The sequence below is a fragment of the Hypanus sabinus genome, chromosome 4, assembly GCF_030144855.1.
Source record: "Hypanus sabinus isolate sHypSab1 chromosome 4, sHypSab1.hap1, whole genome shotgun sequence".
Taxonomy (NCBI): Eukaryota; Metazoa; Chordata; class Chondrichthyes; order Myliobatiformes; family Dasyatidae; genus Hypanus; species Hypanus sabinus.
Genome location: NC_082709.1, coordinates 45,567,339 through 45,684,033, shown reverse-complemented (window position 1 = coordinate 45,684,033; position 116,695 = coordinate 45,567,339). Strand labels below are relative to the sequence as shown.

Genomic DNA, 116,695 nt, shown 5'->3' with positions numbered 1-116,695 from the left:
AAAAGCCGATATCTCGCCTTACGTCTCAGAGTGAGTTATTGATGGTGGATCAGCATCATGACACTTGCAGGCTGTGCCCTGCACATCCTCGGACTGCACTGATTGGTGACACAAGTGATGCATTTCACTGCATGTTTCAAACTACATATGACATATAAAGCTAAACTTTATTTTCCGGTACAGTCATCCATCACCTTGTGGTTACAAAGGAAAGACCTAAATCAGAGACCTAAATACACTCTACAGCTAATGGAATTCAAAGTTATTATCAAAGTGTCATCTTACACTACCTTAAGGTTAATTTTCTTGCAGGTGTTCACACCAGAATAAAGGAACTGCATACAAAGATTAACCCTGTGCAGAAACAGAAAAATAAATAAATAAATAAATAACGCTGAGGACATGAGTTGCCGAGTACTTGAAGATGAGTCCACAGGTTGTGCAATCAGTTCAGAGTTGAGGCTATTCACTCTGGTTCAGGAGCCTGCTGGTCGATGAGTAACAACTGTTCCCGACTCTAGGCTCATGTACCTCCTACCTCATGTTAGTAGTGAGAAGAGAGCATGACCTGGATGGTGGGGGTTGTTGATGATGTAAAATGCTTTGTTGTAGCAACTATGATTGTAGATTACTCGGTGGTAGGGAGTATTTGCCTGTGATGGACTGGGCTGCATCCACCTCACAGTTTTGCATGGATGATGCTTTTGTCCTACTAAACAAAGCTACGTATGTGTAGCTTTTACTTAGTAAAATATAGTGAGATGGACTGAACTATGGTTTAACCTCATGAACAACAGCAAGCACAGTCTGCTGTCCGACTTACATAGCAATTTATAAACCCAATAGAAACAGAAATGAAGGAAGAACACAGCAAGCTGAGCATCCTCAGTGGTAAGAGAAACCAGTTGATACTTCAGGTCAAAGACTATTCATTGGAACTGAGAAAAGAATTCAAGGCTAGGTCACAGTAAAAGTTAGGGGAGGCAAAAGGTGGATCAAAAGAAATCTCTGTAGTAGGCTGAACAGATAGACAGCCAAAGAATGGGCAGTTAGGCTCTTCTGACTGTGCTTCTGTAATAGTTTAAATTCCCTGTCTGACTATTTCCCTTGAGCAATCTTCCAAAGAGCTTCCCCAGTGGTTTTCCCTTCACTGTTGGTGTGGCCACCATACTCCCCGTATTGTGGTCATTTTCCTGATGTATATTTCTGAAGGAATCCCCTCCAACAAAAACAATCCAAGTCCTCCCGACTCTCAAATACATTGTAACTATTAACTACCCAGCCCCAGGTCTCTCAGCAACATGGTATGACTCCTGTCTCCTGCTGACTCAATGAAAAGATTGTGCTGAAAGGGACGCCAATTCTGTTACAAGTAATAATGACCACACAGAGAATCTGTACTCATTGACAAGTACCTCTGTTGGCTCAGCTCACAAGCACATGAACTTACGCAACTGAATACTTGTGTTCAAGGTTCCCTGACCCTCCACAAAGCAGAAAAAAATTAATACCCAGCAAAAAGCACTTACCCTGGTCAGGCATTCCTTGTGGTCCTCATCTAATCTCCACATGTCCGTCGTGGGGTCCTCCATATTTGCAATGGTTTGTCTCTGGAGAGCTGTTGCTGCCTCAACTCCCTAGATCCTCTATTTTTATACTTTTCTCATCAGTTCACTCTATGACATTTCAATTTCTTTGGCTCAAGGTCACCTGAAAGACCTGTGTCAGATTCCCATTGGACATAGCCTGCGACGACAAGCAGCATTGCATTATGGCCGTCATCTTCAACTTTGTGCCTCAGGCGACTTCTTTGGTTATATTCACCCCTAAACCTGTCAAACTGGGTCACCCAGGTACTTTTGTTCCACTTCTGCAAAACTGATATTTTACATAATAAACAGCTTCTTATCTGAAAATGGTCTCAGGTTTAGAAAATCAAGAGCAGAAGCCCCCTGTGTCCATGTTCAATTACTCTGATTAAGTTATCTCAGACCAAGAATTAGTTCATCAAACAGTTCACAAAATGGCAGCAGCAAAGACAATCTCACAAAATGGCCACCTCCATTCCAGTACACTGATTGTAGTTTTTTTACTGGCCAACAATACAAATGAAAAACAATTGAAGGGAGGGGGTTGTGGAGAGGAATGAAAAGCACAAGTGGCCAGTCCTGATACACAAACTGAAAGAAAGAGTAAGGCGCCAGAGTTTGGAGAATTCAATATTGAGTTCTGCAGGCTGCAACATGCCCCAACAAAACCATAACATGTTACCCCTCAAATTTACATGCAATATTGCAGGAGGCCAGGGCCAGATAGGTCAGAGTGTGAATGGAATGTACAATTAAAATGGCAAGCAACTGAAAGCAAAGCTCCGCCCTGCAGACTGAGTGCAGGATATCCTTAACACCAACGCCCATTCTGTGTATGGTCTCTTCAATGCGGAAGAGGTCACATTATGAATGCCACACAAAACAGACAAGACTGGAAAAAAGGGCAAATGAATCATTACTTCACCTGCGATGATCTGTCAGAAATCACAATGGGTAATAAATTGAATGTGAAGACTGGTGGTGTGGAAGGTGAGAATCCATGTACAAAACCAGGCCTTTAAAGCAAATTCTTGCTGCAACAGGTAAGATACTAAGCAAATTCAATTTTTTTAATGCAATTCACTTCATTCATTTACTGGAGGAGTATTTTACTTCAAGAGCAACACCTGTTGCCCCTTCTCATTTGAGTTTGGGAATGGGTTTGAGCCACTTCATTGAACTGCAGTCACCTTTGTGGTAAACGTGCTCTACATTGCTGTGAAACAGGGAGTTCAAGAATTTAGAATCAGATATTAAAAAGTAGCAAAGCGTGTAATTTGGAGCGAAACTTATAGATGGTGGTATTCCCATAGCTTGCAGCCTTGGCACTGAAGAATGTAATTCTGTCAGTAATGTAATCATTTCAAGCAGTATTAAACATGGTAACAGTGAGATTTCATTTATATTGAATGCATCCCCTAACAGACTAGGGAACCGAAGCACAAAAATATCTAAGTTTTCAAACTCCCTTCGTTACCCCATAACAAATAGTTGCATATTCATGCTAAATATAAACAAAACTAGACTTGACATTAGTCACAGAAAACTGCAACACAAAAACAGGATCTTTGGTCTATCTAGCCCATGCCAAACCATATAATTGCCCAGTACCATTGAACTAACCCCAGGCCTTAGCCCTCCAAACCCTTCCTATCTATGTACCTATCAAAACCTCTCTTAAATGTTGAAATTGAAATTGCATGCACCAGTTGCGCAGGCAGCTCATTTCACACTCTCACCACTCTCTGAGTGAAGAAGTTTCCCCTTATGTCCCCCTTACACCCTTAACATATGACTTCTAGCCTCACCCAAACTCAGTGGAAATAGCCTGCATGAATTTACCCTATCTATGTCCTTCATAATTCTGCATACCTCTATCAAATCACCCCTCAATCTATTCTAGAGAATAAAGTTCTAACCTATTCCATCTTTCCTTATAACTCAGGCCCTCCGGTCCTGGCGACATCCTTGTAAATTTTCTCTATAGTCTTTCAATCTTTATTTACATCTTTCCTGTAGGTTGGTGACCAAAACCATACACAATAGTGCAAATTAAGCCTTACCACATCTCACACAACTTCATCATAACATCCCAACTCCTGCATTCTATACTTTGATCTCTGAAGGCCAGTGTGCTAAAAGAATTCTTTACAATTCTATCTACTAGTGATGCAACTTTCAATAAATTATGGACTAGGCTTGCCAGATTCCCTTGTTCTACCACACTCCTCAGTGCCCTACCACTCACTGTGCAAGTCCTACCCTGGTCAGTCTTGCCAAAGTGGAACACCACTCACTTGTCTGCATTAAATTCCATCTGCCATTTTTCAGCTCATTTTTCCAGCTGGTCCAGATCCTTTGATAGTTTTCCTCACTGTCCACTACACTCCCAATCTTGGTGTCATCCTCAAATTTGCTTATCCAGTTTACCACGTCATCATCCAGATCATTGACATAGATTACAAACAACAACAGATCCAACGACGACCCCTGCAGAACTCCACTTGTCACAGGCCTCCAGTCAGAGAGGCAACCATCTACAACTCTACCTTCTTCTGCAAAGCCAATGTCTAATCCAGTTTACTATCTCATCTTGAATGCCAAGCAACTAAACCTTCTTGACCAACCTCCCATGCAAGACCTTGACAAAAGTCCATGTTGACAACATCCATTGCCTTGCCTTCATCCTTTCATGGTAACATCCTCGAAAAACTCTAAGATTGGTGATACCTACCAAGCACAAAGCAATGCTGATTATCCAAATACTTATATATCCAATATCGTAGAATAGCTTCCAATAACTTTCCCACTACTGATGTCAAGTTTACCAGACTCTTATATCCTTTTCAGGCCTTACCTATTTTTATTCCTAAGATGTACTTTGATTCTTTAGATTCAATTTTAACCTCTTATATTTGGAATAATAAACAAGCTCGTTTAAGTAAAGTTTACTTACAAAGAAATAAAGAGATGGGTGGACTAGCCTACCCAGTTTTAGGTTTTACTATTGGGCTGCCAATATAAGGAATATTACTTTCTGGTCCTATTATATTTATCGTAAAGATTGCCCATCATGGGTCTCCTTAGAAGTTAATTCTGTAAAAAATTCCTCTATTGTCTCTCTTCTTGGATCATACTCTTCTTTTTCAGTAAATAAAACAGATAACATAATTGTTAAGCAAACTTTAAGGATCTGGTCTCAATTTAGAAAATTTTTTGGTTTAGCGAATTTCTCATTATCATCTCCCATTCTCCTTAATTAGTTTTTTTATCCCTTCCATGACTGACAAAGTCTTTAAAGATTGGGATGAACTAGGTAGTAAGTGTTTTTGGGACCTGTTTATCTCAGGATCTCTTGCTTCATTTGACCAATTGTCAAATAAATTTGCACTCCCAAAAACACATTTTTACAGTTACCTTCAAATTAGAGATTTTCTACGTTTCCAATTAGCTACTTTTCCTATAGGTCCTGATAAAAATTTACTGGACGATCTTTTAAATTTAAAACCTTTTGTTAATGGTTCTATTACCGGTATCTATAACTTGTTGATTGATTCTAGACAAGATTTTTTAGATAAAATAAAAAAATGCTTGGGAGGATGACCTAAATTGTCAGATTTCTGATGATAGATGGAATAAAATTCTTAAACGGGTTAATAAATCATCTTTCTGTGCTCATCATTCTCTTCTACAATATAAAGTGGTTCATAGAGCTTACATTTCCAAACAGAAGCTGTCCAGTTTTTATCCGAATGTTTCTCCACTTTGTAATAAATGCAACTCTGCTGATGCCTCTTTAATTCATGTTTTGGTTTTGCCCTACAATTGAAAAGTTTTGGCAGTAAGTATTTCATACCTTCTCTCAACTTTTTAGGGTCCAATTTGACCCAAATCCCCTTACTGCCTTGTTTGGTATTATTGCAAATGAAGATATAACTTTAAATACTCCTAACCTGCAGGTTTTAGTTTTTACCTCTCTTTTAGCAAGAAGAGCAATCTTGCTTAAATGGAAGGAGTCTACCCCTCCTACACATCTTCAATGGCTACGTGATATTATGTCTTATTTAAATTTAGAAAAGATCCGCTGCTCAGTCTTAAATTTGAAACAATCTTTTTATGATATTTGGAGACCTTTCCTAAATTACTTTTCCAATTTATAAAGTTTAACAGTGCACAGACTTTTATGTATATTTTTATCTTCTCTTCTTAAGTGAATATGGTTTTTTTTCTAATTATCCATTGTCAGCCATCAGCTTTTTCCTTTGGTAGTTGGTAGGGGGTTGACCTTTTTTTATATAAAAAGTTTCTTTTATGATGTATGACTTATCTTTAATTTTTTGATTACAGAGTGGTATACCTTTATGTGTTATGCTATAACATTTTGATCAATTTTATTACAATATATGAATGTACACAAGTTATGTTAAGATGAATCTATGTGTTACACTCTGTAAATCTTTTTTTTCTGAATAAAATTATTGTAAAAAGAAAGAAAGTTTACCAGACTCTAATTTCCTGGCTTATTCTTAGAACCTTTCTTAAACAGAAGAACATCATCATCCTCCTCCGGTACCTTACCTGTTGCTAAGGATGATTTAAATACATCTGCTAGGGCCCCTGTAATTTCTGCACACCTACCACAGGGTCTGAAGGAACACCTTGTGGGGCCCCAAGGGATTTGTCCACCTTGATTTGCCTCAAACCAGCAAACACCTCCTCTGTAATCTGTATAGGATCCATGACCTCACTGCTGCTTTGCCTCACATCTATAGACTCTGTCTCCATCTCCTGAATAAATGTATTACAATCCATTCAAATTCACTTCCAACCCTTTTGGCTCCATGCATAGACTACCGTCCTGATCTTCTAGAGGACTGAGCTTGCCCCCTTGTAATCACTTTGCTCCTAATATATCTGTAGAAGTCCTTGGGATTCTTCGTCATCCTGTCTGCTAGGGAAATCACTTGCCTTCTTTTAGCCCTCCTGATTCCTTTCTTGTTCTCTTGCATTTCTTATATTCCTCAAGTACCCTCTTTGTTCCTACCTGCCTACACTTGCTATGCACCTGCTTTTTTTTTCTTAGCCAGGGCCCCAATATCTCTCGCAAACCAAGGTTCTCTGAATCTGTTATTTTGCCTTTTATTCTGACAGACACATACAGGCATTGTGCTCTCAAAATTTCATTTTTGAAGGCCTCCCACTTATCAAAATCACCTTTGCCGGAAAACACCCTGTCCCAATCCACACTTGCCAGATCTTTTCTAACTCAAGGACCAGACCCATCCTATTCCATAATTACCTTGAAACTAATGCATTATGGTCACCAAATGTAAAGTGTTCCCGACACAATCTTCTGTCACCTTTCCCTGATAGGAGATCAAGTATTGCACACTCTCTTATTAGGACTTCTATGTACTGATTTAGGACATTTTCCTGAACACATTTTACAAACTCTATCCAATTATAGTCTTTTCACAGTATGTGGGTCCCAGTTAATAAATGGAAAGTTAAAATCACCTGCTATCACAACCTTATGTTCCTTGCAACAGTCTGCGATCTCTTTACAAATTTGTTCCTCTAAATCCCATGGACTGTCGGATGGTCTATAATACCATTCTTATTGTTCATTTCCACCCATAAAGCCTCACTAGACAAGGTCGCCATTCTGTCCTGATGGAACACTGCATGATATTTTCCCAGACTAGTTGTCGGCTTGATATTCGTCAGCTTTGTAGTTACTGTTCACTCGAATTAATTTGCAGTAATCAGTTTATCTTCAGTCAAAATCAGCACATATGACCTTTGCATAATTTCAACCTCAGAAAAACCTTCCATATATGGTTACCTGATAGGGTACCTTATGTTTTAGGTTTATATTTATTTTACTATTTTGCTATGTCTAAGGTTAAATAATTTACATCCTAATGTGTCCTTCACTGAAAAGGGCAGGACTAGCTGAGTAACAACCAGCTCCAGGGCTGCTGTCAATGCTGGTGTTTTGCCTGAAAGGGTAGAGTGGTCCAAATGATTTTCCAGGAAAGGACAGTGACCCTGCACAGTGTGAGATTCCAGCCTCCAGTTGCCTCGTCACTTTGCAGCTGCACACACCAAACCTCTCCCTGCATCTGAATCCTACAACCATTATAAATATTAGCAAACTAGTACTCCTAATCTTTCTTTTTTTATATATAGAGTGCAGTTGACAACTGATAAATTGACAGGGATTTGGCAAGATGGTGCCAGCAAACATTATCTCACACAACCTCTTTCAGATGATCTACAAACTGTTTCTTTCACCTCATCTACGTCTTCTTTTCTTTTACCTCATCTATGTCTTCTTTATTTTAAATGTGTTTCTAGCACTGTTGGAGCCTGTGATCTGCAGTCTAAAGGCATGTTTCAGGCCAACTGGGCATGCTTGTGCTTTCTGTTTCCAAGAAGATTCCCCCACAAGGCCTGGAAGCTGAGAGACAAGACACGAGCTCATGATCAACTCTATTTTTCACCAAAGTGTGGAAGGTGAGTGTTCAGTGCCATCTACCAACCTCTTGTTCACTGCTGCCGGAGGAAGGTAAATGCGTGTGACGGTCTCTCGGTCGCTGTTCCTGGGGGATTGCGCCTGCGTCTGGGTAGTCTCTCTTCCCTTTGCTGTTGTTGGAGGCTGTTACCAAGGTTCGAGGTCTGTGGTTTATCGATTGGACTGTGGCTCTTTCGGACTCTTTCAGTTCTGAGTTTTATATTCTATGTTTTTCCTGTTCTTTCTTGTTGCTGTTTGTGCAATTGGTTTGTTTTTTTTTGTGCCGGGACTTTTGGGGTTTGATATTCTTGTTACCATTTTGCACATGGGGAGGTTGAAGTTCTTATTGCCATTTGCACAATTTGTTTTTGCACATGGGGAGGTTGAAGTTCTTATTGCCATTTGCACAATTTGTTTTTGCACATGGGGAGGTTGAAGTTCTTATTGCCATTTGCACAATTTGTTTTTGCACATGGGGAGGTTGAAGTTCTTATTGCCATTTGCACAATTTGTTTTTGCACATGGGGAGGTTGAAGTTCTTATTGCCATTTGCACGATTTGTTTTTGCACATGGGGAGGTTGAAGTTCTTATTGCCATTTGCACGATTTGTCTTTGCACATGGGGAGGTTGAAGTTCTTATTGCCATTTGCATGATTTGTTTTTTTTTGCATGTGGGCAGTGGTTGGTGTTTATCTTTGAACGGCTCCATGTTTTTCTTTGTTTTGTGGCTGTCTGGAGAAGACGAATCTCAGAAGTGTAGAACCATATAACCACATACCAATCACAGCACGGAAACAGGCCATCTTGGCCCTCCTAGTCCGTGCCGAACCCTTAATCTCACCTAGTCCCACCTACCCGCACTCAGCCCATAACCCTCCACTCCTTTCCTGTCCATATACCTATCCAATTTTACCTTAAATGACACAACTGAACTGGCCTCTACTACTTCTACAGGAAGCTCATTCCACACAGCTATCACTCTTTGAGTAAAGAAATACCCCCTCGTGTTTCCCTTAAACTTCTGCCCCCTAACTCTCAAATCATGTCCTCTAGTTCGAATCTCCCCTACTCTCAATGGAAACAGCCTGTTCACATCAACTCTATCTATCCCTCTCAAAATTTTAAATACCTCGATCAAATCCCCTCTCAACCTTCTACGCTCCAATGAATAGAGACCTAACTTGTTCAACCTTTCTCTGTAACTTAATTGCTGAAACCCAAGTAACATCCTAGTAAATTGTCTCTGCACTATCATTTTATTGATATCTTTCCTATAATTCGGTGACCAGAACTGCACACAATATTCCAAATTTGGCCTTACCAATGCCTTGTACAACTTTAGCATTACATTCCAACTTCTGTACTCAATGCTTTGATTTATAAAGGCCAGCGTTCCAAAAGCCCTCTTCACCACCCTATCTACATGAGACTCCACTTTCAGGGAACTATGCACAGTTATTCCTAGATCTCTCTGTTCCTCTGCATTCCTCAATGCCCTACCATTTACTCTGTATGTTCTATTTGGATTATTCCTGCCAAAATGTAGAACCTCACACTTCTCAGCATTAAACTCCATCTGCCAACGTTCAGCCCATTCTTCTAACCGGCATAAATCTCCCTGCAAGCTTTGAAAATCCACCTCATTATCCACAACACCTCCTACCTTAGTATCATCGGCATACTTACTAATCCAATTTACCACCCCATCATCCAGCTCATTTATGTATATTACAAACAACATTGGGCCCAAAACAGATCCCTGAGGCACCCCGCTAGTCACCGGCCTCCATCCCGATAAACAATTATCCACCACTACTCTCTGGCATCTCCCATCTAGCCACTGTTGAATCCAGAAATAGAAACATACTTCGATAATAAATATACCTTGAACATATCATTACACAGAAATGATGATCAACTTCTTGCTGATTTCTTACAGAAAATCTAAATTTTGTACAGGCTCTAATCAGCACACGTAAAGACAATTGCCTTGACTGATGCTTCACACTTAAAAGTTAATTATTAGCCCCTTATGCCCAACATAGACATTAAAAGATGTTTATCAGATTGTGACATTGAAATTAAGTTCAAAGTGAAATTTATTATCAGAGTACATACATGTCACCACATACAATGCTGAGATTCTTTTCCATATGGATATACTTAGTAAATCTATAGAACAGTAACCGTATACAGGATCAATGAACAAAAAACTGCAAATGCAAATAGCAATAAATAATCAGAGCATGAAATAACAAGATAAAGTGAGACCATTTGTTGTGGGAACACCAGACTGAGTGTAGTTATCCCCATTTATTCATGATCCTGATGGTTGAGGGGTAGTAACTGTTCTCGAACCTGGTGGTGGTGAGTCCTGAGGAACTTGTAACTTCAACTTGATTGCAGCAGTGAGAAAAGAGCATGGCCTGGGTGGTGAGGATCCTTGATGATGAAATTAAACTACTGATGCAGACTAAACTTCATCCCTTATCTTGACATGCCTGAAGTAAGAATCTTACTCAGAACTTACTTTTATACTGATCAATTTAGCTAAGGTTACATTAAGATTGCACCTGAATCCCCACTTTGGTATTAGGGAATTATTTTCAAATTATATTCAAACACTTTCTCCTATAAAACAATGTCCTATATGGAGGAAGAAACATAAGAATTTTTGAAAGTGCTCATGCTAAGCAAAATTTCCTTCATTTTCATATATCACCCCTAAAACTAAATGCAAGATTAATAAATACTGGGAACACACATACCCCATTATACTTCCAGTCAAACAGTTTGCTGCTAGAAGTCATAAACGTTGAGTTGTCAGATTTCTTGGAGTAGTTCCCAATTTACTGTTAAGTCATATGGTAAAGCACCAACACACACAAAATGCTGGTGGAACACAGCAGGCCAGGAAGCATCTATAGGGTAAAGCACCATATTAGTTAATCAATAGCCTGTTATGTGCATAGATCTCTGATGTAGCATAGCTTGCTTCTTTTGTGACTGACATTTCATTACCAGCCTGAAGGGTCAATGTTTTGTCAAAAGGTTGTTAATCCAAGGCACCATTTCATCTGTACACTCAGGTGGAGACCAAAACATCACCTTGTCTGAAGAGAAAGCAGTTTGACTAATAATTCCTTGACATTGTTGAAACATTTCAATTGGTCATTTTTTTAATATGACCACAGTGGCATCATTTCAATGGTAATTCCTACACTGCAAAAAGCACAGAGTATAACATATATAATTTTTTAAACATTTTTATTTAAAATGTTTAAAAATATTTCCAATTTGTCTCTTTTTTTTCATTTTGTCTACCTCACTTCTGCAATGATGTCAACTCACCAAACAATAACTAGCCTTTGTCATGCAACAGCCTATCTAGAAAACCAGGAACAATGCAAGATCAGGTTCAACCATGTTGCCTTTACATTCAAACAGCTCTCTGGATTCAGTGCTTAGTCCAGATGAAGTTGGAAATCTTCAATAAAATGCAAGAGACGTGTTCAGGAGAGGTGTGGATGAGGGTACGGAGAGGCCTTGGAGGGGAGAAGGGTGAGAGAACTGCAAACTTCAGTTTCTCTATAAAAGAGCTCAACAATTCTGGCAATTTACAAAAACTCACAAGCATCTGCAATGCCAATGTGAATTTTTCCAACTATTCAAATTGCAAGTATCCGTCTGAAACTTCACAACAGCAAGAAAGAAAAAGAATGTTCAACATGACTTTGATTAAAATTAGGGCCTGAGAACTTACTAATTTAAGCTCAATGTCTCTTCCTAAAACGAGTTACGAAATACACTGTAACAGAAAATATACCTACATCATTTGAACTTATAGAGCAATAATACAAAGCAAAGTGCTGCTGGAAATCCTTAATGAAGAGTGAAACTGTTGCAAATACTCAGCAGCTTGGACAGCACTTAGAAAAAGAGGAAGCAGAATTAATATTTCAGGTTAATGGCCTTAAATCATAACCAATTAGTATATCTACCTCCATAATTAAAAAGTGCTTCTGAAGGGCAAGATAATTGTTCTGTTGATCTCTACTGGTATGGATACTGCTTCATTGATTCAATCTGCTAATGATTTGCCCGACCTCCCCACTCCAGTATGAAATATAGCTATCAATAATCTTATCAACATTGCGATTAACACACATATCCTATTTAACACCTTGGTGTTACATTTCTATATGGCTACAATTGCACCTGGTCTCAAAATGATTGTTCTGATGCATCTAGCGTGGTAGTGTAGTGGGTATTGCTTGTCATTCTCACTTTCAGCTTCCATCGCTGGCTAGCAGCCTTGAGAAAAGAAGAACTGAATGTGTAAGTCTGTCCCTGCCAGTACATAGCATCTCCAAGCAAGCCTCATGTAGTGCCTCCTCATATGGAGACTGAACTCCATTCAGACTCAGGCTGAACTAGCGAGGATGGGGAGAAGGTCTGGCCCTTGCACTTGTAGAACACAGGCTCACTGGCACATGGACATGCCCTGGTGCTCGGGAACCAGATCCCCAGCTAGGGATAAATAGCCCTACTGCCTTGTGGGCAGCTTCGGAAGAGACAAAGGCTACAGGTGTAAACCTAGACAACAAATCCATGTTGGAGCCCCTAAGGTGGCTGCACATCATTGAACACCCTTCCAGCAGCTCCTACAGCCAAGCTGGTGTCAAGCTTTCCTTGGACTACACTGGTGAGGCCGAGAGGGGGATCTTGATTGGGCATCTCAGGATCAACGTACCTTCTGCCCAGGCTTGTGATGGTGATAACAGTCCTTCAAGACAGACAGATGCCAACCACTCTACATTGGCACCACACATTGATTAAATTGGTTTAGTCAATTGGTTGACTAAACATATTTCTTTACAAATATGTTTTGTAATGAACATATTTGAACTCCAAGTGATAAATATAAAAATTTGAAACCCGGAAAGCAAAAGTAAACAACCAATGAAGAATTAGAATGTAGACATGGAAGCCAAAAGAAGCCACTTGCAAAAACAAATGAAGACGAATGAATCAAACTAGAATCGGAGATTCAAAACATTATTAAATCTAGGACACAGATGGAGGGCAGTCATAGAGTTCCCATGTGTGCAATTACTGAGAAACATTTTCTCAGTAAAATCTATTGCTTTTCCCCATTTGGGCCTCCTAGAATGGCCACATCTATTCCTTTGGCTGCCTTAATTGTTGTCTTAATGCATCCCTGGTGACAGCTTTCCCTGCTGTCATAACTATAGGAGCATTTACTTCCCATTTGCCTACAGCAACTGTTCCAATAACATTCCTCGTTACAGAACTCCTTCCACCATGCACAGTCGCAGAACCCAATACCATTATTAACCAGGTCCCACTCTGTACCTTCTACCAGGTTACCACCTGGCTTCTCTACAGTCTGTATTCAAATGCTCCCTGATGCCAAGAGATTCTACAATACAGCCAAGTTATGTCTGATCCATATTACCAACAGTATCACAGCAGTCATACAGAGATTCTATGGCTAAGCTTGCATGCCTTAAGCCTCAGATATAAAAACAAACTAATTTCCCAGAGTTTCTAATTCTGCTAGGAAGTGCAGGATAATAATGCCAAAAAGGCAAAATGCTTCCTGCTGATAACTCTAATGGAAGTAATTGATCAGAACAGAGTTCAAAACTGTTTTGCTTTCATTACCTTGGAGAAACCTCCATCTCTAGAGCCAACACAACTTCCACCAAAGCATCCAAATTAAGCATTTCCGAAGTCCAAATGCAAACATCTGTGTTCTCCTCCCATAATGTGAATCATTTCCTGTTCACCACAAATTCAAGCAATGCTTTATCCTTTCCACTGCCTGCAACTATTCAAACTTACTAGAGCCATGAACGTGAGATCTATCACTGACGTTTAAGCTGCACGTTCAACAATCTTTTACTCCATTTCACCAGTCACAGAAAACTAGTGATTGAGATTTGAAAAAAAAACAGGTGCAGCTAATGCTTGACTAAGTGCTAGATTTTATCAGTTAACCAGTTGAAAAGACAATTAATGAATGGATGAAAGAAGTCTTTCTTTACTCTCAGGATTAATGCGGTCGAGATACTTCATGCATATACTCCCATCATGATTCATCAAAAGCTAAGATCCGTCTAATGAAAATTATCTTATTTAGATTTTGGATCTGCAGGTGAAACTAGCCATTACAATGTATAGGCAGGATCATCTCGAGAACTTCTTCTACTTAGAGCATGAGAACATCACTGGAAATATTCCACTTCACAAAACACACCTTTGTAACCTTTCGATTTATCATTATTCATTTACCATTAGTAGGTAAAGATATTCAAACTCAACACGTACAGCAACGTGAAAGTTTCTTCACCACACAGAGGTTCCAAGGAAAGAGTTAGATGAGCCACATCCCATGTACATGTAAAAGATAATATCGTAGCTCACAACATAGCTTAATCGTGGCTAAATGTGGGTGCCTTGTTTCAGTCACAGACGCCCTCTTGTGGCAATATGTTGCCAAGAGCTCATCAAGTTAGAGTTGGACAAGACCAGCAATCATCAATAAATACAAACATTTCTTGATGGAAAGTTTAGATTACGAATTTCCATCCACAATGCAAGTAACTGTTGAAATTGTTTATCGTGAATATCACGAGAAGTTCTAGGAGTTTTAATCAATTTCTTCACACTTAAAATTCCAATGTCTTGAGATTAGGGAACAATTGTGACAGCCTCATGTTAGTTGTAACTGGCTCACTTGGAGTAGAATCCACAACTTCAGGGGAAGTTTAGGAATGGCAAAATGTTGCAGGTGCTGACTCTTTTAGCCCCAGCAATCTGGGTTCAGTTCTGACTTTTCATGTTGTGTAGAGTTTCTTTGTCCTTCAGTTTTCTCAAGGACATGCAGCTTGCTAAGTTAAATGGCCAATGTGAATTACCCCCACTGTTTAGGTGAGAGGTAAAATCTGGAGAGGGAATTAAAGCAAAAATGAGGAGAATAGAAATGTGAGCAGAACTAATAGGTGCTTAATAGTAGGTGTGGGCTCGCTGACCAAAAGGCCATTTCCACGCCTATCTCTATGAAACTATGAATTTCCAAGTAAATATTTTTAGAAATGTAATTAAGTGGTAAGATATTCTAAAAATATCAAAGATGCAGTTTTCTCTGAACAGGCAAGGGTTTTGTGAAGAGGAGTGAAGTGCACAATAAATGAAGTTCTATCCATGTGTTTATCTTTTTATATTGAGTGAGAATGACTAGCAGTAAAACATGAATTGAGTTCAGGAGGAAAATAAAACTGCAGAGGTTACATGTTGGACACAAGTTCAGAGAACCAGTGTGACATAACAACAATCCACGCCTAGGTCTAGGACTGTTTTTTTTTTAAGAGATTGTTTTTATTTCCTTTCATTTTATGTGGATTGGTGGGCATGGACTGTTGTTACACTGACTCTCTGAACTTGTGTCCAACATGTAACCCCTGCAGAGTTTTATTTCCTTCCTGAATTTATGTTTTATTGCTGGTCATTCTCGTTCCTTAACCATAGAGCTGGAGGCCTGGAAATAGTTTCATCCAATAAACAATCCTGGGCAAAATGGTTAACAGTTTTCATGCAACTAAGCTGGAAGTGATAGCTGATTGAATGGAATTTGATATTAGTTATTTATTTAAAATATGAATCTTTGTCTTTCCATAGTCTCAAAGGAGACCTGGGATTTCTTTTTTGGATAAACTGGTTGGAATACCAAATGCATTTGCCATTTCATGGGTGCTGTTCTAACACATCAGCTTTAAGACAAGATACAGCCATTTAAGAGATATTAGAATAAATTTGTGACATGCCCACCTGTGCAAAAAGCGGAGTGATCAATGTTGTTGCTGAAGGAGAAGATAGCTTCATAAGAACATAAGAAATGGAAATGACCATACAGCTTTCAAGCTTGCTCTGTCATTCATTATTCATGATTAATCCTACGCCTCAACCACTTTCCCACCTATTCACTTAGTATTGACAAATCTCTTGATCTCAGCCTTGAATATACTCAATGCTGCACTGTCTTTGGACACAGCTGATCTCAGGGATTCATAACTCTGCACAAAATTTTTAATCTAATCTCAATTCAAAAAGTCAGATTTCTTATCCTGAGAGTATGCTCCTAATTCATGACTCTCCAGCTAAAAGAAACAGCCTTTCAGCATCTACCCTCAAGTTCAAGTTCAGTTTATTGTCATTCAACTGTACACATGTATATCACCAAACGGAACAGCATTCCTCCAGACCAAGGTGCTCAACACAGTACATATAGCTCACACACACAACACAAAGTAATATTACCACAAATAAATTAACAGATAATAAAGTGCATTTATGACACAAGTTAAAAAGTAAACAGTATAATACCACTGGCACCTCAAGCATGATGAGACCTGAATGGTAGTCTTACAACCTGGGAGAATAAGCTGTTTCCTATCTTAACAGCTCCTGTCTTTATGCTGTGGTACCTCCTGCCTGACAGTATAAGGTCAGAGATATTGTTGGACGGATGGGAGGCAACATGGACAATGCTAAGGGTCCTATGTATGCAGCATTCCCGATAAATATCCTTAATGGGTGGAAGAGAGACTCCTTGCAGCAGTCCTTGCAATCCTTCTTAGGGTCTTGCAGCCAGATGCCTTGCAATTCCTGTATCAGATGGTGATGCAACAGATCAGGACACTCTCGGTGGTGCTCCTGTAAAAAAAATCACTCAACTCAATCTCCACAGGAAGTGGAGATGCTGCTGCGCTTTGTTGACCAACAAGGTGGCGTTGTGGGACCAGGGAAGATTGTCCATTCTGTGCACGGACAGAAATAATACCCCGAAAATTCTTCATAAGAATTTTCTGTTGCTACATCAGGTCCCTCCTATTCTTTTAAACTCCCATTTTACTCAACCTTTCCTGCAAACATCACTCCCTCATCCCAGTATGAACATGCAGATCATTCACCAGAAGAGACCAAAACTGCACAAAATACTAAATGTGATTTCATCAAAGCTCTCTGTAATCTCTGCAAGAACTGCTTAATTTATACCCCAGTTCCCTTACAATAAAAGTCAACATATTATTTATCTTTCTAATTCTTTGCTATATTTCATTTGTGGTGTATGAACTAGCATTCCAAGTCCTGTGCACCAACGTTTACTAGTTTCTCATTATTCATCTATATTGTTGGAGGCATATGAACTCTGAGTTTTCATCTGCCACCTTCTTTCCCATTTGCATTAACTGTCTCTCCCAACTCAGCTTTCTTTGCAGCTTTGTACAATCAGCAAATTTAAGATGTAACTGTCTTTTTCTGTTGATACAAGTTGACTGATCATTGATCTCTGTGTCATATCACTATTAACAAGCTGCCAATATGTAATGATTCTTATTCCTTTTGCATCTTCTGTCCTTTTACCAATCCCTTATCTATGCTAATATTGCTTCTAATTCCATCAGCCTTGTGAAGTCATTTTGTGGTACTGTATCAATGACTTGGAAAATTTGTATCCATGTATTCTGTCTTCTCCACCCTGTTTGCTGCACCTGAAATGTGTTAGACAAATTCTGACCAACAAGACTTCCCTAAATAAAACATATACTATGTATAATCACATTATAATTTTCCAAGGGCCCAAGGACCACAACTTACAAGCATTTTGCAACAGCCTAACTCATCCTTTGCTCACTTTCCCTTCTTCATTAAATCCCAATAAGCTATTTGCTATAAACCTAACTGAAGGGAATCCTGCAATGTCTGGCATCTCAAATTCCAAGCTTTTGGGTCAAAAGGATTGAACTTCTCTGTTATTCTTAAAGGCAAAGATTTCTCAATAGACTTTTACTTCTTAATTTCCGCTACAATCACTGCTGTAAAGACAGAAGCAAATATTTAATGTGACATCCATTAATTCCCATTTTATTTATTTCTATCAGTGTCAATAGAACCCATGTTTATTTTCCCTATATTCCTACTTTTCTTTGCATAAACCTAGAATTTGCTTCAATATTTGTTTTATACTCGAATAATTTATTCCCTCTCCCATTTGTTTTTACTTGTGTTATCTTTCATATACCTCTCTTCCTGACAATTTTATTTTCTCCTTACCTTCCTTTCGCTATGTTTGATTGACTGGTGCTCTACTTCCCCACCTCCTTTGATAGACAGTACATATTGAGAATTTTGATATTTTTGCAGCAAAACTCAAATTTCCCAATCTATCTTGGTTAATGTATCTGCTATATCAACATAATTTGTGTTAAGTTCAAGGCTCCCATTTTGTGAGCCGGTTCGAATGCGCTGGAAAGTGGGTCACCACAATACATCTATTTTGAACTGCATACAAACATTATTTTATGATCACTTTTCTCCAAGAAAATCTTTATTGTAAGTTTATGAATTAACCTAATCTCATTGAACAAGATGCTCCTGAGTTAATTCCATGAGGTAGCTGTGGTGAACTACATATACCTGTCTGGACACGTCCTCTGCTGATTGCTCCTGTGGCTCCTCCCACAGACCCCTGTATAAAGGCGATTGAGGCCTGAGCCCGGCCTCCCAGTCTCCAGGATGTAGTATGGTGGTCAACCACTGCTTGTTCCTTCTTCCAGTCAATAAAAGCCGATATTTCGCCTTTATGTCTCCGAGAGAGTTATTGATGGTGCATCAGTAGCATTCTTCAAAACGAAGCCAGTTCCTGTGTTTGCCAATTTAATTCACCCAGTCGAGTGGAATACTAAAATAGAAACAGAAAATGCTGTATATACTGAGTAGGCCAGGCCTCATCTGTGGGAAAGGAAACATTTCAGGTTGAAGACCCTTCATCAGAAATGAGAAGAAAAACATTTTTTTTTTTTTTAAAAAGGCTTGTTAAGCTGCAGAGAGGGTGGGATGTTTCTGGAAGAGTAAAACCAGGGTGACAATGGGGTATCTGGTCAGGGAGCAGTCAGAGTAAGAGACATACACAAGATTATGGAAGTTGCAAGATGCAGCGCAGAAACACAAGCCCAGTTCATCAGCCTGGGCATGTCCTCTACTTCCAGAGGGCGAAAAGATATGACAAACAGGCTGATCTAATATCACAGATGGATAACTCATATCAGCAGAACTCAATAAGTCCAGAAGGCAGCAATGTGCCAGACAGAAGGTGCTGTTCCTCAAATTGGAATTGGGCCTCACTGTGGCAATATAGTAGACCGCAGACCAGTAGGTCAGAGTGGGACTGGGATGGAAGATTAAAGTGACAGGCAACAGGTAGCTCAGGTTCACCCATTGTGCAGGTGATCTGCAAAGCCATCACCAAATTCGTTTGGTTTCTCCTGCTGGGTAATTCCTATACAATTTGGTTGATTTTTTTTTCTTAATGTTTTTAGTCTCCAACTGCTCTTACTCATTGACCAGATAGCCATGTTTAGGTATTCCTTGGTCACCCCAGGTTTAGCCCAAAGACATACCCCTTTCCCTCCCTCCTGCACTCAAGTGAGCTTCTGTCTCCTTCAGAGTACTGATGAAAGGAAATGTGACCTCTTTTTTTTCTTCTCACAGATGCAGCCTAACCTGCTCTTTCAACATTTTCTATTTTAATTTTCAATTTCAAGTATCTGCAGTCTTTTTCACTATCTGAATACAAAGATCTTTACATGAAAGTTGTTCATTACTTTATTCCCCATCCCTATAAATATACCGTAATCACTCCAGCCCTTCTTTTTTGTCCTAATTATCTTCAACATGCTGATTTACTTTGTATTCTTTTAGGCCAGGATATTTATTATTACTGCATTCCTGTCTTTATCATCCAGACTAACCACCCAGTAAACCTTCTTACTACACCTGAAACCCCTAACCCCCCCCCCAATAACTTTCCCTTTCTGTGTTCCTTCTTTTTTTGTGATTCTTAACTTTTGTCTTCTCCACAATTGCTGTCAGGTTAAATCCATTGATCTCTATTGAAGCCATCAATTTGTTTATAGGACAAAGTAATGCAATGCATGGGCTTCACCTTTGAGCATATGGACCAAACAGTGGCATCAAATAAAAGGCAGAAGCAGCAGTGTTTGCTTGATGATTAACTTATCTGGGTGCACAGATGTGGTGGTTCCGAGTTCTCTTTCTCTGACCTGGAACATCCGCTCTATCTGCCAAGGGAGTTTTCTGCTGTCAGCCTGCTGGAGGTGTACATTCCCCTCCTGGCAAACGTCAGTCTGGCACTGGAGCAGCAGAACAGCTTCAGAAGCAGTCTCAAAACAGTGCACTCTGATGCCTCCTGATCATTGTGAGGACTTCAACCAGACCAGCTTGAAGTCTCGAACCAACCATCACCAACATGTCATCTGCGGAACCAGAGGGGCCAGCACACTCGATCACTGTTACACTACCGTCAAGAACACTGACCGTGCCATGTCACACCCGTACATCGGCTGTAGCTTTACTTCCAGTGCGTAGATAGAGACTGAAGATCACAGGACCAGTGGTGAAGATGGTATGGTCAAGGGAGGCAGAGGAGTGTTTATAGGACTGCTTTGAGACAGTGGACCGGACAGCATTCAGGGTGCATCTTTGAATATAATTGAATACACCATGGCTCTCACCAACTTCATCAAAACCTACACAGATAAGTGCACCTTTAAGAACATATTGAGTTTTCCCAAACCAGAAGTCATGGATGAAACTGTGCTGACCAACTGGCTGGAGTGTTCAATGATGTCTCTCACTTCCTACTGTTCCAGTAGAAGGTTCTCACCTGCTTCAAATGGACAACAATTATACTGGTGCCCAAAAAACCAGGAGCTGTATCAACAAATATAAACAATAGCATTCACATCTACCCTTATGAAGCGATTCGAGAGGTTGGCTATGGCTTGAATTAACTCCTAGCCAAGCAAGAACCTGTACCCAGCACAATTTGTCTACCACCGCAATGGGTCTACAGCAGATACAATCTAACTCGCTCCCTCCTTGGGACCTCCAGACAATAGCAATCCATGTGCTATGCTGCTGATTATGAATTACAACTCAGTGCTAAACACCATCTTGCCCTCAGTAATTATCACCAAAACTCTAATCCTAGGACTCTATAACTGGATCCTCAAGATCATCAGATCAGTTAGATGAATAGGCGCTAACATCTCTTCCTCACTGTGAATCAACACAACGGCACTTCTAAGATAAGAGCTTCGCCAACTGCTCTGCACTCATCACTGTGCGGCTAGGCACACCTCAAACGCAGACAGATAGCGTCACGGTTGTTGACTGAATCTCAAATGGCGATGAGGAAGTTCACAGGAGTGAGGTAGTTCAGCACATTACCTGGTATCGCAACAGCATTGCACTCAGCGTTGGCAAGAAAATGATTGTGGACTTCAGAAAAGGGAGGTCAGGAGAATACACCTGTCCTCATTGAGGGGTCAGTGGTGGAAAGGGTCCCTGCGTGCCAACATTTTGGAGAATCCATCCTTGGGCCAAACGTGCTGATGCAATCATGAAGATGGCACTGCAGCAGCTCTGCTTCATCACGAGGTGAGGAAAATTGGCATGTCGCCAGTGACTCTTGCAATTTTCCGTAGCTGTTTGGTGGAGAGCATTCTGACAGGCTGCATCACAGTCTAGTATAGAAGCGCCGATGCACAGGATCACAAGCTGTGGGGGGGGTGTAGACTCGGCCGCCTTCATCGTGGGCACAACCCTGCGCACTGTTGAGGACATCTTTGAGAGACGGTGCATCAGGAAGGCAGCATTCATCATTCAAAACTGAGACATGCTCTCGTCACTTTACTACCGCTGAGAAGCTGTCCATAAGTCATTCAGTGTGGTCTTCGGGCTGAGGAACCTGCAGAGCCACACTGAATGATTTAGGAATAGCTTCTTACCTCCACGATCAGATTTCTGAATGGTTTAGGAATATTGCCTTGTAATTCTTTTGGTTTGCACTATTCCGTTTTCTTCGGTAGTAATTGTATGACTTTGCACTGAACAAGACATTTTACACCATATAAGGCAGTGAAAATAAACCTAATTTTTGTAGGATTAAAAAAAGGCAATGTGGTCTGCTTAAACCGGTGTAACGCCCTGGTTTATATCTTTACTCTTATGCTGGAAGTGTTCTATTCAGCAGTTCTGTAAGAGCAGTCTGTTCTGCTTTCAGCCAGTTTGGGTTACTGTTGAAGGGATGATGTGGAATGTGTGCCATCCAATTAGTGGGAGGTTTTCTTGGTGAGAGACAATAAGTTGGTCTTGGGGTTTTTGTTCAAGAGATGAAGAGAGAGGATGCTGTGGAGAACTGGTCACAGCATACAATCCTTTGGGAGACCCGTGTGCTCGAGATGGATTACGAGCCACGTTTGGAAGGTGGCATGTGATTTCACATTGGCTGAGGACCCAGTGCGTGAGTGACAGAGAAATTCAAGATGTACTCCAACTTGCGCAGATTTGACAGTTTAATTAGAATGGGCCCCTTTCTTTTGTTATTCTTTACTAACTCTTTAGTTAAGATTCATAAATATAGTTCCTTTAATCATATGCAGTGTACTGTCTATTATTTTGTGGCATTAGTTTATAACAGGGTAGCAAAGGACACAGCATCCACACAAACCGGGGTTTGGGGTGGAATTGTGCGCGCCTCAATCTCACAGGTTTGGTGGGGCTGGAGGTTGCCTTCCTAGACTTACGCAGCCAAGGAAACCAGGATGTCTCGCTAGTTTTGCAACAGCAGGGCATGCAGGTTAGAAACAGTAGTCTTTTAAAGACCTTTAAAATCAACAAACAAGCTTCAGCATCATTTACAAATTCAAAAGCCATATCACTTTCAATTGACAAAGTTGCACAGATCATGCAGGCTTTATTATCACTTTCTAATCTGGTGTCATTCCACAGCAAATACTCAGAAAAAACAGCTTTTTTATTCATTAAAAACATTTTCATCATTAATGATAATTTTGAACAAAAATTTAACTTTCACCTTTTCAAAATCCTAGAAAACACTGCCAAAGTTACAGAAAAAAACCATGTATTAATGAGATTTGCATTCTGCTTTTTCAGTACATATAAAATGGAGTCCTTCCACGCCCTTGTGACGCCTTCTTGTGATCTTACCATGTCCTGTAATTGTAATACAATTACAGTGAAGCTAGTACCAGAAAAATATCAGAATTCAATGCTATAAAAATTCCAGGAAAATGTTTCATTTCCTAAAATCAACTCACTTCAGCTGTTATACTAAGTTCACCTCTTGCCAAACCGCAAGGTATGGGCAGTTCAGTTCTAACCATCTTCTTTTGAACAGGGTTCCTTCAATTCCATAATCTTCTCTGAGAGCGCAGCTTAATCTTTTCCCTCCCATGTGACATTTTTTCCACCCACCAGAAGACAGTGAGTCACAACCTTTTTTTAATGCCATTAACCAAGGGAGGGGGTGGTGTAAACCCCAGGATGGGAAACCCTGCTCTAAAAACAGCTTTATTAAAAAAGCACATCATTTAATCCAACACAGAAATTTGCCAATTGTGAAATCAGGGGTGGGGGGAGTGTTACTGAAGGCAACACATCCTTGGTTCCAACAGGAGATACACTGAGAGTTGAAAGATAACAAATTATCTCATTCAAACAATCTTTTAAAATTTTAAATCACATTTTCCCTATTTTTTTTGCAAATGATGTGTTATCTTTAACTGTGTACAAAAATAAACCCCGGTATTCAAACTACAAAGTTTACTAGTCGTACTGCACTGCAAGCAATGAGGTTAGAGTTTCATGGGATCTCTGCAAATGAGTTGCTGCACTATAAGTATAGTCATCCCTCACTATAATCCTTACATTACAAGAAACAAGAGTTAACAGAAGGGAATCAAATTGCATCAGCAACTAATAGTAAACATAAAATGGGTGTGCTATGTGTATAATTCTTAAGGCAAAATTATTTCAAATAATTTTAAAGTGCAAGTGTATTATTCCTGTTCAGTCAGCAAAATAAATTATCTCTATATTTTGGAGTACCCAGCATGGCACACTTTTAATTCTAATTGTCATTAAGGGAACAGAGCAGTGCACAGTACCACTATTCACTTTTAGCTTCCTTAAAAGGGTGCAGTAGATTGTGAATCGGAAATTTATTCTTCCAAATTTTTCTCCATTTCTTGTAGAAAAATTACTCAGTTTCTGCTCACATATGCAACAAGAACTAAATAATTAGGCTAGCAAACATAAACTGTAAATAGCTCTAACATAGTCAGTGACATTGTGATTAACAGCAAATGGTTTTGTACCAGTAAACAGGAATTGGTAAACACCTCTAACATAGTGACATAGTGAATAACAGCAAATGATTCTGTACCAGTTTTGTGGAGAATGTTCAACACCTCGAGTGAATTGCCAAGATCATGATTCTAAACTTATTTAAGAATCAATTAAGTGATTCTTGAAGTAAAGGATTAGAACTTAGTCATGTGACCTAGTTTATTACAATATCAATGCAAAAAGCAATACTAATTCAAAATGTTACAGAACGTTTATGATGAGCACACTGTGTACCAAAATTTATCAGATTGTATTTCAATAAAATTACGTCCCTTTGAAGATTAATACTGCATATTATAGACATGTCCTTGAGTTATATTTAAACTAGAATCAATAGACAGTCTGGCACTACTGAGATTGGCAGAACATCTGATATCAATTAAAAGTACCAGGAAAACAAGTTCTCCAATTATTCAGCTGGTAGTGCACAGACTACAGTGAAAACAGCACTGCAATCCAGCAGACTCCAGACTGTGAAGGCTGCAATTTAGCTGCATGACACTTGGATGCATTGACCGACTTTCCATTTGCTGGAAAGGAAAGGCATGTGGCTCCTATCGGATTACCACCAAGTGGTCTCTGTTGAAAGACTGCATTGGTGGAAACAAAAATCAAACATCTTAACATATTAAACCTGTTTGAGGTCAGTTATTGCCAATACATGCAGAAATTAAACCTTCGAAACAAGCAATATTGAGAATATTTGTTCACAATTCCTGAATTACACTGTTAATCCAATTTTGTGGGAAAATGGCTGTGTCAGACAGAAAAGAATGTACACAAAATACTGAGTTGAAATGAGGAGACAGAATTTAGCATAGACAGATGGAAGTTACTGCACATAAGAAAAATAAATGTACTCCCCAGAAATTATTGAAATGTTTATGGATATATTTGAAAGGAACCGGAATTGAACAGATCCAAAACTAAATATAAGCAATTAATTTAGAACAACAGTTAAATGACAATAAGATTTTGAATTGGAAAGACAAAGTAATAGAATAAAAGCCAGAGAAAGCTATTGTTCAGATTGCTCAGCATTCTGTTCACATCACATCTTAAGACTGCTCTGTCCAGTTCTGGTAAACAAGATAAGGGAGTTGTTCAAAAAACTAGAAATTCAGGAAAGAACCTCACGACTGAGTTTTCTTATCAAAATTATAAAAAAAGCAAGCTTATCAGACTTGATTTTAGATCTCCGAGAAATGACATATAGAACAAAGGAAGATTGATTGTGATTCACTGGTAAGTTCAGAATCATTATCAGAAAGCTGTTCTTTTTCACATGCAAAGCACAATGGAGACTGGCAATGCTTGAAAAAGGTACTGGAATAAACCATAGCAACAATCAAGAAGTTGGTACCTACAGCAAAATCATGTGCTGACAGAGGCAATGCACAGACATTGCACAGTCACCTAGCTAAATCTGACCGTAGTTTTATTGGATATTAACACCTGAAATGTGTATTACAACTGGTACTTAAATATGGAAATTATAGGATTCAGAAGTGCACAAATTTTCTATTGGATCCATATCTGTGTAAAAGTTGGCAATTCTGAGTTGTAACTTCGGAGCAGCTCAGTGATAGGAGCTGAACTGTTCCTCTTGTGCACAAGTAAATAATGTGTGATTGACAGATGAGCAAGGGTTGTCAGAGTCTACAAAATTGGAGATGACCAGGCAAATACCAGACATCATGTGAGAATGAACTCAGATAGACTGAATCTATACAACTCTCTCGTAATCTCATACTACTACTATTGTTAAGTTAATGGAACATAATTTAAAGATTTTACTCACAATTCTGAAGATTTTATATGAATTCTATATGTTCTTCCCCCGCCATGTTTTCTGGTTCTCCCCACACCTACACTCATCCCATTTTGCTGTATCTATCTAATGAAAACCTGTAGCAGCTTCCTCTAAGCTGCTGCATGTAATAAACATTAAAACTGTCTGCTGAGAACACTGACTCAAAATAATTTTTTAAAAGATCACAGCTGTCTTTCAAATGGTGGGAGTCATGAATGTTCTCCATGTTGTCTCAAACATTCACCAACTTGGCCAAGGAGTTGCCATTAACTTGAGATGAAAAACAATATGCTTTAATTTTACATTTAAATACAACCTCTATTCAAAAGGAACTCAATCAAATAAATCTGTATTATTGTTTGTGAAGAACATAGTGACATCCTTACAGTAATATTTCAGCAGGATTACTCCAACAGTTTAAAATGCTGTATCCTTGTAATGGTCCAGTCAGGTTCTACACCTAGCGTAAATTCTCGACGAAATCTAGAGTTTAGAGAAGAATGAAATGTTGGTTAGATTCAAATGATATCACAAGAATATACACTCATTCCTACCATTAATATAAGCTGAAAAACACTAAATTCACAATGGAGTAGGAAATAGTCAATACATGTTCAATTGCATTTAGAAGAATGACCAGCTGATGTTCTTCCAGTTATCATCACAGAGAAAGGTCCTTTGGCCCACCATAAACATGCTGACCTTTTTGCCCATCTACACTAATCCCACTTCCCCATCTTTGAACATAGTAACTCATTTGTGGGAACATATGCTCCATCGTACAGTATTCATTGGCTAAGGCAGACACAAAATACAACATTCTGGCAGCATATGATGATGTATTTCAAGGTGGGAAACATCAGGAAAAGCACCATATAACTACACAACCTATAACCTACCTACCTAAATTTATTTTTCAAAAAAAAGAGTCACTAATAATATACATTGTGCAGCTCTATTACACATTACCAAATGTTATTTAGAGAAGGTTAGGATTTTGAACTGACAGATTGTGTGGGAAATGGCAAAAATAACATGGATGTGCAGACTGACTTTTAGATGTATTTAAATGTGTCCCAAGTCAAACAATTCTGGGTCCAACTGCTTTGCTTTTTTAAGTGCAATTCAACAGCATTTCTAACTTTAGTTCTTTGGCAGTGCCTCAGGATTGATGATGACCTGTTTCCACACTGTTTGAGGCAAACTCTTCCACGTATTGGGCAGGGGTGGGCAGGAGGGCGGGAAATTTAAGAGGTGCTACATACCACTCAATATTTATTCAGGGCCTTTTAAAGCTTATGCTGAAAATTTCCCTAATTTGGAAAATTACTCAAGAGTTCTTTAAACTCAAGGAATCATTATGCCAAAATGCTTATCTGTGAGCCTAACACTACTTTTCTCAAACAGTAAACATTTACTAGAATAAAAAGTAAACATTTCTAATTTAAGCAATTATTATAATACTAACTGATATAAGTATTTTTCTAATGAACCCCAACAAGGTGCCAAGATTTACTGATGCTAGAAATCATGGGAAGATTTACAGTGTGGACCCAGACAAATGGGGAACAAGATTTACATTCTAATCCAATAACATTGTGAGAATCATCAGATAAAATGCAGCACAGGAGGAGAATATTTAACCTTGCTTGCCTTGCCCAGGCAGTTAAACACATGCTCTAGATCAGGGACTCCCAACCTTGGGTCCACAAACCCCTTGCTTAATGCTATAGGTCCATGGCAGAAAAAAAGGGTCAGGAACCCCTGCCCCAGATTATATGCAATTAAGGTCATTTGTGTAATATGAAATACTGCAAGTACAGAATCTGCATATTCCATTAGAATAAAAGGCAAAGATAACAACTTTTAGAAACCTTGGGAGTTCATGAATAGTAAGATCCTGGTAAAGTGAAAGGAGGAGGTGTATATCAGACAGTCAGCATCAAACAAGACGATGAGGAGTATAAAAAAAACTAAAAGAATACTTGAGTAAAATCGGGCAGGCTAAAAGAAGGCATGAAGTTGTTCTGGCAGACAAGGTAAAAGAGATTCCCACGGGTTTCAATAGCTATATTAAGAACAAAAGGATAGCAAGGGACAAAATTGGTTCTTTTGAAGAGTAGTGTGGTCATCTATGCATGGAGCCGAAAAAGATAGGGGAGATCGTAAATGGATTTTTTGCATCTGTCCTTACTTGGGAGACAAACACAGAGTTAATAGAACTGAGGCAAAACAGTAGTGAGGTCATGGACCATATCCAGATTACAGAAGAGGAGATGTTTGCTGTCTTGAGGCAAATTAGAGTAGATGAATATTCCAAGTCCGGATGAGGTGTCCCCGTGAACCTTTAGGGAGGCTAGTTCAGAAACTGCACTGGCCTTGGCAGGTTGCCGTAGGACCACAGGATAGTAAATGTTGTTCCATTGGTTATGTAAGGCTCTAAGAATAAGCCAGAAAATTACAGGCTGATGAGCCTGATATCAGTCATGGGTAAAATTTGGAAGGTATTTATAAGTGACAGGACATAAGTATTTGGATAGACAGGGCCTCATTAGGAACAGTCAACACGGCCTTGTGTGTGGAAGGTCACAGCTATCCATTCTTAATAGTTCTATGAGAAGATTACCAAGAAGGTTGATAAAGAAAAGGTGATGGATGTCCTTTACATGGACTTTAGTAAGGCTTTTAACAAACTCCCACACGGGAGACTGGCCCAGAAGGTTAATTCACTTGGCATTCAAAGTGAAGGAGTCAACAGGATTCGATATTGGCTTAGCAAGAGAAGTCAGAAAGTGATAGTGGAAAGTGATTGGAGGCCTGTGACGAGTGGTGTACCACTGGGATTGGTGCAGGGTTACTTATTATCTATATTAATCATTTAAATGATAAAGTGGTTAACTAATAACAAATCTGCAGATAACACCAAGTCTTGGGGCATAGTGAACAGCAAGGAAAGGTATTAAAGCTTACACAGAGTGATCTGACCGTTTGAAAAACGGCAGATGCAAGTTAATGCAGACAAGTGCAACATATTGCCAGGGTAAGACTTACACAGTGAATGATAGGAGACCGAGGTGTGTGTTGTAGAACAAACGGACCTCGGAATACAGATCCATAATTCCTTTAAAGTGGCATCACAGGTAGATAGCGTCATAAAGAGAGCTTCTGGCATAATGGCCTTCATAAATCAAAGTACTGAGTATAGGAGTTAGGATGTTATGTACAAGTTGCACAAAACATTGGTGAGACCTAGTTTGGAGTATTGTGTGCCGTTTTGGTTACCTACCTACAAGAAAGATGTCAATTTGATTGGAAGAGTGCACAGAAAATGTACAAGGATGTTGCCAGGACTTGAGGACCTGAGTTATAGTGCAAGGCTGAATAGGTTAGGAATGGAGTGCTTACAGAGGAATACAAATTATGATGGGTATAATAGGATAAATACATGCAGGCTTTCCCTCCTCTGGTTGGATGAGAATAGGTTCAGGGTGAATGGTAAAATATATAAGTGGAACCTGAGGGGGAATCTAAGGTGGTGCAAGTGTGGAACGAGCTGCCAGTAGAAGTAGTAGATACAGGTTCAGTTATGAAGCCTGGATAGGTACGTGGATGAGAGAAGCACAGTGGGCTACAGTCCAGGTGCAGGCAGATGGGACTAGGCAGAAGACCAGACAGGCACAGACTAAATGGGCTGTGGGTCTGAATGCTGCAGTGCTTTTTGACTCAAAAAGCTATTAATAAAAAGTTTAACTTTTATAAAACTAACTTCAGTGGTAAATCCTCCAAATCAAATGGGACCCAGTCTGGTATATTATGAAACTATAATATTCTACAATAAGATTTGCAATGGAATCACTCCATTAATTAACATAACTATGGAGTTTCATAAGTTACACAAATTGTTTAAAAATATTTCATGTACATTTAATCCCAAGTAAGTAACATTCTGCCTTCTTGATTTTGACTTGGATTTTCTGAGCTATGATCTTCCTCTACATACAACTGAACTACATAATCACTACGGCTCAAGACCAAAGCAAACTTATTTAGATCAGAAGTGAGTGAAGGGAGGCTAACAACACATTCAACTGAGAGTTTACTGCCCGAACATTAGTTTTCATGAGCATTAGCCTTCAGCATTTCAAACTCCAATATTATTTCAGAAAATTCAGTAATCTCATACAATTGTTGCTCAAGACAAATTAGATAGCTAAAATTGTACCTGAAGCACTGTTTAGACTTTTCACTTGTAATGCTCCCTTTATAAGTAGTAGTTGAGTAGTTTCATTCAAAAATTCTATTGGATGAAGATCCTTCGGTCTATTACATCTATAGTGACTCACCCAATCCCATTTCCTCACCCCCAAAATCATCCCCATCAGCATTATCCCTTGTCCACTCTCTTTACACTGTTGTACTATTAGCTTGCATTTTTTCTGCTCGCTCTTCCTGACAAAACGCTTCAGTTCAAATATACCCTTATGAATTCTATCTGCTACTTGTCCACCAACCCACTCAACTGTTACAAACTTGTTTGGTATTTACTACATTATGAGGTACTGTACAAATTCTAATTTGCTTCAAATGCAGAAAATGACATGTGCTATCCTGTAATACATTACTGCTTCTTCCACCCTATCTTGGATAACCATCAATCAGTGCAACTAAAAAGTTATCACAAATTTTTTGCCAAGGCAATTATGCTGAGCTGATACTTGCTTCAAAACACTGCAACTCTGTGATTGAAAGCTTCCAAGTTAATTAAAGGTGAAACTGAAATACCATATTAAAAAGTAGAATATCAATTCAACCTATTTATAAAGTCTCGATAACAGTAAAGTGGCACAGCCCTTAAATTGTGACCAACAACCAGCTTGCCCTTACAGTTGAATGGAGGTATTGTGAATGGTTAATTTCAGAATTTTAGTACACATGCACTTAATACACTGAGCATAAAACACAATAGACAATAAGCAAAAGGACATTACAAACAGAAAGGAATCTTACTCATAATTTGCTGTGAGAAGGCGTTTGCTGTCTTTGCTACTTTCATCACCAAATACGACTTGAAACACTTTAGTTCCCTCGGGTGTCTCATCAGGAAGGTCAACATTGGTCAGGTACCAGTAACGCATTATGATACTGACAAATTTTCTACCTATTAAAATGAAAAAAATCAATAGCACATTATACCATCAATAATAAAGCCTATAGCAAGCAGAAGAAAATTGGAGCAAAACCGTGAATAAACCCACTTCCAACATCTCATATCTCATCTGAAGCTGGAACTTCCTCTTGACTTTTAATTTTTCTTCTCACACTGATGCTACAGTAACCAAGCACTGTCCTCCTTTAGTATTTAGCCAGATGATTTTTCCCATTACACTACTGCGTTAGTATAATGAATCAATAAGCAGGTTTGATCTATGCTATAATTGTTCAAAGGAGTCTTTTCAACTTTCTGAAGCTTTGAGACAACCTTCAAGGGATTAATTTGAAATTGTTCTCCTATATTGATTCTTTTGATTACTTTTAATTAAAGGAACAGATATCATGGCATTCCTAATTGCATGTGCTCCTACTGTTCAGGACAACCTAACTTGTCTGCAATTCTGGAATATGTTCTGGGCACGATGAAAAAATCAGTGTCAGCTTGGCATCCTGATGTTGTGAAGATTTTAAAATTAAAAACTTCAACCCAAGTTAAAAGATTCCCCCACCCCGCCCTGGCAGTTTATCTGACCAACTATTCTAATTAACCAGCTCTTCACCCCCCTGTCTATTACCCCCATTACTGCAATAATTTTAAGCTACTTTTTATAACACTGTTTGTATTGCAGATACGTGCTAGTAAGTATATATTTATGCACTTTTGATTTCATATCCATATAATTTAACCTCTAACTTTGTTATATAATTCTTCATGATTGTTGAATGCTTTTTGTTTAATGTTGCGTGTTGCACCCTGACCAACACACGGCAGCAAATTCCAAATACATGTAAATGTATATGGCGAATAAAGTTGATTCTTGAAACTTGATCTTTGATACTACATTTTTCTGAGTCGGGTCATGGATGCAATGAAGAAATGTAATGCCAAATTAATAAAGTGATAAGCTCTTTGCGGTGGTTAGGAAGTGGTTCACGAAAAAAGGCAGCTTTGGTTATGACTCTGGCTAACTGAGGCAAATGTGGTAAGGAACAAAGACAACTGCAGTATTCCAGTTTAAGGACTCAGGATGTTCAGGGAGAAGCCTAGTAAAGGGAAGTTGGAAGAGTGAACAGAGAAAAAGGCAGATCAAAAAGTAGTCTTTCAAAAAATCTCATGCAGCAACTAAATCAACACAGGTAGCCAGCGAGAAAAAAGGACAGGACATTGAAATGGTGTGCCCAAGGTTACTCTGGAATGAGGGGAGTTGCCTCTAGAATTTATGTATTATGAAGAAGTTGGGTTAATAAATGCTAGCCAAGGCTGCATTTATTAAAAATGCACATAGATGGTAAAATAATCATCACATGTGGCTTTATAAACAGAGAAAACCTCAGTTTAAATGGTTTTGTAAAGCGAAGGTCAGGAAAGAATTACTAGTTATGTGGCTGAGAACATGAGGGGTGTTCAACAAGGAGATTGAGGCTCTCTGAGGGCAGAAATGCAAAGAAAGCAAGCACAACAAAATTATGCCAAAGGAAATCATGAGATTTGTAGTTCAAGTCAAATAAGAAAAAAGTAGCCAACAGATTACATAGTACATTGGGAGACGAAAATTTTGAAAAAAGAAATGAGCAGTAAAAGGTGAGATGCCCCAAGGAGCAAAGGTGCCAAGTGAATAATGAGAAACAAAAAAAGGAATAAACTAGGATAGATAATGCAAATATAAGCAAAGTAAGGAATTTACCAAATACTGTACCCAGGTTACCTCAAGCCAATAGAAAATGAGAATGAAATTTTATTAAGGATCACAATACCAAACGATATTAAGATATAACCATAACCTTATAACAATTACAGCACGGAAACAGGCCATCTCGGCCCTTCTAGTCCATGCCGAACTCTCACCTAGTCCCACTGACCTGCACTCAGCCCATAACCCTCCATTCCTTTCCTGTCCATATACCTATCCAATTTTACTTTAAATTACAATATCGAACCTGCCTCTACCACTTCTACTAGCTCATTCCACACAGCTACCACTCTCTGAGTAAAGAAATTCCCCCTTGTTTTACCCCTAAATTTTTGCCCAGTTCTCAACTCATGTCCTCGTTTGAATCGCCCCTACTCTCGATGAAAAACGCCTATCAACGTCAACTCTATCTATCCCCCTCGTAATTTTAAATACCTCTATCAAGTCCCCCCTCAATTTCCTACGCTCCAAAGAATAAAGACCTAACTTGTTCAACCTTTCTCTGTAGCTTAGATGCTGAAACCCAGGCAACATTCTAGTAAATCTTCTCTGTACTCTCTCTATTTTGTTGATGTCTTTCCTATAATTTGGTGATCAGAACTGTACACAATACTCCAAATTTGGCCTTACCAATGCCTTGTACAATTTTAACATTACATCCCAACTCCTATACTCAATGCTCTGATTTATAAAGGCTAACATACCAAAAGCTTTCTTCACCACCCTATCCACATGAGATTCCACCTTCAGGGAACTATGCACCATTATTCCTAGATCACTCTGTTCTACTGCATTCCTCAATGCCCTACCATTTACCATGCATGTCCTATTTTGATTATTCCTACCAAAATGTAGCACCTCACTTATCAGCATTAAACTCCATCTGCCATCTTTCAGCCCAGTCTTCTAACTGGTCTAAATCTCTATGCAAGCTTTGAAAACCTACTTCATTATCCACAACGCCACGTATCTTCATATCATCTGCATACTTACTAATCCAATTTACCACCTCATCATCCAGATCATTAATGTATATGACAAACAACATTGGACCCAGTACGGATCCCTGAGGCACACCACTAGTCACCGGCCTCCAATCTGACAGTTATCCACCACTACTCTCTGGCAACTCCTATCCAGCCACTGTTGAATCCATTTTACTACTTCAATATTTTTTTTTGAAAACTTTTTTTATTGCATTTTTAAATAGTTACAAAGTAAAGTATGGAAAAAAAATGTATATAACCCTTACCCCCTCCACTTAACCCCTCCCCCCTAACTGCCCTATAGAAAAAAAAAGAGAAAGAAAGAAAAAGAAAGAAAGAATGCCTGGTTGTTGGAAGATCTCCACATGCTCCATGGAATTCGTAATAACTTTAATATGTATATTTATTTCTTTCCCCTAATAACCAATTGTTTCATCTTCAGAGCATCTATATATTTAATCCTGTCTTTTGTAAATAAGGGCTCCAAATTTTCAGAAATGTTTCATATTTATCTCTTAAATTATAAGTAATTTTTTCTAATGGAATACAGCCATAGATTTCTTTCTTCCAAGAGTCTATACTTAAATATGTATCCCATTTCCAAGTAACTGCAATAGCTTTTTTGGCTACTGCCAGTGCAATTTTTATAAATTCTTTCTGATATTTATTTAGTTTGAGTTTTGGTTTTATCCCTTCAATATCACCTAGTAAAAGTAATATTGGATTATGAGGAAATTGTGTTCCTGTAATTTGTTCCAGTAAAAGTCTTAAATTTGTCCAAAAAGGTTGAATTTTAGAGCAAGACCATGTCGAATGTAAAAAAGTACCAGTTTCCTGGTTACATCGGAAACACTGATCCGATAAATTTGGATTTAATTTTTTTATTTATTGCATCTTTTTTCGAGAAAGATAAACGGCATGGATTAGAATAGAATTAGATAAAATAGGAGAAAACGTACCAGAAGATTTTATATACAAATGGGAATCTAAATGGATACGGGAAAAGAAAGAATCTCCTATATTAAAACATTTGATTGACTTATGGAATAAGATAAATGTTGATGATGAGACAAAAAAATCTTTATTAGCAAAGAGATCTTTAATTCAAAATAGACTTATTCCTTTCCCAATGGACAATCAACTTTTATATAATTGGATTCAAAAAGGGATTAGATATATAGGGATTTGTTTTGAAGGAGGTATATTAATGTCATTTGATCAATTAAAGAATAAATATAAAATATCAAATAACACTTTATTTTGTTACTTTCAATTAAGGGCTTATTTAAGAGAAAAATTAGGTCAAACAATGTTATTGCCGAAATCTAATGAAATAGAAATTTTAATTCAAAAAGGAAATATTAAAAAAATTATATCTTGTATGTATAATTTGATTCAAAGACAGGCAATTAAACAAGGAGTCCATAAGTCAAGACAAAAATGGGAAAGTGATTTGAATATTAAAATTGAAGAAACAAATTGGTCAAGACTGTGTCTTGATAGTACGACAAATACAATAAATGTTCGGTTAAGATTAGTGCAGTATAATTTTCTACATCAATTATATATTACACTACTTCAATATTAATACCTAACGACTGAACCTTCCTAACTAACCTTCCATGTGGAACCTTGTCAAAGATGTAAAGATCTCCCTCTCACTTTCTATGCATGTCTTCTGCTATTAGACATTTCTACTCTAGGACTCTATCCACTCTGTCTATGCCTCTCATTATCTTGTAAAGATATAAAGATGTCATATTTATATGGTAGCAGTTAGTTTATAACAAAACAAAGAGGACAATGTGGTTAAAAAAATGTTGCATTAGAGCTAATCTGAAGGAGCTTTAATTATAGCCTTTCAGGAAATACACCTTGCAAATATTGCATCACATTATAATAAGCCAGTACATATTATAGAAATCTGTTCAAAACCAACAATAGTTTCAGCTGTTTGGTTTAATAAATGAAACAAACCTTGGTTATCATAATAAATTCCAACATCGCCTGGTGTGCTATACATAATTTCTTCCAGATCAGCAGCTAAGGCCTGCCTGCGATTAATTGGCAATGCTAAGCATTTTTCTTCCAGCTCTTCCAGTGCCTGTACAGAAAACACTTACATTTGGATAACAAAAGAAAACATACTTACTAACAGAAATAGATCACCTGCTTAAGACAGGCTAGTTTCTCCGTGAATTGAACAAAAAGTAAAGTTAGATTTCATCCATGAGATTTATATAATGACAATGATTTTTTTTTTTGATTTAGAAAAATACTGTGTTTAAGAAAATAGCTATTGAACTATTTTGTTACAACAATTAGGAACTGTTTCCTTCCTCTGATAATTTACAACTGAGTAAGTTTGAAAAACTAATTTCCAGAAACTAAAGAGAATACAAAGATTCTAATAACTGGAAGCAACACACAATTTCTTAGCCAGTATCACTGTAATTATTTTTCCGCTGGAATGCTAAACTTCTGGGCTTATTTCGAGCTTTTGCGGGCACAGTACAGCACAGGAACAGGCCATTCAGCCCACAATGTTATGCTGAACCAGCTAAAAAGAAAATCAGAAACACCCAAACACTAAACCGACACCTTGTCCATATCCCTCTAAGTTCCTTACATCCATGTGTCTGTTAAACGCTTTCAATACCAGACAGTGCATTCCAGGCACCCACAACTCTGAGGAAAAAACTTTACTGCACATCCTCTTTTGAACCTACCCCCTCTCACTTTCTATGCATGTCTTCTGCTATTAGACATTTCTACTCTAGGACCTAGACAGATACTCTATCCACACCGTCCATGCCTCTCATAATCTTGTAAACCTATCTCAACTCTCAACCTCCGGCACTCCAGAGAAAACAACCCCAAGTTTATCCAGCCTCTTGTGATAGCACATGCCCTCTGAAGCAGGCAGCATCCTGGTGAACCTCTTCTGCTCTCTCTCTGAAGCCTCAACATCCTTCCTATCACGGGGCGACCAGAACTGTGTGCACTATTCCAGATGTGGCCTAACCAGAGATTTACAAAATTACAAAAAGCCTCTTGAATTTTGAACTGAATGCCGATTAACAGAAGTAATCCATAAGCCTTCTTAACCACCTTATTGACCTGTGCAGCAACTTTTAAGGAGCTATGAACTTGGATCCCAAGATCTCTCTGCTCAGCAACATTGTTAAGGAACTTGTCCAACCTTGCATTTGCCCAACCAAGATGCAAGGCCTCACATTTATCTGGCTTAAACTCCATCTGCCATTTCTCTGCCCTCATCTGCAAATGATAAACACCTTGCTGTACTCTTTGGCAGTCTTCTACACTATCCATAATTCTACCAATCTTGGTATCATCTGCAAGCTTACTAACCCACCCATCTACACTTTCATCCATTTGTATACATCGCAATCAGCACAGGTCCCAGCACAGATCCTTGTGGAATACCACTAATCAGACCCCCAGTTCGGATAAGTTCCTTCAACCGCTACCCTGTCTTCTATGCGCAAGCCAGCTCTGAATCCAAACAGCCAATTTGCTGCAGATCCCAAACATCTTAATCTTCTGGGATTAGCCTCCCATGAGGATACCTTACTAAAATCCATGTAGACAACACCCACTGCATTACCCGCATCAATATCTCTCATAACCTTGTCAAAAAAACTTAATTAAGTCGGCAAGGCAACCTTGGTAAGGTTTTCAAATGCTCGTATATCCTATCTCTAAGAATTTTCCCCAGCAATTAATCTGGGTTTACATATTAATTATCACATGGATTTCTTCAAGGAGAAGTTGTCAGTATTATTATTCCCAAAATAAAAACGTCTAAAAATCAAATAAAAACAAAATGTATGTTACCTCTTTGGATACAAGATCCTTCAATTCAATGAAGTTACACTGTGATAGCATCTTTGACACATGTACAAAAGCCTATGGAAGAAGTTAATAGGAAATGTGAGGTTTTATTTTGGAGTCAGAGTCACAGAGCATTACAGCACAGAAACAGAGCCTTCGCATCACCTGGTCCACAATAAACTGTTATTTTGCCTCGTCTCATTGACATGTACCTGGACCACAGCCCTTGATACCCCTCCCATCCAAACTGCCATTAAATGTTGCAATCAAACCCGCCTCTACAATGTCCGCTGGCAGCTCATTCCAATCTCACACAACCGTCTGAGTGAAGAAGTTCCCCCGCAGGTTCCCCTTTCACCCTGAGCCTCTGATCTCTAGTTCTAGTCTCATCCAACCTCTGTGGAAAAAGCTGGCATTTATCCTATCTATACCCTTCATAATTTTACAACCTCTACCAAATCACCCCTCATTCTCATACGCTGCAGGGAATAAAGTCCCAAACCATTCAACCTTCCCCTATAACTCAGATCAGCAAGTCTTGGCAACAATCGCTAACATGTGAACCTATTAAAGCTCAGGACGTTCTGGCCCTTGAGTTTAATTCTGGTGCCACCTATAAGGAGTTTGTACGTTTTCCTGTGAACGGTGTGCGGTTCCTCCAGGTGTACCAGTTAAGTGATCATTGCAAACTGTCCTGTGATTAGGCTAGAGTTAAATAGATGGGTCGCTGGACAGTGCAGTTCGATGTGTCAGAAGGGCCTTTCCCAGATGGACAGATAGATGGCCTTGTAAACTCTGTATTCTTTCAGTCTTCTTTATATATCTTTCCTGTAGGGTGGTGACTAGAAGTACACACAATACTTCAAACTTGACCTCATTAATCTCTTAACAGAGGCATATCTAATGTGCAAGTCACATTATATTTCGTACAGCTGGCAAAAAAATTGAAGTATTTCATGCTGCAACACATTGTAAGCAATATTACTGTGAGCTTTCAATCAACTAAAAATAATTGCAAAGGATGTTGTTCTATTAGTAAGATATTACAAGTATAGTATTATATAAACCTTGGTTCATAATTCTCTTCTGAAAGCCAGAGATAGAGGTTACTGTTTCCAGTAGTCACTGCAAAGAGATGGGTACAGACTCCTGCAACTTTGCTCTCTGGACCCACATTTCACATGTATATTGAGTTCAAATTAAATGCATTAGTCTACAACTGGAAGGATTTGTTCCTCAGTTTTCAGGTGTGTTTTAGACTTTATCATTAAATAATTGATACAAAGGGAAGATGACAAGTCAGAGGCCTTAAGTTTGCTTTTAAGTCTGCATAAGGAAGATACTGCCACACCTGATTGTCTGATTATCTGCCTATCATCTGCAGCCATGTTCATGTATGAATTCAATGCAGACTGTTGTTTGTGCTGTAGTTTAGTTAGTGTGTTTTTTTTAGAGATTGCTCTCCATCCGAGTTTTTTAAATCATAGTCTCAACCACACAAATTAGTTCTTACTGATGCCCATTTATTGGGAGATATGGAATAATTCTGAGCATCAGTAGGTATGGGACAAGCAAATTTAAGATGGACTTTTAAGTGCACTTTGCTATTATGGTGGTTTTCAGAGTGTGTTGAATTAGTGTCTAAAATGTCACTTTACTTGTAGTTTATATAATCATGTGTTTGTAAATGTGCAGTGGGTTTTCAATCACTTGTAGTACAGCGGGTTCTTTTTTATGGTTTTGTTGTTTGCAAGCTTGAGGCTTATGGCAGCGTAAATCAAAACTGTCTTGTTTAATAGGCTGCTATCAAAAGAATTCCCTTATCTGTCCAATTTAAAGTAATTTTCAGCATAAAGATCAAGCAAGGGGCAAGGCTCTCTTTTCTTTCATCTGTTCTACCTTTCCCTCTTACTTACAGCAAGTGAGTTGGTTAGTTAAGAGTCAGTCTCCTGCTGCTGTTATTGCTTTGTGATCAACATGTAATAAACCGACCGAAACATAAGACTTGTGCCACGTCCATGACTTCTGGAAAACCTTCTGGACAACATTTGCTTTTGGAAACACACAGCTTAATTAGAGACAGCCAGCCTGGCTTTGTACTGGGCAGGTCGCGAGGGAGACTGATGAGGGTAGGGCACTGGTTGTTGTCTAAAAGTCCCTCACTCACGGGAGGCTAATCCAGAAGATTAAGATTTCTGGGGTCCATGGCAAATTGGCTGAATGGATTCAGAGCTGCCTTTTTCGTAGGTAATGGTTGAAGAAGGGACTCAGTCGAGCTGTAGATCTGAAATTAGTGGTGTTCCACAGGGATGTTCTGGGACCTCCACTGTTTGTGATGTATAAAAATGATCTGGATGAGAATGTAGATGGGTAGATTAGTAAGTATGTGGACGATACCCAGATTGGTGAAGTTGTGGATAGTGTAGAAGATTGGCAAAGAATACATCGCAATATAGACCAGTTGCAGATATGGGCAGAGAAATGGCAGATGGAGTTTAAACCAGATAAATGTGAGGTGTTGCAAGACGTGCAAATACAAGGAGACACTACAATGTTAAGGGCAAGATCCTTAACAGTGTTGCTGAGCAGAAAGATCTTCGGATCCAAGTTCACAGTTCCTTGACAGTGGCTACACAGGTTGATAAGGTGGTTAAGGCAGCTTATGGAATGCTTGCATTCATTAGTCATGGCATTGAGTTCAAAAGTCAAGATGTTTTGTTGCAACTTTATAAAACTCTGGTTAGGCCACATCTGTAGTATACAGTTCTGGTCACCCCACTATAGGAAAGATGTTGAGGCATTGGAGAGGGTGCAGAAGAGATTTACCAGTATGTTACTTGGTTTAGAGGGCATGTGCTAGCATGAGAGACAGGATAAAATTGAGTTGTTTTCTCTGGAGCAATGGAGGCTGAGAGATGATCTGATAGAGGTTTATAAGATTATGAAAGGCATAGAGCAGACAGTGAGTATCTGTTTCTCAGGGATGAAATGTCTAATACCAGAGGACATGCATAAAAGGTAAGAGGGAGTAGATTCAATGGGGATATTTTTTGCTAGAGGGTGGTAGATGCCTGCAATGTTCTGCCTAATATGGTGGTGGTTGCAAAATACATTAAGAGATGCTTAGATAGGCACATGGATGTGAAGAATGGAGGGTTAGTTTGGATATTCTTGATTTGCTTTTTAGCTGGTCTGGCATGACACTGTGGGCTGAAGGGCCAGTTTCTGTGCTGTACTGTCCTGTGTTCTAGCATCATCTCTGGATCCAACAAAGGTTTTGGAAAAATCCTTTACTGAAAGGAAAATTATTTGGTGTCTCTGTACATTCATCTCTGCTACCATAATAAATTATTACTTAATCTTCAATGCCTTACTAACTTCCAATACACCCGAATGAATGAATATATTAGTGCGATGTCATGGCATTACATCATCTCATACTCAAATTCTTATTGGATGAGCTTATATTTATCTTCCAATTCCATACTCCCAGTATACTCCTCTCCCAAAATCAGGTAACTTGTACATCATCTTAAACTCTACAGCTAAGGTGTTTTTGAAACCTAATCACCATCATGACTCAGGAAGTGTGGCAGGTAATTTGTACAGACCAATCTTCCTTTCTGCCAAACTTTCAAGATATTCTTCTACTTCTCCATAACTATTGGAACTACCATGATAAAGTACTTCTTTTAATACTTTTTTTTGGTGAAGGCAGCCAATATTACAAATTTTGCTGTATTAATAAAATCAACAAATCCAAAATATTTCTTAAATGTATTAATAAAGTTAAGTCAGATACATTTTAAATGCAGATCTTATTAAACATGACTAATGCATGAAAGTCAAGACATCAAATGAGTTAAAGCTAAAGCTCTCTGGGCAGTACCCTCAACTGAGGCAGACATTTCTGGGTTCAAGCCCCACTCAAACACAGGGTGGACTTGAAGAGGAACACTTTACTGTACTCCTTGGTTTAGTTTTCACATAATTAGTTGTGGAATCTTGTTCTGCATAAATAAACTAACCCATTTCCTGCATTGGGAAAGTGATCACACTTCAAAAGCAAGTCACTGCCAGTAAATCACCTTGGGATATCAGTACAGGTATGACATATGACAGGTATCATTGCAGAAGCAAGACACCTTCAATGTGAGGAACTATCTCAGAGAATGAGATAAACAGAAAAACTAATCAAAATAACCAATCTCTTATTTTCAAAATTGTCATGTAGTAATTCAGAATAAGAATCAGAATCAAGTTTAATATTACTGGTATTTGTCATGAAATGTGTTGTTTTGTGACAGCAGTACATTGCGATAAATAATACTAACTATAAATTACAATAAGTGTACACAAAAAAATAAAATTAAATTAGTGCAAAAAGAGGGAAAGTAAAATACTGAGGTAACACACACAAAATGCTGGAGGAGCTCAGCAAGTCAGGCAGCATTCATAGCATGAAAACTCAGACGATGTTTCAGTTCAAAGCCCTTCTTCAGGACTGGAGAGGAAGGGGGAAAGATGGCAGAATAAAAAGGTGGGAGGAGGGAAAGAAAGTTAGCTGGAAGGTGTTTGGTGAAGCCAGGTGGGTAGGAAAGGAGGCCGGAAATGAAGGAATCTGATAAGAGAGGAGAGTGGACCATATGAGAAAGGGAAGCAGTAGGGCACACTAGGGGAGGTGATAAGCAGCTGAGAAGAGGTAAGAAACCAGAGTAGGGAATAGAAAAGGAGGAAAGGGCAAGGGAAAATGCCTTTTACCAGAAGAAGAAATCAATATTCATGCCATCAGGTAACAGGCTACCCAAATGGAATATAAAGTGTTGTTCCTGCTCTCGGAGGGTGGCCCCATCATGGCGCAAGAAGAGGCCAGAGACCAACCTGTCTGAACGGGAATGGAAATTAAGATGTTGGACAACGGGGATATAACGGGGATCTTTTGGCAGATATTGTTGAGGTGCTCGACGAAGCAGTCCCCCAATTTATGATGGGTCTCATCAATGTAGAGAAGGCCACATGAGGAGCACCAGATACAACCCTAGCAGATTCGTAGGTGAAGCGTTGCCTCACCTGGAAAGACTATTCTGGGCCCTGAATGGAGGCGAGGGAGAACAATGGACAGGAGTAGCATTTTGGCCACTTGCAGGGATAAGTATTGGGGGTGAAATGAATGGATAAGGGCATCAGAGAGAGAGTGATCCCTGCAGAATGGGTAGGTAAAGGTGTTTAGTGGTAGGACCCTTTTGGAGATGATGGAAGTTGCAAATAATGATGTGTTGGATGCACAGTCTCATCGAGTGTTGGGTAAGGCCAACAGGAACTCTGTCACTTTTAAGGTGGTGAGAAGATGGGGTAAGAGTGGATGTCCGGGAAATGGAGGAGATGCGGGTGAGGCTAACATCAACGGTGGAAAATACTCAGGTGGTGTTCATGGGGTCATTGTCTATTCAGAAAACTAATGGAGATGACAAAGAAGCTGTTTCTGTAACATTGAGTGTGTGTCATCAGGCTCCTATACCAAATCTTAACGACTAAGAGCGAATTAAAAAGAAAATCAAGAATAATCTAAATTTGGCCAAGGGCTGGACATTGATAGTAAAGAGCTCAGTGAGCTTTCAAATCAACAAAGATTAGTAACCACCAACCAAAGGTAATATGTTGTCATGTCACCCTCCATACACTTAACTACACAGGCAGCTTTACTGAACTCTTGCAATCAATGAACTTGGGGTTTGGAGAAACAGAAAAGTAGTGACTTTATCATCCAAGTTGCTCCTTTGCAATTTGGCATCAATCAGCTAAAATACATTCTAAGTACGAGTTGAAGATGTTTTCCCACTCAAAATGGGGTGGGTCAAAAATGCACTGTCTTATTGGAGAGAGAAATCCCGATCACATCGTGCTCTTCAAGAAGTGTAACCCTCAAAACTGTAAACACAAGAGTTGTGAAACGGAATAGCCAATGCTTTTATGCTGCTGTCTTTTCTCCTACGTCCCGGCCCCGCCCCCAACACAACAAAAAGATCACTTCTCCAACTGCTGAAATGCAGATTTCTTAAGTGAAGTTGGCACTAATCACGTCCTAGACTCACTTGTTTAGCACCAGTAGCAAACTCATCGAAGGTGAAGTCCTGGTCGAAATAAGCTCTGATCAAGAAGAAATACATCTTGGTGCGGGCCCAGGTGAAGGGATTGGGAATACCGACCACCACCACCTTCTTGCCGGATTCCCGGGGGTCACGCTCAGAACTATAGCACCTAGCACAGGGAAGCGGCATAGAAGCAGACAGGTAAGGCAAAAATCTGGAGCTGCGCTGTGCCCTCCGAGCCAAAGGCAAAGCGCTGAGGGACAGCCGTACCAGGCTCCAGGGCTTAGTGGACAGCGCCATCTTACCCTTCCCTTGGTCACATGGACCAAGTACGTCATTTCTACGTTCGTGACGTTTCTCTGCTCTTTCATTGGCCGCCGTGGGTCCGTCTTACAATAGCTCCGGGCACAGTACGCTCTCACAGCCAGGACGGTTAGATCTTAATGTTATATTATATAAAACATTATGTTTTGCCTTTGCTTCTACATATATTGATGGACCGCTTGAGTGTTTCCATTTTTTAAATCTTCGATCAGGGATGAGCATCACTTTCTCTGCCGGCAGATCTGGCTGTTTGGTAGTCCGGTGGGTAATAAGTTTGGGGCGGACAGGAGGTGGTCACCATGGAAACCCTTACCCAACATGGAGGGTTGCGGGAAGGCCCCGGTAGCTGTGCATAACCATGTGGATAAGGATAAGTTTTTACACGAGGTTTACCCGCTGGTAAGTCTGGCTCGCCGGGCTTTTCCTTCAGCTGATGCAAAAGCTTCATTGGATCGGTGTGACGATGCAGACTAGATGGGTCGAATGTCATAATTTTGCTTCTACACTTTCTGGTCTAAATTCTAATAGATCCCATACACGAACAAAAACGCTTAAATAATAACTTTAATTGGAAATAACAGCACTCCATTGGGTGGTGATTTAATTTCCTAGAAATTGAGAATACATTTGTTGCAATTTATATTTGTTACTTTTTAACTGTCGCTTTGAAAGCTGGCAGACGTAGCGGAAGTGATAAAGATCTACTTGCCACTCTCCTTCGAGTTCGCTTTCTTGAATGCAGGAGGTGCAACATTTGCCTCCTCTTTCCAGCATCCAGGAATCGGAATAATTCTCCTAGTGGAGCAGTATTCATTTGCGCTCATGTCAATTTAACGTATTACAATCATTGATGATCGGAGTTCGGTTGCATCAGATACACCGAATGCAGATTGGGTGACCGCTTTGCAAAACATTGCCGTCAATCCCGAAGGGCGAACCCGAGTCACCTGTAAATGTAATCCTTCATTCCACTCTGATCTCTTATAGTCTGGTCATCTGTCTTAGGGAATAATGTTTGAAAAATGTAGATAAACTCAGTGCTCAAGGCTTTGTGAGGGGCACGAGTCAAGCTGAGTGTTTCAAGATGACAAAACATATTAACAAAGGTGACAAAGGTAACAAAACCTGTGGTTTATATGACAATGTGTTTGACGGGGCTGCTCGTGGTAGGCTAACTCAGAAGGTACTCGGGCATGGGATCCATAGAAACTTAGCTGTGTGAATTCAAGATTGGCTGAACCACAGGAATCTGTTCTGAGACCCCTCCTTTTTGTGATACTTACAGATGACTTGAATGAGGACATGGAGGGGTGGGTTAGTATGTTTGCAGGTGACTCAAAGATTGGAAGTGTTGTGGATAGTGTAGAAGGGCTGTCATAGGTTATATGGTGTTGACTGGTGGCGCAGTGACATCAGCGCCAGACTCCGGAACAGAGGTTCCCAGTTTCGAATCCAGTTGGGCCATTCCCGAGTATGCTTTCCATCTGTGCCAGGTTGAGTGTTGAGCTCACAACTCGACTGTAAAATAAAGAAAATACTGCAAAATGTCTGTGTGAGGAGTGGTGCGCCTACAGTCTTTCATTCCGCATCTTGTAAGGCATGAGAATGCCTGACTCTGGCCTCTCAGTCCTGAATTGACGTCATCATTATCATAGGTTATAATGGGATATAGACAGGATGCAAAGTTAAGTGAGGAAGTTCAATCCAGATATGCATGAAATGATACACTTTAGAAGATTGAACTTGAAGGCAGAGTACAAGTTTTCTTAGCAGTGTGGAGGAACAGAGGAATCTTAGGTTCAAGTCTATAGATCCTTCAAAGTTGCCGTGCAGATTGTTAGGGTGGATAAGAAGGCATATGGTGTGTTGGCCTTTATTAGTTAGGGGATTGGGTTCAAGAGCTGAGGGGTAATGTTCCAACTCTGTAAAACTGGTTAGACTATATAGTACTTCAAGAAGTCTAATCAGTGCTGGTCTCCTCATTATAGGAAGAATGTGAAAGCTTCAGAGAGGATGCAGAGGTTATTTACCAGGATACTGCCCAGATTGGAGAACATTTATTAGGAGGGAAGATTGAGCAAGTTAGGACTTTTCTCTTTAAATTGACAGAATCAGAATTGGTTTAGTATCGCAAGCATACATTGTGAAAGTTGTTTTGCTGCAGCAAATGTAAAAATATATAAATTACAATGTGTATGCATGTGTGTGTGTGTGTGTGTATATATATATATACACACACACAAAATAATTCAGATTCAAGTTCAATTTATTGTCATTTAGAAACCACAAATGCAATGCAGTTAGAAAATGAGACAATGTTCCTCCACAATGATATGACAAAAGCACATGACGATACAGACTACACCAGAAAATCTACGTAACGTTTGGCAATCCCAGTCCAGAGTCTGGAGAGGCTGCTGCGTATTAATATCGCGCTACCATCTTAGCGTGTTTCCCGGAAAGGAACGCCAATCGCACCAGACAAAACAAGACCAAAAACTAAAGCTACAAGACCTGCACAAAACAACATAGTTACAACAGTGCAAACAATAGCATAATTGATAAAAAAAAAACAGACCATGGGCACAGTAAAAATAGTTCAAAGATGTTAAAAGACTATAAGTTCAAAAGAAACCACCACACAGTTTGCACAAGTCCTCAGGGTCCCGATAGACTCGTCATCCCACACAGGCAGCAGAAGGGAATACCCCCACTATGGAATTCCACGGCGCCGCCCGACTCAGCCTCACAGACGCAGCACACAATGAAAGCTCCGTCGAGCCCAGCCTCGCAGACACAGCACACAGTGAAAGCGCTCCAAGCGCAGCGGACTCCAAGTCCGTCGAACCTCCGAGCCTCCGACAATCTCCTCCGGCACAGCTTCTCCGAGCACCATCCTCTGTCGAGAGTATTAAGACGCACCCGCCAATGGCCATTGGCAATGCGACCCCGAGGACTGGGGGCTTGTTCTTCCCAACAGAGACCCGGACCTCACAGCAGCAGCAGCAATGAACAAGGTCTTCCTGGAGATCTCCAGATGTTCCTCCGTGCTCCCACGTCCGTTTTTCATCCGATTATGATTGCGCATGGCACCTGCTTCACAAATAACAGATAATCAGCTCTGGAGTGGCTGCTGCAAGCTGTGTCGCGCCGCCATCTGGGATTGGATATTAAATTTAAAAAGTAATGCAAAAAGAGAAGGGAAAAAATAGTGATATATGTTTCTGGATTCGCTACCCATTCAGAAATCTGATGGCAGAGTGAAAGAAGCCGTCCTTGAAATGTGGAATGCACGTCTTTGAACTCCTGTACCTCCTCCTTGATTGTAGCAATGAGGAGAAGGTATGGCCTGGGTGAGGGTATGGGGGTTCTTAATAATGGATGGCACCTTTTTAGAAACATAGAAACATAGAAAATAGGTGCAGGAGTAGGCCATTCAGCCCTTCGAGCCTGCACCGCCATTCAGTATGATTATGGCTGATCATCCAACTCAGAACCCTGTACCTGCTTTCTCTCCATACCCCCGATCCCTTTAGCCACAAGGGCCATATCTAACTTCCTTTTAAATATAGCCAATGAACCGACCTCAACTGTTTCCTGTGGCAGAGAATTCCACAGATTCACCACTCTCTCTGTGTGAAGAAGTTTTTCCTCATCTCAGTCCTAAAAGGCTTCCCCTTTATCCTTAAACTGTGACCCCTCGTTCTGGACTTACCCAACATTTCTCTCCTCATGCTGAAGTAATTAACCCCAGTAGACACACGTTGCGTGTTAATAGCAATTGCTTATGTCAAAAAGAAATACAGAAATGATTGATTACCAGTTTAAATAAAAAAAACATAGTGCTGGAAATAGACAATGTATGTGTCAGCGTCTGTAAAGTAACAAAATAAGTTAATGTTTCAGACATAGACCATTCATCAGAGCTGATTGAATGGTCTACACCTGGCATATTAAATTGCCTCTTTACAGATTTTAAAAATCTGCTACTTAGTTCTAGATTTTCCTATTTTTGTTGGGAGACTTATTTTCTTTCTTCTATTGATCCTTTATGTGTGTTTATTTAGTTTTCTAAACTAAAATATAATTTATATCTGTAACTGGATTTTTTGAGAATTGGCTTTCACTTTTACACAAGATAGTTTTGCAAGTATATGGGGAAAAAAGTGAAACATCCAGGTATTTACTGGAGATTAAAATATTGAAGCAAGAAAACTCATTATACTAACTTTGAAGAGGGTGGACTTCAGGCTGTAATGATCCTATTGAAATAAATTGACAGACATGTTTTATTTCTGATTTCAAGGATGAGCAGGACAGAAGGACAAATAAAATCAATTTGTCTGATAAGAGGTTTTATCACAATATTATCAATGCATGCATGAAATATAACACTTAAAAGATTTTTTACATAATGCTGTATATCATAAAGCAGCATAAGAAATCATCTTGCAAAATCTAAATTGTCTAGAGCTATTTCCTACTGTCACTGACCCACTGCCAACTCCACAGGATTGCTGTAACCAGAAATAAGTATTTCAGAAAAATATCTGTAAGAATTCTTTTTCACTGTTTTCCAAAGGATTTGAATGTTCTGATAAAATCAGAGAATATTGATTCTGTAGGATTTCAAAGGATTCAAAGATTCAAGATAGATTTATTATGAAAGAATGTATAAAGCATACAACTTTAAGATTTGTTGGCTTGCAGACAACCATAAGGCTTGCATGGGATTGAGTTTAAGAGCCGTGAGGTAAGGTTACAGCTATATAGGACCCACTTGGAGTACTGTGCTCAGTTCTGGTCACCTCACTACAGGAAGGATGAGGAAACTATATAAAGGGTGCAGAGAAAATTTACAAGGATGTTGCCTGGATTGGGGAGCATGCCTTATGAGAATAGGTTGAGTGAACTTGGCCTTTTCTCCTTGGAGTGGCGGAGAATGAGAATGACCAAATAGAGGTGTATAAGATGATGAGAGGCATTGATTGTGTGGATAGTCAGAGGCTTTCTCCTCAGGCTGAAATGGCTAGCATGAGAGGGCACAGTTTTAAGGTGCTTGAAAGTAGGTACAGGGGAGATGTCAGGGGTAAGTTTTCTATGCAGAGTGGTGAGTGCGTGGAATGAGCTGCCGGTGACAGTGGTGGAGGCAGATAAAATAGGGTCTTTTAAGAGACTCCTGGATAGGTACATGGAGCTTAGAAAAATAGAGGGCTATGGGTAATTAGGTAACTTAAGTAAGTACATGTTCGGCACAGCTTTGTGGGCCGAAGGGCCTATATTGTGCTGTAGTTTTTCTATGTTTCTATGTTATAAAGCAATTTCAATGAAAGACAAACTTATCTGAGCATTGGTATTGTTTTCTGGGTGAATGAGATGGCTCCGAATCACGAGGGAAGTTGTTCCACCTAGTCCATTAAAACAATCCAGAGGAGAAGAACAAATGCAGTGTGAAGCAATCACTTGTCAGCAGTGCTGATTAATGTCAACGGAAAATAGACCAATTTTCATTCATTATATTTAATTGGAAGATATTTAAATACATATAAATTATCTCTCTAATCCAAACAAAAGTAAATTGAAAGGAAGGTAGGGTGAAGGAACTGTGGTTGACAAGAGTACTTCTGGTCAAGATGGCACTGAACTGTGATGTCTGTCGTTGTCATCGCTCAGGCCGAGTTGTTTATTAGGATGTAGGGATGGTTTTTGTGGTCAGTGCTGGGAATTAGGAGTCAGGCTAGGGTTTAGAAACAGGGATGAGAGAGTTAGATTTCAGGGGCAAGAGCTGGTGTTCAGAGTCCTGTCAGAATGCTCCGCGCTCGGAGGTCAGGTCTGTAGGTGCTGCTGAGGAGACAAGCAGTCCAGTTGGCAAGTTCCCTGTAGGCAGAAGCCACGAGCCAGGTAGCACCCCTCCCCACACTCCCCCAGGTTACCAGGGTCGGAGGTCCATGCGATCTGCATCCAGCCCTTGAAGGCCAAATGTCAAAACCATGATCGAGTGTCCTGGGTTGATACTCAGAGGTCAGCGAAGTCTGGAGGCCAAAGCTGAAGGTCAGTCCAGAGCTCAGTGAGTCTGGAGGTAGAACCACAAAGGTCAAAGACCAAAGTCAGGACATAGGGGCCCAAAGGTTGAAGATCCTGATTGGCTTGTCTGAAGTCTGTGACTCTGTGACTCCAGGCTAGGGACTAGAAGTTGAAAGTGAAATGTGGGTGGTATCATGGATAGTGTAGAAGGTTGTTGGAGTTTACAGTGGGATATAGACAGAGTGCAGAGTTTGCTGAAGAAGTGGCAGATTAGTTCAATTCAGAGAAGTGTGAGGTGATGAACTTTTGAGGGATGAACATGAAGCAGAGCACCAGGTTAATGTCAGTATTTTTAGCAGTGTGGAGGAACAGAGGGATCTTGAGGTTGAAATACAAGATCCTTCAGTCGCCATGGAAGTTGAGAGGGTGGTTTAGAAGCTGCACGGTGTGTTGTCCTTCATTAGTCGAGATACTGAGTTCAAGAGCCACAGGTTATATTGCAACTCTACAAAATTTTGTTTAAACCACACTTAGCATACTAAATTCAGTCCTGTTTGCCACAATGTAGGAAGGATATGAAAGCTTTAGAGAGGGGCAGAGGAGATTTACCAAGATGTTCCATGATTAGAGAGCATGTCCTACAAGAAGAGGTTGAGTGAGCAGGGGATTTTATCTTTGGAGTGACAGAGGGAGAGAGGTAAATTGATAGAGGTGTATGAACCCATGAGGGTAGACAGCCCACACCTTCTCCCAGGGTAGCAATGGCCACTGCCAGAGCATATCCATCTAAGTGAGTGGAGGGAAGTTTTAGGGAGATGTCAGAGATAGATTTTTTACACAGAGATTGGTAAGTGACTGATACTTCCAGCAGTTGGTTATAGAGGCTGATACAATGGAAATATTTAAAAGATTCTTAAATGCACACATGAATGTAAGAACAATGGACAGTTATGGGCTATGTAGGAGAGAAAGGTTAGACTGATCGTGGAGTATGTTTATATATGACGTACAACATCCTGAGGTGAAGGGCTCGGACTCTGCTATGTGTTCTATGTTCTGTGTTTTAAATGTAAATCTAAATAGCTGAGTGAGGTATCTGTGCATTGACTGGAAATTGGAGAAAACCTTACATATTCATTATAAGTGCAAATACACACGCACACACACACACCTTACACACACACACACACACACACACACACACACACACACACACACACACACACACACACACACTCACACACTATGTATGTTATCTCAATTGTGCAACTATGAAGTAGAAATCAAAAGATTTTGGATGATATGCCCAATTACTTTATTGGTCAAGTTTATGAGTAAATGCAGGTTACAGGGTGCTGGCTATTGCTTTTTGTTCATTTGCTGGTCCAAATGTGCTTCAGGTAGAAAGAAGGAAAATAGAACTCAGAATCTCTCAGCGGAAAGGAAAACATGGTCTGACTCTCACCGTCTGTTATATTTCCTCTCCAGATTGAGAATTTCTCCATGTGCAAAAATTGAATCAAAGGAATGTCTTCACACACAACCATGTAACACCTAAGGGCCTAAAATGAATTTGAGTATGCTGATTCTATACTGGTATGCTGTGTCCAGCTGAGCAAAGCAGATGTTATTTGACACTCCTGGCCTTTTGACGTTTTTTTTCTAGAGACATGCTCGAAACCAGTGAACACCACACTCAGCTGTTTTCCTAGAAACATAGAAAGTATGTGCAGGAGTAGGCCATTCGGCCCTTCAAGCCTGCACCGCCATTCAGTATGATCATGGCTGATCATCCAACTCAGAACCCTGTACCTGCCTTCTCTCCATACCCCCTGATCCCTTTAGCTACAAGGGCCATATCTAACTTCCTCTTAAATATAGCCAGTGAACCGGCCTCAACTGTTTCCTGTGCCAGAGAATTCCACAGATTCACCACTCTCTGGGTGATGAAGTTTTTCCTCATCTCGGTCCTAAAAGGCTTCCCCTTTATCCTTAAATTGTGACCCCTTGTTCTGGACTTCCCCAACATTGGAAACAATCTTCCTGCATCTAGCCTGTCCAATCCCTTTAGAATTTTATACATGTCAATAAGATCCCCCCCTCAATCTTCTAAATTCCAGTGAGTATAAGCCTAGTCAATCCAGTCTTTCTTCAAATGAAAGTCCTGCCATCCCAGGAATCAATCTGGTGAACCTTCTTTGTACTCCCTCTATGGCAAGAATGTCTTTCCTCAGATTAGGGGACCAAAACTGCACACAATACTCTAGGTGCGGTCTCACCAAGGCCTTATACAACTGCAGTAGAACCTCCCTACACCTGTACTCAAATCCTTTTGCTATGAATGCCAACATACCATTTGCCTTTTTCACTGCCTGCTGTACCTGCATGCCCACCTTCAATGACTGGTGTACAATGACACCCAGGTCTCGTTGCACCTCCCCTTTCCCTAATCGGCCACCATTCAGATAATAATCTGTTTTCCTGTTCTTGCAAACAAAGTGGATAACCTCACATTTATCCACATTAAATTGCATCTGCCATGAATTTGCCCACTCACCTAACCTATCCAATTCACCCTGCATCCTCTTAGCATCCTCCTCACAGGTAACACTGCTGCCCAGCTTCATGTCATCCGCAAACTTGGAGATGCTGCATTTAATTCCCTCGTCTAAATCATTAATATATATTGTAAACAATTGGGGTCCCAGCACTGACCCTTGCAGTACCCCACTAGTCACTGCCTGCCATTCTGAAAAGGTCCCGTTTACTCCCACTCTTTGCTTTCAGTCTGCCAACCAATTCTCTATCCACATCAATACCATACCCCCAATACTGTGTGCTTTAAGTTTACACACTAATCTCCTGTGTGGTACCTTGTCAAAAGCCTTTTGAAAATCTAAATATACCACATCCACTGGCTCTCCCGCATCCACTCTACTAGTTACATCTTCAAAAATTCTATAAGATTAGTCAGACATGATTTTCCTTTCACAAATCCATGCTGACTTTGTCTGATGATTTCACCTCTTTCCAAATGTGCTGTTATCACATCTTTGATAATCGACTCTAACATTTTCCCCACCACCGATGTCAGACTAACCGGTCTATAATTCCCCGGTTTCTCTCTCCCTACTTTTTTAAAAAGTGGGGTTACATTAGCCACCCTCCAATCCTCAGGAACTGATCCAGAATCTAAGGAGTTTTGAAAAATTATCACTAATGCATCCACTCTTTCTTGGGCTACTTCCTTTAGCACTCTGGGATGCAGACCATTTGGCCCTGGGGATATATCTGCCTTTAATCCCTTCAATTTACCTAACACCACTTCCCTACTAACATGTATTTCCCTCAGTTTCTCCATCTCACTAGACCCTCAGTCCCCAACTATTTCTGGAAGATTATTTATGTCCTCCTTAGTGAAGACAGAACCAAAGTAGTTACTCAATTGGTCTGTCATGTCCTTGTTCCTGATGATCAATTCACCTGTTTCTGACTGTAAAGGACCTACATTTGTCTTGACCAATCTTTTTCTTTTCACATATCTATAAAAGCTTTTACAGTCAGTTTTTATGTTCCCTGCCAGCTTTCTCTCATAATCTTTTTTCCCTTTCCTAATTAAGCCCTTTGTCCTCCTCTGCTGGTCTCTGAATATCTCCCAGTCCTCAGGTGTGCCACTTTTTCTGGCTAATTTATATGTTTCTTCTTTGGACTTGATATTATCCCTAATTTCCCTTGTCAGCCACGGGTGCAGTACCTTCCCTGGTTTATTCTTTTGCCAAACTGGGATGAACAATTGTTGTAGTTCATCCATGCGATCTTTAAATGCTTGCCATTACATATCCATCGTCAACGGTTTAAGTATAATTTTCCAGTCTATCTAAGCTAATTCACATCTCATACCTTCAAAGTTACCCTTCTTTAAGATCAGAACCTTTATTTCTGAATTAACTATGTCACTCTCCATCTTAATGAAGAATCCTACCATATTATGGTCACTCTTACCCAAGGGGCCTTGCACGACAAGATTGCTAACTAACCCTTCCTCATTGCTCAATACCCAGTCTAGAACGGCCTGCTCTCTAGTTGGTTCCTCGACATGTTGGTTCAGAAAACCATCCCGCATACATTCCAAGAAATCCTCTTCCTTAGCACCCTTACCAATTTGGTTCACCCAATTTATATGTAGATTGAAGTCACCCATTATAACTACTGTTCCTTTATTGCATGCATTTCTAATTTCCTGTATAATGCCATCCCCAACCTCACTAATACTGTTAGGTGGCCTGTACACAACTCCCACCAGCGTTTTCTGCCCCTTAGTGTTATGCAGCTCTACCCATATCAATTCCACATCCTCCAGGCTAATGTTCTTCCTTTCTATTGTGTTAATCTCCTTTCTAACCAGCAATGCTACCCCACCTCCTTTTCTTTCCTGTCTATCCCTCCTGAATATTGAATATCCCTGGATGTTGAGCTCCTATCCTTGGTCACCCTGGAGCCATGTCTCTGTGATCCCAACTATATCAAATTCATTAATAACTATCTGCACATTCAATTCATCCACCTTTTTACGAATGCTTCTCGCATTGACACACAAAGCCTTCAGCCTTGTTTTTACAACACTCTTAGCCCTTATACAATTATGTTGAAAAGTGGCCCTTTTTGCTTTTTGCCCTGGATTTGCCTGCCTGCCACTTTTACTTTTCACCTTACTACTTTTTGCTTCTACCCTCATTTTACACCCCTCTGTCTCTCTGCACTTGCTCCCATCCCCCTGCCACATTAGTTTAAATCCTTCTGAACAGCAGTAGCAAACGGTCCCCCAGGACATTGGTTCCAGTCCTGCCCAGGTGCAGACCGTCCTGTTTATACCAGTCCCACCTCCCGCAGAACTGGTTCCAGTGCCCCAGAAATTTGAATCCCTCCCCCTTGCACCATTTTTCAAGCCACGTATTCATCTGAAATATCCTCCTATTTCTACTCTGACTAGCACGTGGCACTGGTAGTAATCCAGAGATTATTACCTTTGTGGTCCTACTTTTTAGTTTATCTCCTAACTCCCTAAATTCACCTTGTAGGACCTCATCCATTTTTTTACCTATATCATTGGTACCTATGTGCACCACGACCACTGGCTGTTCACCCTCCCACTCCAGAATGTCCTGCAGCCGCTCAGAGACATCCTTGACCCTTGCACCAGGGAGGAACATACCATCCTGGAATCTCATTTGCGGCCACAGAAACGCCTATCTATTCCCCTTACAATCAAATCCCCTATCACTATAGCTCTCCCACTCCTTTTCCTTCCCTCCTGTGCCACAGTGTCACCCATGGTGCCATGAACTTGGCTGCTGCTGCCTTCCCCTGATGAGACATCTCCCCCAACAGTATCCAAAACAGTATATCTGTTTAGGAGGGAGATGACCTCAGGGGACTCCCGCACTACCTGCCTACTGCTACGCTGTCTAGTGGCCACCCCTTCCCTTTCTGCCTGTTTAGCCCTTACCTGCGGTGTGGCCAACTCACTGAATGTGCTATTCACGACTTTCTCAGCATTGCGGATGCTCCAGTATGAATCCAATCGCAGCTCCAGATGCTCAATGCAGTCTGCCAGAAGCTGCAGCTGGACACATTTCCTGCACACGTAGTTGTCAGGGACACTGGAAGTATCCCTGATTTCCCACATGTTGCAGGATGAACAAACCACGATCTCAGCTACCATGACCTACCCAATACTTGCCTCAACTTTTGAAACTTTCTCCTTTTAAAGGAACTTACCCAGCCTTACCTCACTTGGAGTGAAGCTCGTCCTCAGCCTCTGCTCGCTGAAGCCTCTCAAGACAAAGCCTTCCTACTCTGTCTCCCTCTACTCCGTCGCCCACTCCGTCTAACTGTTCTCTTTAAATATTCCCACTGCCTCACGGTCCGACTTACACACGCTTGCGCAGTCGTGCCGCCGTTAAACTGCCAAAGAAAGTGACCGACTTCCACAAACTGTTCACTTTAAATACTCCCGCTGCCTCATGGTCTGACTTACACGCGCTTGCGCGGTCGTGCCCCCGTTAAACTGCCGAAGAAAATTTTAAGGCATCACCTTTTGCCAGGGGGGCTAGTGCCCATGATTGAACTGGCAGAGTTTACAATTTTCTGCAGCTTTTCCTGATCCTGTGCAGTGGCCCCTCCATACTAGACAGTGATATATTAAGTTAGAATGATCTCCGTGGTGCGTCTGTAGAAATTTGCGAGTGTTTTTGGTGACATACCAATTCTCCTCAAACTCCTAATGAAGTATAGCCACCGTCATGCCTTTTTAGTAATTGTATCAATATGTTGGGCCCAGGATAGATCTTAAGAGATGCTGACGTACAGGAATTTGAAACTGTTCTCCATTTCCACCCCTGATCCCTCAATGAGACTGCTGTGTGTCCCCATAGGTTTCCCCTTCCTGAAGTCCGCAATCAATTCCTTGGTCTTATTGATGTTGAGTACAAGGTTGTCATTGTGATAGCACTCAACAGAACTATCTTGCTCCTGTACACCTCCTCATCACCAGCTGAAATTCTGTCAACAATAGCTGTGTCATCGGAAAATTTATAAATGGGGTTTCAGCTATGCTGAGCCACACAATCATGGGTGTAGAGAGAGTAGCGCATTAGACTAAGCACGCATCCTTGACTGCAAATATCCTTGGTTTTTTGTTTGGGTATGTCCAGTATGTTTTCTCGAAGGTGCACATTCATCCACACTGACCTTGATGAAGTCGGTGACAGCTGTGCTCCAGTGTTGATTGTCAGTGAGAAAGAGATGCTGTTTCCACTCCGCACAGACTGTGGTATCCTAGTGAGAAAGTCAAGGATCCAGTTGCAGAGGGAGGTACAGAGGCCCAGGTTTTAGAGCTTGTTCATTGAAACTTGAGGGTATGATTGTGTTGAACGCTGAACTGTAATCAATAAACAGTAGTTTGACCTCAGTATTACTATTGTCCAGGTGATCCAAGGCCGAGTGGAGAGCCAGTAAGATTGCATCCGCTGTAGACCTTTTGCGGTGGTATGCAAATTACAGTGGATCCAGGACCTTGCTTAGTTGATTCTAACCATGACCAACCTCTGAAATCACAGCAAATATGAGTGCCACTAGGCCATAGTCATTGAGGCAACTCACCCTGCTCTTCTTGGGCAGTTGTATGATTGTTGCCCTTTTGAAGCACATGGAAACCTCTGACTAGAGCAGTGAGAGATTGAAAATGTCCTCAAACAGTCCTGCAAGTTGTGGCACAGGTTTTCAGAGCCCTACCAAGTACACCATCAGGGCCTAACCCCTTGTGAGAGTTCACCCACTTGAAAGATGTTCGATCATCAGCCCCCAAGACAGAGATCACAGGGTCACCAGATACTGCAGGGATTTGCATAGGTGTAGTTTTATTTTCCCTTTCAAAGTGCATGTAGAAGGTGTTGGGCACATCTGAGAATGAAGTGTCACAGCCATTCTGATGTTAGATTTTGATTTGTAGGAAATAATGGTTTGCAAACCCTGTTAGAGCTGACATGCTTGCAATTTCAATCAAAATTGTTTTTTTGCTCTTAAAATAGCCTTCTGTAGGTCATACCTGGTCTTCATCTGCGGTCCTGGTTCATCCACCACCTTTGGTTTGGATATGTCCAGTATGTTCTCGAAGGCACACACTCATCCACACAGATCTTGATGAAGTCGGTAATGACTGCATATTCATCCAGATTTGAAGATGAATCTCTGAATATTGTCCAGTTCACTGACACAAAGCAGTTCTGTAAGTGCTCCTCTGCTTCCCTTGACCATATCTTCTTGGTCCTCAGCACAGGTGCTGCAGTCTTTAGTCTGGGTGTAAAAGTAAAGCCAAGTGAATGTATTTTCCAAAGTGTGGGCATGAAATGGCACTATAAGCGTTCCTGATGGTGATGTAATAGTGATTAAGCGTGTTGGCTGCTCTGATTCCATGGGGAATATGGTGGTGGTAGTTGTTCAGAGATTTCTTCAAGCTGGCCTTGTTGAAATCCTCCACAGTTATAGGGAAAGCATCGAATTGTGCTCTTTCATGCCTGCTGATTACAGTGCTCATCTCCTCCAGTGCCTGTCTGATGGAATGTACACTGCTACCAGGATGATGGCAGAACCCCCCCCCCCCCCCAAACCCGGCAAATAACCTGGATGACATTTAACTACTAGATGCTGCAGTCAGGATTGAGATGGAATTTTCACGTCTGTGTACCATGATATGTTAAGCATATACGAGCGTTTGTAACATACTCCACCTCCTCAACCTTTAAAAGGTATCCTTTAAAAGGCACAGGTGAGTGGGCAGTCAACACCATTTTCCCAGGGTGGCAATATCCAGAACAAGGGACATAATTTAAGATGAAATGAGTAAAGTTTAGGGGCGATGTCAGAGGTAGGTTTATTACAAAGCTTGGGAATGTACTGGCTGGGGTAGTGGTAGAGGTTGATTCAATAAAGATATTTAAAAGATTAGGTACACGGATATAAGAAAAGTGGGTTATGGAATGTATAGGAGGAAAGGATTGGATTGATTGTGAGTCTGTACAACATCGTGGACAGAAAGTCCTGTGCTACACTGGACTGTTCAATGTTTTATGTTCCTCTTTTCATAAGTATGAACATGGGAAAATAGTCTGTTAAATATGTGAAGTTCCAGACTGTACAAATGTCATTTCATTCCATCTGCTGTTTACTTTGATAACTTTGATCTGCACCTTGTCACAAACATTCATTCCGTTCTCTCCATTTCCTCATTCCTGCAACTGCTGTATTTCAGTTTTCTGATCCGATTTAAAGAGTCATTGATCTTTGATCTAAACATTAACTCTGATCTCTCCTCTCTGATGCTGCTAAACTGCTGAGTATCTGTTGCTGTGACTTAATTTCAAAAATCAGCTGTAAACTATTTTGGGCCACTTCGAATGAGCATCGATAATAATCAGAAACATGGAGTCCATGAATCGCCCAGTAAAGTCAATATGTACGCTTTGTCATGGTGAAGATGGCCACTCCCATGGGTGTAACGGTGCCCTTGGGAGTGTATTTTGAACTTTTAGGCATCCCGAACAGATTTTGGCCAAGTGTTCAATCTGTTTATCTATTCGGGGTCACCTCACGTTGCTCCAGGTGAAACTCTTCATCTTAACTGTACCCAGGTGTCCCTAATGCAGATTTTCTAACAGAGGGAACCACATCACAAGTTCCACACATGAGCATTCTTTGGCAAACTGACAGTTGATCTTGTCTGGCTGAGAACTCTGGAAACATAGGGTTACCATGAGCTGGTCATCATTGAATGGTGATTTCACAGACTTTTCACTATGTCGAGTCATTCCTTGTTTCACTTTGTATTTTGGAATTTGTTACTGGCATTTGGTCACCAATGTGGTGTGGAACACTTCTGCTGGGTCACAGTATGAAGACTTTCCTTCTTCAGTTCTCAATAGTGGAAGATGTAACAAGTCATCAGTGTTGTTGTGTTGTTTGGTATCCTTGAACTCTGTCATAAGAGTGGGCTCCTAGGAATAGTGCCCAACATTGTAACCAGGTAGCAGACATCACTGGAATTCCTTTCCTGGGATTGAAATGGACACAAGGAGCTTGTGATCTGTCACTACTGTAAACTTTTGTCCGTAGAGATAGTGGTGGACCAATTCTTCCCCCATACTAGACTAAGGGCTTCTCAGTTGATCTGTGCATAGTTGTGTTCTGTGCTCATCAGGGATCTTGAAGCAAAAGCAGTTGGGCTTGTGACAAGTCAATCTTTGAAAACCTCTCACCGCCTACCAAAGATGCAAAAGTGTCTTCTATTTGCGGCAGGGGACACTGCACAGTACCCAGAACTGGTCTGATGCTCTTGAAATCCCCACATATGCAATGGCTCAAGCCTTCCCTTTCTTGATCACCGGGATAATGGGCATTGGAGAGAATGCCAGATGTCTCCGAGCTCTGCAGTTCAGCATCTAGTTTAGGATGTAGTGTGCAAGGCACTATACAGGCTTTATGGAATCTTGGTGTTTCTGCATCATTCAATTCAATTCTGGCCTTTGTGTCTTTGAGTTTACCAATCACTTTCTCAAACACCAGCTCATCAGCATTAAGAAGCTGTGCCAGTCTCTGGTTAGTGCTACCAGTTGGGCTGCAGTTGCCTGTTGATACCACGCTGAAAGCTTTGATTGAGTGGCAGTCTAGTTGGATTTTTCTTAACCATTCATGTCCAAAAAGTACTGACCCTACACTTTTCATTACATAAAGCTCTAACTGTTGTGTTTGGCCTCCATATGTCACATTTGCTTTCAGTTTGCCTTTGGGAGACACTTCTTTGCCTGTATAGGTCTTCTCTAATGGTAGCTTAGAAAACTGTCTGTGGTAGTTAGCCTCTGGAATTATGGGCAAAGCTGACCCTGTATCCAGCTCCATTTTCAGTTTTACACCAGACACATCTATTGTGATCCGGATAATTTGTGATATGCTTCGATAATACTATGTACTTCTAGGCAGGACAGTTCATCTTTGTCAGACTCTGTGTTGTCTGATTCTGTTTTACATTTGTTAACGTTACATTTATTAACATACTTTTCAGTTCCTGGTTAATTGCCATAAGTATAATAAGAGCTTGAGGGTAGAAGCATTGGACACTGGGTTATAAACATAGTTGAAATGCAGAGAAATTCTTGATTATTAAATGGTGAAAAACTGACAAAAATAAATTGTTCTCTGTAAATTAATGTTGGGGAAAGCTTACTATTCTATGAAAATAGCACTAGTGTCTGTATGAATTTATGGGTTGAAGTTTACTGAAACATAAAATGTAAGAGTATTAGCTTAAAGTAAAGATCCCAGAGCCATCGCATTGTACAGCAGAGAAACTGGCCCTTTGGCCCACCATGTATATGTTGACCACTATGTCTCTCTCTCTATTAATCCCACTTTCCTGTCTTAATTTGATTTCTCTATATGTTGTTCATTCAAGTATCTGTTCAATTGCCTCATAAATGTTGTTACTTTTCCTGACTCCACTACTTTCTTTGGCTGCTCATTCCAGATACCAACTACTCTTTGTGAAAAATTTACCCATCGAATCCCCCTTAAATCTCTTCCCTTTCACTTTTCTAGGCTAGTTATTGTCAATTGATTTTCAGACAACAATTTGCATTTTCTTTTAAAACAATCCTCAGAGAAAACCTGCAATTCTTAAAGGAATTCACTTGGGCACATGCACATCAAAATGGACAGTGGATTACCTGAGCACAGCAGGAGGAAATCAAGAAGTCAAAGTGCATGTTGCTTCAGTACCACAGATGGATTTTATCAACAAAAATTTTATCTACAGGTATAGTTCCTCTATTACTTTAAGCTTGAATTTATCTTTCACAGTGGGTGCAAGAGCTGGATTCAAAGTTCTTTTAAAGTAATTTATGGTAATAGTGTAAGTAGAATTGTGATGTGCAGTGGTTCAGTACTTTTTGTGTGTTTTATATCATTACATTCTAGAATAGAACTTTGAGTATGAAATGGTGAGTTTCCAATTTTAAACCTGTAAAAATAATACAAAATGTTAGATCGATTTAACTTTTTTTATTAAAAGTAAATTATTGATGGAATGCAAATATCTGTTATTAATATTGCATGCCATATTTTTACATTGCTCTAGAGATTCAAAGATGATAATTATACCTCACTACATCAATTCCAGAGAATGCCAATTCTACTTGTCCTATGTTTCAATTAAGTTTAATTCTAACAACTCATTGTGGGCAGTGAACTAGGATTTTTTAAATTATTCACCTTAATTCTTTAGTTTGTTAGTGAAAGTTAATTTTATTGCTTTTTATTCCCTATCAATATATTTAATGTAAAACAGTAAGTTTCATGCAATAATTGCTGTAGAACAAGGCTAACTCATTTGTGGGCAGGTGAAAATGTACCTCATGAGCAGCAATCTCAGATTATACCTTCACGTCTTGTTTCATGGCCATAGCTTCCTCGATTATTATAAGGGCACCATTTCTTTCCATCAGCTTCTCTGTCTTCAGCGCATCTTCTCTCAAGATGAGGCCTTCCACTGCATGACATCTGAGATGTCCTCTTGTCGCAGGAAATTGGCTTCCTACCCCCCCCCCCCCCAAGAGAGCAAGGATAGAAGTCCTTTGGTGTTGGCCTCTCATTCCAGTAGCTCACACATTCAGCACATAATTCTTTGATATTTCCACCCATTTTGTCAACCACTTGTACTCCTGCCGTGATCAAAGTGCTCCCTGTTGCTAGCCATCTTAAAACTCTCCCAGTTCCCACAGTGACATTACTGTCCTCCGCCTCCTCCACTGCTTGATGACCTTTGTCTGGTCAGGGAGAGTGAGGAGTTGATAGAGAGGAGTTACAGGCAGGTGGGTCATGGTTAGGAGGGGTAAGGGTACTGGAGAGTACCACAGTGGCTGTACCCTTTGACAAAAAGTACTCCTGTTTGAGTACTGTTGGGGGGGGACAACCTACCTGGGGGAAGCAACAGTGGCTGTGCCTCCGGCACAGAGTCCGGCCCTGTAGCTCAGAAGGGGAGGGAAAGGAAGAGGAAGGCAGTAGTAATAGGGGACTCGATAGTTAGGGGGTCAGATAGACGATTCTGTGGACGCAGTCAGGAGACCCAGATGGTAGTTTGCCTCCCTGGTGCCAGGGTCCGGGATGTTTCTGATTGCATCCAAGATATCCTGAAGTGGGAGGTTGAGGAGCCAGAGGTCGTGGTACACATAGGTACTAATGACACAGGTAGGAAAAGGGAAGAGGTCCTAAAAGGAAAATATAGGGAGTTAGGAAGGAAGTTGAGAAGAAGGACCGCAAAGGTAGTAATCTCGGGATTACTGCCTGTGCCACATGACAGTGAGAGTAGGAATGGAATGAGGTGGAGGATAAATGTGTGGCTGAGGGATTGGAGCAGGGGGCAGGGATTCAAGTTTCTGGATCATTGGGACCTCTTTTGGGGCAGGTATGACCTTTACAAAAAGGACAGGTTACATTTAAATCCTAGGGGGACCAATATCCTGGCAGGGCGATTTGCTAAGGCTACTTTAGAGACTTTAAACTAGAATGGTTGGGAGGTGGGAATCAATTTGAAGAGACTAGGGGAGAGGAGGTTAGTTCACAAATAGAGAAAGCTAGTAGACAGTGTGTGAGGGAGGATAGGCAGGTGATAGAGAAGGGGAGCGCTCAGACCGAAGATGTAGGGGAGAAGGAAGAAAAAGATAATAAAGTTGTTTGCACTGTTAGGGATAAACAGAGAGGAAGCGGTGGAAAGTTTCTTAAATGCATCTATTTTAATGCTAGGAGCATTGTAAGAAAGGTGGATGAGCTTAGAGCATGGATTGATACCTGGAAATATAATGTTGTAGCTATCAGTGAAACATGATTGCAGGAGGGGTGTGATTGGCAACTAAATATTCCTGGATTTCGTTGCTTCAGGTGTGATAGAATCGGAGGGGCAAGAGGGGGAGGTGTTGCATTGCTGCTCTGAGAAAATATTACAGCGGTGCTTTGGCAGGATAGATTAAAGGGCTCATCTAGGGAGACTATTTGGGTGGAATTGAGGAATGGGAAAGGTGTAGTAACACTTATAGGGGTGTATTATAGACCACCTAATGGGGAGCGAGAATTGGAGGAGCAAATTTGTAAGGAGATAGCAGATATTTGTAGTAAGCACAAGGTTGTGATTATGGGAGATTTTAATTTTCCACACATAGACTGGGAAGCCCATTCTGTAAAAGGGCTGGAGTTTGTAAAATGTGTGCAGGATAGTTTTTTGCAGCAATACATATAAGTACCAACTAGAGAAGGGGCAGTGTTGGATCTCCTGTTAGGGAATGAGATAGGTTAGGTGACGGAGGTATGCGTTGGGGAGCTCTTCAGGTCCAGTGATCACAATGCCATTAGTTTCAATATAATTATGGAGAAGGATAAGACTGGACCCAGGTTTGAGATTTTTGATTGGGGAAAGGCTAACTTTGAGGAGATGCGAAAGGATTTAGAAGGAGTGGATTGGGACAATTTGTTTTATGGGAAGGATGTAATAGAGAAATGGAGGTCATTTAAAGGTGAAATTTTGAGGGTACAAAATCTTTATGTTCCTGTTAGTTTGAAAGGAAAGGTTAAAAGTTAGAGAGAACCATGGTGTTCAAGGGATATTGGAAACTTGGTTCGGAAAAAGAGACAGATCTACAATAAATATAGGCAGCATGGAGTAAATGAGGCGCTCGAGGAATATAAAGAATGTAAAAAGAATCTTAAGAAAGAAATTAGAAAAGCTAAAAGAAGATATGAGGTTGCTTTGGCAAGTAAGGTGAAAATAAATCCAAAGGGTTTCTACAGTTATGTTAATAGCAAAAGGATAGGGAGGGATAAAATTTGTCCCTTAGAGAATCAGAGTGGACAGCTATGTGTGGAGCTGAAAGAGATGGGGGAGATTTTGAACAATTTCTTTTCTTCGGTATTCACTAAGGAGAAGGATATTGTATTGTGTAAGGTAAGGGAAACAAGTAGGATAGTTATGGAAACTATGATGGTTAAAGAAGAGGAAATACTAGAGCTTTAAAAGAATATAAAAGTGGATAAATCTCCGGATCCTGACAGGATATTCCCAAGAACCTTGAGGGAAGTTAGTGTAGAAATAGCAGGGGCTCTGACTGAAATATTTCAAATGTCATTAGACACGGGGATGGTGCCGGAGGATTGGAGTATTGCTCATGTGGTTCCATTGTTTAAAAAGGGTTCTAAGGGTAAACCTAGCAATTATCGGCCTGTAAGTTTGACATCAGTGGTGGGTAAATTAATGGAAAATTTTCTTAAAGATGGTATATATAATTATCTGGATAGACAGGGTCTGATTAGGAGCATTCAACATGGATTTGTGCATGGAAGGTCACGTTTGACAAATCTTATTGATTTTTTGAAGAGGTTACTAGGAAAGTTGATGAAGGTAAAGCAGTGGATGTTGTCTGTATGGACTTCAGAAAGGCCTTTGACAAGGTTCCACACGGAAGGTTAGTTAGGAAGGTTCAATTGTTAGGTATAAATATTGAAGTAGTAAAATGGATTCAACAGTGGCTGGATGGGAGATGCCAGAGAGTAGTGGTGGATAACTGTTTGTCAGGTTGGAGGCTGGTGACTAGTGGTGTGCCTCAGGGATCTGTACAGAGTCCAGTGTTGTTTGTCATATACATTAATGATCTGGATGATGGGGTGGTAAATTGGATTAGTAGGTATGCAGATGATACTAAGATAGGTGGCATTGTGGATAATGAAGTAGGTTTTCAAAGCTTGCAGAGAGATTTAGGCCAGCTAGAAGAGTGGGCTGAAAGATGACAGATGGAGTTTAATGCTGATAAGTGTGAGGAGCTACATTTTGGTAGGAATAATCAAAATAGAACATGCATGGTAAATGGTAGGGCATTGAGGAATGCAGTAGAACAGAGTGATCTAGGAATAATGGTGCATAGTTCCCTGAAGGTGGAATCTCATGTGGATAGGGTGGTGGTGAAAGCTTTTGGAATGCTGGCCTTTATAAAGCAGAGCATTGAGTATAGGAGTTGGGATGTAATGTTAAAATTGTACAAGGCATTGGTAAGGCCGAATTTGGAGAATTATGTACAGTTCTGGTCACCAAATTATAGGAAAGATGTTAACAAAATAGAGAGAGTACAGCTGAGATTTAGTAGACTGTTACCAGGGTTTCAGCACCTAAGTTACAGAGAAAGGTTGAACAAGTTAGGTCTTTATTCTTTGGAGCATAGAAGGTTGGAGGGGACTTGTTAGAGGTATTTAAAATTATGAGGGGGATAGATCGAGTTTACGTGGATAGGCTTTTTCCATTGAGAGTAGGGGAGGTTCAAACAAGAGGACGTGAGTTGAGAGTTAAGGGGCAAAAGTTTAGGGGTAACACGAGGGGGAACTTCTTTACTCAGAGAGTGGTAGTTGTGTGGAACGAGCTTCCAGTAGAAGTGGTAGAGGCAGGTTCAATATTGTGATTTTTTTTAAAAATTGGATAGGTATATGGACAGGAAAGGAATGGAAAGTTATTGGCTGAGTGCAAGTAGGTGGAACTAGGTGAGAGTAAGCGTTCGGCATGGACTAGAGGGGCCGAAATGGCCTCTTCCTGTGCTGTAATTGTTATATGGTTACATTCACCCCGTGACCGAGGACCAGGCCCCTAGATCCGTCCCGTGACCGAGGACCAGGCCCCTACATCCGCCCCGTGACAGAGGACCCGACCCCTACATCCGTCCCGTGACCGAGGACCAGGCCCCTACATCCGTCCCGTGACCGAGGACCAGGCCCCTACATCCGTCCCGTGACCGAGGACCCGGCCCCTACATCCGTCCCGTGACCTAGGACCCGGCCCCTACATCCGCCCCGTGACCGAGGACCAGGCCCCTACATCCGCCCCGTGACCGAGGATCAGGCCCCTACATCGGTCCCGTGACTGAGGACACGGCCTTTACGTCCGTCCCGTGACCGAGGACCCGGCCCCAACGTCCGTCCCGTGACCGAGGACCCGGCCCCTACGTCCGTCCCGTGACCGATGACCAGGCCCCTACATCCGCCCTTGACCGAGGACCAGGCCCCTACGTCCGCCCCGTGACCGAAGACTGGGCCCCTACATCCGCCCCGTGACCGAGGACCCGGCCCCTACATCCGTCCCGTGACCGAGGACCCGGAACCTACATCCGTCCCGTGACCGAGGACCAGGCCCCTACATCCGTCCCGTGACCGAGGACCAGGCCCCTACATCCGTCCCGTGACCTAGGACCCGGCCCCTACATCCGCCCCGTGACCGAGGACCAGGCCCCTACATCCGCCCCGTGACCGAGGATCAGGCCCCTACGTCGGTCCCGTGACTGAGGACCCGGCCTTTACGTCCGTCCCGTGACCGAGGACCCGGCCCCAACGTCCGTCCCGTGACCGAGGACCCGGCCCCTACGTCCGTCCCGTGACCGATGACCAGGCCCCTACATCCGCCCTTGACCGAGGACCAGGCCCCTACGTCCGCCGCTTGACCGAGGACCAGGCCCCTACATCCGCCCCGTGACCGAAGACTGGGCCCCTACATCCGCCCCGTGACCGAGGACCCGGCCCCTACATCCGTCCCGTTACCGAGGACCCGGAACCTACATCCGTCCCGTGACCGAGGACCAGGCCCCTACATCCGTCCCGTGACCGAGGACCAGGCCCCTACATCTGTCCCGTGACCGAGGACCAGGCCCCTACATCCGTCCCGTGACCTAGGACCCGGCCCCTACGTCCGTCCCGTGACCGATGACCAGGCCCCTACATCCGCCCGTGACCGATGACCAGGCCCCTACATCCGCCCTTGACCGAGGACCAGGCCCCTACGTCCGCCGCTTGACCGAGGACCAGGCCCCTACATCCGCCCCGTGACCGAAGACTGGGCCCCTACATCCGCCCCGTGACCGAGGACCCGGCCCCTATATCCGTCCCGTGACCGAGGACCAGGCCCCTACATCCGCCCTTGACCGAGGACCAGGCCCCTACATCCGTCCCGTGACCGAGGACCAGGCCGCTACATCCCTACATCTGCCCCTGACCGAGGACCCAGCCCCTACATCCGTCCCGTGACCGAGGACCAGGCCCCTACATCCGTCCCGTGACCGAGGACCAGGCCCCTACATCCGATAGATCAGCGAATCGAACTTGCAGTGTACCAGATTAACAATGCCCAACGGGGTCTTGCAACGTGCTATTTGACTGTAAGCCTCCATTGACTCAGGCAGAAGTGAATTCCGCAGCTCCTTCATTATCTCTGCCAGTGAGCAACTTGCTGATGGTTTATATCTGCAGTCCTTTGAGTACTTTACCTTTTGCAGGATCTTGCAATCATTAGACATAAATTTAAACAGAATGTAGCACCTTTTGTTGACGCTGTAGATGCCATTGCAACCAGTCACACCACCATCTTGCCAGAAAAGGACTTTAAGAAGATTGGTGGGTTAGTAGACAATTGTGACACCATGATTTCCAGAAGCCAGTTTGAGCTTCCTGCTGGAAAGGGATGGGCTACATAGCAAGTTCTTCTGTGTTAGTGTTTATGCCTTCATCCTTGTGGGGCCAGCAATTACTCTCTTTAATGATGTTTATAAATTGTGTATTTAAAATATAATTTGTGCTTTTATTTTCTTCTGCTTGCAGAACTTTACCGTTTGATGTTTTTGTGAAGCGTGCAGCAGAGGAAACTCATACAGAGTATTTCATATCTGAGGTATAATTACAGCCTTTTTGAAATATACGGCAGTATTCTATTGTAATTCTATTGTTGATGCTGCAATTGGAAAGAAATCGTATTTTGAAGGCATAGAAACAGATACAGCCCCTCAAACTCGCCATGTCAGTAACAATTATGTACCCCAGTTACAAGCAGATTGTTAGTTGCCTTCATACATGGTGATTTAAATCCACTCAACTTACTCACCCTATCACTGAACTATTCTCACAACCTATGGACTCACTTTCAAAGACTCATCATCAAATGTTCTCTATTTATTGCTTACTTATTTATTATTTTCTTTCTTTTTCTCTTTTTGGAGTTGCAGAGTTTGTTTTTTTAACACATTTTCCTGTCATCACCCTGTTGGGTGCAGTCTTTCACTAATTCTATTGTGTTTCCTGTAGTTACTGTGATTGCCCACAAGGAAATGAATCTCAGGATTGTATACGGTGACATATATGTACTTTGATAATAAATTTACTTTTAATTTGGAGAAAGCGACAGCTTTTGAAATCATATTGTGTGATATTTACTTAACCAGTTACGTGTGCAGAAATATTTTAAAGAGAAAACAAACGTATCAACAAAAAATTGTATCATTTGATTTCAGACATAAAGTTGAAGTTGAAACAAATTTAGTTCACTGTCTCTAGAGACTTCATATATGTTCATTCTCACCACTCGTAGGTCTGTGTGTGATTTTTAATGACTTTTTGGAGGATTTTGCAGGGAGCAGTTTAAGGAAGTGCATGAATGCAGAGCAGTTTATCCCAGAAATTTTAAATAACTTTGAATGCATAAATCTTTAATTAATCTCATTACTGATGCAGCTTTATGAGCTGAGTGCCCTTATGACTAATACAATCACTGTGTTGTGTTCAGGATGAAAAGTATTACTTGCGTTCATTAGGAGTAGACCCACGTAAGGTAAGTGAATTAAAAAGTTAAATATTTTGCAGCATGTGATCCCTAAACTTCTATGTTGTATTTTTTTATATAACTTTCTCTTCTGTTTGTAGTTCTGTCATCCGGTGGTATTTTAATTTATCCTACACTTACGGCAATGCTGTCAGCCTGAACAATTAGTGCTTGCAGGATATCTTTTGTTACAAGTATTGCAGTGGTGAGAGATCCTAGTTAAAATAGTGCCGGGTTACACTATTTGGCTGTCTGAATGGATACTGAACACTGCTGATGTTGCCCTCCAGCAATGCTGATTGTGATTGTGGAGCCCTTGATGGTTTTCTTATGTTGTAAGCCATTTAATGTTAATTCAGGGATTAGTACTGTAGCCACCTTCATCTTCTTATCCTGATAAAATAGCAGTATAAATTTCCAGTCTCAGTTGGAAAAAAAGTAAGACTGCCAATTGAAATTAGTGCTATCTTGTTTTGACCATATGTTATTAAGAGGCTTGTTGTACAGTTTAGTCTAAATGCTTGTAAACAATCCAGTGTGTCGTGCAGATAATTAGTATTTTTTTGAATCAAGTTCAAATACATTAACTAGACTACACAACTGATAAGTTCTCAAAAGACAGAGATAATTAATCTGTTAGTAAAAGATGCACAAACAAAGCAAATAGCAAACACTTCCACATTTCACATTTCTCACATTTGACATATAAAAGGTATCTGCTTCTCATCAGGAAATATCTAGTAATTATCAGAATATTTCTAACAATTACATTTTACATTTTAGTTCATCATAAGCATTCAAAAAGTGTGCAATATAGTTATGAGATTGAATATTAACTTTATTATTAACCAAATTATTATCCCCAAGTCCTTGAAAAAGTAAACGATTCAGTGGCCAGAGGGGAAAAATCAATTGGACAATTTTTTTTTGCAAGTGAGTCTTGATAAAAATTTAAATATCTGGTTAGTAATGTGAACTTGTGTAAAAACAAAATTTAAATGATTTTTAAATTGATAAAATGGTTTATCATTTTCACATGTACTAAGATGCAGTGAAAAATCTTCCATTGCACGCCATTCATACAAATCAGTTCATTACAACAGTGCAGAGGCAAAATAGTAACATAATGTACAGTAAAGTATTACAGTTACAGTAAAAATACAGCGCAGGGTCATAATGAGGTAAATTGTGAAGTCGAAAGTCCATTTTATCATACTCAGAAACCATTCAATAGCCTTATACCAGTAGGGTGGAAGCTGTTCTTGATCCTGGTGCTACCCTCTTTCAGGCTTTTGTATCTTCTGCCCAGTGGGTGAGGAGAGAAGAGAGAGTGTTCAGGGTGGGTGGGTCTTTGATTACACTGGTTTATTTACCGAGCAAGCAAGAAGTGTAGACATAGTCCACGGAGGGGATGTTGGTTTCTGTAATGTACTGAGTTGCAAAACAACTCACTGCAGCTTCGTGCGATCACAGGAAGAGCAGTTGCCATATAAAGCTGTGATGCATCCAGATAGGATGCTCCTTATGGTACATCGATTAAAAATTGGGGAGTGTCAGAGGGGACATGCCAAATTTATTTAATCTCCTGAGGAAATGGAGGTACCGCTGAGCTCACTTGGGCATGATGTCTACATAGTTGAACCTGAACAAGCTGTTGGTGATGTTCGCTCCCAACCTCTCAACTCTCAACCTCAACAGTGTTGATGTAAACAGGAGCACATTCACTGTCCCCTTTCCTGAACTCAATGACCAGGTTTTTTGTTTTGCCAATGTTGAGGAAAAGGGGGTTGTCATGACACCATATCATTAGCTCTCTATCTCTTTCCTGTACTCTGACTCGTTGTTATTTAAGGTATGATCCGCTCTGGTCATATCATCTGTAAACTTGTAGATGGAGTTAGAACAGGATCTGGCCATACAGTTGTGAGTGTATACTGATTGACAAGTGTGTTACCTTACTTTCCACTTTTCTAACAGAACTGTTGAAACCTTCTGCTGCCACATTTGTTCTGTTACTTCAACAATCTTAAAACCACTAATATTGTTTCCAATTTTATTTTAAACTCTTAAAACACTTATGGTCTTAAAATAACTGAAGCACTCATCAAATAACAGTCAGCTATAATTGTTTACATTGATATATATATAATTGATTTTTGATTTTAAGTGTTTACTTGAAACTGCTGGCTTGGAATGTCATTTCAAATTTATGAAATAAATTAACAATAATAATAATTTTGTATCAAAGAAGTAGCTAATGACAAATGTCTTTAACTTTTAAAACAGGATGTTGCAGATATCACAAAACAATTCCCAACTCTGGCTGAGGACATCAAAATCCCAGAGTTCTTTGACAAGGAACAATTTTTCTCCAGTGTTTTTCGAATTAGCTCACCAGGCCTTCAGCTCTGGACCCATTATGATGTACGTAGCCTTGATGCTAATTAAAAATGTACCTGATGTGAATAATATAATATATAAAACTTCTATTAACTTTTTCTTAGTTGATAAAAAAGATACAGCCCTATGCAGCCAGCATATTATGCACTGGTGCAGTATGTTTGGTGAATGTTTTTGCATGAAATTTCAGGATTTGCACCCAATGATTATGAAGAAATGTTAACAAATTTCCAACAGAGGGCAGCATATGATTTGGAGGCAAACTTGCAGATATTTGTATCTATTTGGACACGCTGAAACCACATCCTGTCTGTGCTGAGGTGATCAGAAGTGTGTTCTAGATGAGGTCTACATTGTGTTTTATTAAGTTTTCACGTGATGTGAGTTCAATGTTTCTTCATAAAACAGGTTTCCTATTTGCTTTGTCTATCTATTCTGCTACCTTCACAGTTCAACTACTACACAATCCTTCTGCTTCAGCCCCCTATATTTAATCATTTACACCCCTCATGTTAAATGATTTTTGTACTGATGAAGCTTCTGGCTGCCTCCTCGATGTATGCAACTTGTACTCCTCTATCAAGTCACCTGTCATCCTCCTCTCCAAAAAGGAAAAACCCTAGCTCAGTCAATCTATCCTCATAAGACATGCTGTCTAATGCAGGCAGCATCCTGGTAAATTTCCTCTGCACCCTTTCTAAACCTTGCATATCCTTTCTATAATAAGGTGAACTGAACTGAATACAATATTCTAAGGGTGGTCTAAACGGTTTTTTTTAAGAGTTGCAACAATACCTTGCAGCTCTTGAACTTAGTCCCCAGATTAATGATGGTTAACACACCATATGCCTTCTTAACCACTCTATTCACTGTGTGGCAACTTTGAGGGATTTATGAACGTGGACCAAAAGACCCCTCCATTCCTGCACGCCGCTAAGGACTCTGCCATTGGCCCTCTATTCAGCCTTCAAATGTGATCTTCCAATGTGAATCAGTTCACACTTTTCCAGGTTGAACTCCATCTACCACTCCTTAGCCCAGTTCTGTATCCCATTAATGTTACATTGTAACCTACAACCATCTAATACACTATCCACAACACCACCTACCTTCTTGTCGTCTGCAGATTTAATAACCCAACCTTCCACTTCATCATCCAAGTCATTTATAAAAATCACAAAATGTACGATTCCTGGAACACATTCTTGGGAAACATCCCTGGTCACTGACCTCCAGGCAGAATATGCCCTATCTGCTCCCACGCTCTGCCTTTTGTGGGCGAGCCAACTGTGACTTCTTATTCAAAACTTCAGCCTGTTGAACCTAAGCCTCCTGCTCTAACCTTGGTCCACTCTAACAATGGGCATTCTGCTTATACTCTTTGTTGCCTCAAATAAAATTCACTTCACCAATTTGATAATTAATATGCAATTGTGTTCTTTTATTTAATATCATTTAGATTTTTTTTCATTTTCTTACAAGATTCTCTCTTTTTTAGTGTATCTGGGCTTTATCCATCTGTTGCTTGTCTCTGAGACTTGTCTTTTAATGTTTCTTTACCAGATGCCAGTTATACTGAACCAACTATCTTGCTACCTACCCCAGTTTTTAGACGTTTTCTTGAGTTATTTGATACCCAATTCTTTAACTAGATTAGTTGCTGCATCTTATTTGTATCAACTTCTCAAATTCTACCACTCATCTACATACTGCAGTAAGTAGAATCTGGAGGGGGGGGAATTGATTGGAATGAAGTGAGAATAGGTTATATGGGAAAATAGTGGAGATTCAGATTGTTCCTTTCTGGTTTTGACTTTATGGGCAGAAATAACCTATACCATAAGGAATATGGTACTTGACTTACAAAAGGACGTCTTCTCACTACTTGCTAGTGCCCATATAAGTTCTATGGGGTTTGTTAGATGTTTTCATTTCTCACCAACAAACTTTTGTTTCATCTTAGAAAATAGCTTGATAGGAAGTGTAAAGCAATTCTCTATGAAGAGCTTACTTTGCCACTGCTAAGTGTAAAATATAACTGGGAACTCAATAAACAGCTGACTGTACAAAGCAACACTTCGGTTGTTATAATGTTAAATATGAATCTTGCTGGAATGATTTGATATTTATTTTCTTCTACAGGTTATGGATAACTTCCTAATCCAAGTGACAGGAAGGAAGCGAGTGCTGCTGTTTAACCCTCGAGATGCACCTTATTTATATCTAACAGGTGAATTTTATAGTAGGAAATTGTATTGCAAAAGAGCCTACTAGATTCAAATTCAGAATCTAGCTCATTTCAAATTAATTATCATAAATAATGACCACATCTCCAGAAGATAAGGCAGTGTTGTCATAGTCGAGGTGTTCTGTGAGATAATCAATTCTGTTTAATGAATATTAATATTTTGTTGAATATTCAAGAATGCTGTGCAACAGTTATAAAAACAAAGTGCCTTTCACATGTTTAGCCTGTTCACTTGCTACTTTCTATATCTTAATTGTCAATTATCACTGTCTTTAAAAGAAAGTAGCTGTTGGTGAAGAAATTAATTTAGAAAAATATATATCTTTATTTAAAAATACCAAGTAGTGAAGGATTATTAATTGGAAGCCTCACCACCCTTTCTCACTGGCACTATCACCACTTTTATCACTAAAATTTCCCTTGCTCACCATGCTGTCACATTTAGGAGTCAAAGCTGTACGCTTTTCCATACTGGAGTGGAAGTCTCCCATACAACAATTAATTGTCTACAAAATAAATACATTTTAAAACTGTGATTGGTGAATATTTGCATGAGGAGCATACTTAGGAATATGGAGCTGAGTCAGTTTGAACATAGATCAGCATGCTAAAGAGCCTGAATGATTCAGGTCTGTGATCTATTGTATAAGGGTTTTCAGATAAATTTTGTTTTAAATCATCAACAAAATATAATAATTTGGGGGGTAATGTCCCTAAAATATTTCATTATTTATTCAGAACTTTGCCACATTAAATCAACAGATAATAAAGAAATGAACATACTAAAACAATGGTATTCAAAGGGAAGGGAAATTATACAATTTCTGCTGATGTATTGTGAACTCCTTTAAAAGTAAAGAATACTGGTAGAAATAAGATCAGTTTTACAACTATTGGAGAAAGCTATATTATTAAGGGTTAAAGATGTAGTTGTAGTAAAATAGACATTCAACATGAAACAAAACAAATTTCTTCCTTGCAGGTTTCCTAATCCACATGCATCTATGAATGTTTTTAGTCTTCCCAGAAGACATCCCAAGTCTTGCTAATATTATCCATGCAATTCAGAGGTTGTTTCTGGTTGCAGTAACAAAAGTAAAACACATAGAGAGTCAAAATCAATGTAAAGAGTCAAAATGTACTTGCATTTTAATATTAAGTTTAATAATGATACTTGTAATTTCTTCTGTTGCTTATAGTCTATAGTCTTGAGAATGCTGTAATCATGCGTATTTTTTCTAATTTTATGCAGGTGATAAATCTGAAGTCTTGCATGTCGATGCTCCTGATTTAGAAAAATATCCAAAATTTGCTAAAGCTCAGTGCTTTGAATGTCATTTAGAGCCAGGCGATGTGCTTTTCATCCCAGGTAATCCAATAGAACATATAATAGGCCAGCAAACTATTGTATCATGTTTAATAACTGGAGATTGTAGGGTAGTCTGCTAAATGCTGTTAAAATAATGAAAAGGTGCATCTTCTCATTATTTTAGCACTGTCACATTTGTTTGAAAAGCTCATGAGTTTACCTTACTTCAGAAGCCTGGAATAAAATTTATTGTGACTTTTTAGTCCAGTACTGTTGGAATGCTGCACTGTCAAAAGTACAGTCTTTAAACTAAGACCAGTTGTCTTTCTTAGGCGGAGGTGAAGGATTTTTTTTTAGGACTATTTAGAAAAGAAACAAGTAAACGTAACAATATTTCTGCTAACGTTTACCCCTTGTCTGACTTCTTATGTCCTTGTTATGTATGTATCACCCACTGCACCTTTATAATTTGCACGATTCTTTCAACACACATCCATATTGTAATAGATTTTAATTTTGTAAGCATAACTCACTGTAATTCATGCCAGAGGGTGAATTTCCTGGATGGGTCCATTTCCCTTTAAATTCACTTTACCTTGGCTTTAAGTTGCTGATTCAAGTTGCCTGAAAATAAGTATTGGCAGAAATTGGAATGTCATATTATGAATTAAACTTAAAATCCTAGCAGTTTCTTCTCACCCACCAAACACCAAGTCATGAATTAAACTGCCCTTTATCTAATAGTCTTGATCTTTTATTCCACCAGGAATGTTGGGTGCAGATTAACAGTCAATCAAATGCTGAAGCTGATGTGCATTAGCTTAAATCCTAACAGTGGATATTGCCTTTTCATAATTTTATATAAGTTGTTCCTAACTCACTCTTCTGAGAGTAAAGCAATTGACCCACAAGACTTCACTCTTCTTCATTGGACCCATCAATATTTTATACTAAAGATATCATAATATCACATTATGATCTGTTTATTATAAGTGCACAATAAATATTTTTACAATTTGCTGATGCTCAGCCACACTTAGACGTGACTACATGCACTATGACACAAATCACTATAATTGGAGATTTTTCTTTCTTGGGAAGTCAAGTTGGAACTGAGCTGGTTGCTTTTGGATTTAGTTCATAGTGCATGTACCCATTTTGATCAGGCACTCTATGGGTTTGTTGGCATACCAAGTCTAGAATAACCAAGTTCCATCTTGGCCACAGACTGTAAACTGTTAGCTCACTAGATTTTACATAGAGTAGATAACAGAGGCTCAATGTGACAACTTTATAAGTGTCTTGAAATAAGTTGTACTGAATACTATTTTGATCCTAAGTTTATTACTTTATCAAGCTTAACATGTTTGAAACACCTATGTCGTATAAAATATTTTGTAGGAACATCCTAAGCAATTGTCTAAGTTCTTGTTTATCCTTCACAGCATTGTGGTTTCATAACACCCTGGCTAAAGAGTTTGGAGTGGGTGTGAATGTATTTTGGAAACATCTTCCAGCAGACTGCTATGATAAAACAGACACCTATGGAAACAAGGATCCCACAGCAGCCTCGAGGGCAATGCAGATTTTAGACCGAGCCTTAAAAACTCTAGAGGAACTTCCTGATGAATACAGAGACTTTTATGCCCGAAGGATGGTTCTACGGATTCAAAGTAAATCATACAGTAGTCATTATAAATAACGCTTGATTACTTTGAAGAAAAAAAAGGTTGTATAGCTGTCATATTTATTTACAATATATTCCATATTTGAGTAACGAAAGCGGTTCAGTTACTTTTTAATTGATTATTTAAGCGATTATTTGTGCAGATGCAAATACTAGCTGTAGGAAATACTCCAGGTCAAGCAACATCTGTGTAGGAATGAATAGCATTGATATATCAAGTTAATGTCCTGTCATTAGAACAGAAAAGTCTGCAATCAGCAAGTTTTAATCTGCTGCGGAAGTGAGAAAATAAAATATCAGTGGAAGGGAAGAAAGATTAAAGGGCAAAAGGATTTCATTACTGAGAGGGAGAAGGTGTTAAAGGGCTGGTGTTGCATCTCAAGTGGTTTCATTGGAAGATAATTCAGGAAGGAAAGGGGATTTGATGGTGATTTTTTTTTAAAAAAAAGAACAAGAACATCCTAAAGAGAACAGTCCCTTTGAAATGCAAAAGAGAGGAGAGAACATAATTTTTTTCCTTCTATTCCAAAAATCTGTGCATTTGAATCTTCAGTAAAGAAAGCAGCATGCTTTACTATGACACCAATGTAGGAACCAATCTGAACTCTATCCTTCTGTACATACTCACCACTAATGGCGCAGGTGCTAATGATCCAAGTATTTTGCTTCTGATCTCATTTCAGTTATGCATGAAAGCAGAGTCTGCAAGCAGAGGGCTGAAGTCTAAAGGGTTGTTCACATTACACTAGCTCTTGTCTGGGTATTAGTATATTCAATTCGTCTAGTGAAATATTGAGAAGAGTGAAGCTGTTGTTTACAGTCCCTGTACAATCACAGCTCCTGGGTACTGATTCCAGGTCTGTTTTTGGCCTTTCCTGGGCTATACCAGGCAATTCATGCTCTGGAGCTTTTAACCACTCTCTCTAATACCAAAACCAATTGATTCTATGTACATAATATCAAACAAAATTGCTGCTGTTTTATCTTTGTGCTTATGGCTCAAACCCAGATTATCTCTGATTTCCCCCAACACTACCCAAGCACCAGTATCTTGAGCTGTTGCTTCAGTTGTCCAGGCCCTAAACTCCACAATTTACTTACTGGCTCTGCACTTGATAAAATTTCTTTTTAACCAAGCGTTTATTCATTTGACCTGCTGTTTCCTTCAGTAACATAATTTATTTTGGACATAAAGTTGGAATTGCTGTAAATACAGTATTTGCTGTTTATTTGGCTGCTAGCAGTATAAATGATTACATCATTGCCAAAAACAGCTGAGAATGCAATGATGAGAAGGGCAGAAATGTACAGATGGCTAAGAGCCCAGAAAGACAAAAATGGTGTTGTGGACTTGCATGTAAGCATACTGAAATACTGAGGCAGTGAACCTTCACACGGCCGATTACATATACAGAACAAGCTCCCGCAGTTTGCTTGGCACTTGCACTGTGAGAGAGAAGAATATGTACAAGGTAATTTGCATATCTGAAACACAAGAAATTCTACAGATACTTGAAATCCAGAGTAGCACATCCAAAATGCTGGAGGAACTCAGGAGGTCGGACAGCATCTATGGAAAGGAATAAACAGTTGACATTTCAGGATGAGGTTCTTCATCAGAACTTGCATTTTGGTGTTAATTGAGTGAATTTTAGTATTGTTTTTTGTGTTTGTGTTTTCTGACGTGAATATTTTAATAGGTAATTCTAATTCCTGTATGTTTGCAATTGATACATCCATACAGAAAGCAGGAATTCCAGGGTTCTTCGAGTGTTTGGAACATAACGTATGATATGACACTAGAGCCAAGCAGCTAGGAAGAACAAAAGAAATCTGTAATCTTCCTGGACCTTGCCAATGCATTTTGGCTTAATTCCCCATGCACTCCTCTGAGAGGCATTTGACTTCTTTCAGATACCAGAGCCCATCACAACGCTGGTGAAGACCTGCCAATGGGCTTCACAGCAGCAGATTTTGTCACATGGCAGAAACTGGAAGTAGGCATTATGGCAGGTTGCACTACATCACCCCTGGCCTTCGCAGCGGCCATGAAGGTCATTATCAGGGCTTCAGGATGGGCGGCAGGCAGAAAAAGGACAAGTGTTGCACTTCAACTTCCCCCCCATTAGGATGTACCTGGATGATATAACAACACTGACTGCTACTTCAGCATGCACCAAGAGACTGCTTGGAAAGCTGCAGGAAAACAGTAAGTGGGCCAGAATGAAAATCAAACCCAGAGGTCACGAAGCATCTCCATAGTCAGGGGAAGGCTGCAAGACATAAAGTTCTTCATCGGTGATGATCCAATTCCAACAGTGTCTGAGCAGCCTGTCAAAAGCCTGGATAGATGGTACAACATCAGCCTCCCGGACAAAGAACAAGTGCAGCAACTAAAGCAACACATTGCCAAAGGCCTGGATAACATTGACAAGACCATGCTGCCTGGTAAGCTAAAGCTCTGGTGCTCACAGTTTGGTCTCCTACCCTGGGTGATGTGGCCACACGTTGTCTATGAGGTCACATTAACAACCATGACGATGCTCAGGTGAACCATCACATTGTTCATAAAGCAGTGACTCGGTGTCCCAAGATGTTTCAGTAACATCAGTTTCTATGGTAAAGGATTCCCTGAACTATTTTTTTACTGGCGTTACAGAGGAATTCAAGTGTTCTAAGTTGCATCTACAGATGACACTCAAAAGACTCATTACAAGACCATCAGCTAATGCAATGCAGCAAGCAACAGCAGTCCTTGGGCATAGAGACATTGTGGGGTAAGTCCAACAGGACAGGGGCAGCTTTGGTTTGACAGCAAATGGACCCACCTGGCACAAGGCCACAGTCCCAGGGCAAAGGAAGATGGTTGTCAAGGAAGTGTGATGACAAAAAGAGTCAGACAGCAGAGCAAAGGCAGTCTCCCTGGCTAAGCAAAGGGCAATGGATGTGGTGGGAAAGCATTGAAAGGAGGAAGGACATATGGGAGATGGAAGCAAACAGATTTAGCTTTCTCATCAGAGCTACTTATGATGCGCTTCCCTCACAAAGAAACCCTCCACCGGTGGTTTGATGAGGATCCAGCTTGTTCCCTGTGCCCAATTCTGACAACCCTCAAGCATATTCTAGCAAGCTGTAAATCCAGCCTTACACAAGGCAAACACAAAATGCTGGAGGAACTCTGCAGGCCAGGCACCATCTGTGGGAAAAATGTAGTCAATGTTTCGGCCTGAGACCCTTCGGCAGGACCCTTCAAAAAATTTCAGCCCAAAACATCGACTGTACTTTATTCCGTAGATGCTGCCTGGCCTGCTAAGTTCCTCCAGCATTTTGAGTGTGTTGCTTGAATTTCCAGCATCTGTAGATTTTCACTTGTTTGTGATTGGATCCCATAAGGCAGATATATGTGGTGTTACAACCAGGTCTTGTAGAGTCTGGCAGTGGCAATCGAGACCAAGAGGTTAGCAACCAACTCCTTGCTGCCTAGAATGACTAACGCTCTGACATCAACAGCATTCCCACAGGAGGGAGAGAAAAGACCAATTAATCTCCCTCCTAAGTCAAAGCAGGACAAATGAACATAGCACGTGACTAGGAAATGCTAGCTGATGTCAATAAACAACTCAGCTCTCCACCAGAAAATACTACCAGCAATCTTACATCAGATTTGATTCTCTGGTCCTATTCATTATAGGTCGTCTACATCGTGGAACTCAGTCCTGCAGGAGGATTCAGTGGATGAATCATATGAGCGTAGGAGGCTACACTGTGCAGATCTAGTACTTGAAGCTCAGCGACAGGGCTGGAAAACCAAAGTTTCTCCCATGGAAGTGGGTTGTTGGGGATTTATAGCCTCATCCACCATCAGATTGCTGAAGGAGCTAGAGATCCATGGTCAAACTCTACATCAAACCATCAGAGACATGTTAGAAATGGCAGGAAGAAGCAGTCACTGAATTTGGATGAAGCTAAGGGACCTCTTCTGGCCTCTAAGATAGCATCAAGAGAGTGGGAAGACACAACAGGAAGTGACTGTAGGATGCCAGAAGTCTTGGTCGAGCCCTCTGGAGATGTAGTGGGCTAATCAATGAGACATCAAGGAAGGAGGGTAGTCACTTGAAAACCCTTGCATGCCAACTCTGTGCCACTCCCAACATCAAGGCAGTCTCGAGCTAGTGCTCATGACCCATTGGCATGAGGGATATTAACATTTTATCCTGTGGTTTTTAATGTTGTGACAGTCACAAACATTCAAGCTGTTTGATGGCTTTGGAAGTCTGTTCTGATTAGGGTGTGGTTTCATTGGTTGGTGAAGCGGCTCAGTGAGATTGTGAGTGAGTGAGCACCTCCACTGCTAAGAGCCTAATGAGCAGCTTGGAGATGTCCTTTACTGAGGAGGTATGAGCAGGGTGATGCATTTTCACAAACCGATTTTGTGAAAGGGCAAGCAATCTGATATTTATGGACCATACATTTATATGTTTAATGTAACAATTTAAGATCACAGTGCAAGTTAAACCAGCAGTGTGTTTGTGGAAGTATGCAGTTGCATAGAAAGGTAGCATGGGCATAGACATATCCAAACAGTATACTTCGGTTGTATGTCCTGCTCAGCTCCATGTTTACTAACATTGCTGAATATTGTTTGAATTTTGTAGGCTGAATATGTTGATGGTTCTCTTCTTTAGTACTGTTTACATGTTGCTGGCTTAGTCCTATATTAGAACATTCACACCTTCTAGGCATTCCATTCATGTTGAGCAATGCACACAAAATACAGCAGGAATCCAGCAGATCAGGCAGCATCTGTGGAGAAAAATTGGAGGGAAACATTTGACATTTTCAGCCAAGACCTTTCACCTCTACTCCATCCCATTCTGTTTTCTGATATTATCTGTTTAAATCTGTATGTGGGACTTCTTTTGAGCCTCCACATCAGGTAGTTCTCCACTGTTTGAAATGCCACCATTCCTGTTTCTTGTCTAAAAGTATAATTTATTGCTTCCATGAGCACTTCCTACAAAATCACTTATCCTTATGTTTTCAGCAAAGTTACATACGTGCCCACAAAATTAACATCTAAGTTGCTTATCAATATGAGGGACATTTGCAATCCCGAGACAGATTCTGCTTATTTGTATACTTGTCTGTCATCCCTTCTGATGTTCAACTAATATCCCAACCTGGTTAATAATTTGCCTCTTTTCATCTGCCTGATATCTCATTCATTGTCAGGAAGGTAACATGTCTGTATGACTGGCATCCTGTCACACTCACCTCAACAATAAGCAAATTTTTTGAGAGGCTGGTCAATGACTACATCTGCTGCATGCTGCCAACCACACCGGACCCCCTACAATTTGCCCACTGACGCAACCGATCGACAGACAACGCAATAGTCAGAGGCCTACACACTGTCCTTACACATCTGGAGAAGAGGGATGCTTATGTGAGAATGCTGTTCTTGGCCTGCAGTTCAGCATTCAACACCATAATTCCCTCCAGGTTCAACAAGAAGCTCAGGGATCTTGACCTTCACCCTGCCTTGTGCAGCTGGATCCTGGACTTCCTGTCAGATCGCCAGCAGGTGGTAAGAGTGGGCTCCCCCACCTCCACCCCTCTGACCCTCAACACAGGTGCCCTTCAGGGCTGTGTACTAAGCCTCCTCCTTTACTCTCTGTATACCCATGACTGTGTTGTCATCCACAGCTCCAATCTGCTAATTAAATTTGCTGATGACACTACATTGATTGGCCTTATCTCAAATAATAATGAGGCAACCTACAGAGAGGAAGTCATCACCCTGACATAGTGGTGTCAAGAAAACAACCTCTCCTTAGTCAGGGACCAGGGACGCTTGCCAAATGGCAGGTTAAAGAACCAGTAGAAATGGAAAACACATTTGGAGTCTGGTATTGCCATTAACTAATAGTGTTTATTAGTAACTACGCAATACAGTACTATAAATGCAAATATATTCCACAGGTTAGCAATAATATATATGTACATAAGTATGGAAATGGGTTCTTAAAAACCTAGTGGTGGATGGGTATAGTCTTACGATGATGAAGAGAGTTCAGTTCAGTTTGAAGTAGTTAGTTGAGTAACATTGGAGAGAGGAGAGGTGAGCTGATGCCGCCGATCTTCCCTTTGTCTTCCAAGATCCTGTTGTTGTCACCAAATATGACCATAACATGTATGACCATTCTTCAGTGATGGAATTATCACCCAGGCGAGGGTGGACACACAAATAATTCCCCACCGGTCGCACCTTTTCACACTGCGAGAACCACTGATCGATTTCCCCAAATTGATCCTCCAAAACCCCACCTTCCTGTGGGTACAACAAAGCTCGTCCAGTGTCCAAAACTGTGTGTCTCCAGGTCCAGCAGCTGACCTGGTATTTATTTCAGCATGCTGCGCACCAGCTGTCCATCAAACTGCTCCGCCCTTCTCTCTCTCTGTAAGAACTTACAAGCAGGCAGTGTCCTTGTAAAAATGTCAACAAACTGCGGAGAAACCATAACTTCAATCTTCCAAGCATTCTTTGCCCCTCCTCTCTCTCTCTCTCTCTCTCTCTCTCTCTCTCTCTCTCTCTCTCTCTCTCTCTCTCTCTCTCCCTCTCTCTCTCCCTCTCTCCCTCTCTCCCTCTCTCCCTCTCTCCCTCTCTCCCTCTCTCCCTCTCTCCCTCTCTCCCTCTCTCCCTCTCTCCCTCTCTCCCTTCCTCAAACAGTGTCCAAAAGCCAGTCTCATTCTCCCGACATTTTAAAGTGATTGTCCACAGAAAATATGAACCCTGGGGTACATAACACCCTCAACATTGCAAAAACAAAGGAGTTGATTGTGGACTACAGGAGGGATGGAGACAGGCTTACCCCAATTGACATCAATGGATCTGGGGTTGAGAGGGTGAACAACTTTAATTTCCTCAGCATAAACATCACCGAGGATCTCACGCAGTCTGTACATATCAGTTGTGTTGTGAAAAAGACACAACAACGCCTCCTTCACCTCAGATGGCTGAAGAAGTTCTTGTATTGCCCTCCAAATTCTAAGAACTTTCTATAGCGGCACGATTGAGAGCATCCTGACTGGCTGCATCACTGTTCTGTATGGAAACTGTACTTTGCTCAATTGCAGAGAGTGGTGCGGACAGCCCAGCGCATCTGTAGATGTGAACTTCCCACTATTTAGGACAATTACAAAGACAGGTGTGTAAAAAGGGCCCAAAGGAGACCCGACTCACAAACTGTTCCAGCTGCTACCATCCGGGAAATGGTGCTGCGGTATAAAAGCCAGGACCAACAGGCTCCAGGACAGCTTCATCCACCAGGTCATCAGACTACTTCATTCATGCTGACACAACAGCATTTCTATGTTATATTGACTATCCTGTTGTACATAATATCTATTACAAATCACTACAATTGCACACTGCACATTTGAATGGAGATGTAATGTAAAGATGTTTACTCCTTATGTACATGAAGGATGTAAGTAATAAAAAGTCAATATCAATAAGTGAACATTGAACAACAGTATAACATCAAAGAACATCCTTAGATACTCTTTGTATTGAACTGACAGACATGTAGGAAGAGGGTGTGGGGTAGCTGTTGGTAAAAAAAAAGGTGTTGAAGAGAGGGAAATTGTAGAATACCTATGAAATGGCTTGTTAGGGCAACATGTATTTGAACCCACAAGGGCAATGGCAGTTTTGGACTGGGTGTAATGACCCAGATTTGATTAGGGAGCTTAAGTAAAGGAACCCTTAGAAGAGAGTGAGCATAATATGATAGAATTTACCCTGCAGTTTGAGGAGAAGAAGAAGGTAAAATCAAATCTATTACAGTGGAGTAAAGAGAAGTACAGAGGCATGAGAGAGAAACTGGCTAAAGTTGATTGGAAGGGCACACTAGCAGGGATGATGGGAGAAGGAGGAGGAAAGATGCCTCCCAAAAATGAAGAAGTGTTCTAAAGGGAGAATGAGGCAACTGTGGCTAACAGGAGAAATCAAAGACAGCGTAAAAGCAAGACATAATATAGCAAAAAATTGTGTGAAAGTAGAGGATTGGGAAGCTTTTAAAACCTAACAAAAAGCCTTAAAGAGAGAAAAGATAAAATATAATGGTAAGCTTGCCAATAATATAAAGGAAGATACAAAAAGGTTTTTTCCAGATATATAAAGAGGAGATGAGAGTGAATATCGGATTACTGGAAAAAGATCCTGGAACGGTAGCAAGGAGGAACAGAAATGGCAGATGAACTTAATAAGAATTCTGTGTCAACTTTCATTGTGTAAGACACTAGCAGAATGCCAGAAATGCGAGAGTGTCAGGAGGAAGAAGTGGGTGTCATTGCTATTACTAAGGAGAAGGTGCTTGAAAATATGAAATGTCTGAAGGTAGGTAAGTCATGTGGTCAGATAGACAATACCCCAGGGTTCTGAAAGAGATAGCTGAAGAGATTGTGGAGTCATTAGTAATGATCTTTCAAGAATCACTTGATTCTGGAATGGTTCCAGAGGACTGGAGTGTTGCAAATGTCACTCCACTCTTCAAGATGGGAAGGAGGAGGAAGAAAGAAAATGATATGCAGTTACTGGCTTCAGTGTTTGTAAAGGTGTTGGAGTCCATTATTAAGGGTGAGTTTTGGGGATATGAGGAGACACGTCAGAGAATACACCAAAGTCAGCATGGTTTCCTTCAGGAGAAATCTTCCCTGACAAATCTGTTGGAATTCTTTGAGACAGGGTGGAGATCACTTTTTCAAATTCTGGAAAGGACCTTTATATCATCCTTTATCAACTAATAAGGTTAGAGGGGTGTCTATTTTGTTAACTCTAAAATCCCTTTTGTACATTTTAATACTATTACTGATTCGATTGGAAGATATTTAATTGTCACTGGTTTATTATGCAGTCAAAAGGTAGCTTTGGTGTGTGTATATGCACCTAATTCAGACAATCCGGAATTTTTTAAGAAGGTTTTTTCTGAGCTACCAAATCTGAATGAATATAAGTTGATCATGGGCAGTGACTTTAATTGCTGTCTGAATCCGGCAATTGACAGGTCCAACCAATCCCTCGCCTCCTAATAAAACGGCAGCCTGTATTAATTCCTATCTACTAGGTTATGGCCTAGTCGATATCTGGTGATATAAACATCCTAATGACAAAGATTTTTCTTTTTTTTTCCACATGTTCATCATAAATACTCAAGAATTGATTACTTTTTTCTAGATACATACTTGTTACACTGTTGTTGACTGTGCATATGATGTAATTGCGCTGTTGGATCATGCGCCTCTGAAATTAACTGAAGCTCTCTGATAGTCTTTTGAAAATGTCACAGTGGATATTGAATCCCGTATTGTTACAGGATCCAGCTTTTGTTCGTTTTATTTAGGAGCAAATTTCTATATTTTCTGAACTTAATACAACTGAAGGAATGTTAAATTTGGTTATATGGGATATGATGAAATCTTTTCTTAGGGGACAGATAATATTCAGCAGCTTTAAGAAAGAAAACTAAAGCAGAACTGTTAGTGCTTACTAATAAAATTAGAGAGATAGATAAAGTGTATTCAGAAAAACCTACTGAAGATCTATATAAGGAAATGGTTGAACTTCAAACACAATATGATTTGCTTCTGACCTTTCCCATCAAACAGCAATTTTTTAAATCTAAAAGCTTATTTTATCTACATGGAGATAAGTCAGGTAAGCTTTTGGCTGGTCAGTTAAAGACAAACATGGTCAGAAGACAGATTTTGAAAATATGCAGACCAGATAGAACTGAAATGTCAGACACTTATGAAATTAATAAGATACTTATGGATTTCTATTCCAATCTTTACAAATCTGAATTATCTGATAATACTTTTATTATGAACAGATTCTTGCAAAAATTAAATATACCTAAAATTTCAACTCAAGATATTAATATACTAAATGCATCTATTAAACAAGAGGAAATAGCTAAAGCTATATCCTCTATGCAACTAGGGAAAGCTCCGGGACCAGATGGATCTACAGTGGAATTTTATAAGACCTACAATGAAATGCTTATACCACATCTTTGTCAAACTTTCACTGATTCTATATCCTCTGGGAATGTTCCAAAAACTTTATGAGGCATTAATTTCATTGATTCCTAAAAAAGGAAAAGATTTATCAGAATGTGCATCCTGTAAACCTATCTCCTTACTGAATGTGGATTTTGAAATTCTTTGTAAGATTTTAGCCAGTAGACTTGAGAATATTTTGCCTACTGTTATCTCAAATGATCAAAATGGATTTATTAAAAATAGATATTCACATTTTAATATTCGAAGACTGTTAAATATTATTTATTCCCCCCTCAGTTAAAGAATCTGAATGTATTGTGTCTCTGGATGCAGAAAAAGCTTTTGATAGGGTGGAATGGCCTTATTTGTTTCAGGTTTTGGAGAGGTTTAATTTCAGTCCGGGATTTATTTCCTGGATCAAACTGATCTATCAAGCCCCGGTGGCTGCGGTTATAACTAATATTCAAAAGTCTCCTTATTTTAGATTATATAGAGGACCCTGTCAGGGTTGTCCTCTCAGTCCTTTATTATTTAATTTGGTTTTAGAACCACTTGCTATTGCTCTTAGGGATTCTAATTCTGTTCAGGGTATTAAGAGATGGGATAAGGTACATAAGGTTTCGTTATATGCAGATGATTTATTAGTTTACATTTCAGACCCTAGGAAATCTATTCCCTTTATGTTATCCATATTTACTGAATTTAGTATTTTCTCTGGATATAAACTAAAAGTTTATAAAAGTTTCATAAAAGTGGATTATTTCCTATTAATAATTACTCTGATTATTATGGTCAAATACCCTTTAATATTGCTAAAAATTATTTCATTTATCAGTATTAAAATTACTAAAAAATTTTGAAGACCTATATAAGTATAATTTCCTTCCTCTAATTGAATATACCCAACAAATGTTTTCCAAATGGTCGCCTATGTCGATGTCATTAATTGGTCAAATAAATGCTATAAAAATGGTAATTTTACCAAAATTTTTATATACGTTACAAGCGGTTCCATCCTTTGTCCCAAAACAGTTTTTTGATAGAATAGATTCCATGATTGTGTCATACATTTGGAATAATAAAACCTCCAGAGTGAATAAGTCTTTATTGCAAAAATCAAAAGAAGATGGAGAACTGGTGTTACCAAACTTTAGATTTTATTATTGGGCAATTAATATTCGTTATATCACCATTTGGATTCACGGTATAGATAACCAGGGCTGTCCTTCATGGTTACATTTGGAGGAGAATTCGGTAAGGGGGTTTTCTTTGGCTTCTTTACTGGGAGCTGCTCTTCCTTTTTTGTTCTCCAGGATAGGTAGACAAGGTCTTCGTCCTATTGGTAAACGTATTTTAAAAATTTGGTTTCAGTTTCGCAGATTTTTTGATTTAAATAACTTTGTACTCTCTAGTAATATCCATTTTAACTTTTTCTTTAAACCATCAACTCTGGATAAGGCTTTTTTAATATGGAAAACTAAGGGAATAAAAACTTTTTAGATATGTTTTTAGAGGACTGTTTAATGTCTTTTTCATAGCTAGTGGATAAATATGATAGATCTAATGCTCATTTTTTTAGATACTTACAAGTTAGGAATGTTTTACGTGATTTTTTACCGAATTACCCATTTGTTCATTTACCAAATATGATACATGATATTCTTCAGCTTAAGCTATTTCAAAAAGGATTGATAGTCATTATACATGAACAGTTAATGAATGCACATATGATGCCTAATGATAAGGTTAAACACGCTTGGGAAATGGAACTTAAGGATTCACTTTCAGATGAGCAATGGAATAAAATTTATTATCTAGTTAATAATTCATATATCTGCGCACGTCACTCCCTAATTCAGTTTAAGAATGTGCACAGGGTGCATATGTCAAAAGTTAAACTAGTGCATACTTTTTCTAATATAAACCCCACCTGTGATAGATGTAACGCTGAGGTGGCTACTCTAACTCATATGTTTTGGTCCTGTACAAAGTTAAATAATTTTTGGAGAGATGTGTTTAGAGAGTTATCAAAAGTCATAGGTGTGGACATACATCCTAATTCACCTACAGCAATCTTTGGGATTATTCCAAAGGAAACAGGAAGTGTTCCTGCTTCCGCTTAACATGTGATAGCCTTTTCAACTTTATTGACTAGGAGAGCTATTTTGTTACACTGGAAAGACTCCAATCCACCTACTGTTTTTCATTGGCTCTCCTCGATTGTGTCATGTTTAAGCTTTGGAGAAAATTAGAAGTCAGACGTTTGATACATCTTTTAAATTTGAGCAAACCTGGTGACCTTTTATTCAATATTTTCATATGATCTAATTTTTTTTCTTTCTCTATTTTTGGGTAAAAAAAATTATTATTTTTTCTCTCTTTTTTCTCTTTCTCCATGAAGTTTCAGAGCTGACCAGAAGGATGTTTTCTTTTTTCATTTGGAATTTTGACCCACTAGTCTGCAGAAAGACTTCAATTGGAGGAATGGGCAAGGGAGTGGCAGATGGAATATAATGTAGGAAAGTGCATGGTCATGCACTTTGGCAGGGGAATAAAAGGCAAGGACTAGTTTCTAAGTGGGAAAAAAAAATTCAAAAATCAGAAGTCAAAGAGACTTAGGAATTCTCATGTAGGATTCCATAAAGGTGAATTTGCAGGTTGAGTCAGTGGTATAGGAACAATGTATCTACCTTCTGTCTGTCTGTACTCTGTATTGTATTTTGTGTTGTGCATTTATTATGGCTAATTTGTTACTAGGGTGGTGATGCGGAAGAGATGAATATAGTTATTATGCTTTGTCTTTGGTCAATTTAGTCTTGGTTAGAACCAGACAGGCAGCTGGAATGATATTTTTGTTGAACATTTTAGAATGCTTAAATACATTAAGATCACTAAAGCTTAGACCGTTTATTTCGTTATATTGATAGTTTTAGTTTCATTATTATTTTATAGTTATAAGATTGAACATCTTTGCTCATTTCTCAATACAAATCGTAAGTATTAAACTTACAAATTTGGTATTGTGGATAGCGCATAATATAATGTCAGCCCCTGTGTTTAGTCTCTGAGTGGCTTTGATTTGTTTTCAGTTATCAGTTTGTTTTGTTATCAGTAATTTTGTCAACAAAATAAGTTGCACCAAACCAACGCCAGCCTATGGCTAAAGACTGCCTCGGACATGTTGGTGAAATTGGCATGGTAACACAGAGAAACCAGAGCAAGTAATGACCTTTTGTTGATTCCTGCCTTCGTCGATGTTTTAATACAATTTGAAATGGTCAGCACTGCCCATCCATCGGGGGCCTTTGCTCAATTGCTTCAACATTTGAATTGAACGCTATTTGTTTGGTCTGGTTTAAGTGCTGTAGGTGCATGTTTATTGAATCAGAATATCGCTGGTGCTGCGGGCAATTAAAGAACTCATTTCAAGTGTCGCAGTTATAAAAGGTAACATGAGTGAATCAAAGTTTGATGCTGATGTCAGCAACCCTCATATCGGGACTATCAAAAGAGGAATTAAACTTACTTCAAAAGCTTTAGGGAGTAGAATCGAATGTCTTCAAAAAGAATATAAGAAAAATGTGACCAAAATTAAAGGTTTAATACCACCAATTAGATATCTTATAGGGAATTAAAGAAAATGCTTTACAAGTGCAATCATATCTTAAGGACTTGATTAGTTTCCATAAAACTGTTGCGAAGCAACATCAACTGTTGTTTCTAATTCGCAAAGTCGAGCAAGACTTTTGACTTTGACTTTATTTCTTACATCCTTCACATACGTGAGGAGTAAAAATCTTTATGTTATGTCTCCATCTGAAAGTGAAAATTATAGTAAAAATATAGCAGCTACAGAGAAGGAAGGAGCAACTTAAGTTGCAGGAAGATACTGCTATATAGATGGCCAAAATTAAGTAAGACAGGTACTAAAAGTGCCATGGTGTGAATTCCTACATTGGTAAAGCAAGGAGAAAAACCAACACATTCAGTGTCAATGTTGGTTCATTTGTTGCATGAGTTACACCCCCAAGAGGTAGTTCAGGGTGTTCACTCTCAGCCTGCACTGAGGCACCCTGGATTGATGGCACATCCAACAGCTCAAAGTGCTAACACAAGAAAATCTGCAGATGCTGGAAATCCAAAGCAACGCACTCAAAATGTTGGAGGATCTCATCAGGTCAGGCAGCATCGATGGAAAAGAGTAAACAGTCAATGTTTCAAGCCGAGACACTCATTCAGGACTGAGAGGGAAAGGGGAATATGCCTGAATTAAAAGGTGGGGAGGGGAATAGGCTAGCTGGAAGGTGATAGGTGAAGCCAGGGTGGTGGGAAAGGTCAGGGACTGGAGAAGAAAGAATGATAGGAGAGTGGACCATATGAGAAAGGAAAGGAGGAGGGGACCCAGGGAAAATAATAGGCAGGGTGAGAAGTAAAATATCAGAATGGAGAATAGTGGGGGAGGGGGAATTTTGTTTACAGAAAGGAGAAATCAATATTCATACCATGAGTTTGGAGGGTACCCAGACAGAATTTAAGGTGTTGCTTCTCCACCCTGAGGGTGGCCTCTTCTTGGCACAAGAGGCGGCCATGGACCAACATGTCGGAATAGGAATCATGATTCAAATGTTTGGTCACCAGGAAGTTCCACTTGTGGAGGATGGTGCAGAGGTACTCAACGAAGTCTCAAAGAACATACGAGCACATTAAGTAACAGTGTAGAATCACCATTGCCTTAGATTATAGAGGTCTGAATAGTACTATGAATGTTAAGATTTCATGTAACTATTACAGTGTGATAATTAGGAGCTGGGATGAAGGAGCCATGTATCTATTTTCTATCTGTATTGTACTTCGTGTTGTGTGTTTATTATGGGTAATTTGTCACGTGGGTGGGGTGTGGTAGAAGCGTGAATATCTAACTATACTTTTCACTTCTACTGCATCTCCACCCATGTGTCAAATTACTCATAATAAATGCACAACGCAAAATACAGTGCAGGCAGACAGAAATTAGATACATGGCTCCTACACCATTGCCACTAATTATTACACTATTATATTTACAACTGCATACTACTAAAAATAGGAGATATGAAATCATAACATTAGTACAATGTCCTCTTTCTTCTTTCTCCTTCCAGGCAAGCCATGCAACAGTCATCTAGACCAGAGGTTAACCTAGTATAGAGTGATCTTTACCACCACTCTGTGTCAAGTCAGTAAGTTGTCAAAATCATGAAGTTTCTAGCTTCTCAAACATCTGTAGAAGGGAAATCTTGATTATAGGCCTTTCTAGACAGCTAGTCTAGTCTTGATGTGCATCTCCTGCACAAATCCTCTTCTGTCTGGAAAGACTTGAATGACACTTCCCATGATCCCTGAGTTTCAAGATCAATGGTTTTTGCCAAAGAAAGAGATTTCCAGATGAATTTTTGAGCTTGCGAAGAAGAGAATGTATGAATAAGGTCCTCACTTCCTCCATGAAGTTACAAAATCTTGATGAAGAGGGTTTCCACACAGTTCTTTGTGAAGTAGAGACCATTATCAATGGTCGTTCAATTATTAAAGCACCCTCCGATCCCAATGATTTGGAACCATTAACACTCAACCATCTGCTGCTCCTGAGATCTCACCATCCTTACCACCAGAAGAGTTCCAAAGGAAAACATTTATGCTTATTGCAGATGGAAGTAAGTCCAATTCAAGTCAGACTCATTATGAAAGCGGTGGGTCAAGGAGTATTTACCACAGCTATAGGAATGTCAGAAATGGTCAGGTATAAAACACAATTTCCTCCCATGAGACATTGTGCTTATAGTTGTTCCTTTTGGAACTCTCCTTCTGGTAAGGATGGTGTGATCTTAGAAACAGCTCCATACGAGGAATGGAAACTAACTTCAATGGAGCTACCCTAGATTTTCCAAAGATAAACACATTGTGCACATGAGAATATGTGTTGTGCAACAATAGGTCGGTCGCTGCTTCATTGTCATCTTCACTTGTGTCTGTAGAGTGGTGTAACTGCAGCAGTAACCTCTACCGAATCCAAGGGTTTCAAACACCTTGAAATCTTCCAACTTGCAGAGTTCTTCCAGCCAGCTTGTCCACTCATGAGCAATTGATGTTGCTATAGCATCATCCCAACCAAGCCCTTTCTTGCATAGATTTTGTAGGATCATCTCAGCAGATAATACCACTGGACTCAAGATTCCCAAAGGATGGTAGATGGAACTAAATGTGTGAGAGGATTCACCTTCTGGTAAGTTATCTATCTTGGATTGTAATCTTAAATGTGAAGGTATCAGACTAAGTGCACCAGTGCACATTCAGTACTCGCTCCACCTAATGAATACCTTGAAAGGTTTGGATTTGGATCATGTCTTTCTCTCTTTGCTCTTCTGCTATCACAGATAGCACACTATGTCTGTTGCTTATCCACTTCGAGAGTTGAAAGCTGCCTCTAGCACAAATGGATACAAGGTCATGATAGAGGGACACCACTTCTGCCTCAGGACACTGACACAAGGCAGTCATCAGCATAGTTATCCACCGTCTAGCAGCTAAACTGTACTTCATTACTCTCTGAGCATTTTGTAAGAGTGAAATTGTCACAACTGAATGATGAGGTTGCTGCAAAGAGGTGTACCACCATTCTAGCATCCACCATATCTTAGCTCAGGCCACCGGAGAATTCTCAGCAGATCTACATCTTCCATTGCTACATTAACTTGATTAAACATTGATTCAATATCTGCCATGATCACCACTGGTTCCTTTTCAAATCTGGTTATGACTCCAATCAGTAAACTATTAAGTCTGGCTCCTGTAAAAGCTGAGCATTAAGTGATAATCCATGAAAAGTCACTCCACAATCAAACACATCAAGAAGTTTCCCTATTCTGGGTTGGTAAAAACCAGGATGTGGCATATACCAGACTTTCCCATCACTGCATTCCAAATTCTCTACTGGCACTCTTGGCATAACCTTTGGAGATGACATCCTTCATGCAAGCTGTGTGGAATGACAAATCTTCCTTATATTTAGAGCATACTGTTCTGCAAACTTCCCATTATTAGACATGTTAACTTGCTTCTTTCTCAAAAGTAAACTAATCTGTTGGTTGCCTTCCAACAATTGTGTAGAATTTGCAACCAGCTCCATGAATTTGTGGTCTTCTTTTGACAAATCAGGTTGTTCATCTTTACTGTATTCAAGGAAGTCTGCCTTAACTACTGCCAAAGCTCATTCAGTTCAAAACTGAGATCCTATGGACTTTCATCTCAGGCTGAGCACTATTTCGCCCTAAACCATGGTCACCTTTAAGTAGTCCATTCACAGTCCAGCCCAACATTGTTCTAAATTGCATAAGGTCCATTATTCACACTGCGTATTACTTGCAATAACTCCAATGCTTCCGAAACATTTGTTCCCATCAGCAGCTCAATTTCTGAAGCAATCTGGCAAATGGACCTGTTTCAGGTGAGACCATCCTCGAAGATCTCCCTGATGAGGAATATTCTCTTTCTGGACAGGCTTACTTTCCTGCATACAGATGTTAGGTAGTTCAAGATAGTTTTCACCATCTAAGTCAGTCACTTCCAATCCTAAAGAAAATGTAGCTATTCATGATCTACTCCTGACCCATGATGCATAAGAGAATATGAGTCCATTTTCCTGTGAGGTTGAACTTGTTCATTAGGCCCACTGTGAAGAACAATAGAGTACTTCCTTGATCTAAGAAAGCACAAGAAACCAGCGTTCCCATAATTACAGTACGATAGAGGTAATCACCGTAGTTGTCAGGCTTGCCTTCAACACTATTCTCAAAAGCCCTCATGAATGCATGATACTGCAATGGATCGCCCTAGAGAACTTGTCAAAAGTTTCCTTCCAGGAGACATTACGCATATAGTTGATGAGGCAGCGCCTCAAAACTCATGGATTGTGGGAAGTGTCATTCAAGTCTTTCCAGATAGAAGAGGATTTGTGTGGGGTTGATGCACATCAAGACCAATATTGATCCCGCTTGGAGTACTGTGGTCAATTCTGATCACCTCACTACAGGAAGGATGTAGAGACTATAGAAAGGCTGCAGAGGAGATTTACAAGGATGTTGCCTGGATTAGGGAGCATGCCTTATGAGAATAGGTTGAGTGAACTTGGCCTTTTCTCCTTGGAGTGACGGAGGATGAGAAGTGACCTGTCAGAGGTGTACAAGATAATGAGAGGCACTGATCATGTGGATAGTCAGAGGCTTTTTCCCGTGGCTGACTGAAATGGCTAGTAAGAGAAGACATAGTTTTAAGGTGCTTGGAAGAAGGTACAGAGGAGATGTCAGAGGTAAGTTTTTTACGCAGAGAATGGCGAGTGTGTGGAATGGGCTGCCAGCATCAGCAGCGGAGGCGGAGACTCCTGGATGACTACGTGGAGCTGAGAAAAATAGAAGACTATGGGTAAGCCTAAGGTAAGGACATGTTCAGCACAGCTTTGTGGGCCGAAGGGCCTGTATTGTGCTGTAGGTTTTCTATGTTTCTATTAGTATTAGTTATCCAGACAGGCCTATAACCAAGATCTGAATTCTACAAGACACAGTGGGTTGAAGAGTTACAGCTCTAGAAGCTTCATGATTTTGACTTGCTTTACTGACCTAACAGAGAGTGGTGATGAAGATCATTCTGTACAGGGCTAGGTGATGGTACCTCGGGTCTAGTTGACTGTGGCATGACTTATCTCAAAGAAAGAAAACATTTGTATAAAAAGATTTCATGTCTTTTTAGTAATATGCAGCTGTAATTATTACAGTGTAATAATTAGGGGCTGGGATGTAGGAACCAAGTAAATATTTTTTGTCTGTACTGTGTTTTGTGTTGCACGTTTTTATGGGTAATTTGTCACGTGGGTGGGGCGTTGTAGATGCAAAGAGTATAGATATACATTTATGTTTTGTCTGAGGTCAGTTTAGTCTAAGTTAGAACCAGAGAGGAAGACAGAATGATATTTACGCTTAAATACGCTTATTTTGTGACCGCTATTTTTAGTTTCATTCATTAATGTATTATTTTTGCCAGTTTCTCAATAAAGGATCGAACGTACTTTCTTTGACTTAGAACTTCGTTATTATGGCTAGACAATAGACAATAGGTGCAGAAGTAGAGCATTCGGCCCCTCGAGCCTGCACCGCCATTTTGAGATCATGGCTGATCAACTACTATCAATACCCGGTTCCTGCCTTGTCCCCATATCCCTTGATTCCCCTATCCATAAGATACCTATCTAGCTTCTTCTTGAAAGCATCCAGAGAATTGGCCTCCACTACCTTCTGAGGCAGAGCATTCCAGACCCCCACAACTCTCTGGGAGAAGTTCTTCCTTAACTCTGTCCTAAATGACCTACCCCTTATTCTCAAACCATGCCCTCTGGTACTGGACTCTCCCAGCATCTGGAACATATTTCCTGCCTCTATCTTGTCCAATCCCTTAATAATCTTATATATTTCAATCAGATCCCCTCTGATGACGCATCATATATAGTGTCAACCCTCATAATTTGACTCAGCGGTTTTGGTTTGTTTTCAAATAACCACTATAGGTGGTAAGGAAGGCAAATGCAGTGTTAATATTCATTTCAAGAGAACAAGAATACATAAGCAAGGATGTAATGCTGAAGCTTTTAAGACATTGGTCAGGCCACACTTGGAGTATTGTGAGCATTTTTGGGTCCCTTATCTAAGCAAGGATGTGTTGGCATTAGAGAGCAGATTCACGAGAATGATCCTGGGAATGAAAGGCTTAACATATGAGGAACGTTTGATGGTTCTGGGCCTGTACTCACTGGAGTTTAGAAGGATGAGCATCCCACTGACTCGTATTGAATATTGAAAGGCCTAAGTAGAGTGGATGTGAAGAGGATGTTAATCTAGGACCAGCAGATACAGCTTCAGAATAAAGGGATGTCCATTTAGAGGAGGAATTTTGTTCGCCAGAGGGTGGCAATCTGTGTAATTAGTTACCAGACAGCTGTGTAGGCCAAGTCATTGGGTATACTTAAGGCTGAGTTTGGTAGGTTCTTGATTAATTAGGGTGTCAAAGGTTACAGGGAGGGGGCAGGAGAAAGTGGTTGAGGGGGAATAAATCAGCCATAATGGAATGGCAGAGAAGACTTTTTCAGGCCGAATGGCCTAATTCTCCTGCTATATCTTTATGGTCTTGAAACTAGAAAGTTTGTTATTCTACAGTACATTGTGGGGTCGCGTAGAAACCCTTTGTGCACACGACGCTCGTTTTTGGATTGTTCTCTTGAAGAATTTTTTGACTAGTTTTAACAAATTTTAACTTTAAAAATATTTCTTTTTAAAACGCCTGTCCTAATGGAGTGCTTAGTTTTGGAGGTGCGATGTCTGACGATCACTTCTGCACAAATTCCGATGCTTATCCTGTTGATCTGTTGCACGAAATGTTAAAATATTTTGGCTAGAGAGGGAAGCAATAAATAGTAATGACCTATCACCGTTTTTTACGTTTCAGCCTGGTTTGCATTAACACGTTATGCGATAGTAGGAGCGAGATGAAGTTAGTTGGAGAGATTAAATGCATTTGAATCTACTCCTCTAGCCGTGTACATTTTAATCACTTTACAAAATCGCTCAAACAATAACTCAGGAAGTTTTTAATCATAGCCAATGACAATCACCTTTCCTCAGAGGGAAATGAAAATGTAATTCCACCGGATTTTAGAAATTCGCAGGACGGCTGTGGAGGGTACCACTGAAAATGCCCCACCTCGTGGGAAGTCAGTTGCCACAGAACAGGTTATCATTCACAGAGGTGCGCGCTGTTTATCCTGCACTCGCTGGGAATGTTTGGAATTCTCTTAGCGATAACTCTAGCTCTGCAGATACATCTTCTGTATTCCCAAGGCCAAGTTATCGTACTGTTCATCTCGTGTCTTGCGCCACGCCAGAAGCCGATGGTCCTGAGAAGCGACGAGTCTCGATTCGCGCTTGCTCATGGTCGGAATCCACGCGGATGCTTCCCCGCCCAGTGCAGCAGCTAGTCGAGTTTGCGCTGGCACTGGTGGCGGCGGTTGTGGAAACTCTGGGTGTGCGGCAGAGGAGCAGGACCGCAGCTAAAACACACTCACACGCACACACACACATATATACACACACGCACGCACATACACACACACACACTCACACACACACGCACGCACATACACACACACTCACACACACACGCACGCACATACACACACACACACTCACACACGCACACTCACACACGTACACACACACACTCACACACGTACACACACACACTCACACACGTACACACACACACGCACGCACACACACACTCACACACGTACACACACACGCACGCACACACACGTACATACACGCACGCACACACACACACACACACACACACACACATATACACACACACACGCACACACATACACACCTACTGCACAATGACGGAGAGGAAACAAGCCATCTCATGGGCTTTATCTGCGTTATACATTGTAATGAATATAAGTTACACAAGGTGATGAAAGGTACTGTTAACAATTTCGACTTCCTGGTTCATTTTCGCCAAGTGAGGGGCAACTTCTTCACGTAAAGAGAGGGTGGTGAGTACTGTATAACCTGCCAGAGAAAGTGGTTCAGTCAGGTGCTATAACAATGTTTAAAAAACATTTGGAGAAATCAAGTCAAGTTTATCGTTATGTGAATAAGTATGGCGAGGTACAGGTACAATGAATAACTTGCTTGCAGCAGCATCTCTGGCTGATAGATTCAGACAACATACAGAACGTAAGTTATCCCTGAAGTATCCCAGACTGAAAACAAAATAGACGGACAGGAAAGGTTTAGTTGGATATGGGGCAAACGCGATCAAATGGCACGTGTATAGATAGACATCTTGGGTCGGCATAGATAAGTTGGGCCGAAGGGACTATTTCTGTGCTGTATGAGTCTGAGAGCCCAGTCTACTGGCTTCCTCCACCCGACCTCACGGCACTGTCTAGTACATGAAGAAACCAACCATTCTCCTTGCAGCACCCACCGTGAACCGGCTAGTTTCCCTGTGCAGATTGCCCAAGCTAGCATGTCGAGGTGTCCAATTTCGAGCCTTTGCTCAAACTTGGAGCCTTCGGTGAAACCGGCGGACAGCGGCGAAGGAGGGTGCCTTGTGCTGACGACCGTGAGCGTCACCTGGGGCTCAGAGTGAATTCTTAAAGCTCCCAAAGCCATTGACAATAAAACAGATGATGTGACCAAGAACCTTTCCTCCAACACTTTTTTCAGTGCATATGGAATGCAGATATACCCAGAGCAATACAGAAATTATACAGAGAGATCAAACACTGGGTCCAAATATCTGAAGGTCCTAACTATTGTTTAAAAAAACAACTGAGTATTAGAGAAGTTGGTAAGACCTAGAGTGGATAACTCCTCAGGGCCTGGAAATCGGCATTCCAGAATTTGAGAAAAGTTGGCTGATGAGCTAATGAAATGAATCAAGTGGAACAATTGGCATATTTCCAAGTTTGCCATGATACAAACCTAGATTAGACTGTGAGCAGGGTGAGGATGTAAAGAGGCTCCAAGGTGAATCTAAGGAGCTGAGTAAATGGACCTGAACATGGCGTGCAGCATGTAATGTTGAAAGATGTGTCCACATTGATGCAGAAACCAGATAATTAAGTAGTTTTAAATGGGCAGCAGTTGGGTAATGTTGATGTAGAACGGGACTTGTGTGTCTTCCCACACAAATGACTGAAGGCCAATACTCAAGTACAGCAAGCTCTCAGAGCAAATGGCAGGCTGACCTTTATCTCACTCGGATTTGTTTGAGTGCTGGAGTAAAGATGTGGTATTGCAATCATATGAGACCTGGTGAAGGGTGCAGCTGAAGAATGGTGTAGTTTTAGTTCCTTTACCTAAGAAAGGATATATTTGCCATCAAGGGGATGCAAAGAATATAGACCAGAGTGATTCCATAGCTGCTCAAATTGTGGTATGAGGAGACATTAAGTAAATAAGGTTTCTATACCTAGAGTTTCGAAGAATGAGAGGTGATCCTGTTGAAACTTAACAAAATTCCAGGGTTCATTGGGGTGCAGTGAGGATGTTTCTTCTGGCTATGGAGTCCAGAACCAGAGATAACTCACTCAGAATAAGCAATTGCCCATTTTACTTTGATAAGAAGGCAAGTTACTTCAGACAGGCAATGATGAATTTTTGGAATTCTCCACCCTGCGCCATGGAGGCCCAGTCATTGAGTTCAGGACAAGGGTTAATAGACTTCTGGTCATCAAGGGATATGGAAGTAATTCACTGGAAACTGGCACTGAGGTAGATCCGACAGTCATGATGAATGGTGGAGCAGACTGAAGAGGGCCAAACAGCTGATCCAGTTTCTTATTCTTATATTTGAACCAATCTGATCGAACTCCAAAAAGAGAGATGAAAGTAGAATGTGCTGTAACTGTCCAAGAAAAACTGGATATTAAAATGGGAAAAAAAATGCTGCAGCAGTTTGGAGAATGGTGAATCTGACTGAGCAACGTTCTTAAAGAGTCAAGTTAAACACCATGGGCAATTTGAATGTTTCTGGTACTTTACATTTTATGAATAATTTCTGGAAGTGTTTATTTAATTTATGTTCACTATGGTTTTCCCCTTCTTCTGCTAAACATTGCACCCTTGTAGGAAAGCAGAAAGATGATCTCCCACATCCAGCAGATTAGTAGATCACTTCCAACTTGTACAGGAATTTAAGAGAACTAAACACCTGTACTGTGCTCCATGCACAGTAATGCTGTCTACTGATTTGCATTTCTCTGGGATAGATGTCATACTGGACAGTAAGAGAAGGTAAACCTAACTAATTTTCTGTCCACAGATTAATTAAATAGGCAGTTGGCACGTATTCAAATTTGCACCCCTCCTATTCTGTGTTTGCACACAGAACTAAAAATATATATTGATTTATATACTTCCAAAGGAATTAGTTGCACCTACAATGTTAGGACATCAGATCAGCCAAGGCCAGAAATTTTGACTTACCTGACTATAAGGGAGGCAACCTGTGCATCTGACCAAAGTTGTTGAGCTGTGTTTAACCAGTTACCTTTGTAAACCTGTATGTGTGCATGAAGATTGATGCCTGCTTCATATATGAGTGAGTGACATTTATTGAAATTTTAATTCTTAAATGTGGATGTTTTTTGTTTAAAAGGAGCACACAAATTATTGGATGTACATTCTTGGGATTGGTTCTGTGTTTAGAAGACCCACGGCAAAAAAGTCTTAATTTCAACTTTTCAACTCAAAAGTCATGAAAAAAGCATGTGTTTTGCAGAATTACTTACATTTATTAATTCCTGCATTTGAGAGTTTGTCTGAGGTTTGTTAATCTATTACAATTTTTAATACATAAACATCAAATACATAGCTTAGATTCTGAGTTTGGTACAGTTTAAATATATTCAAAGCGGCAGCTGACAGAATCACATACTCCTATATTCTTGAAGTTATTTACAGCCACCATTCCTTTACAGCACAAGAAAAAGCTCTGATGATCTATCTTACTGGCTAAAGAATCTACAATAGTCACAGACTCCACCAGCTGGTTTAAACAGGAACAGCAAGAGATTGGGGGAAAAAAATCTCTAAGCAGCTGTCACTTTTCAATCTTTCTCAATCTGACTGAGGATCTTGTTGCACTCATTTTGGAGGTTGGATCTTTTGCTTCGCTACTGTTTATTCTAATACCTTCTTTCATACTTTTTAATACTTCTGACTAAGACTTTCACCACTTTAGTTACTGCTGAACTTGTCAGGCCTGCACAGGCAGGCACCTCCCAGTCTCCGCCCACTTAACAGGAGTCACCTGCCACTCATTTCCAACTCATCACCTGCAGCCTATTTAAACCCAGTTCTCAGCCACACACCTTTGTTCACCCAGTGAACTAGTTAGCGTCAACTAGTTGCTTGAGAAATTCTGCAGATGTTGGAAATACAGAGCAACACACACAAAATGTTGGAGGAACTCAGCAGCTCAGGCAGCATATATAAAAATGAATAAACTGTTGATGTTTCAGGTTATGACCCTTTGTCAAGATTGAGAAGATAACTTGTTGCCTTGTTGTGTTAAGTATCTGTTCTCTTTTGTTTTGTGCCCCCCCCCAATGGTTTGTTATTTTGCAATTTGTTAGTAAAGTACCATTTATGGTTAAAATTATCTCTGCTGCTCTGCTTTTGGGTCAAGCCTCCTCTACAATTTCTGTCAGGATGGTGAACCAATGATTGACCCAGCAGAGAATGCTCTCCTAAAGGATGTCATCTGTTGACAGGAGCACATGACCCCGAAGCAGCAGGAAACCATTGACCATCTGCTCGCCACTCTCAACCATCTCTCATCTTGAACCAGCAAGTCAAACTTCTCCAACGGAACCTCAGTTTTCTGTGCCCAAGTGCTTCAATGGATTCTCAATCTAATGTTACCTGTCCCAGTGTGTCTTACTCTTCAGGCTCCAGCCATTTCATAATCTTCAGACTGAGCTAAATTTGCATTTCATCACCTCTCCTGACTGGGTGAGCTCTGATCTGGGCTGCCACTAACTAGGACAATAAAACCACTATTTACAATAAATGCGGAATCTCATCACTGAGCTATACCAGGTTTTTGACCGACCAGGAAGTGAAAGGGAGGCAAAGGTTCAGATGCTTCACCAGGCGTCAAGGCTCACACCCAGTGCTGGATTACACAGTGGAATTCAGGACCGTTGTGGTGGAGTGTGAATGGAATATAGCAGCACTGCTGGCCCATTACCGTCGTGGCCTCTTGGAGCTCTTGAACGATGAGCTGTCTACCTGGGAGATGAAAGCCTCATCACTCTGGCCTTCCAAATTGACAAAAAGAGCATGACAGGAAACTTCTTCACTCAGAGGGTCATGAAAATGTGGAACGAGCTGCCAGTGCAAGTGGTGCATGCAAGCTCGATTTCAATGATTAAGAAAGATTGGATAGGCACATGGATGGTAGAATATGGAGGGTTGTGGTCTGGATACAGGTTGATGGGAGTGGGTGGTTTAAATATTAGGCACAGACCAGATGGGCTGAAGGGCCTGTTTCTGTGCTGTATTTTCTGTAACTCTTACTCTAAACATCTTATGGAATGACCCTCCAAATCATCAGCCAGAACCACTGCACGCTGCAAGTCCCTCATTATCAATGCCTCCAGAACCCGTGCAGTTAGGGTGACTCCCTTAACCTCCCACTCCCCCACCCAAAGCATGATTGTCAGTGGAGAAACTACTTGTCTGCTTACTGCAGAAACACTGGTCACCCATGCATCAAACGCCCATTGTGTCCAGGAAAACAGCACCGCCAGCTGTGTGAGAGGCTTTCTATTTGGTAACCACCCCACCCCACCACTACCTCTCATTCTTGCATCATAGCCCTTCTCACTCTCTCTGTCCTCCTCCACACCCCAGTGCCTCTATGCACACAGGAGGCTCTGGTGGATTTCAGCACAGCAGGAAACTTTCTGGAGCAGACTCTGTGTCTTCAGCTTGAACTCCCTACTGAACCTATCTGTCACGCCTTCTGCATCCCCTGGGGTCTGAGATGGTGAGATGATGAGCATTGTACAGCTCATGTACAATGCTGTGCACATGAGCATTGGAGAGCACTGCGAGTCCATTCAATTCTTCCTTATTGACTCACCCAACTCTCTCTCATCCTGGGTTTCGTCTTGCTTTCCACTCACAACCCTTACTTTACCTGGTCATCTGGTTCACTGCTCAGTCGGGGACCCTCCTGGCTGCAATATCATCTGATTTTACCCCTAAATGCATGGAGATGGAGGAAACTCTCAACCTTCCCAAACTCCCACAGAAATACACAATTTAGCCATCACCTTCAATAAAATGGAAGCCAGCCTGACAGACCACTCTTACATGCTGACAAGTAGGAGATAGGGAACTACTTACCAGCAAATGGGACTTGGACAAATAGAGGCATTGGCTGATGGGAAATGAGCCATTCCTGATCTGGTTTGACCACCAGAACCTCATATCCATTCAGCAATCCTTCCAACTCACCCCACATCAGGCTTGCTTGGCCCTCTTTGAGCAATTCAGCTTCGCCATCTCCTACCAATTTGGCTCCAAGAATGCTAAGGCAGACACCCTGTCATGGCAGCTGAAGTGGAGATTGAACCTCACCCTAATCATTTCAGGATCAGATTCGTCAAGGCCCTACAGTACAAACTTGATCTGGTTGACACACATGACAACCACATATATGTGCCATCAGCCAGGCACACAAAGATACTCAAATACTTCCTACCCCTCTCTGCCCATCCAGGTGCACAACGGACTCTGGATTTTCTGCAATGCTGGCTGTGGTGGCCTATCATGATCTCAGGTGTATGTCAGTTCATCACTGTGTGCCTTCAATGTGCCCAGTCAAATTTCTTCAATCATCGAAGTCTGTGGTCCTACAGTAGCATGGAGTTCGTCATGGGTTTGCCACTTCATGTTTGAGCCATGATGATCGTGACAGCTGTGGACAGGGTCTCCAAGGCGCTGGAAGCTTCCATCAGCCGCTGACTCGGTGGACCTGGTTTTCCACATGTAGTTTGCCTCCACAGTTTCCCTGTGTCAGATCGGGGCTCACAATTCATCTCGCACTTCTGGTGAGCCTTCTGCACCTCAGTGAGTTTGTCTTGTGGCTATCATCCACAGACCAACGATCAGTCAGAAAGAGATAGTCAGCAGGTGGAGACGTCTTTGTGATGCTTCACTACCTCTAACCCTTCCACAAAAAAGATGTATCTGCTCTCGGTCAAACTGTCCCACAATCTCCATTGCCAAGAGTATGTCACTCTTTTTTTAGTGCTTCATGGCTACCAACCCCTTGTAGTCCCCCATGGAGGAGCCAAGAGTGGAGGTCTTGTCTGCCAGGGCCCTAGTTTGCTAATGCTGGAATGCTTGGAAGAGGGCACAGAGGGCTAACTTAGCTGCCAGCTGCTGCTAATTGGTGTTGGTGCCCAGCCAGATTATTCCAGCCTAGGAACCGTGTCTCAATTGTCCACCCAAGATCTGCCCTTGAGCACCGACTCCCGTAAGTTCTTGCCCCATTTCATTGGCCCCTTTAAGATTACCCACTGTCCCTCAGGATCACACCTATCTTCCACATGCTGTCTTAAATCTACAGCCACAAACTCAATCCACATGAGCTTGAATCTCAGGAAGCCAGGATTATGGAAGGTAGTCCAGCATATGTGGTTCGTTAGTTGATGAAATCATGTTGCTGTGGTCAGGGTGTGCAGTACCTGGTCAACTGGGAAGGGCACGGCCTGGAGGAGAGGTCTGTTTTCAACCTGGATGCATTGCTGAACAAGGAGTTCCACTGAAGCCATTTGGATTGTCCTTGGCTGTCAGATGTTGGCTGTGTGGGGGGGGGGGGGAGGGCTCCTGTCAGGCCAGTGCTGTTCGGCACCTCTCAGTCTCCACCCACTTAACAGGAGTCACCTGCCACCCATTTCCATCTCATTACCTGCCAGCCTATTTAAACCAACCTCTCAGTCACAGTCTTTTGTTCAACTAATGAACAAGCCAGCTTCAATCAATTGCTCCTAGCCTTCAGTTACCTTGTTGACTTGTTATTTCAAAGTTTATTTGTAAAATATAATTTCCTGTTAACATAGTCTCTGCTGCTCTGCTTTCTGCTCCAGCCTCCTCTACAATTCCTGACAGAACTAGTGTGGTCTTAGGGAAACACTAGTTTATATTAATCACTCGATTATCTTTCTCTTTCCATTGTACATATTTTATTGTATTTTTATTTGAGTGATATATTTAAGCGTTTTCAGACTACACTGTGAGGGGAATGTCAGTGCAGTTCACTATTATGATGAGGTTCAGAAGAGTAATTCCATATGTTCCATCTACTGTGTCCAATGTCACCTACCTCGCCTACCCATCCACCCCTAACCTGGTAACTAAAGCATTAATAAAATGCCAGGCTTTTCTGAAGCCCAGGACCAAAGCTACATTGGTGCACAGCTGAATTCAGTATATTTCTGCTGCCCTCTGTGGCAGAATAGACCAACCTCAAAACCCTTTACCAGTGCTGCTCCAAATGGACAGCAATAAGAAGCCAAGAACAAATAAAATGATAATATCACAGAAAGTCAAGACACTGGCAGTAAATTCAAATGGAGTTTTGCTGTTTAAAAATTCCCCTCAACGCCACTGTGAACTGACGCCCTAATTTTGTGGATTCTGTGGATGCCAGGCTGGTTTTGACAAAGCTGCTGTTGGATCTTAATGCAGTGACATCTCCAGTGGATTTCCTATGGCATTTACTCAAGTTGAAAATATGTATTGAAATATTTCATTCAGTGTGGTTCTCTACACAATCTATAATCTAGTAGGTCTTCATCTGCTATTACAGCAGTGGCAGGAAACAGATAAGGTGGTAATACATTTAGAACCTACTGCGGGAGTTTCTTCCGGCTGCTGTGCTTTCAGGTTGATGAGTTAAGTGACCACTGTGTTGTACGTGTAGGCAGGTGATAGAATCCAAGGGGAGTTGCCGAGAATGTGTGGAGGATAAAACGGGATTAATGTAAGAATAGTGGGTGGTTGATGGTCAAAGTGGACTGGATGAGCTAAAGGCCCTGTTTTATTTCTATATGTCCCAAAGACTATATGACTTCATTCATACAGAGCTGAATGAGATGGTGCTTGACTTCTGACAGGTACTTTATTCTTGATCCTTTCTAATAATTAAAGCTCACATGACAGATGAGTGAAAGAAATTAGTCAAACAGCCTTGGAAGACAAGGAGAGAGAGAAGGCACACAGCCCGCCTCCACTGAATCAGTGAAAATTGCAATAATATTCCCTTCAATTGTCACATGGTTTCCATTCTGGTCACAGTATTTGTTTTTTCTTGCATAGACCAATCGGATTTACTTTGTGTCTCATTTCCTACATACTCATTTTAACATTCATCTTAATTTACCCAGCGAAGGAATTTGAAACAGTAACAGTATACTATGTACTCACATCACATTGAAAGCAAAGCCTCGAACTAAATAGAATCTATTCTCCACTGCCTTTTTTTTTTGAAAACTTTTTTTATTGCGTTTTTAAGTGATTACAAAGTAAAGTATAGAAAAAAAAAGTATATAACCCCTCCCCCCCCCCTAACTTCCCTATAGAAAAAAAAAGAAAAAAAGAAAGGTTTTTTCTAGTGGAATACAGCCATAAATTTCTTTCTTCCAACAATCTATACTTAAATATGTATCCGATTTCCAAGTAACTGCAATAGTCTTTTTGGCTACTGCCAGTGCAATTTTTATGAATTCTTTCTGATATTTATTTAGTTTGGGTTTCGGTTTTATCCCTTCAATATCACCTAGTAAGAGTAATATTGGATTATGAGGAAGTTGTGTTCCTGTAATTTGTTCCAGTAAGTCTTAAATTTGTCTAAAAAGGTTGAATTTTAGAACAAGACCATGTAGAATGTAAAAAAGTACCAGTTTCTTGGTTACATCGGAAACACTGATCAGATAAATTTGGATTTAATTTATTTATTTTTTGTGGTGTAATATATAATTGATGTAGAATAACTGCCTTGAGGAAAAAAATGTTTTAATAAAGATGGAAGGACAAAGTTGAAATGTATAAGTTTTAGACTGAAGTGCTTAAAATAAATCCCAGAATTTACATTATAATTATAGCTGACAATAATCTTTGCTGTTGATCCCAGCAATGCTCCTATAACTGTGGACAATTAACTCAATAGCCTGCAAATGACCATTGTCCAGGCAATCAGGATTCTCCCTTTACCACTACCTTCCTCAAATCCCAGACGGAATCCTGGCTACAGAGATTTCAAACTTAGTCTGGGTTCTCAACCAGATAATTTCTGCCATTTCTACAGTGATGGCTGTGAAGGCTAGGAGCACCATGGAAATTGCAGCTCCTGGCGACCCTTGTGAGCAGAAGCAAAGATTACACTCCACAAGGTTACTCCTGGAAATCGAAACAAACTTGATCGGGTTTTTTGAGGCTTGACTTAAAAAAGCTACGTAAATTTATGGGAGGCATATGTAATGCCCTAGTTCATATTTTTTACTGTTACGCTGTTTTGTATTTCATTTTGTGCTGTTCCATGGAACCAGTGTTTCACATGGATAAGGTAGTAGATCACAAACACAAGAAATTCTGCAGATGCTGGAAATCTAAAGCAACACACACAAAATGCAGGAGGAACTCAGCAGATTGGGTAGATGGCCAGTGTTTCTTTCCCATGTTAAAGATATTCCCATATAAACACTAGAAATCATATGTGTATTTTGATGGGAAAGAGGCTTTAAGGGAATCTGAAAGGTAAATTTTCCACTCAAAGTGTAGTTGGTATCTGGTCTGAGCCGCCAGAGGAAGTGGTGGAGGTAGGATCTCTATTTAAAGTGCATAAAGCCAAGCACTTGAATGAGCAAGGCATAGGGTGATATGAAATTGATGCAGGGAAAAAAAGTTTAATATAGATCGACATGGTGGTTAGTGTGGACGCACTTTGGTTAAATACAGAAATTCAGGGGAAGGATAGCAAGTCCTGATTGACATCCGATGTCATCTCCAGTTTGTGCATTATGTGAGAGCTGTATAGCAGATACAGCCATCATTGGCTTTTGTGACACCCCACAAATGTAACATCAACATCTAATTTCCTGGTTCCTCAATGAAAATATCTCCTCTTGGACACTGAACAAAAGTTAAAGGTACCCCACCCCCACCTTTGAGGATCTTCAGAATTTCAGGAAAAGTCGTGGGTGTGTGGATGAGGTTGGAGAAGTACTGTTGAGTGTGCAAGAGAAATCATTGGGGTAATGATGAACCTAGCAGTCAAAGGACCACTTGTTTTGGGAATTTTGCATGCATTGTCTTTTTCCTGTAGCATTTGCAAGGTCCAGGATGACTCACTTCCACACTGCATTTGTGTGCTCTGAGGTCACTGGGTAATATGGGAACTGAAGACTCTTTTACAGCTGGGGCATATGGTGGTTAATAAGGTACTTTGAGGTGGATGGTCCCGAGATCAAGACTGAACCGAGTCCCAACTTGAGCAGCAGCAGTATCTGCATGGTAGAAAGTCCTGGCAATCTACTTCCGTAACTTGCCACAAAAACACAATGGACAACTGTAATATCCTTAGGATCACCATGCACTCAACAACAGGGAGGGTAGTAGATGGGTAATTTATAACATGGTCTGCTTTTTCTGCTCATAAAGGGCCTCTGTGTACTCTCAATACATGAAACCAATATCCTCAACTTTATCCCAAATGCGCCTCCTCCCTTAGAAATGGTCATGGACTAGAGATTCCCAGGAGCTGGTACAAGTTCTTTAGAGAAGTCCTTGACCACATCCTTGAACCTTTTCATCTGCCAACGTGGTATTCCCTTCCCACACCAGAGCTCATAGCAGTATCTGTTTTGGAATCTGGACTCAGGTATAGGTGGCCACAGCAACTTCCTGCTGAAACATTGAAGTGCTTTTTGAGAATCATGCTATCTCGCAATATTAAGTTAATTACTAGATCACTGGCTCTTGGCAATCACTCTGCTCCGTTGAAATTAACGTCCTGCTGGATCAAGCCTAGCACACATACATGCAAATTAATGGTTTATCGTATTTGGGAATTGTTGCTGCTTCAGAACGAGCATTGGAGAAGTGCCGGAAGAAAAGGTGCAAGCAGCTAACCGAAACTCCAGGATTTCCACTTCTGCATAGAAATTCTCATGCGGCAAATGGTTTTGTGAGGAAGTAACAAAATTGATCTAGGACATGTTCCAGGGTAATGATTTCAGCTGGAATAGGTTATGACACTCAGATGGCAGAATCTTTCTATGTATGTGCCGTAAAGTGAGTAGCAAATAATTAGTCTCAGTGCTGAGTATATCCTTAGCACAACATAGCATCATTGCCAGAAACACGATAATGATCACTGGGATATCCATGAGAGGGTTTTTCCATTTTACTTATTTCAATCACATATTAGGTTGCATAATTGATGGAATTGTTTGGTTAGTGTTGAATAGTTTTCAAAATTAACTGAAACTTCCCATTTAAAAATCACTGTATTTTACGATTCATTTTACATATGAAAGCATTTTGTGCAATCAATTCCAGACCAACGAAATACCAAAGCAACAAAGCTATGTTTATTCACTAATGTTATGCTAACCAAATGTTCATAACATAAGTATTAAACACTCTATAATGATGCACTATGGCCTAGAGCTGACAAGTGACTCATTTCTATCAGTAGGTAGCATGATTAAAACCAACTATTTAAAACGGGGTCACTTTATACAGTACTATCAAATGTTACTTAACCACTAACCCTCCTCCATCATAGCATACTTTCCTGAAAGCTTTATTTTAATGAATTCCCTAGTCTGCCTTTAATTGGAAGGGGTCATCCATGGATTGTTAGAATTAAACAAACTTTTATAAGTTTCTGTATCTGAATTTAGAATGCATGGTATCAATTGAGCTATCCCAGGTCTAAAGTATAAGGGAAACTATTAATAGTCGATTATTGATTCTCAAGTGATCACTGCACATGAAGCAGAGGTCAGTGTGGTGACAAGATCAAGCAAGAGCTCTAGAAATTTATCTATGTTGCCCTACCCCAAGAGCTTAGCCTGAAGAAGCCACATCAAGGCTGCTGCAAGTCACTATCATCGTTGCTCTCAATGAGCCGAAAGTGGGGCCTTTCAGCAATCCAGGAAGCTGATTGTGTTCCAAACACCAGCTGGAATGAGGACTTACAGTAACTACTGGAAGGTTTGACAACACTGTCAAGTATTATTAACCGATTGTTGCATCTTCTTTCATCTGTCCTCATGTGGAGTGAACACATGCCATGCATTTCCAGATTCCAGAAGGATTATTTTGTTTTCACATATATCTGTCATGGCCATTTATATCCTCTGTGATTACAAAACATATTATCTTTTAGATCTTAGAAGCTGCATGCAAGAGTGTACCAAACTAAATGTTGGCCCCTTTAAAGGCAAGTTTCGATGGAAATCACTTTGAGATGGTCAAAATGTTAATTGTCATCACTTCAACTTCCTTTGACAAATATCAGTTCTGCTTCCAATATAGACTGTAGTCATCTGTGAGTGTGGTAACTAGGTTATATAGCACAGATTCACTTAAACACAAACATTCTTCTTTGCTTGTGGGTGGAACTAATGAAATGAGACAAATTTCAGATGTCTCTCATGACTGGAAATTCAGCAGTCTTTATACTGGATTAGAAGACAGCAAAATATTTAATCTGATCAAGTCCACAAAATGTAAGCAAATGGAATGCTAAATTAAGGCAGCTCAAACAGTACCTGCAACAGTAGTTTAATGTACGAAAACAGAGACTCAATTAGAACTTGTGGTGGAAATATCACATATAATTACTTAGTCCACAAACTATTAAATATGTTTCTTAGGAGTACCAGTTTCATACATAAGCAGCTTTTCCGACTCAGCTTTACTGAGAACAAATGAGACCAAGAATTAGTGATTTTTCTGTCACAATCGATCACAAGTACATTAGAATGCTTGAAGGACCCTAAAGTGATTGTCCAGAGAAGGGTTTTCATTTTCAAAATGAAGTTGGTTTGTCACTTTAGCACCATACTCCCCCAAGAGCCGGATGAACTTCTTATGCTCTTTTCCAATCCAAGCCCTCATACTATCCTGTACTTGGTAAGGTGTAACATGTGTAAACACAGGAATACCTGTTTTGGCAAATCTTTTCAGGATTTCTGGATCAGTGACCCAGGTATTGCTTCCCCCAGCATGACCACCATCCAACCAATACATTCCTTTAATGTTACTGATGAAGGCCGCCAGTTCTTCATCTTTTTGTGCTTCATTCAACGCATACAGCAGCTGGTTCAACACCACACAACCTTTGCTGAAACCAATCAATATAAATTTCAATGAAGGGTCAGTGCATTTCAAGTCTTCAACCTCTGTGTAATTTCCAGAAAGACTTGGAGTACTCAGATCATTCTTGGTGGAAAAACTACTTGAAGTTTTAGAGAGATCACTGCAGCCTTCACCATGCTCGACTGCAAATGAACCACAAGCCCTTTCACTTGGACTTGTCCGTGAATGTAAAAGAGTGTGCTTTTGCTTGAAGCCATTCATTAACAATGAATATAAGTGTTTGAAAGCTCCTCTGTCAAAGCTATGCTCAGGCACACCAAATAGATTGCTTTGCACAAAGTTGTCATAGCAACTGAACTTGTGTAGATGAATCCGGGAAGCTTTAATGATCCAGATGTGGCTGCGAGGAAATCGATGGAACAGTAAAACAGCGACTTCTTCTAGGCTCCATCGCTGCCAGCGAAGGTTTTCTGAATGGCGTGTCATCAGCTCATGATAGTTCTGCAAAGAAAATGCAAATACAGAAAACAATTCAGACTAGACATTTTGAAATACTACTGCCTGTTGTCAGCATGGAAATAATCATCCCCAGAATACAAATGTGGAGAAATATTTGTTGCACTGTTATTAAACTCTGATGTACACACTGTTGAAAAACTGAATCACAGGCACCAACACTAATGCAGATTCGCTCCAGCTTCAACAAGAAATTTGTTTTTTATTGTTTCAATACATTTAAACAATTCATAAACTTCAAAAGCTTATTGCTTGGTATTCAAAGCTCAAAGTAAATTTATTATTAAAGTGCATATATGTAACCATATACAAACCTGGGGTTCATTTTCTTGCAATTATATTCAATAAATCTATAATAGAATCATTGAAAAATTGCACCAACTTGGGCATTCAACCAGTGTACAAAAGACAACAAAATGAGCAAATACAAAATAAAAAAAAAGAAACAATAAATAAATAAATAGTGAGAACATGAATGAAGAGTCCTTGAAAGTGAGTCCTTAGGTTGTGGGAAAACTCGTGTACCTTCTTCCTGATGGCAGAAGAAGATTGCACATCCTGGGTGGTGGGGTCCCCGATGATGGATGCTGCTTTCCTGTGACATTGTTTTACATAGACATGCTCAATAGAGCGGAGAGCTTTATTTGTGATGGACTGGTCCATATCCACTACTTTTTGTAGGATTTTCCACTCAAGGGCATTGACGTTTCCATACCAGGCTGTGGTGCAGCCAGTCAATATACTCTCCACTACACATCTTTAAAAGTTATTCAAAGTTTTAGATGTCATGCTGAATCTTGCCAAACTCCTAAGGAAGTAGACGCACTGCTTTCTTCGTAATTGCACTTACGTGCTGGGCCCAGGACAGGTCCTCCAAAATAGTAACACCGAGGAATTTAAAGTTGCTGACCCTCTCCATGTCTGATCTTCTGATGAGGACTGGAACCTCTGGTATCCTCTTCCTCAAGTCAATAATCAGTTCCGAGGTCTTGCTGACATTGAGTAAGAGGCTGTGCACTACTCAGCCAGATTTTCACTCTCCTTCCTATATGCTGATTTGTCAATAGCAATCTTGAATATAGCATTGTAGCAATGCATAGCCACACGGACGTACATGTAAAGTGAGTAGAACAGGGAGCTAAGCACACAGCCTTGTGGTCCACCTGTGGTGATAGAGAACTGACTTGAGATCTGCAAGTGAGGAAATTGAGGATCCAATTGCACAAGGAGGTATTGAGGCCAAGGTCTTGTACCTTATTGATTAGTTTTGAGGAGATGATGGTATTGATTGCTGAACTGTAGTCGATAAAGAGCATCCTAATGTATGCATCTTTGCTGTCTAGAAGTTCCAGGGTTGAGTGAAGAGCCAATAAGATGGCATCTGCTGAGGACCTGTTGCACCAGTAGGCACATTAGAACACATCCAAGTTGCTTCTCAGGCAGTTGATGATGTGTTTTATCACCAACCTCTCAATACTCTTCATCATTGTGGATGTAAGTGCTACTGGCCAATTGTCATTAAGGCAGGTTACCATGTTCTCCTTAAGCACTGTGTATAACTGAAGCATGCTTGAAGTAGGTGGGTATCTCAAACTGGTGAAGTGAGAGGTTAAAGATCTCAGTGAACACTCCAGCCAGTTGATCAGCACAGGTTTTTAATACTTGGCCAGGTACGCCGTCTGGGCTGGATGCTTTTTCTGGGCTCACCCTCCTGAAGCCTGCTGTCACATTGGACTCAGACTCTAAAATCACAGGATCATCAGGGACTGTGGGAGTTTTTGATGGTTCCTCCATGTTTTGATGGTCAAAGTGAGCATAGAAGGCATTGAGCTCATCTGGAAGTGAAGCGTTGTTGCCTATGTCGCTTGATTTCCCTTTATAAGAGGTGATAGTATTCAAGCTCTGTCACAACGGTCAAGCATCCTTCATTGATTTAAGTTTAGTCTGGAATCGCCACCCGCCCATGAGATGGTTTTCCAGAGATCATACTTATAACTCTTGTAACTTTCGTCACCAGGGTTGAATGCCTCTGACCTGGCCTCAGCTGATTGTGGATTCATGGTTCATCCAGGGCTTCTGAGTGATTTTGTAGGGACACACTCATCTACAACTGTTTTTTGTAAAATCCGTGGCCACCATGGTGTATTCATTCAGATCTAAAGATGAGTCCTTGAACACAGCCCAGTCCACCGACTCCAAACACTCCCAAAGCCTCCTCTGCCTCCTGTGACTACCTTTTCATTGTTGTAATCTCTGGAGCTTTGCTCTTTAGCTGTTGCCTGTATGCAAGCAGGAGAAGGACAGCCAAGTGATCTGATTTACTAAAATGTGGTCTGGGCATTGGGCATTAGGCATTACTTATCCCAGTACATTCCTTATCCAGGCAGAATTTGTGGAGAGAGAAAAAGAGTTGATGTTTCAGATCAAACACATTTCATCAGAGCCATTCTTAAAGAAACTCTGTTTCCATGGCTACAGTGGTTGAGTTATACACAGAAACCGGCCCTTCATCTCAATTTGTCCAGGCTGTGCACCCTGCGTCACTGAGCTAGTCCCATTTACCTGTATTTGCTTCACATCCCTCCAAACAGTTCCAATCCATGAACCCGTCCAAACGTCTTTACTATATTTCCTCTGGAAGCTCTATCAACATACACATCCTCTGTGTGGCCTTTTCAGCCACACACAAAATGCTGGAGGAACTCAGCAAGTCAGGAGGGAGCATCTATGGAGGGGAATAAACAGTTGATATTTCAGGCTAAGACCCTTCATCAGGCCTCCTTTATGTGCTTCATCTTGTGGATTTGATTACCAAACAGGAATTTGTATAGCTTTGTTTATAATAACCAAATTACCAACCAACTCAGGTATTCTTAAATGTTCATATTTTCCCATTAAAAAAAATTACCAATCCCAAATCACATAACTCACGACGTTATGGCTAATATTTTGTACAGTTTGGGATAGCAGGTCATTGTGACCTCATTCATCTTGATATTGACATTCTGAAGAATGGATATTGTGCTAATATTGTTGATATTTGAACTGCTTTAACTACTGCAATAACTGGGAGGCTGCAGCCCACGAAACACGGTCGAATCTGACAGGAGTGAGGCGGCCGACGTCCACTCCCGCGGCCCAGGACGAGCAGGGGTCCCGAGGCTGGGGTGGGTGTGTGTCGGACACCCACGACCTCAATGCGGCAACGCGGACCCGGGGTGCCACCCCCATTGTGCCTTCGCTGTCCCCCTCTCCCGACCCCCAGGTCTCCGCAGTTCGAAAACTGCGGGGAAGTACCTGCACGTCCCCGGGGAAGTACACCACATGCTGCCCGCTCCGGGGGTCGTCGCCTACACCCAGCACCAGGTCGTTCTTCTTGCCCGGCCCCCAACCTGTCACGCCGCTCAGGCGCAGCACCTCGATCCCGGGCACCTTCCAAATCCGAGCGGCCTCCGCCGCCCGGCCGGGCCCACTCATGACGACCGGGCCCCGGCCGCTGGATCCTAGCGCTCGGAGGCGCCGACTCCAGGCTTCCGACTGCGGGCGGCGGAGAGCAAGGAGAGGTCGCTGGGTCCTAGTGCCCGTCCAGCAGAAAACCAGAACACAGAATCCCAACTTCCGAGTGAAAGGCAGGGAAAAGCTGCGAAGTGTTCGTGTCATTGCGCTTCTCCGTTTTTTTCCCATATTTTACACGAGAAAGGAAGCAGACCCAGTGCACCCGGAATTATGCAAGTTTATTGATTAGTCCGTAACTTTGTTTACGCAAACATCCCACCCTGCAAAAACTAATTTCATGGAGGTAGCACACCACCCCCCACCCGGTCGACCTCCAAGGG

General features: G+C 40.6%; 3 protein-coding genes across 4 annotated transcripts; 1 reads left to right on the top strand and 2 right to left on the bottom strand.

The window, feature by feature from the left end:
• Positions 1–10,188: 10,188 nt before the first annotated feature.
• Positions 10,189–44,396, bottom strand: maip1 (matrix AAA peptidase interacting protein 1). Of its 2 annotated transcripts, XR_009511634.1 has the most exons (7): positions 44,076–44,396; positions 37,987–38,058; positions 36,106–36,232; positions 31,248–31,398; positions 26,627–26,723; positions 18,611–18,875; positions 10,189–16,846 (listed from the first exon to the last, which is right to left on the bottom strand). XR_009511634.1 is itself a non-coding variant. In XM_059966989.1 (6 exons), the coding sequence occupies exons 1-5, from the start codon at positions 44,370–44,372 to the stop codon at positions 26,645–26,647; spliced, it is 726 nt and encodes a 241-aa protein (XP_059822972.1). In that variant the 5' UTR covers positions 44,373–44,396; the 3' UTR covers positions 10,189–18,875; positions 26,627–26,644. The 2 variants fall into 2 exon arrangements, 1 of the variants encoding a protein (XP_059822972.1); XM_059966989.1 differs by having other exon boundaries at positions 10,189–18,875.
• Positions 44,397–44,655: 259 nt separating this feature from the next.
• Positions 44,656–83,828, top strand: tyw5 (tRNA-yW synthesizing protein 5). The gene is made up of 8 exons (XM_059966988.1): positions 44,656–44,795; positions 61,631–61,785; positions 68,643–68,712; positions 69,601–69,645; positions 71,923–72,060; positions 74,179–74,266; positions 75,537–75,653; positions 77,039–83,828. Exons 1-8 carry the CDS (start codon positions 44,715–44,717, stop codon positions 77,293–77,295), a joined length of 951 nt encoding a protein of 316 aa, XP_059822971.1. The 5' UTR covers positions 44,656–44,714; the 3' UTR covers positions 77,296–83,828.
• A 26,758-nt stretch (positions 83,829–110,586) lies between these two features.
• Positions 110,587–116,677, bottom strand: c4h2orf69 (chromosome 4 C2orf69 homolog). The gene is made up of 2 exons (XM_059966987.1): positions 116,157–116,677; positions 110,587–112,844 (listed from the first exon to the last, which is right to left on the bottom strand). Exons 1-2 carry the CDS (start codon positions 116,541–116,543, stop codon positions 112,002–112,004), a joined length of 1,230 nt encoding a protein of 409 aa, XP_059822970.1. The 5' UTR covers positions 116,544–116,677; the 3' UTR covers positions 110,587–112,001.
• Between the last annotated feature and the right edge of the window lie 18 nt (positions 116,678–116,695).

Bases quoted from the DNA above. Each gene is read 5' to 3' on its own strand.
- maip1 (XM_059966989.1), bottom strand. From the start codon at position 44,372: ATGGCGCTGTCCACTAAGCCCTGGAGCCTGGTACGGCTGTCCCTCAGC. The intron at 38,059-44,075 runs GTGAGTCTAGGA...CTTCTTCCATAG, and splicing joins TTGCTACTGGTGCTAAACAA to GCTTTTGTACATGTGTCAAA. The intron at 26,724-31,247 runs GTAAGATTCCTT...TCTAAACTCTAG, and splicing joins CTTCTCACAGCAAATTATGA to ATTTCGTCGAGAATTTACGC.
- tyw5 (XM_059966988.1), top strand. From the start codon at position 44,715: ATGGAGGGTTGCGGGAAGGCCCCGGTAGCTGTGCATAACCATGTGGAT. The intron at 68,713-69,600 runs GTATAATTACAG...TGTTGTGTTCAG, and splicing joins CAGAGTATTTCATATCTGAG to GATGAAAAGTATTACTTGCG. The intron at 72,061-74,178 runs GTACGTAGCCTT...TTTCTTCTACAG, and splicing joins AGCTCTGGACCCATTATGAT to GTTATGGATAACTTCCTAAT.
- c4h2orf69 (XM_059966987.1), bottom strand. From the start codon at position 116,543: ATGGGAAAAAAACGGAGAAGCGCAATGACACGAACACTTCGCAGCTTT. The intron at 112,845-116,156 runs GTACTTCCCCGC...TTTTCTTTGCAG, and splicing joins ACTTCCCCGGGGACGTGCAG to AACTATCATGAGCTGATGAC.